General features: G+C 30.8%; 2 protein-coding genes and 2 long non-coding RNA genes across 5 annotated transcripts; 2 read left to right on the top strand and 2 right to left on the bottom strand.

Moving 5' to 3' along the window:
* Positions 1–52,152: 52,152 nt before the first annotated feature.
* Positions 52,153–78,663, bottom strand: LOC143051837 (uncharacterized). Of its 2 annotated transcripts, none has more exons than XR_012970918.1 (6): positions 78,497–78,663; positions 74,422–74,542; positions 70,116–70,159; positions 62,528–62,664; positions 53,978–54,107; positions 52,153–52,803 (listed from the first exon to the last, which is right to left on the bottom strand). It is a non-coding gene; the product is annotated as an uncharacterized LOC143051837 (long non-coding RNA). The 2 variants fall into 2 exon arrangements; XR_012970921.1 differs by having other exon boundaries at positions 62,528–62,661.
* A 956-nt stretch (positions 78,664–79,619) lies between these two features.
* LOC143051912 (CYFIP-related Rac1 interactor B-like) lies at positions 79,620–107,745 on the bottom strand. The gene is made up of 10 exons (XM_076224906.1): positions 107,598–107,745; positions 102,780–102,880; positions 101,488–101,609; positions 96,332–96,437; positions 95,006–95,142; positions 92,490–92,564; positions 90,281–90,480; positions 87,131–87,257; positions 86,431–86,501; positions 79,620–85,313 (listed from the first exon to the last, which is right to left on the bottom strand). Exons 2-10 carry the CDS (start codon positions 102,853–102,855, stop codon positions 85,244–85,246), a joined length of 984 nt encoding a protein of 327 aa, XP_076081021.1. The 5' UTR covers positions 102,856–102,880; positions 107,598–107,745; the 3' UTR covers positions 79,620–85,243.
* LOC143051925 (uncharacterized) lies at positions 105,841–106,837 on the top strand. Its single transcript, XR_012970954.1, has 2 exons — positions 105,841–106,040; positions 106,394–106,837. It is a non-coding gene; the product is annotated as an uncharacterized LOC143051925 (long non-coding RNA).
* Positions 107,746–107,945: 200 nt separating the features above from the next.
* LOC143051830 (uncharacterized) lies at positions 107,946–123,563 on the top strand. Its single transcript, XM_076224808.1, has 5 exons — positions 107,946–108,024; positions 115,984–119,224; positions 120,020–120,124; positions 121,127–121,219; positions 122,135–123,563. The coding sequence occupies exons 2-5, from the start codon at positions 116,005–116,007 to the stop codon at positions 122,242–122,244; spliced, it is 3,528 nt and encodes a 1,175-aa protein (XP_076080923.1). The 5' UTR covers positions 107,946–108,024; positions 115,984–116,004; the 3' UTR covers positions 122,245–123,563.
* The last annotated feature ends 1,338 nt before the right edge of the window (positions 123,564–124,901 follow it).

The following is a 124,901-nucleotide window of genomic DNA, read 5'->3' as shown; positions in this document are numbered from 1 at the left end:
TACGATATAGTATACCCTTGTGTTATTACTGTGAACGGGAGCATAGTAAGATAATAGTTACTATCGGACATTGTAACAAAAGGTATACATGGGTGTTTATGGTCACTTGGTTTACAAAATAGTATACAGACTAATTAATGTTTTGAAGATTGAAAATTAAACAATTTGATAAAAGCAAGGTCAATGGACGGAAAAATTTAATAAGTCTTTACGAACTAAACAATGTTAAGACATTCAATGGACAGGAAAAATGCAGTGAATTGTAAAGAAGAATCAGGCATCTTCATCTGGAAGAAAATTAAATCATATAATAGAGGATGCTTACATACACACAATTAGATTGTAATAAGATACACCCGAACACAATCAGTGATGTAAAGTTTGAAAGATATACAAAGTATCATTAGGTGCATAAGTATAAACATTACACTGTAAGTTGTAAGCTATAGTAGTCATCACGTTTTTTTTGCACTTCCACAAATTGTTAATACAATGTACTACAGACTTACTCATTGACCCTTACATCATATATTGGAACATAGTATCTTTTCTATCTATTTCTGTAACACTTTCATAGTACAGCTCTTAACATATGATGTAATTTGAAAACCAATCTTTCTTTTCCATTGATCAGTACTTAGTACCTGTTAGTACCATGCTTAAGAACTGTAATTTGAAAACCAATCTTCTTTTCCGTTGGTCAGTACTTAGTACCATGCTTTCACCTTCAACAGAAATATTTGCAATTAAAACAAATACCCATAAAAAATTATGAACATTTAATGTTATCTAGTCAACAAAATTTCAAAGGCAACAGTAGTATACCGCTGTTTAATGCCATATGAACAATAACAATTTTTCAATCAAACATTAAATTTAATGAAAATAATTAATACCATTCTGCTGAAGTCTTGTTTCTTTTAAAGTTCCAAGTGTTGCTACTCTTGCACTTTATTATATATTTGTATTATGAATTATTAATTGCTTTGACATTAAGAAAATCAATTTTGGTTAATAAAATTATCCTTCTGGCTAAGGTGACCCTGACTAAATATCCTTGTCCTCTTAAATTCAATTACACCATTTTTCTGCAATCCAAATGCCTGATGATAGTGATTGTCTGAATTATTGAGTCATCTGATTACTGTACTTGAGGAAGTAGTTTATTAAAGTTTTGGATCTGATTCATTTTGTCCTTACAAACTGTGCATATTTCTTAGTTTAGTAAATAAATTAAAGACCTTGCAAAAATTTACAATGCATAGTGTATCAATATCCTCTATTTTTCTAAGACTAATTTTTTATGCGGTCCTCTTGTGACCTGTAGATGTAGATTTACTGTTGATAATAATTCTAGTTTTCCTTAAATATGTTGCATGATAAGAACATATACATATTTTTTTTAGCTGAGAGGATGGCAGGCTTTCTAGTGTACTGAATAATGTCATACATCGACAAAGACAGAAACAAAAGACAACCAAAGGGCTTGGAGTTGGATAGTTACAAAAACGGTGCAAGTACTCATTATGATTGCTATCTAAACACTTGAAAGTGGCATTTGTATTGACTTTGACAGAAGTAAATATTTCATGTTTGTTGAATACATCTAAGACTAAAGAATGAGAATAGCGTTGTGATTGTATCAACTGTTTGATACAGTAAAACGCTACTGTTGTATCTGACTAAATATGGATGTTACGCCATGATAAGTCACAATTACATTGACGGGGAAAGGTTGTAAGGGACGACCTCTCATCAGATCATCCTTAAAACCTACCACAGAATACTACAATAAACATGATCGATGAACACTGATAGGAAAGAACAATTTTCCAGACACAAAATCTGTCTAACAACCTGTTTTAAGTTAAGATCATCTTGTCGATAAGATTTAAATACCTTGTTTGAGTTCATACATAGATATTATTGCATGTCAACAACAATTTTAAGGATCTCCACATTGTTATAGCCCATTAAATGTTTAGGGTCACAAGAACAATCATTACTGTTATGATTGCAGATTGTTTAAAGTTTAAATGCTTATCTACACAGGGGCAATCACTCTTGAGAAATACTATCTCATATTAGTCTAAACTGGAATAGTAACTTTTAAGTAGTTGTGTCCTTTATCTAGTGGGAGTAATCACTCTTAAGAAATACTGTTTCCGTTATCTAAGATGGGGTATTACCCTAATACAGGATTATGATACAAGAGCAGGGGGAGGTAATGGCATTACCTTAATAAGGGATTATGATACAGAAGCAGGAGAGGTAATAAGTTTACCTTAATAAGGGATTATGATACAGAAGCAAGGCAATGGCATTACCTGGAGTAGTGAATTATGACATTGTCACAATGCTAAAGGAAATCAATGGTCATTCTTTTGTATTAGTTGTATACAGAAAGTTGTCAAAATCCTGAAGAGCATAAATAATTAGATAGCTTGGAATAGTTTAAATAAACTGTTATCACAGAGATATGTCTGGCCTTTTTGTAATTTTCATAATGCAAATGTTGAAATCAAAATAGCAATACTTTAAAACATCTTACACAAGTTATGCAAATATTCTCCAAGTCAATGAAACATGACTGAGTTACATGGCTAAACAATCTCCAATCAACATTGGCCTACCACTAATGGTTCCCCTTGAAATGACCTAATCACAAACTAAAACTAATACAAAGAAAAATTATCAAAGTCAATAGACCATGACTAAGGGGGCAGAGCCAAATTATCTCCATGGAAATGAGATGTGCCAATGCTTATACAACTGCATACCAAATATCATTGACCTACCAGAGTACCACTTGTGGTTTCCCATTAACTGACCTAAACTAATACATGTATTAAAAATAAGAAAAATTTTCAAAGTCAATAGAACATGACTATAAAGGAGGCGGAACCAAATCATCTCCATGAAAATAAGATATGCCAATGCTTATACAACTGCATACCAAATATCATTGACCTACCACTTGTGGTTCCCCATAAACTGACCTAATCACAAACTAATACATGTAAAATAAGCAAAAGTTTTAAAGTCAATAGACCATGACTAAGGGGGCGGAGACAAATTATCTCAATGGAAATGAGACATGCCAATGCTTATACAACTGCATAACAAATATCATTGACCTACCACTTGTGGTTCCCCATAAACTGACCTAATCACAAACTAATACATATAGAATAATCAAAAGTTTCTAATTCAATAGACCATTACTGAGGGGGGGGGGGGCAGGGCCAAATAATCTCCATGGAAATGAGATGTGCCAATACTTATGCAACTGCATACCAAATATGATTGACCTACCACTTGTGGTTCACCATAAACTAGACCTTATCACAAACTAATACATTGTTGACGCCGTCACCGCCGCCAACACCAGAAACAGCATACCTATGTCTTGTTTTTTGACTCTGTCAAGGCGAGACAAAAGTTAATAACCTAAATGCCTACAAAGTAAGAAGCATTTGGTAGAAAAGAAGATGAAATTACATAGATACATCATTGCAAATTTAAAAGGTACATACTAAACTTTACTGGGTCAATATTTCAGGAAGTGGATCTTAACTGTATTTCCTTAAGAAAAACTGTCCATATAACCTTAGTTACATAATATCACTCCTGAGAGATACATTATCTCTTATCTTATACTTATTAAAACAGATGTCTTAGCTAGATAATCATTGTTAAATATTGTTTGTAATCTCTGCTTGAATATTTACCCTAAAGAAATAATAACTGTTTAATAGATCTCTTGGAAATACTGTCCATTAACTCTGGGAAATACTGTCATACTCTCAACTTGGGTAATCAGGCTTGGGAAATACTATCAATTTTCTCTAAGGTAAAAATTCTTGAGATATACAATATATTCTCTCACATTAGGAAATTACTCTTGAGAAATACACAATACAGTCTGGAGTCTAGGTGATTTAGAGCCTGACATATGGTTTGGGTGACTTCTATTTTTTTTTTTATATTGTTGAGTTGCTGTCTCAATTATGTTTACTCAATGATCCTCTTTTAATCATAAGAAAAGTAAATGCAATGTTTGTTCTTTTTATTTCAAGTGGTTAAGAAATGAACAACACAGTCAACAGAAAATGATAAATCTGTGTCACTATGCCACGTTTATTTATTCACAGTAATCTAAGCTAGGGTAACCTACCCTTAAGAAATGCTGTTTCACCGATATCTTGAATGGGCCGATTAGAACTGTTAATGTTTGTAACAAAAGAAAATGACATAATAACTAGGAAAAGAATGTATTACGATGCTGCAATAATGAATATAGATTTATCTATTTTTACATTACCTATTTACAGTTTATTAACCTTGCTGACAAAACAGTATTAAGACATTTGTTGATTACTATTAAAATTTGTTTTTATACAATAAATATGTTACAAAACCTAACCAGTGTTTCTCTTTGATTTCTACTGTTAGAATTAAGGTAAAAATGATGTCTATCAGCATGAAGAGTGCTCTGATGTAAGCTAATTACCAGAAAAAAGTCTGTTTCCAACCTTTTTTTAACAGGTTAATTACAAGATATTAAATAAGAATTCAATGAAGCTCAATAGTTCAAATGAAAAATAATGGTCTTTCATGCTATAATTTCAAGGTAAAGTGTACAAGCACTCAAAAAAAATGTCAAGGCCTTTGCTTGAAAATGTGTGTACATGTACTGGTATGTTCTTAAAGCTATATGACAATAAACAAGTCTTCACCAGTTGTTAACCAGTCAATTTCTTTGAAATCTCCTTTCACTCAGATTGTGACTACACGTTTTGCCTTTAAATCAAATAAGGGAGACTATTCTTCTAATGATGTTTAGGGATATGATGACAGGAACATTCTGTATAAAATATCAAAAAACATAAAATTATATATTTACTGCCTCCTGATTTTATTCTTTTCCACTTCTTTAAAGAAAAACATGTCATATTAGAGTTTTGTTTAATGAAATAAAAGATAGTCAGCTGTTTAAGATATGTTTCTGATTTCTTTTGCTTTGTGCAGCTATTTAGGTAAATATACCATGTAATACATCTTCGCTGGCCAAGAGAAGATCCAAATGATCCAGAGGGGAGGAGATCGTAACCCTTGGCTAGCAAAGATGCATGAAATATTTTCCCAACTAGAAACAGTCTTTTAAAAGATTAAAAAATTTCTCTTGCATTACTTTTTGTGCACAATTTGAAGCAAATATACCATATATGAAGTTTCTAGAATTAAATCATGTTTTATTAATATGTCAGTACGTAGTACAAGCTGTCCTCTACCATACCTTACATCATTTCTGATGTACAGGTAATTTACCTCATAATCAGACTAAGTACGCCTGTACAGATGTTAATATGCTTTTAAACATATTCTTACTTTTTAATCGAACAGAAAACATAAATGTTTAACATTTATTCCTTTTCCTTTTCTGTTTATCTGACTATAACAAGTCAAAAGTTGACAATTTTACTAAAAAAATCCTTATCAAATATTTATTACCTTAGAATTACAACTATATCAGTCTTTGATCAAACTACGTCTTCAATTAACCTAACCTGCAAAGAAAATGGTTACTTCTGTAAAGGCATATGTAATTACATATTTCAAGGAAGTGAACTTTAAACAAGAGTTCATACGCTGAATTGTTTCTCCTGCTTTACAGATCATGATTAGAAATTGTATGTTGAAAATATTTAAAATACAGGTTCTACTACAGGTATCACAAATACTTAGCATTGATCAATGAACAAGTCTTCCATAACAAAAAAGGTCAAGGTATTAGATAAATATGTGTTTTTAAAATCAAAAGGGAATTATTGACTAAGGATTGAAAACGGGATAAGACACAAAATGTCCGGCTGTTCAAATTTTTATTGGAAGCCCTGGATTTAAGTAAATCTGCCAGACTGTAATCCTTTTTTGCTTCTAAATTTTAAGCTTAGAATAAACCGTACCAAGCCAAGGCTTAGTGACTTATAACACGACAGTTCTCAAGGTTATGAACCTCTGTCATGAATAGTGATGAAATCTGAGATCCATCTCAAAACAGATATCATTTTCTGTCCATTTGAGTTTAACTGGGCAGTAAAATTATATAATAACACTATCTGTCCATCTGTAATAAGGATCTAATCATCATTCTTTGTATTGTATAGCTATTAAAGTTAAACAATCATTGTAATGTAGGGACCTGGGTGTTGAAATATAAAACTGAGATCAAGATGAATATATAATCCATTTAAATGATGCAGTATCAAGTGTACTTATCACATTATTTAAATTCATTGTTTAAGGCTTTAAATATTTATCATTAATTGTTAAGACTTTTAACAGTTTATCATTAAAACAAACAAATAGTAAACTGATATACTTAATACAAGTTTAAACAACTTTTAGATGTGAGATTATGCAAAATGGCAATGTTTTAACCAATAGTATCAACAATTATTAGTCATAAATTTATTTATAAATCTGATTTTCTATTGTAAATAAACGATAACACCCGACATAATGGAATACATCAAAAAACATGGTGAGAAAATAAAAACTGATAGAAATGAGGTATTTTGCTCATGGGTAAAATATTTGTTTTTTTTTCTATTTATAAAAATTGGTGTAATTTTACCAAATTTAGAAATGCTTTTGACATTTTCCTGATAAAACATCTTTGAACTTTTATAAATCACAATTTGCTAGAAGCACCCATGTATGTATGAAGGTAGGAGTTATCTTCATTAGCAGCATATAAACAAAAATAAATTATTGTCATTTGTCACATCATATGTTTTAGCTACTGTTAGCATCAAAATGAGAATATGATTATTATTATTCTAACAAAAAAATTATCTTAAATCTTCATGTGGAACCCATTCACACCCTATAACTTATCAATACCAACCCTGAACAAGGTCCATTTGATTTGCTGTGGAAAACCCCATACCAGCAACCACAACCAGAACTACAGGGGTGAGACACAGCATTTAAGTAATAGAGATTCTGGGAATGTTTAACTAAAATATACCATTTAAGGCTTTAGAGTTGTGAATACACGTAAAATACAAATAAGACTGAAAAACACCATAATAACCAATATAACCTACCCCTACCACTAAATAGAAATCACACACCCTAGTTAATGTGGGTATGTCTGATTGATAAATTTTAAGTATATGACTGAAATTAACCTGTGCCTATTTTAAATATCCCTACTAATTTGAGTCTTTGAATTGAATATATATCAAAGAAATAAAAACGAAATTACAGGAGACCATCACTAAAAATTTCCTTTTGATCAACAACATACATGTATAAAATTGACCACTGAAGTGATATCAATTTAATAGTTAATAACTATATTCCATGTAGTATTCTTAATGCTGAAATTGAAGACAACTGCTTAAAATTTATTTCAAATTATGGCTATATCATATCACATAAATCAATTTCAAATTGGTGGTTGATTTCACTGTCATGTCGTTAAGTAGTGGCATCAGCTAATAAAGCAGCCAATAAAGCTGTCATCTTCCTTATTAATTGTTCTATAAACTATTTAACATAAAACTAATAGTTCTATCAACTAGTTAACATAAAACTAATAGTTCTAATTACAGTACAGACAGGAAAGAGATTATAGGCTATATTTTCCTGATCTTTATACTGGTATAATTTTACAATTATTGGTATTTATACACATTCAAGGATTATAAAATTACTAAGCAGACTTTTAACAAATTACAATCTTTGATTTATCAAGTTTTGATTCTCGTCAGTATAAACATTTCAGGTTTAACTGATACCTCTATATTTTGTCACTATTTCTCTTTTTTCTTTATTACATTACAGTTTTTCTTTCTATATATTTTGTCACTATTTCTTTTTTTTCTTTATTACAGTTTTTCTTTGTTTAAGTTATTAGTCACCAGACCTATAAGACGAGAGATCAAAGAATGATAATCCTATGGTATTTAAAATTGTTTTCTTTAGTAACAGTAATTTACAAAGTTTAAACATTTCAAATGAGTTCTTAAATATTAATTTTATATACTTTCTATAAAAGAAAAGAGTGTGAAATATGTTATATACTATACTATTGATAACAAAGACGTGGACAAAAGGTTAGAATGTCCAGTCACCCAGACCTAGGACAAACAAAGACATATAGGTAAAACTTGTGGTTACACTACAAATATTTACATCTGTATGCAAATATAAAAATGTTTCTTTGTCCCTCTACATGGGGATTGACTAGTTATATCAATTTGTTACATTTCCATAAAATTTAACTGTATTTCATTACAGGTGATATTCTGAGTGACTCTTATGGCTGAAATAACAGTCTTCTTACACTAGTTAAAATTGATAAAGCACACTTACTATACGTCTTACTATAAATTAAAGTAAGATTAAAATATTTCACTAGGTTCTACGTTTATCTAAAGACAATCTATAGATTTAAAGTTGAAATGGAGACAGGAAACAACATTTACAATATAACAGTACTATAAGGCGAAACAAAGAAATGAGAAAAATATAAATAAGAGAAAAGCAGCATAATAAAACCAAAAATAGATTTAGACAACAGCTATCCAACAAATGACAAGTGTTGAATTTAAATGATGTACAAAAAAGATCAAATTATACAGAAAGACCCTGACTGACAATGTTAGAAGCCTTTTTTCATTTTTTTTTTATCAAAAATCATTCTTAAAATATTCGTAACAGACCAGGTTAACAAGAAATGGTCCATGGGAAGGGACAATATTTTAGGTTCAAATCTGATTCAAATATATATGTCAGTCGTAAACAATTTGTCAGGATGAAACAAAATTCCTTGAATAAAAAATGAATTTTTAATTAAAAGAAAAACCTATCATTAAACTTGCAAGTAGGTCAAAAGCAAACAACCTCTAGACGTTTCGAAGGTTTTACATATTTTATTTCATTCATATGTACCAATATGTCACACGATACAAAGTAACATCACAGATAAGATATGTAAAACAAATATAAGTAAAATCATTTTACAAACTTCTATCTATAAAGGAGTAAATCAAGACAATCAATTGGAGCAATAACCGATATGTTGCACTGACCAAGTGACACAGTAAAACAAGGTTGGAAATTGGAAACTTAGAGCACAGGCACTTGTCTCCGAATTTATTTTCTCAATATACCTTAATATAAAACAAGTGTTATATTAAGGTATATAGGACTTTTTTTCTGTGCCTATGATTTAAAGACAGAAATTACAAAAGCAGTAAAAAACAATCTTTGAAGGACTTACTTCCCAATTTGTGAAATAAAAAAAAATGTCTTTTATTTATTTTATACCTCTTTATATGTACGAGTGGAACGAGAAAGATAAATAATGGGCGATGTCCCAGGACGTAACATCATGTACAATCAAGATCAAATAGTAACACTAACCTACATAAAAATAAAAAGTAAAACGTGACATTAAAAGGTTTAAATATAGACAAATAAATTAGAAGAAGATTAGTTCAAAATTTAGAATTCTTGAAATGTACCATTTATACATGTAAGGCACTCTTTGATAGAACTTTCTTATACACTTAGAGTCACTATTATGACTATGTCATCTTGCTAAGGTGGCCATATGAGCAAATCAAGAGTTCTCACTACTGTATCACTATGATCAATACAGGGTGATCCTATCTAGGTGGAAGTAATAAGATAGTTTAGTTGTACTGATAACCTAGATTGAGTCTTGTGAATGTCATCAGTATTGTCAGGTATTGACTGTTAATTGCATACTTAATCAATACTTTTAGCAAGGGAATGCAGATTTTTAATCAAGTGTTTGATAATGTAGGTATTTCATTAATTGGGTATGACAGTAATAGGTGCTTTTAGTACTTTGATATAGTGGGTTGATAAGTCAATACTATACAGTACCGGGGAAGCTTTTAGTTTTTATGAAAATCACAAATTATTTTGTATATACCACTTTTCCATATATATGAGACACACTAAAAAAATTATAAAATATCAAAAAGATATTAATTTCAAAAACCTGAAATTTATGTTATTTATGCATAATTATGTAACTGAAAAAAAAAACGGTCACAAATAATACTTTCTTTAGCACTATTTCTAACACTCTAAACAGGAACCAGCTTAAGGTTGCAGATCAAGATGGCTTTGAAGCTCTGAAGGTTAACCACTACAAAGTAGCTGTACCATGAAGTAACTACCTTTATATTGATATGTGACTGTGGAAAAGGGACATATTGCTATACATATCTCAAGTATCAATATTAAATCAGAGAAATATATTTTTAAATTGCATTCAGTGCCTCTGAAATTTTCCCTAATTTTAGGTAGCTGACACACTCTGAAAATTTACCTGATCTTAGGTAACTGAGATGCTCTGAAAGTTTACTTAATCTTAGGTAGCTGAGACACTCTGAAAGTTTTAATAATCTTAAGTAGCTGCTGAGACACTCTGAAAGTTTACCTAATTTGAGGTAGCTAAAGCACTTTGAAAGTTAAACTTATCTGATAATTTACCTGATCTTAGGTAGCTGAGACACTATGAAAGTTTACCTGATCTGAGGTAGCTGGGACACTCTAAAAGTTTTCATAATCTGAGGTAGCTGAGATACTATGAAAGTTTACTTAATCTTAGGTAGCTGAGACACTCTGAAAGTTTACCTAATCTTAGGTAGCTGAGAGACTCTAAATGTTTACCTAATCTTATATAGCTTAGACACTCTAAAAGTTTACCTAATCTTAGGTAGCTGAGAGACTCTAAATGCTTACCTAATCTTAGGTAGCTGGGACACTCTGAAAGTTTTAATAATCTTAAGTAGCTATGACACTCTGAAAGTTTACCTAATCTTAGGTAGCTGAGACACTCTGAAAGTTAACCTTATTCTAAGTAGCTGAGACACTCTGAAAGTTTACATAATCTTGACATCAGAGTTGTGAAACCAATTTAAGATTGCTTTGACACTCTGGAAGTAGTGGGTTATCCTCATCTCTGATTTAATCGTAATTATTCAAATCTTATTTCAAATACCCACGAAACTTGAATAGAAATATACACATCCATGATTTTGTGTCATGGTAAAGATATGTAAAGATAGCAAATATAACAATAAGTGTGACAAAGTAAAACATAGAACCACAATATATGACCTTGCAAAATATGGTACTGCTTATAAATTCAGCCAATTTGGTCTAGAATTTGTTCCATTAAACTTCAAATCTAAGATCAGCTAGAAATCAGCCCTTCAGAAAAACATCTTTGAGCAAAGTGAGTAAATGTAAAATTAATGAAAATTCAAGAGATATTTGATCACAAATGACTTTAACACCCACTATACAGAATTAAATTGGTATGCAAAAAAAAACCAAACACATTCTTAATTATAAAGTAAAAATCATTGACAGTAACTTAAACAGCAATGTCTATTCAATGTAAATGTATCTTAAATACAGCTTCTTTTAATACCAACTTATATAGTCCTTATTTTGTTGTATATAGTATGTCCTGACATTTAATGATTTTTCTTATTTACTGCAATGAAACAGCTTCTTAGATTGAAAATAAATCATGAAAGCATTGAATGTTTTGAACTTAAAAAAAAAACCAAGACAGATGCCGTTCTAAAACAACGCTTATTTAAAAAACTTTGTAATTGAGTTAAATAAAGAAATAACCAGTCTTATTACTTCTTTTCTTTAAATTAACAAAAAACTAGTTTAACATGTAAGCTGAAAAGGACATAATGTTTGGAAACATGTACATGTATTGGTTTCCTCAGACACGATATAGATCCCGCCAAATATGACCTTATAGTATAAAGTAAAGTATGTTTTCTTTGTTAAACATCTAAGAACTATAATTAGTTTTTTACCAGGAAAGGAGAGTTTACATGGAACTAGAAGTACTTTTGGGTACTTGATATAAGGAAAACCATTGTTAAGATAGCGGTTATATTTTACTATCTGTGGTGGCCAGATTGAAGTATGGGTGTCAAGTATGACGTACAATCTTGTAATGTTTTCATATGCTACTTGTAAAACGGAAAACATTTGTAAGAGAAAATATCACAAATTCAATGTTCTTTATTTCATTTGATCTCAATAGTTTTAATGGAGTTAACTTTCAATGCTTAAGATTCAATTTGTACAATTTACATTTTTGTAAAACATAGTTTTTTTGAGATTCCTGAAATTGTAATAATGAATTGGTAGCTGAATTCTACTTTAAATTTAAGATCAATACATTTAATGGAATCAGTTGTTTATTTCAAGCAATCAAGGACACTGTATAATGGAGAAACCTGTTGCAACAGCATCTATTTACAAGGGTTTCTAAACTGGAATTATAGATTGATGAAAGATCCTCAATATTAAATTACCAAATGAAAACAAAACACCAAATCTACTTTCAAAAGACAGATTCTAAGGCAAAGAATCTTGAAAAGCTCAAAACAGAATGAAGATTCATAACACAAAAAGAAAATGCCTATAAAACAGAATAGTTCATAACAACCAACCAAATCATGACAGCATCTATAAAACTTATGAAAATATGCCTATAACATGTTTATGATCATTGGTTCTGAAGCTAATCCCTGTAAGCAGCAACCCTCTAGCATAGTTATCCAGATAGGAAACACAATCTGTGTAATATTATCTCAACAGGGAGATATCTATTTTATTTTTGCTAGAATGTTGCTGCAAACTAGAAATGTAAGTGAACTCACTTACAATACATCTTCATTGTAATACCATAACTATTAAATAAAGACAATAATTTTATTATCTCCCCTCTTAACATGTAGGACCAAGATTATATTTCTTTCTGTACATCCTCAGTTAAAGTTCTACACCTATGTAAAGTTTCATCAATATTCATCCAGTTCTGATAAAAAGGTGCATGTAAAGACAGACCAGTGATTACTAAATACCCCTACAATGTTTTTGTGGGAGTAAAATGGAAAGTTCACAATGAGAAAAACTTGTTTTAAAGTCATTTTTCTAGTGACGCTCACTGTCATTTTTAAGGTGTAAGTTAAGGTAAAGAATCAGACCTTACTCTTTCTGTAATTTACAATTATACAGATTTGAAATTTCAGTCTAAAAAGGCTATAATAATAATAATGACTGAGTCTATAAATAGGGGGACATATATCTTACCAAAAAGACTTATCTTAAGGTAGCACAATACAAAGATTTTGTCACTCCCAATCAGACACTTTAAACTGATGTAATTCATTTCATCCTTCTTTATATTTTATAAATGAGGTACCAAAAATAAGAAGAAAGATTAATCTTTCAAATTGTGATAATTTTCGGCGTTTTACGTTTCCGCAAATTGGCATTACTTTTCCGGAAAAAAAAAATGACGTTTCTGGAAAAAAAAGTTTAAGTTTCTGCAAATAAATATCTTACTTTTCCGGAAAAAAAAGTAACTATTCCGGAAAAAATAAATTATTGCTTTTCCGCAAATAATTGAGGAATACCTGTTGATCGAAAGCAAAGCCATAATATAAAATAAATATTAAGTAAGTCAAAGGTCATCATAACATGCAAGTAAACTTCATCATTTAAATCTATGAAAACGTATGTTCAAAAGTCAGCACTAATCAGAAATATCTTGATATGAGTTCATAAGTCAGTTCTGGCAGAATATTTGTAGCCAACACGCCGCACAAAGTCCACAGTAGTACATTCACCGTTTACAAGTTTTGTATTTTGTTCAAGAACTTAAGGAAGTCCATCTTCTCCTTTTCACATTTCCAAACAGGTGCTTTTACAGTTAGAGTTCTCATCTTTATGTAAGATGTTGTTTGCAGTTTCAATAACACATCAATAAAAACAAACAAAAAATGTTAGGATGACTAGCGTAAAACTGCTCGTTCAAGTGGGCATGAAAAGACTCGGCACTATTCGTGTTTTCGTAACAGCAGTATGCATTACACATGCAAAGTCATTATGAACTACCTTCGGAAGTTACTCTTCGGGTAGTGCACACATCAATAAGCCGATCCAACAGTTTCGTGTAACATTCCTCGGATTTAAGTGGAAGTAACGCAAATACAAGATGAATGTAGTTACCATTTTTACATCCATGTATCGAATAAACTGAGTTGGTAGAAGAATTTCGGACAGGATTTAAATGTGCCATCTATGAAAATATCAGTCATTTCATTACATAGACATACCAAGTTGGTGAGACATGAAAGTATAACGATTCCCGAATCAAAATCATTGACTAATTAAAAGTTAAAATAAGTTTCAATTTTGTTAGTGTTCAAATCTATTTGTCTTAATGTCTCGTGAATTTCTAATCTACATTTAGGTAATTTTGGAAACTGCTTTCGCCTGTCTCTGTATAAGGACATAGCAACATTTTTCAAGTCAATATATATTCAATTATTTACAATTTACCAGGTAAATTTCCGGAAAAGTAATAAATACAAATTGCGGAAACGTATACTTTAAATTTGCAGAAACGTAGCATTGGGACTTTGAAAAATTAGCGGAAATGCAATACGCCCACAATTTTATTATGACATAATATTACATAATTAATTATTATGTAATTACTTGCTATATTGTGATGTCCACACTTGAATGAATTAAGCTTCTTTGTTCTTCATAGCATCCCAAAATATTTTATATATTCTTGTACAACACAGCTTGACCTCCAAAACTGTGTCTCAGATTTTCAAAAACATCAATAGAACAAATTTTATTCCCAATTGAATTTAGTGGTGTCTTATGAATTTATGTTGCAAACTTCATTGAAGATTTATGAGAGAATGAAATACAATAGGAAAAATCTGAGACACAGTTTTGGAGGTCAAACTGTGTTGTGCAAGAATCTATAAAACATTTTTGGATGCTATGAATAACAAAGGAGCTAAATTCATTCAAGTATAGACATCACAATATGGCAACTAATTACATAACAATTAATGATGTAATAATTATGTCATAATGAAATTATCACAATTTGAAAGATTAATCCTTCTTCTTTCTTTTGGTACCTCATTTATAAAATTTAAAGAAAGATGAGTGGAATTACATCAGTTTAAAGATATCTGATTGGGGATGAAAAATCTTTGTATTGTGCTACCTTAAATCAAGTTTCCTAGTCTTCCTTTAAAATGACAGTTGGTTTCGCTGAGGTACAAATGTAGTATTTCCAAAAATAATAATCAATAAAACAATATTAATTGAGTACATTAAAAAGTTATAATGTGTTTTTAACAAGATGAAATGACAATATATAACAACCATAAGCTTTCATTTAAGCATCTACAGTAGATCTCTAAAAGGAAAGTATCAAATGTAACAATATCAATTAAACATATCATATCAATAATACTTCTTATTAATTGAATCCGACTCTTTGATTCAGTAACACTTTATATAGGTCAAGTTTGGTCTTTATCCACTTAAATTCAAGTCAAGTGTTGTAAATAGGAAAGAGGAAAGATTTTATCTGGAGTGTTTCCTTCTTTTCAGAGAAGAACAGGGTCTACATGTGCCCTGAAGAAATGAAGCTATCCCAAAGAAATCATATCTTTGTGTGTAAATATTTAAAGTCTTGTTCAATAGAACTGACCACAGACTTTAACAAAAGCACAGTTTAAGTCCAGTAAATGAGAATCTATCAAATTAGGTTTCCACTGTGACAAAAATTGTATCTAAACATACTGTTACTATTATCTCGGTGGTATTATAATTAGAAGTAAGGACTCAACACAAATAGCTCCTTACTCCCACCAGTTACAAATTAAAAACTATCAGTATGAGTTTGTACTTAAAATAGTATGACTCCCACTGGTCAGAAATCTAAAACTATCAGTCTAAATTAGTACTTATAAAAATATTCTTTTTGCCATGGTTCAGAAATTAAAAACTATCAGTTTAAACAAATGTTAAATAAGTTATTACATTATTCTTTCTGCTATGGTTCAGAGACTAAAATCTAATGATAGGAATGCAATATTGAAACAGGTACTGTACTGAAACTAGAGGCTCTTAAGAGCCTGTATCACTCATGTGATTCTACTGGGTTTTTGAAATCATATAAAAAGATAAAATTTGGCTACAAAGTAACAACACTTGGCCAGCACCTCATTAAGAAAGAAACATTTATGCTATGTTTGCTTTCATTCATTTCAGTGGTTCTCTAAAAGAACCCACATTTGTATGTATTTCCCATAGGGTCCTATGTTAAACCAAGTCCCCTGCTGGAAGCCACATTGGATGATGGATTGGCTAAAAAGTAACAACACTTGGTCAATATGTCATAAGGAACATTCATGCTATGTTTGACTTCATTTCATTCAGTGGTTCTCTTAAAGAAGACATTTGTATGTATTTCCCATTGGGTCCTATGTTAAACTAAGTCCCCCGCTGGCGGCCATCTTGGATGATGGATCGGCTACAAAGTAACAACACTTGGTCAGCACCTCATAAGTAACATTCATGCAATATTTGTTTTTTTTCCCATTCAATGGTTCTCTAGAAGAAGTTCAGAATGTAAAAAGTTAACGATGACGACGCCGGACGATGCCAGATGCCAAATGATGAGAAAAGCTCACTTGGCCCTTTGGGCCAGTTGAGCTAAAAAGGTAATAGAAAATACATATTGGTTTATTTTTTTTATCATTACACATCGAATATATTAATGTCCCTCTCCTTTTAAAACTTATCAATTATATTTGTAATTGTCAATATAATTTAGATTATTAATCAAATTTTATAAATTTTATGACAGAGCCACCATCCATCCCTCTTATATGACCCCTTTACAAAAAGCCTCCCCATCTTCGAGGACACAGAAACATTGCACAGCTCCATTAATCAGGATCTAACATCCATTCCTCTTATATAACCTCTTAACAAAAAGCTTCCCCTTCTTAAAGGACCGAGAAACATGGCAAATCTCCATTTAATCAGGCACTGAACCTGCTTCTGTATCATTTCATATCTATCTATGTTACCTGTAACATGCTTGAGATTATAGATAATATATCACTATAATCTATTAAGAGAAAATAACATTTTATATGTACTATTTTGGGGTAAGAGAAGACAGTATTTCATAATAGTCAAGATTTTTAGGTGACACTTTCCCTAGTTATCAAGCAACACATAAACTATAAAAAAACCATACATAATTGCTAAAGAAATTACTGTACAGAATGGTTATTTTTACAGTTCTAAAATGAAGATCAGCAATAGTAAGATTCCTTGGTGTTATACTTCCAGTACTATGGATTCATTATTACTTGTTTGGTACCAGTTTTTGTTGGTTTCGTGGGCAAAGGTGAATCACGAATGTAAATGTTCAATGAATTACAAATTTTCTATAGGCTTTGTATGAAGAGATCGGCAAAAACCATGAAATCCAAAATCCACGAAAATGCAAGTTTTCCTTAATCCACAAAAATTGATAAACAAGAAAATAAATGAATCCACAGAATTTAATTGTATACTTGGTTTACTAGTAGCTGAATTACTTAGATAATTTTTGTTTCTGTAACAAGTGACAGGTCTTTGTGTATTCAGATTACCACCCAAACAAAAGACATCAACAGATTGTTATAAAGAAATCTTGATGTGTCATATTTATAAACTGACACAGTCTTTTCTTTGTTAAATGTAACCTTGTTTTTATGTAATCATAACTATTGTCATTGGGGAATAATAAAACTTGTGAAAAACAATTCTGAATCAAGGCTGAAACTACCATTAAATTTATTAGAGCTGTGGGTGTAAATCTCTTGTATGATATCATGTGTTAATTTAGGGCAGTAATAGTACCACAATTAAAATAAAATAAAAAAAATTAGGAAGGGAACATTTTTTATTATCTTTTATGTTTTGTTATAGTTTCATTGGATAAAAGTTAAGTACCTTTGTCATTGAAGGTATTGAGGTCATATCTTTGAAAGTCTTTGTTTAACTTATTCACTGCTTTTCTATATTCAGAGTTATCTAGAGTTTGACATACTATACCTTAGAGATTGTTTTGTTTTGTTTGGGTTGTTGGGTTAATGTCTTATTAAAAAATAATATATGGTATGATTGCCATTGAGACAACTCTCCATAAGAGACAGAATGACAAAGAAATCACCAACTATAGGTTACCGTAGGGCCTTCAACAAAGAGCAAAGCCCATACTGCATAGTCAGCAATAAAAGGCCTGGAAATGAAAATGTAAAACAATTTAATTGAGAAAACTAAGGCCAATTAAAATTAATTGCTAGATTTTCATCCCCGCCCGCCCCTCTGAAATCGTCCCGCCCCGATTTTTTTTATTTAACAAAAATACGATTTCCGGATTTTGTTCATGTCCATTACCGGGAACCATCGATAATTTCGTTTCATTCAAAACTTCATGTTTCATATTTCGTTTTTGTATTTCTTCGAGTAATCTAACGAAAATGATTAAGTCGACATATTCTGCTGCTCTATAATGACAACATCATCTACCGAGAATAGAGATTGATAACGAGAAGGGCGTGAAATATTCGAGTTACGAGTAAAACGCATTGTCCTTGAATGCAAATTGCAGTATAGTGTCACAAGTGAATCGAAACCGTGTTTTTTCTTTATTTATACAACGACTTTGTGTCAGGAAATTTGGACTGTGAATGATATCCAAAGCGCAAGAATCGTAGAACAAATTGGTACAAAAAACATGACTGGATTAAAGGAATTGGTACAAGCACGAACTTGTTTGATTTATGACCGTATATTGAGAAAAAAAAATTAATTATAATAAGCCCTTATATTTACCCATGGCTGTTGTTTTTGTTGACAAACAGCAAACACCCTTTGTAACTGTCCCAATACCCTCAATTTAGTCATTAAACTACTTTTCGGTTAAGTTCATGTTTTACATCATAATTACTTTCAATACTGAGTTTACATTTTATTCTGTACTCATAATACTTGTGTTGCATACAATTGTACCAATACATTTTATTGATTTTATGGGGACTAAAAATCATTGCTTAGAAAGCAAAATAAATTTGGTGTAGGTATAGTCCAACTGAAGGGGGCATTTTTCTTCTTTTTGATGTATACTATAAATAGGTTTCTAAAGCGGCAATTACATGTATAACAGTGGTTGCCAATCAGGGATTTTTATTTAAGAGTTTAAAAAATAGTGTAGGATTCCTTTTACGGCATGTATATACATTATACAAGCTTGTTTTCCAATAGCATATACCTCGCGGTATGAAGAACTCGTGACGAGGGTTTCATATGAAATAAAATTTAAAAAATAAAATCCTTCCACCCGCCCCATTTTTTTCAAAAATTTGGATGAAAATCTACTAATTAATTTTAGTTGGCCTAACGGCCCAATTTATCAACAAAATTTAAGAAAAACAAATATGTATCACATAAACAAAAGACAACCACTGAATTAAAGTTGCCTGACTTGGGACAGACACATACATACAGAAAGTGGCAGGGTTAAACATTTTACCTGACTTGGGACAGACACATACATACAGAAGGTGGCAGGGTTAAACATTTTACCTGACTTGGGACAGACACATACATACAGAAAGTGGCAGGGTTAAACATTTTACCTGACTTGGGACAGACACATACATAAAGAAGGTGGCACGGTTAAACATTTTACCTGACTTGGGACAGACACATACATACAGAAGGTGGCAGGGTTAAACATTTTACCGGACTTGGGACAGACACATACATACAGAAAGTGGCAGGGTTAAACATTTTACCTGACTTGGGACTGACACATACATACAGAAGGTGGCACGGTTAAACATTTTACCTGACCTTGGACAGACACATACATACAGAAGGTGGCAGGGTTAAACATTTTACCTGACTTGGGACAGACACATACATACAGAAAGTGGCAGGGTTAAACATTTTACCTGACTTGGGACAGACACATACATACAGAAGGTGGCAGGGTTAAACATTTTACCTGACTTGGGACAGACACATACATACAGAAGGTGGCAGGGTTAAACTTTTACCTGACTTGGGACAGACATATACATACAGAAGGTGGCACGGTTAAACATTTTACCTGACTTGGGACAGACACATACATACAGAGGGTGGCAGGGTTAAACATTTTACCTGACTTGGGACAGACATATACATACAGAAGGTGGCACGGTTAAACATTTTACCTGACTTGGGACAGACACATACATACAGAAGGTGACAGGGTTAAACATTTTAGCAGTATTCTTGTTGACAGATACCCTTAATCTCCATGTATTTATAGTTGAAACATGGAGGAAGTCAATGAAATTCTATTACTGTAAAAGGTAGATGCTGATAAATATTTCAAGCTTTAGTTGAACCTGTCCTCTCCTAGCTATACTTGATTGTTCTAAGACATTGTTATGCCTATTATGGTTAAATTTCTAAGCATACCACTATATAGGCACTGTGACTTAGGATTTCAGTTATCTTTAAAAGAGAGTTTTATTATCCTGTTCACTTATAGCAAGGGAGTTTATAGGACAACAGCAAAATAGGATAAACGATTGTTACAGTCCAGTAATCAGTTTCACAAAAAAATGAAAAAACTAAAGTTGAGTGTAAGTCATGAACAATTCAGTATACTTAATATCAAATTTAGTTCCACATTTTTTTGTGAAACTTACAAATTCAGATACTGGTATACCAATAATTGAGTCCATCTGGGAGATCGACCCTCCCATTCAAGTGGTTAATGTAGCCACCCTAGAGAAGTGGAATATAACCTATGACTATGGAAGTCAGAGTGTCATGACTTTAAATAACCCCCACAGGGACATATTGGCAACAGACATGCAGTCTGTTTCATGAGACTGATGCATGACATAAATACAGCTGATGAGACAAGAAAACAAGGGATGAACATGTAGATCTACTAGTAAATATTATGACTTTTTAAAATAACTTAATGGGCATTCATGAATGAAGATAGTAAAAATGAAAGGGATACCTTGAGAAAAGTGTAAATATCTCAATGACTCAATCAAAGAGTGAAAGTGGTGAATGATATGGATGCATCAACAAATCTAGATAAAGTAACATCTCTACCCACATAGCCCTACTAAAACATAGTGAGAAAGGTTGCTGGTAATAAAAACTAACTTCTGGTTATGATTATAACCAGTGACCCATTTAAGTATGTACAACTGCACCTATTGTGTTATTTGGTGCAGTCAATTACCTATGGATGAGATCAATTGTTCAAATATTAGGCACTACAGTAGTAGATTTTGATCCAATAGTGAGTCTTAAACAATTTTTCAAATCAATTTTATTTTTAACAACCAATCGTCCTTGATCTGTACTGATATAGTTTGTAATCTCAAAATTTAAAATTCTTTTTATCATTCAAACTTTAAGCATTTCAATAAAAGAATCAGTAATCAAAATCAACCGAAGATTCAGTCCATAGCACCATTGTCCAAAAGTCTAAAAACATCCAAACGTAAAATAAATTATAAAAATTACACTAAATGTGCTTTTGTTGATTGCTGTTTCGGTAACTTATATCCCTATTTATTTATTTTTTTATCATTGCTGTTAAAATAAAATACATGATGAAGATCAATTTATATTTAAATGTACAAAAAATGAAAACTTGAGAATTTATAAAATATTAAAATACCTATTTAAATACAGATGAAATGGATAACTAAGATAAATTGGTTTTATGTCTTTATTGTCCAGCAGTTATGCAGTATGGTGTTCTATTTATTAAAAAAAGTCCTGGTGTAACTGAGGAGAATGGACTCACCAACTTGTATGATAGGTACATATATCTATTATATCGGGTACCTTTATCATTTGTGTGATGAATTATGTCCTATATCATTAGGTCTTTCCACTTTTCTGTGGAAAGACCTATTGTTTTTCTTCTGATTATTTTTTTTTTTTCTTCCGCCAAATTTTGTTCTTGCGATAAACATTTGTTTCTCAATATGTCGCTTAGATATTTGGTATATGATATCGAACAGTTTATGCGCTTTTGAAATTTACCCTGCGTAACCGAATACTTTTCTTTGTAGGTGTTATCTCCCCAAACACTGATATCCTTGTGTCCAGACTCCTTCACAACCGTAAAAGATTATGACAAATTTATTTTACAAAATTGCTCGTTATATCCTTCTCATGACTTGTCCTATTTTGACCGAAGCGATATGAACGCTCCATATGAGAGTTATTTCCCCTTATGCATTTGATATAAGTGATATGAATTTCTATCTTGTAAACCATAAGTGATAGAGACCTAGGATCTTTTGATTTGAGGTCCTTGGTCCAAAAGAATGAAAATTAGGTCAAGGTCAAAGGTCAAGGTCATATTCTAATTTTTGAATTTGGCTTATTTTCACTCATTTTCATTAACCTTATAAGATATCGACAAATTATTTTGACTAAATTGTTAGTTGCGACATGTCGTAACTTAATAATTTTAGTTGAAAGGGTGCGTAGACAATGAATGGGAGTTTTCGCCCATATCATATCTAAAATTATATGTAAAGCGATATAACTTACTAACCATACATATTAGAGACCTAGGGTCTTTTGACTTGAGATCCTCAGTTTGTGACCTTGAAAATTGAGGTCAAGGTCATAGGTTAATTTGACGTTCTAGATTTTGACCTTTGCTTTAAATTCATATCTATATATGAACTGACATTTTGGACTGATTTTTAATAATTTAATATCTAAATAGATATTAACTGGTGGAAAGACCTTCAATTGTTCTCTGAATTTTGTTAATTTCATGTATACAATCAACCCCATTTGGGTATAACTGTGCATTAATTCAAATAAATAATATTCTTATAGTAAGAAAAATAGAGTACAATACTTTCTCACTTCTTGTGACATGTATGAAAGAGGACAATAAATATTTATTGAAGTTAAGGTCAGGAATAACATAATCAATAGAAAGCTAGTTATAGAAGTACTTTCACTGTCTTTGATTGAAGTGTTATCCTGGGACACATTACTTTATAGAGATATCAATGTATGGAAGATGCTGGTCTTCTGAACCCTGATATGAGTATTATTGTCTTGGGATTAATTAAGATTTCTTCTTCAAACAAACTTTCTTAATTGGCTTATGTTGTATTTCAAAGTATGAGGTACATATCTATTAAACTTTCAATTTATAGAATATTATAGGAATTAATGTACTAGTTTTAGGACAATTATGTTCTTGTACACTTACACTTAAAATATGCTTAGAGTGACCAGGACTGAGGTCACTTGTTAATCTGACATGTCAGTAAAATAGTTAGCTATAAAGAGTGGGAGTGTCCCATCTTTAGAAGTACACCCCTAAAGAAAGTAGTTCCTACTATAATTGATCTAGATATAGGACAAATATCACCTGACCTTATTACTATAGTGGTTCTAGTATTGGTTACTCAACAAACTAACTTAAAATAGATTATCATAATTTCACTATTATTTAATTTTATTCAAATATTTTTATTGATATTTGACTCTTAGTTAAGTTATCACAGGTAAAAAAATTATAATATTTTAGTATTTGTATTACTATTTGCAAAGAGGTTAAGATGTACTAAACTTCAATACCAGTACATGAAAAATAATGTGGGTCAAACTTTAATGAGACAGTAACCTAACAATATAATAACAAAAAGACACATCTTGAGGTTAACATACACATACAGCATATAAGATAAGAATTTTATTAATCTAATCAAGAACCCATAAAGGGCATCATTTTACAACACAATATGATTGGAAAAAGCAAAACAGAGAACTAATACATACTTTAACGTTATGAACAGGATCAGAGCCTAACACAACATGTGTTTTATATAACTATCATATTAAATCTTATAACAATAAAATACTAAATTACTTCATATATTTTGTTTACATCTGGATCTTATTTCTAACCCTTTAATAATGTAATTTCCTAGGCACATGAGAGTTGGTAAATGCTCATTTGTGAACAGCCAGAAATATTTCTTATCATTAGGTAGTTCTTTAAAATTAGTACAAAAAGTTGTAGCTTTATCATATAATAATTTCCTCTGTTCATCATATAATGGACAATTTACTGTAAAATGGGTCTCATCTTCAATAGAATTTGATCCATGTGATAAGCAATGATGACATAGACGTTGAGTTCTCTCTATGTATTTTTTATTATATCTATCTTTCTCAATTTTAAGATCATGAGCACTTATTCTCATTTTACATATAGCTCTTCTTATACTAAAATCTTTAATTGATAAATAGGCCTCCTTTACAAAGTCAGTCTTGAGGTTGAAATAATTCTCTAATTTGCTATTACCTTGTGATAAGGTTTCAGATCTTCATATATATTATCATGGTAATAAGTTGCAAAAATGATCTTATATGTGGGTCATCAGCACTGTGTTATAGGGTATTGCTTAAAATTAAAAAAAATTAATAAAAATTTACTCTTAAAAGAGCACTGTTTTCAATCTAAATTTAAAGGATTCCTCATGTCTAACATATAATATTTTACATAATTTCTTCCTATCTAATATTGATAGGTAATCCATTTTTTTTCAGTTTTTCTAGGGTACAGAAACTCCCACCATACCTTGTTCCATTATATAATCATGACATCTTAAAGAAGAATTCAGACTATCAAATGTAAGATAAAGGAAAACCATACTTCATTAAGAAGGACCCTTAATCTCCTTTTGTAGATAAATGACCGTGACAAAGGATTAAAATTAAATACTAAAGGTCTACATAATTCACAATCTACTCCAACTGACCAGCTATTAACCAAACTGACCATTGGATTACATTGTACTTTTATAAATAGAAACTGATACCATTTGACAAACAAACAATCACAGATCAAATATTGATACCAGATAAATAAAGAATTAATTCAATTTTGACCTGGATTATGATATAATAGAGACTGATCATCTGTTAACTATCAATTATCATAGGTGTAAAACTTCTCACTGAGAAGAAGGGATCTACCACTATAAAGTGGTCAACTTGTTATGTAAACTTATCTTTTCTGTCAAATAGCCTTAAGTATGATCATGGAAGTAATATCAAATATAATACATGTACTTCCATGGTATAATTATAAATAGGATGGTATAGTGTTACCATCTTCAAATAAGTTTAACCACCTACAATCTGTACTAAGAATGCTAGGATAATTGGATAAATGAAATGCATATTAAGATGATAAATCTCTGAGAAAACTAACCTTTCAAGTGGACATACGTTTTTATTTATAAAGATAATGCATGAAATTTGACATATTTACTTGCAGATCCACAGGCATTTATGCAGTTTCCAGCAAAAGTAAACATGAGATTTGACAAATATATTTCATTCAAAATGAGACCCATATGTATATGCAATTTTTCTGCAAAGAAAACATATAAAAGGTGATAAATTTTAAGAAGAAGTAATTGGATAGACTTGTTGCTGACAGTTTTTATGGTTTATTGGAAATTTTAGACATTTATAAAAATGACCACTGGCATTGGTAATCATGCTGGTAATTTGAAGATTGTGAGAAAGCATGTTTGTGAGTAATTTGACTTTGGTCAATGTGTGAATCTAAGCCACCTGCATACCACAACTTCTAATCTTTTCAAACTATTAGAATTTAGATTAATTATGAACTTTGCATACAAATTTGAAAAAAAACTTAACACATACATATGATTTTGTTGTAAGGATTGTATATTTAGGCAACATTAGGAGAAACAAATGACAAATAAACATAGTTGTTATAAGGAAAAATTGAAAATTTATACAGATAATGGAACAACCAAAAAAATAAAGTAATTTTTAAACTACTGTTGCCCTACAGAAATGACAATTGTAGTCACCTAAAACTGTTAAAACATCATAATCAAATTAATCTTTAAACAGGTGATATGGTCATTTTCATTTAATGACCATTTGCTATGACTAAAAATTAAAGTCATCATCAGAAGACCAACAGTAGCCATTAATATAAAAGCCCAGGAGTTGACCACTGTATACCCTCGAATGTTACAGCTCAATTCAATAAGATAGCCCTCCCTTATGAACACCTATCTATTTCATGTTGATTTCTCCATGTAAAGACTTTTATTACATTCCCATTTTCTATAGTCATCAAAGTAGTCAACTGAATCATTCCTTTGCATAAACAGGGTAATTTCATTTGAATTTTATTTATTGAATTTAAATTAATGTTGTGACGCTCTGATTTAATACAAAATGACAAATAAATGACGCTACATATTTGAAGCAAAAAGGAGAAGATTAAATGCATCAAATTTCAAAGTCTTATTGTTCAAACGCCACAGGATGTCCGCTTAACTTTTTAAAATCAACACTAAATAACAATTGAGGTTAAAGCTTTACGATTCCATAAAGCATATAAGACTTACTATCAATTCTTACATAAGGGACATAGAGATTATACTGGGTTCTTATGAACTTCTGACCTAAATTTTGGAGGTGTGTTCGGTTGTGGAGATTGAAGATTTATTTTTTTGAGGAAGATAAACTATTATGTCAGCACTTTGATTAGACCTTATTTTCAAAGAATCATAACCATGCCTTATGCTTTAAACACTAACTGGCCTTATAATGAAGAAGAGAAGGATAAGGAGATTACAACAGTACTTGATGATCCAAACCCTAATTAGTATGGAGTGATGGACTAAGCTGAGGGGGCTGTAACCATTATTCATGATTTACACATGGACAGTTCACAAAGACAAGATGGGCTGAGCTGAGGGGGTTCTAACTATTATTCACGTTTTACGCACAGATGGTCCACAAAGACAAGTAGGACTACTAGAGCTGACTCCCACTGACTTGGCCTATCTTATAACACTGTAACTATACTTTAAAGTTTCATAATAAAAAAGAGCTATATAGTGCTTAGCGAAATGAAGATCAGAAACCCTGTAACTGCCTTGAAAGGGGCCTTTTGAAGCCCAAATATTAATTTTTAAATAATTTGACCGATTCCAACCATACAGACAGTAACCTTTCGCTGCATTTTTTTCCTGTGCATTCTTTGTGAAATATTTGGTAAATTCTTGCTGTCATATATCAGCAACTAAATTTTGAATATATTTGTGTGGGTTTTTTTCCAGACCAAAATTAACTATACTGTAACTAAAAGGCAATACTTTAAGTCATTTAAAACTTGATGGTTTTAATGTTATTTCATTTAGACTTGATGATTATAATGGTCTTATTCTAATCTATAATTATGTAACTTTATATCATAATATCATATGATGTAATAGGCTTTATCCTATTTAAGTCAAATATTTGACTACAATTGATATGACAGGTCAGCAATATTTTCAAGATAATTGATTGTAAGACAAATGTATATATTTGGTGTATATATTTTTATATTTCTCAGGATATCTAAATAAGATTTTAATGAAAACAATAATAAAAACAAAGTTCTAAATGAATTAAATCAAAAAGAATTTGGAAACATTAATTATCAGGTAAAACAAACACCTGTATATCTATGCAGATACAACTTTGATGTACCTTTGTACCAGAGAATCAAGTTTAGTTCAACAAATGTCATTACAAATTCATACAAATAGCCACTGACAAGCTTGCCACTGATAAACTAAAAGTGGGGTAAAAAAAGATAAAGAAGAAACTTCAAGAAGCTTGTACTGCTCACCTAGTTTATGTAATATGACCTAATGTGTACTATAAACAAACATCCAATATTCATACTAGATTTTGAGTACAAGTAAAAAATAAATTGGGTTTAATAGGGACCCCTGTGGCAGTGTGGCACCACAGTTGCAAATTATGGTATTTGATCAGTAGTATTCTTTTTGTTTTATGGAATTTGTTTATTTTTGAGAAAAAAGATATGTGTGAAATTAAAAATCTTAATATTATTTGACTTTGTTGCTTCAGTAAGCACAAGGACGTATAACTAACTACGTCCTTGGTAAGCATTACACAATATTGACCAGTCAAAATCAAAAGTAGTCTGTAATTTTGTCTTATTGGAACGAAATGAAAGAATATACATGTACTAGTATGTAAGGACAAATGCAGAGTATATATATCTTAACCTGATTCCTATCAAGTATTCATCTGACCCAATTATTTCACAGTAGATATAAATAGGAAAAGTAAATACTAACTGATTGCACCTATAGTGTAGCCAACTGATTTATGTATGGTCACTGACACACTATAAGGGAAATAACTCTCACTGCTTATTTAATATGATACTTTTGGCTGCTGTGGAAATTAATTTAAAACCCAATAACACAAATATAAATATTGAAAAATGTACAGGTATATTAATGTAAAAAGTTTTTTTTTAAAGAACAAAAAGCTAAAATGTCTATTAAATATGTGGACTGTCTTGTTTGGAAAAGAATGGCATTAACTTGTCTCTCATAGATAAGCTCTTGTTTTTTCCTCTACTTTTTATATCATACCATATTTTACCTTGACTTGACATCCATCAATAAGTAACTTAGCTTAAAGAAAAAATATTTCATTGGAACTGACCTTATGGACAGATTTAATATTGTTAAAAAAAAAATATTTTTGCTAGGGTTTCTTTTTACTGGAATCTAGTTGTAACAGCTGGAACCATCTGCCCAAACAATACTTTTTGACCATATCTTTTTTTTTTCATAAACCATATTAACCTGAATGCTTCTGTGACATAAATTGTCAAGATGTGACCATAGAAGATATTTGTGTACAGGTAAATGTCAATCATAGAAAGCAAGAGTCATCACTATACCATACTAAAAAGGTAATTAATAAAGGTAGTTTATTGCAAATTTTGTTCTGCACACTTCAACCTGACAGGTTACTCACAAAAGCATCAACAACCCACAAGCAAGGATATTTTCATCAAGTCAAAAATAAATGTTATCTTAATAAAAATATGTATCTAAATTTACAATACACAAAAAAACTCAGTCCTTTTTTATTGTTTTTTTTAGAAATATTCAATAAAAAAATGTTCATTCAATTTCATTTCAAGATGCATAAGGTATTCTATGCTTAATTCTCAGAAGAAAAAAATGTCAATCCAGATACAAAGCAGCAAACAAATTTTTTCGTTCCCATTAATGTCCAGGACTTTGACATCTACTTTTGACCCTCCAATGACCGGATGATAATATCTTAATTATGATCTTTCGAATCATTTTCAAGGAAACTAAATAAAGCAGAAAAAATAACCTCAAAAATATTATTAAACAGAGATTGAAGTCTGACAAATAACAATGGATCAGCAAGTTTCATATTTATGAATGTGGTAGATAAATGGGCTTGACCAGACTGTACAAAATGGTTGTATTGTATCCTGAAGCGAATGTACCGATTAGCCACTAGAATGACATTCTATCTCACACCTCGTCCAGACTGTCTTAAAAGTCAATGTGTTAATGTTTTGCATGAATTGCTTTCATTTTTTACAAGGTCATTTATATATTAAAACTTGATTACTTGGAATAAATGCATTTAATTTTGATCTTATTCCTTTTTAAACACTCAAATAAACCTCTTCATTTCTGTTGGCTTATTTTAGAATGATGTCAAATTTGCATTAAAACCACTTTCTTTTAATAGTACCAAGTGAAAAAACTTTTTCCTGGCTGCAATGGAAGAAATTGAACAAACACTTACAGTAAATTCAGAAATTGCGACTTTAATTTTTGCAATATTGAGTAGAATTCTGTTTTATTCATATATAAAATTTCAAAATGCGAATTTAAATTATTGCGCTTATGACCCTGTTGAATTTTCCCCAATAATTTCTGAATTTACAGTAATTAAAGTAGGTCCTATTGGAAATCCTAATTATGTGATTTAATAGATGGTTGTAATATTATACCTTTTACCTATTGTAGGTTACCTGTTGTATGATATCTATCATTATTTGTCATTGATGGTTTTAAATAATACATTAAGTGACAATTATTGACTATTAAAAGCAATTTTAAAGACATATTAAAGAGGTGATTTTCTATGATGATGATGGGCTTAGTAAGAATATAAGTCAGTACTGATAAAAATATTATGATCATAGTTAGTACCTCTCAATATTCATGAGCAGATGGATTTTTTTTGTTTTGTTTTTTATATTACCAGACAGACATTATGTACAGGTTTATTGATGAAAACAATAGAACATTTCTAGGATCTAGAAAAGGAAAAAAAGGGAGGAGTCCTAAATCTTTAAAAAAAAAAACACTGTCAGAAAGAAGAAAAGATCTACCCAAGGAAGTGATGCTCTTCCTCTAGATAGAAAGAAGTTATGTGAATGCGGCAGATGGGGAGGAGCCATTTCACAATCATTCCAGGCAGTGGAAATAGTTTTTATATCCTAGAAATTCAAGACAATCTTAGAAGAATCAAAGGATTTCTTCATCCTCTAAACATCTTGATCTTGAGAAAGAGAGGCAAAAGATATCAAAGGGACAGTCAAACTCATAAGTGGAAATAATAAACTGACAACACCATGGCTAAAAAGTAAAAAAAAAAAAAAAACAACAGACAAACAACAGTATACAAACCACAACGCAGAAAAAACTAAATACTGAGCCTCACAAACCCCATCAAAATTTCATCATTTAAAGTTTCTGACCTTTTTTTCTGTTATCCTCGTTAGTATTTCAATGTTTAAAATATACTTTAGGCAATATAAACATATCCAAAATCTATAAGGGATTTATTTCTAATAAAAATTCAAACACATCAGTATTAAATTATATTTAAACCAATAAAAAAATTTAACCCAAAAAATGAATAAAAACATCTTCATTCAGATATTCTGCAAGCTTTGACATTTTTGTACATATTTGTACATATCCTTCAAGAAAAATATATTTAGCAACTTTCATACTAACTAACATTAGTTGATATTGGCTTAAAATATTGTGTCCGCTTAATTAACCATAAAAATTCCATAAACCTCTCTTAAAATTGTAAAAAGCTATTAGTACAAAAATATAAGTTGTCAATTGAAAGAGTACCTGACAAATTTTGATACATTCAACTGAAATAGCTTACGGACATTTTCTAACGTTTTTATTAAATGGATTGTCTCATTAACAATCATGATGATCAGAGAACCGGAAAAAGAGTTCTATGAGATAGTCATATCTACATATTAGGACTATAATTTACCTTGTCTTTTCTGTAACAGTCTGGGTGGCTTTATTGGACATACAAAGTAGAGCAGGTGCTTGTCTGAAAATTGAAATAAGCAGTTCTATAATAATTTAAATAAAAAGATAAATACTCTTTATAATCATGCCACTTTCAATGATATGGAAATCCTCAAATTATATGCCAAAACACCAACTTGGTTTGTTGGATGTTGTTGGGTTGATGTTATTTGAATGAATATATTTTCAATGCTGCAATTCCTTACCCTAACCAGTACATCCTAACAAAATTACACATCTAATTGGGTTTTTATAGGAGTTATTTAAAATTGTTATTTGATGTTATTAAAGAGATAATTTCCATTCAGTTAGAAATATTTAAACCATGCAATACTTCAGAAGACAACAGTTTATCAACACTACAGTGAGAACTGACCACTTGACCATCATGTTAGAGGTCAAACTTACAATTAAGTGCAGATTGAAAGATTAAAGTGAAAAGGTTAATTGTGCAAATGTTGCTAATTGTGCTCATCCTTTATAATTTTCAGATGTGATGGTCAAGTGGTCAAAGTGAGTAATTTACAATGAAATAAACACACCTCTCAGTGGTAGATAAAAGAAAAGTAATTAATTTAATATTAAAGCTTTTGACAAGAATCTGTTTTGCCATCTTAACATCAATAAAATAAGATAGTGTGAAGAAACAATTGGTATTGCATTACTTATCATAATTATAACATAAAATGGCCAGAGTCTGGCCCTAAATAAATACCCTTATCTTTATGTTTTGGTTAATCTTTTCTTAGCATAGTTGGTGGTATTTCAGGCTACAGCTTAAAGGTCAACTTTTGTGATTATGAAAAATATGAAAGAACTTTAATAATAAGACATTTTTGTTAATTTTGTTGTTCTCTAGTAAGACACAAAATTTACAACCCAAGGTAAAACAAATTTCCTTTTCTTTGTTGACTTGTTTGATGTGTCCTAAACCACATATTTAAGAACATGTAAGTTAATCCGCTCATCTCAATCCTAACAAATTGCCATAAACTATTAGAGTATTTTTTACATTAATCTTTAGATAAATTTAATCTGAAATTCTGTGGTCAGACAAAAACTGTCTTGGACAAGGTAACATATTTAAAAAAATTTGATTCCAGAAAAATCCCACTCCTTTCCTTTAAAAGAAAGCTGAAAGCAATATGTAAGACAAAGAATCTGTATTGTTAACTGACCATTATGCAGACACTTGTACAGATTATTATGTGGTCAGATTAAAATTTAAACAAATGGCCAAAACCATATTGAACTTTTGACTTACAGTAATAAATATAGTGATTAATAACTTGTAAGAAGATTAGTCTGCTGACAACAGCTTACTTTTGTGTGGTTTACAATGTAACTTTAACATGCTTACAACATGTGGAACAGAACAACAGAACAGACACGTTTAGAGGCTATGTTGGAAATCAGATTAAAATATGCAACAGAAGTCAATACGTCAAAATCAAGCATAAAATTGTCCACTTCCTTCTGTAATAAATGGGAAATTGGACAGAATTGAACAAAACAACAGAACAGACACCTTTAGAGGCTATTCTTGAAATAAGATCAAAATATGCAACTGAAGTCAATACGTCAAATTCAACAATAATAACATTGTCCAATTCCTTCTGTGATAAATGGGAAATTCATGCTGCCTGCTAATGAATTTATACGCCACAAAATTTATCCAGTTTAAAACAACACTTATATGATTTGGGAAATAAGGATTTTTAACAGCACAAGATATCTGAAAAATTCAAAGTACCTTTATACAGATTTTTACAAGCATTTTAAAACACAAGACTTGAATTTCTTGCTCAGTAGCAAACTACTTCTATATCCTTAAATTTTGTATTCTTTTCCCCATTTTTTTTTTTATTAATAAAACATAATATGTTTATTACAAATGAGGTTCCTTGTGATAATAGACAATGCATGACAAGGATAATGCTTAGTAATACCAGAGTGCTAATTGCACAACTTAATGGTGGGTAATTGATTTTTTTCTTCACAAAAAATATATATTTAATGATCAGAATATTAATAATTAATAACTGTTACCAGAATGAATTTCCTGATTCTCACATTACTGTATTTAACATGACTGTTCTGTTGAATCACAACAATTAACCATAGCACATTAAACACAGTGATCAATACACATAAAAATATATAAGTGTCAACTAGTCAACAATATAAATGGTGACGGATGCTTGTTTAAAGTCCAGCGGCAAATTAAATTCCTATTAAGTATGAGAACATAGTGTTGGAATATGAAGCCTGCCTTGTACTAGACCAACACGCTGAGAGTCATTTTTAATATGCCAGTTTTCAAGGTAACAGTCCCCCTCTTAGGACACATTATTCTGACCCAGACCCAACCGTCTATGCTTTTACTGCTTTATGCCAAGTTCTTGGCAGAGAAGTAGCAAATATAAATTTTTAAGTCTTTGGTTTAACATAACCAGGTATCTAACCAACAACCTTCAACACATGAGGCAGGCACACTACCACAGTAGACACATTCTAATGAACAAGAGGTGTTCTTTTTTTTATATTTTCCTTCCATCTTTTAATCAAGCTAGTAATTATGAGTTAACTCGATCCAGAAAAATCTTGCTGACCATGATTAAAAGGGGAGGTTTTAGATCTGAAACTAGAGGCTCCAAGGAACTTATTGGATGGTAACTGAGCACTTAACCTTTACTTAACCTGGGACAGTGATGTAACATTGATGAATAGATGGAAGCAAGTTGCGTAATACTTAGACCTTTAATTTTTCACCTTCAACCTTTTGTAATGATTTTTAACATCACTTTTTCTCATTGTTCAACATAATCTTATATCCACACATTGCACATACCTGCAGTTTCTCTGGAATAATACTGGAATGATGAGTTTTAATACATTTATGTTGTGTAACAAGTATGGAGCACTGAGACAGTTTATGAACTGTTTGATCGATGATGACATCGAAAGTCTAACAGGTACTTCTTAATTAACAGAGCAATCACCTTATGAACGACCTCCACCTTTTTCCTTGACATTCCATCTTTTCATGTCTGTAAAAGAAAAAAAGACATGTAAATCTTTTCCACAATATGTTTATTTCTTACTGAGAAAGGAATGTTTTAATATATTCACTTTTTGAAGTATTGATAATAAAGTACTGCATAAATTACTTAACAAGAAAACACCCTGAGAAACAATTGGTTGGAAAAGAATTTTGACCATTTTTTTTTTCATTTTTTTCTCATGAAAATGTGATTCATTTTTGGAGCCCTTTATAGCTTGCTGTTTGGTGTAAGTCAAGGCTCTGTGTTGAAGGCTGTACCTCGACCTACAATAGTTAACTCTTACAAATTGTAACTTTTGATTGAGAGTTGTCCCATTGGCACTCATACCACATATTCTAATATCTAATTAATATGATAATAAATGTATCAAAAAATCAATCTTTGTAAACCTATGAGCCTGATTATTCTCCTTGCAAAATATGAAATGGTGACAGCCATTCCTGCACTAAAAAAGATTGTGACAAAAATTATTTAAGACAATTTGGTCATGTCATTTAACCCATTTCATTCTTGTATATCTTGTCTTGCTGATTATTTTTGTTGTTCACAATTTCTCTCTATCATATGTTGTTTTCAAGATAATTGCAACAAAAAATATGCATGAAGTGGTTAATAATTTTGATTGAGGGGCAGTAACTACTTTTTGGAGGAGATCCACAGTCAGTTGTGGTTAAATTTCTGTAGACCTTATATTATTGACTACTGTTTATACAGTTTCGCTTTACCAAATTCAAAAGTAAATATCAAAATTAAAAAAAATGATCAAAAATGTCATTTAAAGGCAACTCTTTCAAGGAGTTGAGAATTTCGTGCATGCTAACTTATTTGTAAATCTTGGTTTTTGTCATTACTTTTTCTATTTAGAATCCTCTCTGTCTATAACAAATGTTAAATGGCAGAGAAATAGAGCAAAAAATTGGCTGAGCTTTTTCATACTCTGTTGTTTACCAATAAATGTAAAACAAAAACATGTCTTTGGTATAATTGAATTGGATAAAAACATTGAGAAGGAACCAATCATATAATATATTTATGACATAACCAAAACAAGATTATAAACAATAACCTGAGGTATGTAATGTGTATTGAGTGGACAGGTGATTGATATATGAGGTTAAAAGAAAGTCTGTGAAGTCAGCCAGGGCACATGAACCAAAACAATACTGAGATATCTACTTGTCAACACATAAATATGTAACTTTATTCTCTATGTGCCTGTCCAAAGTCAGGAGACTGTAACTCAGTGGTTGTTGTTTGTTGCTGTATATCATTTCCTTGGGTACATAAATCAGTCTGTTGGTTTGCTTATTTGAATTTTCACATTTTATTTTTATATGTGGGGCTATTATAGTCTGCTATGCAATATGGGTTTTGTCCATTTTTGAAGGCTATTTGGTGACCTCGGGGGTCATTTCATCGATGACGATGACGGATAGTTGTCTCATTGGAAATCATATCATATCTCCTTATTTTATATCAATCTGTATGATTGGTACTTTAGTGTCTTTGGTGTTTTTTCAAGCTGTTCCTTGATCTGATAAATTGATCCTGTTTAACTGATTTTTATAGCTTTTCTTATGATGTGGTATCACACCACTATCTTAGCTTTGGGCAGGGTTAGGTCCTTACAAACACCTACTTGTCCAAAGTCAGGTGTCTGAGTATTGGTTGTTGGTTGCTGAATGCCATATTTGTTTTCCTTTCATTGTTTTCAATGATTAGGATGTTGGTTTATTTCTAAATTGTTTCTTTTTTTGTTATTTCATGCCTTTTATAGCTTACAATATTGTATGGGTTTTTCTGATTATTGAAGGTGACCTATAGCTGCTAACATCCACACTATTTTTCTCTGATTAAAGGTTGTCTCATTGGCAATCATCCTACATCTCCTTATTTTTATATGAAACCTGATCAAATGTTACTGTTTCTCATATATTTGTGCATTCAATAAAAATAAGATACATTGATTTAATAACTTTCTAAAGAAAATATCATACTGCGCAATAAATCTTCTAGTATCCTTGAAAATCTGTAGTATCACAAAAAATATGTTGCAATAGTATTATGTGCATTATTATTATGTGCACAATTAACTGCATGTATCTGCACCTTTGCATTGTCCATCCTACCCTCAAGCTGTTGCACAAGACCTTGTGGTTTCATTCATCTTCAGGTGTTACTCTATAATGAAAGTATGATCAGTTTTTACCTGAATAACACAGACCCAGACAACTTAATCTCCTATCAAAGCCAGGTAATTCTTTATATACTATACATCTCATTAACCAATATCATAGTATCAACCTAGATCATTTGCTGCAGCTGTCAACATCACAAGATACAATGTAAATAGTCCATAACCTGAAAAGACACCAGTACTTGAATTACAGAAAGGCTGCAGCAAATACCTTATTACCATTTGACCCAAAAATCTAGGAAATTTAAACATAATTTTGATCAGTGCTTTTGCATTGTATAATAATATAGTAATCTTCATTAATTAGACAAAGGTTATTTTCCAGATGTCTGTAGGACCAAGGGTATATAACCTTTTCATCATTGAATAGGTTAAGTAATTAACTTTTAATTTGTATTATTATACTGCACTTATAACTTTATGCAGGTACAAATATTGGGACAATGTTAAAAAACAAATATTCTTAATTAAAACTGCGACAAAATCTTGTGATTGTCACCATTTATACCAGATGACAATTAATAAAGCTTTTTCTTTGAAATTAAAAAGTGCTTTAATTTGATAAGGTTAATTTTTACTATATAAATGCAATTGCCAAACAGTCATTTAGTCAAAACATTGTTTGCCATGGGGACAAAGTCTTATTTTTAGTTGATTAAAAGACAAACATGCTTTCATATCTTTTTAATCTTATAAGTTTTTTTTATCTTAAATTAATGAAAAGCATTTTTTCCATCTCAGCATGTATACATTTTTTTGCCAAATTACCACTTTTTGGTACTAGTGTCTAGTAAAGCAAATGCTTTCATTAATATTGTGGATGTGTCATTACTTCCATACCACATATAAGAAAATGTATGCAATTTCTTTTATTAGTGGTTGACCCGACATAAAGATTCAATTTTATATCTTGCAGATTAATTGATTGTTGGTTGCTTAATGTCCAGTTGCAAATATTTCATGCAGGTTCAGAAAGAAAATCTTTCAGATTGGCTCAAATTGTTCAAACAGTAAAACCTGTATACAATTCTCTTTGGTACAAGTGAAAACTGAATTGATAAGAGAGTACAACTTTAACTTAAGGTTCTTAATTCAATTCAAAGATATTACTACAGGGGGACAAACAGAGTGTAAACTGAAAGGAAAATTGTGTTAAGTATAGAGGTGACCTTTATAGCAGGTTTGACTGTAGTGTTACTTCAAACATTTTATTAGTAGACAAAAAGAAGACAATAATTGATTGCAATACAGTGTATTAAGTAAATTTCATATTCCAACTTTTTCAGCTGAAGTTGACCTTGAAATATTTCATGACCTTCATAATTTCACTTTTAAGATACATCATGTCATGACCTCTATTAGTAAAAACCCAGGTCAAATTTGCTTTATTCATTTGGTCCTAAAATATTTCAGGAAATATAATCTATGGAGTTCCATACTAATATATTTCAGAACCTCCAAAATTCAATTGTAAGATAACCATAGATATTTATTGAGGTCTACAATCATTTCAGGACATCCACAATTTCAATTTCAGGATCTCTATTCTGTATACTTTGAGCAAGTTATCATGTAAACAGTTGAAAGTTTATAAGAGCTGCTTTTTGCCAGAGGAAATAAATATCATGTTTCTTGGATGGATGACATCAGGACTAAAAATAGAGTCAAAAGCTTCCTGTAATACAAAAGACCTCTGTAATTGTATAAATAAACAGTATTTGCTATCAAAAAGAGATATCTTCTAAAGATAAGACTTACTCAAAAGTAATGACAAGCTGAAGGCAATAAATAACTTTCTTGAAAAACTTATAGACCACATTTAACAATATGAAATGTTTAACAATAGTTGAATTTGATGGGATGCTAATATATTTTCCTCTTCAAAGTATTCCATCTTAATGTGACAGGATGTTAGCCGCCCTTTATCTTACTGACTTGTAGACCAGAAAAATAGCCATTTTCCAGTCTGCTTCAGAGATTGTATATGCTATAATCTGAAAAAGGGTATTATTTGGGTCAGTAAATCATCTGTAAAAAGATAAGCCCTTTTCCGAATAATAGCTGAAATTTTCTACTTGAATATTCACATAGTCTAATCTACACTTGTTTTACTTCTTAGGAAGTTAGGGTTTACAAGCAATTACTATTATACATGTAATACTATTAGCAATTTTTTTTTTAAAGGTTACATTTGAAAGCTGAGATTAGTGTAAGATATAATAGATATTTTTTTTGTACTTGTTTTGACACCAAATAAAAAAATCTTATATTTCAACTTCAAGATACTTTTTTCTTTTTTGACTGCCTTTGGACACCTTTTCAAGATGCAGCATACATTTTTTATCATTCAAACTGACTGCCACTGATGAAACTTATCGGACCACAGATGAATTATCACGTTGTGATTGGTTAAATGCCGTGATGTGGTGACCCCCTATGAGACCGTATGGGGTTAGTAAGTTTCATATGGGGTTCATGACGCGTTAATGGCGACATCATCTATTAATGTTGTTGTGTTTCATTGTTTATTTTTCAACAAAACGCCGCAGAAAAAGTCCAGCGTCCGATAAATTCGTTATACGGTTAACTACTGACCCCCTACAGATCCATAGAGGGTGAATAAAATTCATAGGGGACTCGGCCTCCAGCCTCACCCCCTATGGATTTTATTAACCCTCTATGGATCCGTATGGGGTCAGTAGCGAACCATATAACTTATAATGTCAGTTCATTTAAAATCATAGGTTGTGGTTAGTATACAACACAAGCCAAAACAATTTAAAACTCCAAGACTCAATAATGAATATAATATCAACAGGTCTTGAAAAATCATAGGAATATAGATATTTTTTTCATTTTTTTTTTTTATGATATGACAGCATTACTTAGACATAGAAAATCTGATTTTTTATTCATCATCATCATTATGATAAAATATGCATATTTCTATACAAACACAGATATACCAAGTGATATTTGAAGACTTAACAAACTTTTAGTTTATCTAACAACAAAGATGTGTAAGTCTGATCATACCTGGTCACGTAGTTGTTCACCGGAAATAATTTGATATTGTATTCTAATGGGTACGTAAACATATCAAAAATGTTTTTGATGGTAATGTATATTGTATTTAAAACTATTGCAAATACAATAAAGAACTGTATCAAGTTTAGTTGTTTCATTTCTGATAGTTTGTTATAACTTAAAAAAATATACGACCAAAAAACAACCACTAAACAACTACTGAATTTATTATTGTGAACCTGATATTGTCACATTTTTTGCATTTGTTTATAGATTAACATTGCAAAAAGTTATGAATTAAAAGATATTTGTATATTGTTTTACAATTTTTTGCATGTTTTTGGAACATTTGACTTATTTGAACTCTGTAATTTACAGTCTGATCATTCCATAATGTACTTGTCCAAAGTCAGGAGCCTGCAGTTCTGAGGTTCATGTCATCTTTTTGTAAATTATTTGTTATACATTAGGCTGATGTTTTCTCAATTGAATTGTTTTACATATTTCAAGTAGGGACATTATATAGAAGACTTTATGGGTTTTCTCATTGTAGAAGGCCATATGGTTGCCTATAATTGCTTACAACCACTTCATTTGAAATTTGTTAATCATGTAGTCATGTTGATAAGCCAGGTCAACTGTTATATAGGCTGTTTGTTGACAGATCTTTTTTTTTTTTCGCTTAACTTGTTTTTTTCTGGTTAACTATCACATTTTAAAATGCTTAGCCCAAATCTTCGTTAGTTACATCTTAGATCAATACATGTATCTGTGGTAACAGTAAAATTCGGTTAATGTATTTTGTGAATGAAAATTGAAATTTGCACTACTAAAGTCACCTGAGCCGATCCTACTATGTGTTTTACCTGGAACAGATAACAGAATTTAACCACTTCCTTTATAATAAAGACACAAAATGATTTTGTAATAGGTTGGATTTAAGGACAACAGTTTCCATGCTGTAACTTTTTAAATCCGACATCAAATATAACAGCTTGTACTAAAATATGCATATATAAACCAGGATTTGAATATCAATAAACTGAAGTATATTGACTTGGAGATGTTGCACTTCTATTTTTACTTTTTCTTTATAAAAAAGCTCAAAAAGTTTCCTATTTAAATCATAACTGCAGGTTTATCGAAAAGATGGAAGATCTGTTATCAGTACACTAGGTATATTGATAAACTCATATTTTCATCTTGAACCATATGAAAACAAAAACTTAAAAGAATATCAGTTTAACCTAGAAAAAATATATTTGCAGAATTCATGTGACGTGATGCTACCTTTTTATCTAAATTGAAATTTCTGCCACATTAACTCCAACATATCTGAGAAATTGTATTAGAATAAGTCATAGTCAGGACCATGTTGTTCAGTGGTTGTTGTTAGTTGGTGTGGTTCATAAGTGTTTCACGTTTTTTGTTTTTACAGTTTGTTTTACTGGTCCTTTATAGCTTGCTATTTTGTGGGAGCCAAGGCTCAGTGTTGAAGTCCATACTTTGACCGATAATGGTTTACTTATTATACATTGTGACTTGGATGGATAGTTGTCTCAATGGCTCTGATACCACGTCATCTTATTTATATATATTTTACTGTTACAACAATTAATACTTATAACTGTTTCAACTTTTTGAGCGTACTGAGGAAAAATTGTAAGGAACTTTATATCTTCATAGAAAGACCTTGAATCATATAATAGTGCAAACATATAGCAAATTTAGAGTTCAAAAAGAGCACAAGATTTAACATTTACTTAAACTAAACTGACTTTTTCAAAAGTATATATTATCTTATACAGATAATTCCCTTATAATCATATTATAATAAGCTCAAATATATCAATGCATTTAAAGAACATTTTAATGAATAAAAAATGTCATACTAATATTGGTTTCTGATCAAAATAAAAATTGTCTTGAAACTAGTTCATGTCACAGATGTCAAAGAATATTAAATGGCATTTTATTTATTCCATATATTATAAACATTGTACTTTGAAGTTCACCTGAACTAGAAAGTAAGAATTGAGAATTGTAAATATCAAGAACATTTTATACTATTATGGAAATGATGTAGTGGATACTTTTATAATTTAATCCATCCAGATATTTTTACATTTATAATTACATTTGTAAGCTCTAGCTGGGTATATTTTATTTCCACTTCTTATTTAGAGCTGTGCATGGGATAATTTATAACAAGCATTTATCAAGTGGATTTATGAATAAATCCACTAGCACTATTGACCTAAAGCAAATGAAGTTCAAAGGCTGCATAAATTTGTAGTAAATATTAAAAGTTAGATATCATTTTCATTGTAAAATGTTCCAACTTTATTCAAATTTTATTTCGCTACAATCCTGTAATTTAATTGTTTAAGTGGACATTGAATATATTGCTTGGAAAAATGCTATTTTCATTACGAAAAATGAAATTAAAAAACAATACAAAGGATGAAGTGAGTTGTTATAAATGTAGCATGTTGCTTTCATTCTTCCTGAAAGGAAATATACCTGATTACACCTGCTTATATACCTTCATATCATATTTTATGAAACAGAAGACTCATAAGTTGAAGGCTATTACAGAGACCTAAAATTGCTTATTTTTATGTCTGTGGTGGAGATGTCTAATTGGCAATCAAACCACATATTCTTATTTTTATATAGGTAATTAACCTGCATTCATAAAGTAATTAAAAACAAATTATACATTATATTTTATGATTTTATATTATCAACTTGCATAAAGAAATTTCTATGTTACATGCTAATGCTGTATGTTAGGCTAGCATTTAAGATCCTTAATAGTAAGGTGTTCTAAGATGCCAAAAAAATTGCTTCTAATAGGAAACTAACTTCAAAACTCCCTCTGAACACTACTTTTAAGGATAGGTAAGGAGACCTGATACTGAAGGAGGAAAAAAGGAAAAAGAAAAGCAACCTGTGGACTGAAAGCAAGGGGAAAGACAAACAAGAACCTGACATGAAGTATAATTCTATGCTTTATATAAATCTGCACTAATCCAGTCAAAATAAACCAGTATAGTATTTCACTTGTTTACAAACAAAAAATTAAAATAAAACTTCTTTGTTATATAAGAACAATTAGAGCTTTTACTGAAACCTGTCAAGATCACATTTCGTTATATATACGTGTTAGCATGATTGAATTTCAAATTGAATTGTTTCAATTTAATGATTTGAAAGTTACTGACAAAGTAAAAAGGGTACATTTTTATTTTAATGTCTCGTTTCAATAGAAGAATAATAAGAAGACGATGTTTATTTCCATTTTAAAAATGGGCTCACAATGTGCATAGACCAGAAGTCCAATAGATGTACCAATGATCCTGTATTGTTCCCCTTATATATATCTTATTTTGGCCCAGTAGCATAATGCCATCTACATAAATCTTTAATTCTGCATTGACATTAATATCATAAATGTTTGAAAAAGTACCAAAACAGTCGTGGGATATAGGTCAATGATACTTAAATATAAAACAAACAAACAAGAAAAGCAGAAAACAAACAATACAGCAGAAAGAAAATTAAGTGATCTTGTAAGCTTAATATCCAGTCGATCAATAAATCTGAGACATGATTCAAATGTATTTACTTCCATATACAAGCAGTAGCTGACCAAAATAGTAAAGGCAATTAAACATGTATTTGCCTCTGAAATTTTGAATGCATTTGTAAACCATTGATGATAATGAAAAATGAAGAAACATGTATTCATGGCATCAAAGTTCAAAACTATATTGAAAAATTAATTTTGTACAGATTGATATCGTTTGTATGTGTAAACAGAACTGGAATTCCAAATTTACTTTACAGGGTCATTATAAATGATTGTGAACCTATTGCTTTACTTTGGCTGCACCAGTTTGTTTCCTGCAATGTTTATAACTTGCTGTATGAAATCTACTCTGAAATATAGCAGCTGATTTCAAAATAAATAGTTTAAATAAAAAGCTTGTTTTAACATAGCTGTGAGCATTCTTTGATATATTATGTTGTATTGTTTTATGACGTTATCTGTGCAGTGTTTGCCATCTGTAATAAAAAATTGTAGAAAATATTTCTTTTCCTACACTTTTTTTATAACCCTTTCTAGCAATAATTTTCTGTATAAACAATATGAAATGTTGTAATCCACTAAAATTTGTTTCAGGTTTATAGTTCCGGTGTAGCCATTCTATTTTAATCATATCACATTGCTAAAAGAAATATTGAGAAGATTCTGTTTCTAACTTCGATTTCGATTATGACTTAACTTCTTACAAATATAACCCTTTATAACAATATTTTTTTAATCATTATTTTATGTTTCTGAATATCATTTTAATATTTACTTTTAAGTATAAAAAAAGAACAGGGTTAATGATAAAAACCACTACAGTACTTTAATCTTGTCCCATCTTTAATTTTCACTTCCCCTCTGAAACAAATTATATTTTTTGTCAATAAACAATTTAACATAGAAATAAACAATCTATTTTTCTTTTAAACTCATGCCCTATACAATAAATGAATAGTTGGTGCCTTATCTAGTATAGCAGTGTTTAAAAGTTTAAATAATTTACAGTAATCTAGCTGTACTTTAAAACATTTATCTTAGATATAGTAAGGGTGTCATATTCAGCTTGTTGTCTTTCTACTACTGAGATAGATTTCTACAAACTGATCAATACTGGGAAACCCCAAGATTTTCTGAAAATTAATAAAATTTCACAAAACAGTAATGAGCTAAAATGAATCATAATGGGTTCAAAGGTCATTACTTTAGGCAAAATCAATTACCTCTAAATATGTTTGCTTACAGTAAAGCTTATATTTACTAACTTGTTGAAGGACCATAAATCTAACTGCTGTATAATAATGTTTCTAGCCAACCACTAAATACCTTAAGAAGCATTCAAAGGTGTACTAAAACAACTTGGGGATAGAAAAGATCAGAAATAAATCCCAGATAAGGTGATTTTATGGGAAAGTAAATCTTAAAAATAAAGATAAAATTCAAATAACTTGTGTAAGAATTTTACTATCTTTGATTATTTATCAAATTCTGCATTAAAGTGAACATTTTTTTACTTTTGTGCACTAGTCAGGAGGAGGTTAAGACGGTATCTAAAATTCCACTTACTAACATGTCCAAGTGCATTTGCCCTTGGTGTCTTTTCCATTTTAGTGACTTGTATTATTTATTCCTTCAACTTATTTTTATGGATAAGAGACGAGGTGGAACTCTGTTAGCAAACTATTTCCATTCTCTATTTAATATGGTGAATTAATAAATTATTAAACTATTTTTGCTGGCACTCTGGCATGGCAGAAAAAAAATCAAAAATTTGAAATTTTGAGAGAACTAAAATAACTTATAAATAATAACAATAGCAATTGTTTTATGATGTGTCATTTTATATGATATATATATTCTATGATATTATATTCTCTTCATGTGAATTGAAATTGAAATTTATCTTCATCTTATGTTTATGTGTTAAGAATCAGAATGTATTGTGTATTGTTGTCATTATGTTCCGTCAGGGGCCCTTAATTGGAAAATAAAGAATTTTGAACTTTGAACTTATCATAAAGATCTTTGTATTATAAATATGTATTGTGAACGTGGGAAACGGGCATTCAACTTGTGACACTGCATAAAAGGGAGAAAATGTCTTTTGGTTACTCTTACTGTTGGGTTGTTGCATCATTGACATAAACCATGCATGCAAACTCCTTTCATTCATATATATTTGAGGCTGCCAATTAAAGGAGATACATTTTACATATCATAAAATGTGATGAATTTTTGGTATTTTTGTCATTGGATTGCTGTTTTATTATCAGAGATACCAGTGTACCCCACATTTTCTTTTATCAATATGATATGATTCCCATTGCATGCATCATTTCAACATAAAGATCAAAAGAAAAAAATATTAAACAATGGTAAACACAGAAAAATTGCTATTTCAAAGAGATTTCAGTTTTATAGCTGTGTAACAATGTAACAAAATGTAAAGAGGGAAAGAAAGACATCCAATCTCTAAAAAGGAGTTTCTCTATCTAATAATACATCTAACTGGTTACATTTATCTAATCATTTGACAAGGTATTTGTCATAATCTTACTGATTTACCTTTAATCTCCATTTGTTTATTTTTCTCATTAGGAAATAGCAAACAATTGAGGCGATTTGACTGGACAATGATATGACATACTTGAGAATGATGTGTGAACTTTTCTTTTGTCCAAAACTTAAGGATAAAGTGACTCACACATGCAGATAGAGTTCTCCTATTCAAACTTAAAAATCAAAAATGTATATACTTAAAAGGCATTTTTAATCTTGCTTATCTTAGGAAGATAAGTTATCATTTAGGTTTTAAAATGAAAGAAGTTAGAATATTTCATTTTGAAAGATACAAATTTGGCGGGTCTTCATTCATCAGCTAAATAATCATGACAACTGTTGAAACAAAATTTTGTGTTTTGGGCAATACCTGATCACTATGTCAATACAGACAAGTTATGAACAAAATGCTCTTTCCTTTCAAATTTTTTTAACTAAAGGTAGCATGAAAAAATTATATTATTGTAAAATACAATATGATTATAAATAATTGGGAACCACATTTATCTTGAAATAAACCTGAAATATGCATGGCATTCAAACTTAATATAGAAAATATAAGCATGCTTTTTTAAAATTCTATTAAAATTTCAGAGCTAAATACTAATATTATTGGTTAAATTACAAATTCAAAAAGCTATTGTGATATTTTGAAAGTTTTAAATTTTTGGCAAAAGTAAGTCTCCGTTGAGAAAAAAAAGACAGTCTGTACCAGCAATCAACATTTTGACCTGGACTACGCTTAAGATAACTGTGAAACTGACAATGAAGATGTCCTATTTCACAAAGTTTTTAAGCAGGATGTTTACTCTATATCACAGATTTTATACAAATATTAGCTTAATTATAGCAAATATTGATACACGAATTTGTGCAATCATGTTTAAATTTATCAAGAGAGAAAATAAAATGGTGTGACCATAGATATATTAAAACATTCAAAATGGACAGCAATAAACCACTTAAGCACAAACAAGTTTTTCCTCCAAAAAATACATAAATATCACTTAACTTAAAATAGTTTGGTTGCAAGGAAAAAATAGTTTGGTTGCAAGGAAAGTACTTTTATCTCTGATACTGGGAACTTAAATTATAAGACCGGAAAAGATAATGATTCTGAAGCTTCAAATTACGTCATGTAGCGATCCACTACTTGTACTAAGTACTGTTTGTCACGATTTCCTGGAAATCTTAGATGAAAGAAGACTTCTTCAGTGTTTTAACAAAATTACAATAGAGGCAAATAATAAAAAATACATAAAAATAAGTAAATCTGAGATGTACTTGGGTTATAGAAATTATATTATGTAATTACAAATGCACTAAGAAAAAAGACAAAAACACTTTGTTGAGGTGATGTCTCAATAGCCAGACACCCCACAACTTCTTTCAGTCATATTTGAACTAAACATTATTAAATATTTTCTTTTGGTAGAAAACTTATCATTGCCAATAAAAATGAACTTAAATATCATGATATAAAAAGATAATTATCTTGAAGCATGAAAATTATGTAACTTGACATGTTCTAAGCTATTACCTGCTTTTATCATTTCTAAAATCATTTCATTATTGTATGGGGACGTCCTTCACTTATCATTGATAGAATAGGTTATACAAATACACAAGCACTATAAATGTACCATATAGTTTTTAATAGATTCATGTCTTTTATAAAGATATAATTATGTTTGCCAAATAATATTTATAGGTTGAGTAACTGAGATATTTATATAAGATAGGAAAGCGATTACAATAAGACAATGGAAAAGCATTATTTTTACACAACAATTAGGGTTACCTTTTCTGAATTAGCTTGATACCATGCTTTACAAAAAGGACTCAATGCTTAAAGGAAAAGAAGGAATTAATATTAGAATTCTTTATAAAGTTGCTGATACATAACAAAACTCTCCGATATTTCATAATATATCTAGTAGACATAATGCAATTTTTTTAAAGAAAGAGGATTAAAACTGGTTTCAAAACATAAGTCATAATCATATGATTTTACATGTATGAAAATGTAGAAAAGAACTGAAGTGGTGATACATGATTTTAATCTTACTAACAATTCTTGTTTCTAAATAATGATGCTGGATTGTTGTCAAAATAATTCCATCCTACAAAGAAAAATCAAACCTTGAAAATTCTTGAAATAAAAATTGTGAAAATAAGAATTTTAAACAAAAAGACATTGACCAAAGTAAATTCAACAACTATCTGACAATATGATACCTTGCCATAATAATCGATATATAGTAGCTCTTGAGTGTCTTACTAAATAGAGTTATGTGCAATCCAGTAAAGGGCATACAGTCTGAACATATGTTACAAAAAAAGGACCAAGTTAAAGTTTCACAGAAAGATATACAGCATGTATCTGTACAATATAAAGAGGTTGAAAAGCTAAATGAAAAGTTCAGCTGAACAGCTCAATATCTGTACACAAAGAAGCTTGAAAACTTAAGAACATTCAACACAACCAGTTCAATATCTGTACACATAAGATGTTGAAAACTCTATACAAAAGGATGTTAAAAAGCTATATAAAACTTCAGTCAAATGGTCCCATACCTGTACACACAAATATATGTATTGGTAATAAGAAACCTCTAGGTTTTATCAAAACTCAATGTATATCTGTTTTAAAATTAACCATCCCTATTTTCATATTTCCATGGTAATGTTTCTCAAGATTTTTGTGGAAAGTATGTCCTTAACTTAATGGATCAAATGTACTTCTTCAACTTATAATTTAAAGATTTAAATAAAATAAAAATTACCATGATATTTAAAAGATGAATTAAATACTGTGTTATATTATCGAACCCATGTAAATATGATTCAACAAATCTATTCACTTTACAATGATACAAAAAAAATGTCATCAATATTCAAATTTTATAGTCTTGCACACTTATTTATTAACCACAAACCATAGGTGTTTAAACTTTGTCTAGGTCATATTCAGATTTTTCGATGCACCTCAAAGGTCAAGTTAAAGAATTTTGTCAAAATTTAACTGTTAAGCATCGATAAATCACTGTTAAGATCAACGCTATCAAATTTCTTGTATAGGTAGCTGATACCCGTTATACAAACCCTACCCCTTCAATTTGATTGGCTAACTTAAAAGTAGTCCCTTCAAATTTACATATAAAGTGTTACGGACTAAACAGATGAGTGAACAATCTTATTATGAATGAGAATCAATGTGAGTCCTCCTACGAGACGACAAGTCATAGTAAACATAAATATATTGACATCATTATTTAAATCATGGTTACTGTTTGTCTACTTTGTTCCCTATGGTACCCAGTTCGCTGACAGAAAATGAACAGTATACAAATAGTTTAATAATATATGTGAATAAAAGAAGATGTGGCATATATGTCATTATAGTATATACTACAGATTAAGTCCTTTCAAACTAAACATAGACCAAAAGCAAGCAGTGATTTTTTCATAATCATTTTGACATTTTATTATACTGACAAAATAAGTTTTGTAAAGTGCTTTCAGGATAAAGAATTAAGACCATTAATACCAAGCAACAGTAAAGAAAAAAAACTTTACTGAAATCTTAGAAAACAAAAATAAAACAACACATAAGATTTGCAAATATATTTTAACTATTAAGAGTCCTATAATGGGGACAATACTGAGAATAAAAGATGAATGTCAAGACTGCTCTGACAGCACATGACTGAAACCTCCAAAATAAGAAGATGTGGTATGAGACAACTATCCACCACAGATCAAATAATGTATTAGTTAACAACTATATGTTAATGTATGGCCTTCAGCAATGAGCAATGAGTTTTCCCGTCTTTCTTTAAACATAGGTATAAGGTTCATATCTAAGAAAAATATAGAGAATACATATTCACAAATAAATATTATAAAGTAAGAGGTACAAACTCACTGAAGTTGTTCAGCAAGTAGTAGATGTTTTTTTTTTGTTGTTGTTTTTTTATTTGGTAAACTTGTATTGTATGATAACAGTTTCATTGAAGTCTTAATCTACTTTCATTCAATAAGCATGACTGATATAAAAAGATTTGTACATTAACCTGATTCATTATGTTTATCTCAACAAGATTCAAAATTACATATTCTCATCACACAGAAACTTTTTTATAAACTCCGACTCTTACTGTGCAACCCACTGTATTGACTTTTTACATTTAAAAGTTAACCATTAAATAGAGTGAAATTTTTGTTGAAGTTTCTTGATTTTTCCAAAATTGGGTGTTTACCTGATATAATATAATGTAAAGCGCCTGGTCATTAGATAATATTTAATGTACAATTTAAAAATTTATTCTAACAATCTCCACATGACTATTAAGTTTTGTAAAAATATGAAAAAGAAAAATATAAGTCAGATAAAAAATAAAATTCTGACCTAAATAAACACTATAGAAATATATGACTTTACATTCTTTCTGAGTATCAAAAATCCTAAAATGTGAAGAAAGGTAAGGCCCTTATCTTCCTTCAAAGTATCAAAACTTTCATCATCTGAAAGAAGGAGAGGCAATGATGCTCGTTCAAAGAATTAATTTTTTTACAGCATATAGGCTTCCATTTTTCTGAGTGTTAAAATTTCTGCAAGTGCAGGTATGGCAGGCCCTGAGCATCTTCAAGTATCAATGGAAGGTGGACCATTACCCTCTACTAGAGATCAAGTTTAAGTTAATTACTACATTATGATATGATAAATTAGCAAGGGGAAACAAATATTTTTGGTCAAACTCTTTAATAATGAAACTAAATGAATGAATTTATTCATGCAGACTAATTAGCATATTATATTTTCCTCCTTACTGCTTTTTACCAAACCCTCTTAAAATGCACTTACTGTGCTTATTTCTTAAAGCTTCTATACTTGACAATGTTAACTAAAGAGTATAACAAATTCATTTCTAGTTGATTAACCCTTTTCTTTGATATTTTGCACCTATTCTATGTGAAGACAATTCATTGACCATTAAAGTAGAATAATATTTGACATTTGCAATCTATCATATACTTAAAACATCAAACGCTGTTAAAATCTATTCAATTGGTGTATTTGACTCAAGTTTAATGATATTTACTAGTTCAATCTAAATTAACCATAAATATGACATTTGTAATACATCATCAAATATGAGCATAAAATCATTTCATGATGTATTTTTGGGGATTTTTATGTTTCAACTATGAACCAGTAATGTCCATTTAAGAAAACATTTCTGCTTAAGGTCAAGTATCATACACAATGCAGCTTTAGCAGATGGATAGAAATACTGAACAGTTTTGACAGTTTTAGATGCACATAGTAACCAAAATATATTATATATTCTATATTAAAGCAATAATAAACAAAAAAGTAAAGTAAAAGAAATAGAAAAGTCTGTATTGGTAAATTTTATAATCTTTTAAAACTGGTTTTCAATTTTACTGCAAGCATTTTTTTGGGGGTTGTCAAAACAGTGTAGAGAATCTTGCTGCATAAAGAATACCTATCCTTCAATTATATATCATTCAAGTGCATTATGCAGAAGTAAATGCATTGTTTGGAATTATTAAAATGAAAAGAATTTTATTTAAACATACTGAGTGACACAGTGACCTGAAGGATGAACTACTCTTAGAATCAGATGAATGTCGATATCCATCTGATCTGGTCTGATAGTCAAAGTCAATGAAGACCGCTATCGCCCTATATCATCAACATCTACCTCGTCCATTCAGACTAACGGTAGCGTGATATACAATTCATTCAGCCTTATGATCTGGGGAAAAAAACCGAAACCATGAATGACAAAATTTAGTCAAAACCAACTATTTTTCAATTCAGTGAAGATTCATTGAATTATCTTACATCTGAATCAACTTTCTTTTTAAAATTTTTGAGCGATTATTTTGTATGAAGACTTAGAAAATGATAGAGGAGGATACTATACTTAACCTATATATTCATATCAATGTAAAGAAAAAGGGCTGACCGTTTACCTTCAACTGCAAGATGATGATAAAAAAAAAATTCAAAGTCCACTTCAAAAACTATAAAAGAAGTTAGTTGCTGCTGTAAATAGGTTTTAAAGAATCCCTTTAACGATTTTGAAAATTTATGTTATTCACTTGTTTAATACAATACTATATATTCATCATGTAATTGTATATTTTTTCTCCATCAAATTCGTGATATAAGTATTCAAACTACCAGATGAGATAGTCCATTGTATATGCAAGAGATAATGTAAAGTAGATAAAAACAGTTACAAATTTTTGTTTGTGTTTCAAGGTTTTAATTGCTTTTGCCTTTTTAAGTTAATTAGACCAAAATTCATTAACACCTGAATTTTATCCTCAAAAAAGGTTATTTTTTTATATAGAAACAATAGATTTACAAAAGATCTTCCGTTTAATTACCTTTCATTTGATGCATGTAACTTCAAACATTTAATGGACTATATCAACGTCAAGAACCTTAAAATTGTTGTTGACATGCAACAATATCTATGTATGAACACAAACAAATTGTTTTCTTATAGCATCTACTCCATTGTTACCAAATTATATGTTTAAAAAAAGATTATAATCATAAGCATCTAAAATAACATGCATAGGATATGATCTATTGTTAGGATAATTATTGAAAACGTTTCTAGAAGTATTCGTGGTAGGTTATAAGGATGATCTGTTGAGGGGTCATCCTTTGCAACCTTCCCCGTCAACAGTATTGTGACTTATCATGGCGTAACATCGGTATTTTGTCTGATATAACAGTAGCGTTTTACTGTATCAAATGATTGATACAATCACAATACTGACTCAATCCCAAATCTTTGTTGTATTCACCACACATGAAACTTTACCTTCTGTCAAAGTCAACATAACTGCCACTTTCAGTTCTTAGCTTTGTCTGACAGAATAACATATTGCGATGGACTTGATGTGAACTTTGTTGTATGTTATAGCTAGTTACTTGCTTTTTACGTTCTATAAGCCATGCTTTCTGGCATCTCTCTGCATTTCCTGCATACAAATGCAACAGTCATAAGTTACTCAAGGAAATCTGGTACTGTTGTACTAGCATCTTAGAACATTCACCTATTCCTTGTTTTGATAAAAGAAAATAATTCACTTACAATATATCAAATTTTATGGCCAATTTTATAGCACAAACAAAATGCATATTCAAATATTATAAAGTGGTAATGTTTAAAATTTTCAACGAAAAAAAAATGATTCAAACCAAATTCAATTGAATATTTAGTTCTTTGAATGTTTATAATTATCATGGAAATATTTTAGTAAAACAATATGATTATAAGTCTTGTTTGAATCAGTTTCTTCTCCTAGTCATATGGGTTTGATATAAAATGAGATTGTCGATATAAAATGAGATTGTCGATATAAAATGAGATTGTCGATATAAAATGAGATTGTCGATATAAAACTTTAAAACACCAAAAGGATGAAGATATAATAAAAGGACAACATATTCATAAGAAAATATGTCTACTGTATTGACAATTTAATTAGATATCTTTGTCACAGAAGCAATGGCAATAACAGATCATACCTAAAATGTTTAACTTCACTATGACATAACTGATGCATATGTTCACAGTATGACACAATAACTAGCAATCAACTTACAGAAGTAATCTGCAATTTATCATTGTGCATATCTTTACTGTTTTTTCCTTGTCTATTTACAGATGGGTATTGGTTAAAAATAATAGTGTAAGATGTACTGTAAGCTTTTAGGCTTTTGTTCACACTTTTTTCCACTACTCAGTGTTTTTGCCTGAGGTTTTTGCAAACTGGACTGTTTTATAAGTCATTTTTTTCTCAATTGTAATTCCAACGCCCTGTTTAGCTTATACAAGAGTACAGGTTTTGCTCATTGAAGATAAATTTACAAAAAATAAAAAATAAACATGTGAAATATATTTTATCTTGAGGTAAGAACTCTTGTATCAGGAGTCAGGACATACAAAAATACATTTCGATCAATTCAATCAAGCACTGGTCTCCTTCTATTAATGGAGCTCTATTGTATTCAGTTTGTGTCCCAAAATGGGATAAATTCAGATCGGTTTCACTGTCTCTGGGATAAAAAGTCTTGTGGTGACAAAATGGTTAAAAACCAATTTATAATTATCAAAATGTATCATAAAAATTCATTGACTACTGTCATGATCTAAAATCTTAAATGCTTCCTACTTAAGATTTCTGCCAAGTTGAGCATAAAGTAGTAAAAACATTATAATATAAAACTTACTCAATTTGTGATCATTTGTTAAGTCTATAAAACAGTCATTTATATGTTGATATTTGTCAATAACCGCCAAATCTCTGTTATATGTGACTTGTTCATTGGAAAGTAAACCACACTTTTGACTTCCTGACATCTATAATTATAAAATAATTTAACATCAAACAAAAATATTCACAAAAACATCATAAGAAATTTCTTTTTTAAAAACATAAACATCAATTTTATTATAGGTAAGTGTTATAAAGACAGATGTCATATACCATTTAAGATTTATAAATAAATATTAAAAGCATATTTAAGAACATTTTAAGTAAGGAAGAAATTTTATGCTCTCAATACGGTATTCAGTGAATTGAAATCTGTCAATAATGGTATTACGTTTCAAATTTATTGCATTGATAGACAAGGATATTGACCTTACAGGCAGTATATTAAGATTTTCAGCTATGTGAAGTAGTCTGTCAAATCATTACAGGAATATTTTATGGCAAGGATAGATCTAGGATAATAAAAAAGGGATTTGAGAGGGATGAAGAGGTGCATACTGCAGCCAAGTCCTTCCACTTCAGTAGTAAGATCCAATATCATCATAATTTGTGGCTGTCTGATGGCTTCCTTCAAGGTGAAGCTATGACATAAATTAAAGAGATGTGGTATTATTGCCAATGAGACAATAATTCAAATGACATAGACACTATGTGGCCATTTACTGTTTTTTCTTTATTTTTAACTATTTTTCAATTTGTATTTCAAATATCTATTGGTAACATATGTACTTATAAAGTGGTTAAAACGTGAAAAAGACAATTAAATAAACAATATTGTCAATAACATTCTGACAGGAAACATCGGTGGTCAGCTATAAGTGCTTTATCTGTTACGTTGTCAAGATTTGTGACGTAAAAGCAAGTACAAATCGGAAGAACATAATATATGGTTAAACAACTCAATTGTTAATTTCCTTGTAATGAAGGATAAATTGCGAACCTTTTATTTTATACAACATAATTAATATCAATAAAAGGAGGTATGGATTATGAGATGGGATAGCAACCCAATGGCTAAAATAACCAAAAGACGTCAAATTATGTAATAACATCTAATTAAATCTATCATTCTTACATTGTATCAACAAAATATCGGCTAATTAATCAGGAGTTGTCATGCTATTATAAAAAATATAACTTATCAATCAAAGACCAACTCCTTCCTACAAGTATAATCTTTAACATCAGGACAATCATTAAAATTGTAAAAGTAAGAAAATAGGACTAAAATGAAGGTCATAATGATAATGCATTAGATGTTTTACTTTTTTGTTGGGTTGCTATCTTTTTGACCTATAATCTATTTCTCAATTTATTCATATTAAATAAATTTTTCAAAGATGTAATTATTAGTGGAAAAAGGGCAGCATTTCTTTTTGCAACATTATAAATTCAGTCATAAATCTAATACTACATGTACATATAGCAATTTATCAAATCTCAGTAGTTCACCTGTACCTAAAACAAATACCACAGTATAGAAGGTAATATTATTTTGCTACATCTAACTTATATTCAGAGAAAATGAATCATATTTCTGAGGTACTCAAACATTTCTAGATGCAAAATAACAATATAAAAAAAAATTTGGAAATTATTCCTTAAAGGAGCCTTATTAATAAATTACGCAACAAATAACAAGTGGTCAATTATTTGCTACTGGTCACTTACTACAAGTGTCCACATAAAGTGTCTCAAGTCCTCTGATTACGGTAATTGTTGTTTGTTTGATGAGATTAACTTTCTATACAAGGACAAGCATTGAGTAAGTGAAGAGAATTTGAAGAGAGTTAATAGATTGATTGATGGTTGGTGTTTAACACCACTAAATAGATTGATTGATGGTTGGTGTTTAACACCACTAAATAGATTGATTGATGGTTGGTGTTTAATACCACTAAATAGATTGATTGATGGTTGGTGTTTAATACCACTAAATAGATTGATTGATGGTTGGTGTTTAACACCACTAAATAGATTGATTGATGGTTGGTGTTTAACACCACTAAATAGATTGACTGCTGGTTGGTGTTTAACACCACTAAATAGATTGATTGCTGGTTGGTGTTTAATACCACTAAATAGATTGATTGATGGTTGGTGTTTAATACCACTAAATAGATTGATTGATGGTTGGTGTTTAACACCACTAAATAGATTGATTGCTGGTTGGTGTTTAACACCACTAAATAGATTGATTGATGGTTGGTGTTTAACACCACTAAATAGATTGATTGCTGGTTGGTGTTTAACACCACTTTCAACACTCTTGGCTTTATTATTACAGCCAGTGTTGATTGAAGGGAGGAAACCAGAGTTCTCAGAGAGAACCACTGACAGTCTCAATCTTATGAGATTATAATAATCAGTAAGAATGAAGATTTATCAAATTTACAGAATGTTAAAATCAGGAAATGCCATAGTATTGTCATCTACGTGTTTCTAAAATTTGTAATATCACAGTTCACATGAATTTTATAAATCTAGACAAGTGTTTTTATAAATCTCAGTCAACAATAACTTGATCAAACACTTTCTTACTTGGTTTCCTTAAAGACTTGATGATTCAGCAGTTTTATAATTCAACAAAATTGTAAAATAAGTTTGTTTATTCTTGAAAATTTCAAATTTTTTTCAGTTGTAAAAATTATTATGAATATCAAATTTATTCAAAGCGGGCTTCAAGTAAGCCACTTTTCAGACTGCTATAACTGAATTAAGTAACAAATGACTTTGGAAAGAACAATTAAGACATCTGACAGATTCAAATTCAAGTATGTGGGTAAATATAATAAGTATTGTGATGTTGGCCATTAAAATTGGCTGGATATGTTTCTGTCGGTTCATAACTAGGCTTATTATTTTGGAATGACACTCAGATTTACTAAGAATCTATTAGGACAACGCTGATTTTGTCCTATAGACCATCCCATTGAGTAGTTAAATTAATTTTCATTCAAACTTTCTCAATAGCCAAATTTGTAAAGGGTGTTGTATTCCCACTCAAAACATCAGTCAAGTGTAGTCATTGTGAAACAAGTCTTAAGTATTTCCTTCTTTTTACTGCCGGACGATTGTTTCCAGTGGCCCAGAGGGTAGGATCAACTGGATGAACATTGCTCTTTGTGTATAAATATTTACGTGACAATTCCAAAGAAATGACCAATGATTGTCCCAAAGATCCAATAACAGTTTATGCAAATTTTTTTCTAAAATGAAAATTACAGCTGTGAAATAAATTATATGATTTTTGTCCATCCATACATTATCTCTGTGGTCTAGACCTTAATAGCAGAGTTCCATTGATAGCGGTTCGACCACAGTGTGAGAATTTTCAGATTCTTTTTTTGAATTTATACAGTTATTTCAGTTGATCAAACTAGAACTTATACATGTTTTAACAAAAGCATTCGATGATATTCATCTTTTCAACATGTTATCTTTATCCACATATTTGCATATTTTTACATATCATTTTGCATGTTCATGTTACAAGAGAAGCCAACTTAGTGTTGCTTTAAATAATAAGAAGAAATTAAAGTAATGCAAGTCTTGTTGTTTCAAGCAGGTTCTTGTTATAAATGTTATCTTATGGAACATTCTGCTGTAACTAATGGACAAAACAATAAAGTTCTTAATAGACTTGTTAATTTTTGTCAAAACTCATTCCAAGTATAAAGTGTCTTGTCATTGTAAGCAGCAGTTTATATGATGAGTTTATTTGTATATTGTAAACAAAGCCTTATATTCATTTTTTCTCATACTGTATTTAATTATGTCACAAAAACTGTTGTAATATGAATAACTGAATTGAATTGAATTATTAATATTGATGTGACTGGCAGTCTGACCACAAAAACATAACCTAATAGACACTCTCAATATGTCCACCTATAAGAAATTGATAGTACTTTGTGAAAACATAGATGAATTCATTTTCTATCTTTTTTTAACATACTTTTTATTTTTTATCTGGAATTCCCATTGATAAAACCTTATTAAGGAAAACAAAGAAATTTTTAAAACATTAATTTTAATATTAAAAAGGAAAAGGTATTATCAACATCCTCTGGATATTATATACAAAAGTTTTATTTATGGACTTATTTCAATTATTTATAAGTTTCATATTTCCTTAGCTTTATACCTGTATAAATTATTAACTGTTTTGTTATATGAGCTGAAGCAAAGAAACATCAAAACTGTACTTTGATTCTAAAATTATCCAGTAAATGATCTTCAGAATCAAGGTCATGTATGAACATTTGTCATTCTTAAGGAAAGGTTAAACACATTAAATTTCTGAAAGTTAGATTTGATCTTTAAAAAAATATCATTGTCAAAAGTCTGTTTTATTTATGGACTTATGGAACAGTCCACAGTTTATTGTGTTTCTTGCGATTTCTTTTGCTGAAAGAGTATTAAAGCCTTAATATTATAATATTATACAAACAAATATGACCAACAAAACTGACCAATAGTATATTGAAGATAAATAAATGCATAAGAGGTATTAAATGAATGATAGCCCATATACTAAAATAATACTATAAATGACATTTTTATAGTAGGTTAGGTCAACCAAACAGTGACCGAGGAATAAACACCTACATGTACTATAACTATTCATAGATGGAATTTTTATAATAGCTTTATTCAATATATGGTACAAAACAACATAGATCAATGGGACAGCTAAATAAAGAATTTCTAAATGCTTTTTTTTATTCATATATTTAAACATAAGAAAAGAAAAAAATCTTCATCAATTTTTTGTTTATTATCTTCAGTACCTTTTTACTGACAGACCCTTTAATAAGTTTAATATTGCAACAGTTAGATTTTTTGATATGTATAGTAAAAGCAAAAAAAGTGAATTTAATTAAGGTTAAAGTAATACAAAAATTATTTATAAAAAAAAAATGACATGAGCTATGCTTCATTGATGTTACATCTATTACAATAAGTACACCAACCAGCAATGGTTTACAGTGCTCTTTATTTTAAGAACACTGAAATCAATCAAAGATCAATAATAAAACAGCACAAACCATAAAAAATCTTACAATCAAATACTCATATAAGTATAACTTAAACTTCAATTTCAGTTGTAACTTGAAGACTACGTTATATGTGAAAAGAGACCTCACATTTTCATTGATTTGCATTCCTACTATAACATAATATTTATTTTCTAAATGAAAACACCATGAAATAGTAGAAGACCACATTCGGGACTAGTCAGTCTATGTCAAGCTGTCCAATTCATTTTAACCAAATGGTATAATCTCTGATGAGGAAATGCCCTCTCAGCTAACACACCTATCAATTTCATGATGATTTCACGGTGTTAAGAGTTTCATTACAAACACATTCTCCGATTAAACCGTAAATGAATTATATCTCCATATTAAATGGTCATCTTTATTTGAAATTCCATTATTGAATTCTTAATGAAAAGGTGATGCTTTGATGACAAACAAATGCGTTTTAATGTTTTAAATCTGAATGGTAGCAAGAAAATTGAAAGGATTAAATTTCAACATTGTTAATGTATTACTCGATGGGGTACTTGCTAAAGATTTTGACACCATTCTGTAATAACAGCCTAATCTAGTAGATACCTGTGAACATGCTTAATATCTGACACTATTATTCTATATGTTAACCTAATAACCAAGAATTTACAGTTAATTATTGAGTAATAGTATATGGTAATCCCATTGAAGTATCCTATTTACTTAGGGTTAAGATTTATTCAGTAATCAAAGATTTCAAAACATCAACTAATAAAAATTAGGTGATGAGGTATGATTACCATTAGACAACTTTCCACCAAAGTTAAAAAAGCTACCTAGCAATTGTCCTCAACTCCCCCTTTTTCCTACCCCTTTCTAAAGAAATGGCTTATTGAGTTAAGAAATCAAACCAACATCAACTTTTATAAATACAAATGTACCAATAACATTAAAAATGTCAAACACTTTTGCATAGGTACTATTTCTGTACCAACAAGAATGTGTCCCAAGTACACGGATGCCCCACTCGTACTATCATTTTCTATGTTCAGTGGACCGTAAAATTGGGGTAAAAACTATAATTTGGCATTAAAATTAGAAAGATCATATAATAGGGATCATGTGTACTAAGTTTCAAGTTGATTGGACTTCAACTTCATCAAAAACTACCTTGACCAAAAACTTTAACCTGAAGCGGGACGAACAGACGGACGAACGAACGAACAAACAGACCCACAAACCAGAAAACATAATGCCCCTCTACTATCGTAGGTGGGGCATAAAAATATGTAGTACTGGAAATCTACTTTTAATATTCAGTACTATGGTGTTATCTTAAAATTATTGTAATATTTAGGTACCTGTATTTTACAGTACTTGATTTGTACTTGAAATCTAAGTACTACATGTTTTTGGTTACACCGTTACATTTTAGATGCATTTTACAAGTTTGTCTATTTCAAATCTCTTAAAGTTCTAATTTCAAAACGAATGTTGTTGGTATTATTTCTGTACAAAAACATTAAAAGTAAATTTCCAGTACTACACATTTTAAGTACAGAAATAGTACCTATGCAAAAGTAGCTGTGTAGTGCTCAAATCACATGAGAAAATTGGAAAAGAATTTTTAGGTAGTGTTCATGAGAATAGAAAATACTTATATAGCAGTACTCATGAGAAAACTGGAAAAATTTATGTCAGGACATGGTTGAAAACGACATTATGGCAGTAGTTATGAGTAGGCCTCATCAATAAAGTTTTGGCTCATTTTACACATGTTCTTGTGAGAACTCATCTCATTCATGATGACTTCCAAATTGTATGATTTGCTTTCTTGTGTTTTTAACTTTATTTAAAAGTTACTGTAAAATATGAGCAACAAAAGCTAAACCTTAGACCTTAGACTAAAACAGTCCATCTCTTTTTACTGAAAGGGATCAATGGTTCATTCCAAAATCAAAATGCAAAATATGCATTACCAGAGTGATGAAAATGTTATTTCTACAATGTTTTCCAGTTGACATTTTCCAGGGTATAATTATTAGGGTAAAGTGAAAAGTTTGTTTAATCAGCAAAGATTGTGAGACAGTGACACTGAATACAAACAGACCAATTATCATACTATACATGTCTATTTCTAAACTTTTGTCATGTCTTTACAGATAAACAAACAATAAGAATGAAACATCTTGATGAGAAAATCTGCAGTTTAAATGCCTTGACATGCCTATTTTACATGTCTTCTTTATGTAGCTTTGCTGCTTTCTTTGCTGTATGACACTTCACATTAAATAAACAATACCTTGTCATTCGAAACTGAATAAACACAAATATTTTTTTTTTTAATTTTCAAATAGGTGACATTATTTTAACTCAAGTTATCTGCATAATAGTGTTACATTGAAAAAATAATATATCATTTCAATGTATTTTTTTTTTTGTGTACTGCGTTTTGCGTGAATAAATGTCATGCTGCTCATCAAGTGCCCTTAATTGGAACAATAAAATGTTCTTATTCTAACTCCTAAATTGTGCTGCCCATCAAGTGTCCTTAATTGGAACAATAAAAAAATCTTATTCTTACTCCTAAATTGTGCTGTAGATAATATTTGTAATGGTTGTTATGAAGGAGAAGAAAATTATATGAATATGAAGTGGTAATCCAACAAGACAGTAAAATAATATTCCTAGATAAACACCATGTGAGTACCTTTGATTTACTTACATGCAGACAAAAGTTGTAATCCTTATACAATTTATAATTATTCACATAATATATCATAAACAACATGTTCAATCTTAGATCTTTTTTTGCTGTGCAAATAAACTATCTAAAAAAAATTGGACATATAGGGTTGAGACATGTATGCATAAGTTAAGTCTTTTTTTAGTACATTAAATTGTCTAATTATGCAAGCCATTTAGTACATGGAATTGACTAATAATGTTAGACTTTTAGCACATTAAATTGTTTAATTATGCAGGTATAAGTTACTTAGTAGGTCACATACATAGTAATTGTGATGCATCTATGTATTTATATCTAACCGAACCAGTAAGTTCCTTGCCATCTTGCATGCTAACAAGACCAATCCTTTATATTTCTTTTGAAGTATTATAGTCAAATATTTTCAAATATATCCGGAGGCCTTATATCTTTTTGCAATATTATATCACCTGTGAATCTGAAGGACAGGGGTTATCAAAATACTTAACACCAGTAAAATGTATCTACACAAATATTTCTGTCTTTGTTTCAACAGGTAAAGCAGACTTCTGTAATCTGCAACCTTTGTACTGGCTAATTATCAGGAACAAAGCTCTCTAGACACTTATGGCTGAAGATGTGAAACAACAGATGACAAATTCATAATCTGTCTAAGTTTATGAAGAGATATCAATGAACGAGGCTAAAGTTCATTATAATGTGATATTCTGCCTATAATGTGAATGCTAAGAGATTCAAACGTTTGATCAGACTATTGTACCTGATTGAGCTGTAATCTTGATACTTTTCAGTGCCAATCAATGGTTTTGTTACATCCTAACATTGTGTCCCAGTTATGTGTCCAAGGTTTACGTCCCAGTTCCTTTACTTCTCAATCAACCAGCAGCGAAAAGTCTACTAAAAGAAAATACTCAATAAATTGATGTGCAAACAAATAATTCTTTTTATACAGCAGCATCTTATAAAAAGACATGTAACTTATAAATACAAATACAGTTAAACCTGTAAATAAAAGTCACTAACAAGATGAGAGAAACTAACTTTATAGGAGAGGTAACCTTTGAAATGAGGTTAAAAATGAATAGGCGTTACATCGGTGGGACAAGAAGAGGTTGACCTGCCATCACCAGTTTTCTCTGAGTAGTAGTCATCTTTATAGTGTCACTGTAAAAGGAGATTTGGTATGACTGCCGATCAGAAATAAGTTTAAAAAAGACACATTGCCAAAGATGTGAAAAATTACAGATTGCTGTAGAGCCTTCAACAATGCACAAGACCCATACTACATTGTTAGCTTTAAGAATCATGTGTATGAATAAAATTTGAAAAAATTGAAACAAGGAAACCAAAGGCCTGTTTATAATACAACAATTAACAAAATACAAATATGTTCCAAAGCAATCATGACAACCTCTAAATTACAGGCTCCTGGCTTTGGACATGTACATTAAGAATATGACCAGGTTAAATATATTTGTGAGTGCTCAAAACCTTCAAACCCTAAGACATAGGTGTATCAAACAGCACAATGCACGAACTAACTGTAATTAAAGAAGAGAGTTTCAATATCCCACACATTGCACATATTTTATCTGTCCAAGGGAAATAACTTTAAAAAAAACTTCCTTTTTTTCCTTCTTTAAAACTTTTTTTTAATATCTCAGATAAATAATAGCTTGAGAGCAAATGCAGTGCAATTTCCAATATAATTGATATTTCCAGATATAACTCTTGTAAAAATATTTGATCAGCACTGATTTTTGAAATTTTCTGATACAATTAATACTTCCAAGGGAAATAAGTTTTAACAATAGTACATTGACACTGATTTTCAAAATTGTCTGAGACATTGCTGATATAAACCTCTGATATAAGTTTTATAAAAATCATGTAAGAATTGTACAGGTGAGAGAGCTAACAAAACATGACAGACAGATGTCCCCTGCAACAGTATGCACGATCATAAGTGTCAATAAACTGTATATGATCAGTTATATATTAAATAATAATAAACAAGAATGTGTCCATAGTACACGAATGCCCCACTCGGCACTATCATTTTCTATGTTCAGTGGACCATGAAATTGGGGTCAAAACTTTAATTTGGAATTAAAATTAGAAAGATCATATCATAGGGAACATGTGTACTAAGTTTCAAGTTGATGTAACTTTAACTTCATCAAAAACTACCTTGACCAAAAACTTTAACCTGAACTTCGCACTATCATTTTCTATGTTCAGTGGACCATGAAATTTGGGTCAAAACTATAATTTGGCATTAAAATTAGAAAGATCATATCATGGGGAACAAGTGTACTAAGTTTCAAGTTGATTGGACTTCAACTTCTTCAAAAACTACCTTGACCAAAAACTTTAACCTGAAGCGGACGGACGAACAGAGGCAAAGACGGACGGACGGACAGTACGACGAACGGAGGCACAGACCAGAAAACATAATGCCCCTCTACTATCGTAGGTGGGGCATAAAATTAACAGGTTCATCCGTGTTTTTAGGTATCTTTCTATGTTTGTGAAATATTGGAGCATAACAAATAGTTTTATTACAAGTTGAATTATATATACTAGATCAGCATAGAATTTTTAAAACTTTTATGAATTTCTAACACCTTTCTAACTTTTGCTTCTGATTCCTTATCAGTATGAGAGAAATAGAGTAAAACTTTATAAATCTGAACAATTACTTATACACCAATATTAAAATTGGTGATAACAACTTGAGAATGTGGGAAAAGTTTTTACAAAAAAAGTGTATTCATTTGCATTTAATATACATCATAAAATTTATACACGTCCTACTACATTTTTTTTTCCTTTGGTCGTCTGTCAAATTTTTACTTTAAAAATAATATATAACTACTTTTTAAGACAATAGCAGTAAAATGAGATAAATTTATGTTGACAAGTTTGTCTCTCCTGTGACCCCAAGAACTAATGTTTTAATCAATTACCTTTTATAGATCAAAGACGCGGGAACATGTTGCACTTAGTTACATAAGGACAATGAACTATAATGCTATTTAAAGTAGATCCATTGAAAATGGAGTAAAGACACTATGGTATTCTGCATGTTAATATTGTTATCTAATAAAGATTTTGATTGACACAGATCATGGAAATATACAATGGATAACATGACCATATGTTGACAATTATTAGTGTTTGTTATTCATTTTAGTATGAATGAGGCAACAATATAGCAACACACACCCACATTCCCCAACCCATCCATCCAAACCCACACCAGTTAATCTGCTCTTGCATAATTTCAGCTACGTGTTATATAATTTATTGCACTGACTGTTTTGTTATCATTGTTAAATGAATGGTAATGTTTTGTTTTGCTACTTTTTATTTGTTTATGCAAGTGGGTAAAACAAATGTTAACAGTTGAGCCATAATGCTAGATTCCAAAGTTACCCTGTACCCCAAATATAGATGACCTAATGTTGACCTAATTATGAAATCTTAATATTTGATCACTGAACCGTTGAAATGAGGTCAGGGTCAGGTTGTAATGATTACATTTACCAACAAATTTAGTCCTATATTGCCTAATAATACCATTACTCTATTAATTGAGAAAAATAATGTGATATTAACTAAATTCAACTAGAACTAACCATAGTCACAAATTTATCATTTAACTTAGCAAAAGTTTCAAAGTCTATAGAATAAAGAATGGAAACAGGAAATATGTCAGAAGACAAAGATCAGAGACCAAAAAAGCAGATAGAGTAGGGTGCTCATTTTCGCCATATCTTTCTATGTTTTCTACAGTTGATGTTCAGGTCTATATGTTTATGAAGTATACTGATATTTCTCCATGAAGATAACTTCAAATGCAAAATATTCTGAAGCTTGAAAACGTGTTTGTTTGAAAATAATGATCTGAAAAGTTAGATTGAAGGGTGTGTGAAATTTCCTAATGTTTGGTCAATGGGGGACACATCTTCACCGCTTTTTAACATCTATTTTAAACCAAACAACTGCAGCTTTAACCAGTATTTATCAAATCAATTGCATTATAGATGAATAGCAGACATTTCAAAGATGTAAAGGACTGAAATTAAGGGCAATCAGTCAAAGAATTACTAAGAAATATTTCTTTGAAATCCTGTTTTTCATTCAGGAAATTGGCCGTAAATCGTTGTCCATTTTTTTATCCTTTGCGGTAAGTGCCTCATTTTTGTCTAAGTGTAAACATAATCATATTTGTTATAAAATACAATTAACTGCATATTTCTCCCATTTCAGCCATCTTTTGAAGTTTTTACACCTCAAAATCATAAAACGGCGAAATTGTGTCTCCGTGGAATATGTGCACCCCACTCTAACAGCCAAAGGCCATCAATGAGTTTTCAATCCAGTGAGAAAATCCAGCACCCTTAGGCAGGCTTAAGCTGGCCCCTAAATAATAATGTATTATAGTTAACAAAAAAGCTGCCAACTTAACTCCAAAACATACAAAGGAATTGAAATAAAAAGGTTCTTGTCTTGGGACAGGAGAGAATAAGGCCAGGTTAAACATGTTTTGTGAGATCTCAGCTCTTCCCCTATATCTCTAGCCAATGTGGGATAAACAAACACACACCAAGTTTTCAAGGAGTGTTACTAATAAAGCATTCCATAGGTTATATTTTTTCAGACAAGTATGAACGAGTGGTCGACCTAATGATCTCCATAGAAATGAGAATGGCCTATCCTTCTTTGACTGCATTCCAAATATTGTTGCCTGCCCTTTAGAAGGAGCCCCTAATCTGACTAATCAGTCTGTTTTAACTAATTGTTGATGCTGCAGCCTGTACTGTCCCCAACTGTATACCTACATTTGTAAGCCTTGCCTCCACGACTCTGTCGAGGTGAGACAAATCTGTGATTTTAACATGAATTACATGTATAATGTATTTAAAATGAGAGGCATGTTCCAAGCTTCCAGTTCACAATTGTTCAAATTGTATAGAGTATTATATAAATGAATGATAATTTTTTGTACATATTTCAAGAAATGTAACCTTTTAAATCGTTCCATGAAGTATATAAATCATCCTGTCAAAACAAGACATATCATCTTCATTAATAATATTATATGCATCAAAGTGACAAACATCCGCATAATCATTAGCATAATCAGATTTTTGTGGTTCACGTCTGAGGTTTCGTTTGCGTAGCGATGCCTTCCAGGTAACTATGGTTTACCGTCACATGGAATGTTAACTTAAACTACTGCCATGTACTATCTTATTCGGTTTCTGCCTTAAGGGAAGGATCTTATACCAAGAGGAATTTCAAGAAAAACAAAATTTTAAAATGTTTTTTCAGGTACAGTTTCAATAACTGCTTGAACTGTGATATTGAATAGTATGTATAAGCCTCATGAAAAAATTTAAGGGTAAAATATATACTATAATCATGGAAGTCCATGCTATACTACTGAATCATGCACATCATTCCCATATATTTCTATTTTTACCCAAACTGTATCCTTAGTTACAAGCTTTTTATAGATAAGCAGTAGTCTCAATACTAATTTCCAAAATTTTTTCTTCAATTTTTACTATTTTTGAAACAGTTTAGATTTATTAAATTTGATTTGTAGCATAAATAAGACAACAAAATGAATACACAAATCTCAACCAAACTTAAATTGATTGACCATAGGTCAAATTTTTAAGTGGTATAAATTGAGCTAATTAGGTTTATCTTAAGTGAAAGTTATAATACCACACTGTGAAGATAGCAGAAAAGTGACACACTTGTAACTTTAATCTTGATGAAGGATAATTAAAGTTCTGTCATTCGTTTATCAAACATCTGTTTATCAAACATCATTTACAGGCCAATACACTATGCCTGCTAGGGGACAAAAGGTAAACAAAAACATAACACAAACATAAAATAAAATAATTTCAGCTTGCATAACTACAGAATCTAGTCCTCAAACCATACCAAATGTGAAAGAAGAAGAGGCTAGCAAAGTAAGACTTCTTTAGCTTAGAACAATCATTTAATCAATCCCTTGAATAATTGGACAACCTTCCACCAAAGAAAAGATGATGTTAAAGTAAGCAACTACATATAACTGTACAGCCTTCAACAATAAGCAAAACCCAAATCACATAACAATCTATAATCAGCTGATAACAGGCCCTGTCATGATAAAAGTAATAAATTTCTCAATGTCTGGTTAGAATAGGGATGTTACAACTTATAATCTATGTTATAAGAAGACAACACTCTAGGCATATTAAAAAAAACCTATATACAAAGAAGGATATTATAGATGGCCTGCTGCAAGATAAATGGAAAAGGATTTTAATAAGTTCAACTTACAAATCAATGATGGCTTCAAAATTTCATCTGATAGTTATGATACTCTTTTTGTCATAAATAAATGATTAAGTCATTCAGTAGTTAATTACAGCTTTTAGTCTGCTAGAATTGTTTAATTGTAGCATGTGTGTATGCTCAATATCATTCCAGACTAAAACTACTTGAAAAACCTCAAAGTACAGCATCATCTGCTCTTAAGCAATGTTTAGTTTAATCTATGGTAAACAGAGAGTAAATCATCTTAAATATCAATTGTGAAGAAATTTAGACTTATTGATTTTCTTTAGATACAATTGTCCTTGAAGCATCTTATAAATCCTATTTTTCTAGACTTAAAAAATCCTTATACATCTATATATATCTAGACATCATACAAAGAAAGTCATAATTTTTATATGCCAAAATAGTAGCAGACTAAGACATGGTCAGACAATCTTTCTAATGGACAAAGGGAGACAACCTAGAGAAAACAAATCATTTATTGATAAATATTTATAGGATGAAATGTTGCATACTGCTTTCAGTATTGGATACTGCTTTAGATATTGGAATGCAGAAACATCATTACAACTTAGACAATCTGCATCAGGAAATCAATAGCAGCCTAATACACTGCAGAGTTTTTATTGATCCGTGTCCTGGAATGAGATCTGGGATAAAAGGTCAATCTCCTACAATGTACCATGTTTTAAGTGCTTGTCCTGGTTCAAATGTTCAAATCAAAGTGTTTTTCAGTTTATACATCTTTATGCTTTTCCAAAATACTTTCAACAAAACAGTTTTGTGCAAACAGTGGTATGGAGGTCATGGTCTTGAGAGATATTTTTTCCTAGGTTTATAACATCAATAAAAATAATCAAAACAGTAATCAACCTCTAGATATCAGCGTCTCAATTTGGTCTGCATTAAAACTCATAAAATATCTTGTAAGAATATGCATATACACTCTTACAAATTTTATTTGGCATTTAGTGGAACTAAATTTGTCTGACTAATCTTACTAATTAAGAATTCAATAAATGATAATAAGTCTTTATTGCAAACCAATTTTGGTCATAGCAATACAGACACAGAACAAAAGTATGAAAAACTCTTATAATAAAATACATGTTAAAACCAGTTATTGGTTTCCTTTTTTCAGTTAAGTGACTCTTAAATTAAAGAAACAATTACTTTTATATCATATATGTTTCATGAGAATTCCATTACAAGTAAAATGCAACCTTTTATATAGTGGTGTAGGAGATCAAATATATCAATACATGTACTTCAAAAAGCTAAAGCTTCTAAAATCCAATCTGTGAAAATTTAATGATGCATCCTTATAAGAAGAAATAAATGACATATATCTGATTAATGTGGTTTGATTGCTGCCTTATTGACACATTAATATACTTCTCATTGCCTTTTATTCAAATATATGTTTGGATTAATAGGTTAAAACATATAGAGTTCTGTTTCCTGACCCTCAAATTCTCTTAATTGTCTATCATATTTCATGGCCATTTTTAGTTAAGCAATGTTACACTTTACGACATTTCCTAATATAGCCTACATAAAATATATTTTTACAAATGAAATAATTTCACCTCCCAATGTTGTTTTCACTGAGGCAGGAAACAAGCATATATATATTTTGAGACCATATAAAGAAATGTTTCTCTAAGGCTTTTGAATTTCTAAACATGCTATAAAAAGACTTAATTCATGTTTTAAAAAAAACTACAAACATTCACATTAAAAATAATTCACAACGGAAATCAGGATCAATATATGGTACTTTTAGTACATTCAATGCAGTCATGGCACAGTTTGTCTTTAAGTTCAATAAAATTGATATTTGACTTTGGGTCTGACACTATAAAAATAAAAAAAGATAAATAACTGATGTTTCCAGATAAAGAATATCAAATTACTAAACCTGGACAGGTTAATCACCCAATCAGAGATCACCCCTCTGTCGAGGCCAAGAAAGGACAATGTTCTCTAGATCTTACCTTGACATCTGATGTTTACATTCTTCAATGCCTTCTCTGTGTGTCTGTCAATTATAAACATAAACAGTTTGTAGGAAAGTAGGGAGAGTGAAAGGATGTTGTTCTATAAGAGGTGGTAAATTACCTCATAAAATATAAAGGGCAATTAACTCTGCTAAAGATAATTATAAATCATGTACATACTGTAACAAATAGATAATCTGAACATCATACAAGTATAACTGTATAAGGTCCTTTCAGCGATGTGTTATTAAAAGTCTCTCTCTTTATACAAGTTATAAATCGCATTAGTGAATAAATTCCCCAATAGGGCATAATAAAAGGATGCAAACATTTGATACACTTTTGGTTAATTTAACAAGTGATATAAAATAATACCAGTATAAATCCATGTTTCTGAACCCTGTTATGTTATTGTTTACTTTGTACCTCTAATGTTATCATAGGGAGTCCGGTGGTAAGTTTGGTCTGTTTTACTGGTTTTTTTTTATAATTACTGTCAGTCCTTTTATGTATTATATATTTTTTTAATTGGCCTATGTAGCTAAACATCTATTGATGTCGATAAAAAAAATCTGAGTTCCAGATGTTTATCTTAATAAACATCAAATATACATTCTTGACAAAATTTCACATAAATGGGATGCTCAGATGCTGAGACGTAAATCATATGGAAACAGATAGTGCTTCATGTCCAGTGGCAAATATTTCATGCATATCAGGACAAGAACATGTTAACGTGATATGAATAAACTCAATCATAGACTTAAAGGCTAAAAATGTTTAAATTGAGAATGGAAATGGGGAATGTATGCAATAAGCACTTTTCCTCTATAAAAGACTTGTCTGTGAATCTCAAATGAAAAAGGTTTCAAAGCATATAAAGTATGAGGTTGAAGAGCATTGACCAAACTCTGACTGGTACTGTCCTTTGTACTTGACTGACAATCTGTGCCATCATTTAAGGTGCTAAGATAACAGTCTGCTGGAAGACATGTCACTGTAGCTGTAAACATCATTTGAATTTCAAGTCATTTAGTCTTAGCTCTAACTCATTAATGACAGTGCTAAGGAGCATCAAACACCAAGTTTCAAGACAATGAATAGATCAAGCCAGGGCCTTTACTTCTCACACTGGTGACTGCAAAACAACAGAGGAGGTTCAGTGATTGATTGGTGTTTACTTTATGTCCAGTGGCAAATATTTCAAATATGTTCAGGATGAAAACAAATAAATATTGTTTAAAAAGTTAGGTCCTGCAATAGTGTTTCAACCAGAATAAAGGGTGTAAAGTTTAGAATACCATTGGTAAATGAGGGTATGTATTTGATAGAAACAGAAGTTAAGTCTTGAAGCAAGCCACCTATGAGGCTTGTATAGGGTATATTGGGATACGGGATATTTGCCATTTTAATTTTAGGGATACAGGATATTTGTCCTAAAAGTAAATGGGATATGGGATATTGATGCATTTATAAGGATATTGAATTTTTAACATGAAAACAAAATAAGTGGAATTTAAAAGTTAAGTACAGAAATATTTACATCTCATTTGATAAAATTGCCCCAAAAAGTTTAATATTAAAGGTCATGTTAGTGCTTTGTTGATTTTAATTGAGTTAATGGTCGTTTTATTTAAAAGTCATCCAAACCCAAGCGAAAAGTATTGATCTATTTTCGATATTTATATGCTCATATGTACTGATAATTTTAAAAGTATTTGTTTTGCTTTCCATACTTCGTTCCTTATTGTTAATTTTCCTTTTTTGGATGGTGATGTTTCTTTGGCACTATCTTACAGTGTTTGTATATCACAACACTTCCTCTATGTCCGTGTCTGTTGTAACGATTTGGATTTTAATGAACGAAATCTATGTATTACTGGTAAATAATATTAAGTCAGGAATTTAGTTACCACAAATCACTTAAAATCTTTACTAAATTCTAGATTTGGTTTTGAAGTTTGGTTCTACCTGTAAAAAAATCATTTCAAACGGGATAGCACATCCTCATTTTTACGGAGATGTTGTTTACCGTGCCTTTGGATGTTGGATGTGTAATGATTGATAATTTAGTCTCAGATGCATTACTTTTTATTAGTTGTAATTGGCTTTGAACTAGCTGTCAGTAACTGCAAGTACTCTCAGATCTGTACTTAGTGTCTTTTTGTTGATGGGATGTACAAGTACTCGGTCACGTCCACTCTCTGTTTTTGTTAGATGTATTTCTATTTGTATCAATCTGATGAGTTAAGCCTTTTTCAACTGATTTGTATAGTTCGTTCTTATGTTGTACTGTTACACCACTGTCCCAGGTTAAGGGGAGGGTTGGGATCCCGCTAACATGTTTAGCCTCGCCACATTCTGTATGTATGTGCCTGTCCAAAGTCAGGAGTCTTTAATTCAGTGGTTGTCGTTTGTTGCTGTGTTACATATTTGTTTTTGTTCATTTTTTTTATACATAAATTAGGCCGTTAGTTTTCTCGTTTGAATTGTTCTACATTTGTCATTTCAGGTCTTTTTATAGCTAACTATGAGGTATGAGCTTTGTTCATTGTTGAAGGTCGTACGGTGACCTATAGTTGTTAATTTCTGCTCACGTGGTCTCTTGTGAAGAGCTGTCTCATTGGCAATCATACCACATCTTTTTTTATGTTATATGCTCATATGCATTGACAATTTTCTTGAAATAATCATAGATTTTTGTTAGATGTATCCATCTGATGAGTTAAGCCTTATTGTTGTCAATGTTGTCATTTGTTTTGATGCTTTATATGATTACAGGATATTCTATACCTCTTATTTTTTACGTGGCGTGGCGAGGATCTTCAGAGGTCTCCACGTTTCACAGATTGTTCTGATGTGCAACGGCTGTTTTGCCAGACAAGCTGGGGCCGAGGGACGTCAGAGCACGTCCCATATCAAAAAGTATATATTTCGCTGTATAAACTATGTTAATAACGAATAATTACTAAATAATCAATGTAAATAAATACATTTTCTTTCTATTACTGGTGTTGTGAGGAAGGAAATTAAAAAAAAGTAACAAACATATTGGGATCTATGTAATTCATAAAGGTCAAGATCACAGAGTCAAATGTTGTCTTATTTCTTTGCAAAACAAGGGCTGTGCAAATTTTGCCTGCTGTAAAAATATTGCAATGTTCAGTTAAGTGTAATGTAGGTACATTAGCAGAAAGCTTTCTTGTGTTAAATTTTGAGTTATTGAACTTGCATGCTACATTTAAATATCCACTTTTTGATATGGACGTGATCTGACGTCCTACATTCCAGCTTGTCTGGCAAAACAGCCGTTGGATGTCAGAGCAATCTTGGACAAGAGACAGGGTTGAGTCCTTCTGTTCTTTCCAACATAGGTTAACGTGTAGGATGAAGTTTCTTATCAATGAAAGAAGAATGCTATCAAAATTATATTTTACAGTCATATGCATCACGGTTTGACCAATTAAATAAAAGTCTGAAATTAGACCCCTTACACTAAATTTATCGTTTAACATCACATAAAAGAGATTGTTATACAAGGCTCTAAGATGGAACACTTCTTCTTTTGGACACATACATTGTATATTCTTACTAGAAGTATGCACTAAATTTCCTTTAACACAGTTTGTTTTCCCAGAGTCAAAATTGTTGACGTTGTGATGATGAGGAAAAAAATGGGCTTGGGAATGAATTTATAATGATTTTTTGGGATATTTCAAAATAGTTTTAGGGATATGGGATATTTGTAAAAAATATTTATTGGGATATTAGGGGTAAACATTAAAGGGATACGGGATATTGGGATAAAAACTTAATGGGATATGGGATATTGATACCCCCCCTAAACAAGCCTCACCTATAGACCCCTCAAGGAGTTGTTGAAATTGTTCTTATCATGCACTTTCTCTACATGAGCATAGGACTTAACATCAAGTTTCTGTCCTGACATGGCAGAGAATTTATACATCTTGCACAGCCAAATGCACTCCCAACTTTTGCAAGGGTTTTATTGCAAACCAGAAAAAGACTATATTTTCATAACCAAGTCACCCTTTTCTTTGGTAAAGTGGGAACCCTGTCTTTGATAGTGGGAGAAGAGTAGATATATAGTATAACAGAATTTTTTTTAACTGAATTTCACCAAACAATTTTCTTATACAATGCTGAGTGCCAACCAATTGAGCAAAGTCTAAATATGGGTATATCTGGTGCACTTGAACCAAAGAATTAAAACATCTCAATATTTCTAAGAAAAACAAATAAACTTGATAAGGAAATAATATTTAAAATGAACTTTACTTACTTTGAGTGGTTATAGATATTAAGTTCAGTGGCTCTAGATAAAGTTGTTGTTTGCCTTCTATCGTGAAGTCCTACAGTTCACTGAACTAGAATTGTCACCAATAGAACCATTTATCAAGTGGCTGAAAAGTTAAAAATAGGAATGATTTTGTAACAAATTTGTATTGTTTGTTTTAGGGTTCATTCACAAACATATTTTATTTACATATTTATTTCTATGTATCAATCTTAGGACATGCAAATATTGCTATCTAACAGAGACAGTAGAAAATTATTAGTAAATTTGGGTTGTGTGGTCACTTCTCCTTTTTTTTTTTCAACAAACATTAAATAGATATAAGAAGATGTGGTATGAGTGCCAACATGACAACTCTCCATCCAAGTTAAAATTTGTAAAAGTAAACCATTAAAGGTCAAGGTACTGTCTTCAACACGGTGCCTTGGTTCACTGAATAGCAAGTTATGAAGGGCCCCAAAAATTACTGGGCGCAGGACATTTTAGCGAAAAATTTTGAACTACTATGGGACATTTGAACGCCAACATTAGAGCCCATTTTAGCGCCGAATTAATCCATTCACCTGTATTTTCAATAGCCCATTTTAGCGAAAACTGACCTGGTTGAATAATACTCACTAAGCTTCTGGCAGAAGTTCAGTGTAATTGAAAGCGAAAAAATAATGAAACAGAGTATTTCCATGCCATTAAAATGACCAATTTAGTTGTCACCCAGCTATTTGCGTTTTTTTTTTTAATTCAAAATGCAAACAAAAACATACTAGTATATAAAAATCCGAAGTATAGACGAATGTGCACCAAAATCTAGATAAGATAAAGAGAAAGAAAAGTTTCTAATGCAATTCAACAGTATTGTACAGGGGTAGTCTTATAATAATATAAGACTTTGGAGTTTCATTTCAGTTACATTCAAGGTTTTTTATCGTATATTTTTTTTTTTACTATCAGTGTTGGGACATTTCAACATTGATAGTAAAAAAAAATATCTGATAAAAAAACGTAAAATGTAAATGATATGAAACTCCAAAGTCTTATAGTATATGACTATGGACAGGGGGTATATCCAGAGCCTATTAGGTACGTTCTCTTGGGTATACATTCCAGGCCAGAATAAACTTTGAACATTTGATTAAATCTTGTATATTGTGCTGTCTTGAGTCTCTCAATTTTTTGTTATTCCTTATTATAATGGGTTAAAAATATTTCGCTAAAATGGGCATTGACAATTTTTTTTTTTCTAAAATGGGTTAACAATCAGGCCCTTAAATGGGTTCTACTTTAGCGATTTTTTTTCGCTCAAATGTCCTATCAATGCACTAAAATGTCCTCTGCCAAAATTACTAGTGTAAAACCAATCAAAAGGGAAAAGTTAAAGTTCATTTGATACAATGCTGCTGTGCAAATAAAAAAACAGCTCTAACTCAATTAGTTTGGGAAGTTGGGAAATCTTGGATATGTAAGATTTTAATACAATTTTAATGGCATACCTATGCCTTAGCTTGATATATACTCATCAGATTGCTTGGCAATTACCCTTCAAGAGCTTATTTGTTCCTGTTAAGACATGTATATCCAAAGGCTTTAAAAATTAACAAATGTCAAATAAGTTCATCAATTAACATTTACTTCAAACATAAAATTACTGTAAGAAAAATGAAATTAATAAAATATTCATTTAAGAAAATAAAACAATAGTTATTATGTTTTTGTTCCATGTGAATCCTCAGTAATGATTATTAATGGTCTATGTAATCCAATAAAGCCATTGTTGAAAGGATACTCTAATGTGTGATTACAATCTATTTACTAAAGAATTCTCGGTTTAAAAGTTCAAGTACAATAACCATGACCTCAAACAATAATAAAACTAATTATTTTATACACCAACAAATGTAAACATATCAAATAGACATAATTATCAACAATGAATAATTGTATTGGATGACAATCATTTTCATTTTTCATATAATTTTTTAAATATTTGAAAAGGGTGACGAACCTGTTGAACAAATATTTTCATGATAGGAGTCAATAACATAAGAACACTTAACGAAGCAGCAGCATGGTATTTGGCATTTCCATTCAGCATATTGGTTCTTTGTAAAAGAAGGTCCAAGAGTTGAAAAAATAATATGGATAATAAATTGGTGAATCACTTGTTTCTCAATTTATTATCGACTAGTAGTAGTAACTGCACAAAAATATATGATTTTGGTTCGATTAAAAATTAATTTGTTTTCTATTTCTATTGCTATCAATAGGAAGAAATTATTTTTTTTTTACAGTAAGAAAAAAACCTAAGGTCTTACAGTAGACAAAGGAATGCATTTGATAGTGGTAGTGGGAGAATTGGGGTTGCTTTAAAAAATAAAATAATTTGTAGGGGTTCTGCAGAATCCAGTGTCTCGTCTACTTTTGCTGCTGTCAATGTTTTCAATGGGATAACATTTGGTTGATTGACAATGACGACAGAATGTAGGATTGTTATGTCTCGCTTTTGCAACAAAAGTTGCAGGCTCAACAAAAATAGGGAAAAAAATATTAAAAATTTTCCTCTTGATACATGTACTATCTTTTGATTGAAAAAAACTTCTGCCTAAGTTTGGTAAAAATTCAGGATGGTTTATGAAAAAATTTAACTGCAGACTGTATGTAAACTGGAAGAAAACTAAGTCCATTTATATAAGTAATATACAGAAAAACAGGAAATAAATTTTTACAAAAGTTCCTTCTAGATACTAGCTTTTGATCATAAACAAGCTTCTGGCCAAGCTTGGTACATATCCAGGATAGTTGAAGAAATTCATTAATTTTTTTCAAACTTTAACCACAGAGGGAATATAATGTTATTTGGTAAAAAGTCCATTCAAAAGTAAAAAATTCGGATAAACGGGACTTTTTTTTACAAAGTTTACATATGGATACTATCTTATGACCATACACATGCTTCTGTCCTGGTACGTAGAAATCCAGGATAGTTTAAAAAAGTTATTAAAATTTCAAAAACTTTAACCACAGAGTAAATATTTGTGACCACGGCCCCAACCCCAACCGAATGTAGAATCCCTATGCCTTGCTTTTGCGACTGAAGTCGCAGGCTGAACAAGAACAAATAAATGAGAATCGTTTTAAATTCAAACTTTACAGTCTGAGTAACACAAATATGGTCAACAATTACAACAAATGGTTCTTTATAGCAAATTACAAAAATATAAATCTTTTCTTCATTACGGACACTCACATTTTTAGTGAACCAAAATTATGTCAAAATCATCTATGTACACCATTACAAAGCCATTGAAGCATGAAGAGTGGGTTAAACTGATCTAGGTTTGCCTAAATTCTGACATTTAACCTTTGATAAGTGTTCATTTTTTCAGAGCTCATTCATCATACATTATAAGTATTTGAAAGCAGGTGATCTGACAGATTTTAAAAGTAACCAAATGTTGCAAGGCATCTCTTTCAAGCTGTTGACTAAATGTTAAATCATTCTTTTCATTAGTAGCTGAGATACATGTAACTTCATTTGACATACTGAAAAATTCAAAGTATCAGCAAACAGGAAGAGATTGTCTCACTGATCCCAAAAAGGGCTATAGGTAACAACTCATCATTGTCAAGATAATGACAGAAACATTTGTTGGATGAACAAACGAAAGATCAGACATGACAAATACTGTAAAGCCCTGATCCTAGTGTATTTATACATCCTGCACAACCAAAATGACAGACCTCTTTAGCATGGGTTTCACTACTGAACTAAGTCTGAGAGATCATATATTTATGCATGTGAAATTTAAAAATTAGTGAAATAACTAAATATATGGCAAAGAAAAGCAATGGGTTCCTGTATTTTTGGAACTGGAATATGTCAACACAGTATCAATAAAAAAAATCCATGTAAACTAATTTTGTATTTCTGGGAATTTTGTTGTCACTACAAAACAGACACTTATGTTTGGCACCCTTAACAAATATTTCCTAGTATGAAATACCACCACTCAATCAATAAGAAAACTGAAGCTTCCAATCAAAATATAAATGTAACAACACTAACCTTGTATAAATCTCTGTTTCCTTTGTCTCTGTAGCAGAACTTGACCATTGCAGTTTCTCTGATGACCCATATTCTGTAATTTGTTGTCAACATTCTATTGACAATCTATTTCCCCAAAGCCTTACTTCAGTATAGCCCAATAATGTAAGCATATGAAATAGGCACTGGGTTTGTTTATATTGAAGAAAACAATTCAAAAGTTCCTATAGTTGTTTACATCCTAGTTTTGTTTTGTTTCTGGTGAATAGAATTCTCATTGACTATCATACAACATCTATTTATTGTTATTTTTATGTAAATTTGAGCAACACAAACATGATTCCTATTGAGGAGCGCTAACATATGATTCCTATTGAGGAGCACTATTTTTTCTTAAATATCAACCTGCATCAGGTAAACTAGATAATTCAAGTTGTGAAAGAGCACCTAAGGGACGACATCAAAAGATCGATGTAGGATAAAAAACTTAAGTCAAATAGTTTGGGGGTGGGGGTCAACATTGCTGCAAGTTTTGTTAATCCAAATTGATTTTACCTATATCCATATAGGTAAATAAATTTTTCCCAAATTAAGTTAAGAGGGGGGGTGGGGGGATAAGTGAAAAAACTATGTGAATTAAGTTTTTTATCCTACATTGAACTTGATGTTGTCCCTAACCCAAAACAGGCTTCAACAAAATAGACAAAATTGCCTGAGGTTAATTTTGCAGGAGTTAGTTACAACCTTTGTTATAGAATAGTTAAGGTAAATATTTTTTTAATGCAGACCAAGTGATAGAAAAAAAGTATGGTGCAGATATCATTCCAGGTATACAATTGTCAAGGAATCTAATGCTAATTTGGAAAGAAATCAAGATTTCAGTAGGAATGGAAGTAGTGGACCCTGTTTGACATAAAGTGTAGCCCATGCAATGATTCTATATACCAAATATAGGTGTATTATTACTCATTAATGAAAAAAAAATCCTGCAAAACAACTGCTGTTTTTGAAAGCACTCACTGAACCATAAAGATGAAGTCAAGGACAACCAACCCACAAACAGTCACACTCAGAGATCATAAATATGAATGCAATCAAAACAGAATGTTCATCTAGTTAAAAAATAAAAATAGAACACATAAAGTACAGTCCAATGGCTTTAATGTCATAATTTACAGAAGATGAAAAGCCAGCTACACATTATATTTGTAACACAACAAAAATTCATCAGATGTAGATCAAACAGTAAATCAATTCTTCTTTTTGCATCCAACTTTTGTAAAAATTGGTAAAAATATAGACAAACAAAGCAGTAATCTGTTCTATCAAACATACAGGAGAGATAGTGTTGTCATTTTCAGTTAAAATTAATGTACTTTTATTAGATCAGAGATACATTTTGTAGGAGGATATTTCAAAAATTAGTTTGAACTTGATAAATATCATTTTGTAATTTCTGCTATGGTTCAATCCATTGTATAGCCTATTATTACTAAGTATATTTTTTTTTATACTTTCTGTTGTGGTCCCATCTTATATATGGTCTATTATTAATATTAATAAAAATTATTTTTGTAAGTTCTATTTGGCCCCATGAGTTGTATAATCTATAACTGAACCCTAAAATTTCAACAACTGTTGTATCAGTTATACAGATAATCTCTTGGAAAATATCTTCATTCTTCTATGCTGATCAATTTCAAATCATAAACTAAAACTAGCAAAATGGATTTGTGTTATTTGAAAACTTGCACAGCTTGAACAAGTTCTACTGCACTTAAAAAAATAAATGTAAGTTACATTTTACATTTTATTAAATGGACATTGATCAAAGCTACAGTTAGATTTAAGGGTCAAAGGGACATAACAAGTTTTCATATTGTAATAATTATGCAATGATTTTAAATCAAGAGATTCATAATGAAGATTTAGCCATGGAGTTTTTAAATTTAATATAAAGTTGTTGCATAGAAAGACGAGAACTGATTTACTTGAGTGTTCAATACTGACATATTTTTTTTTCATAACAGAAAAACAACACATTTAATGATATATTAATGATATAATTGCTATGTTAAAATTATTTTCCTAACTATATACCATTCAAACACTGTATTTGTATCTAAAACATATGTGTTTTTACATTTTAAATATTAATTTTGAAATATTTTTACATTTTAAATATCAATTTTGAAATATTTGAAATACATGTATTAGTATACTGTGCTAAAAAATATTTTTCAACAACTACATACCATTTGAACACTATCTGTATTTAAAAATCTGTTTTTACATTTTTTAATATTACTTTTGAAATATTAGTACATATAGGATCTACACCCAGCAGCGAACAAATACTTAAATTTAACAACTGCAAATGTAAGAGTTGCTCTCTTGCAAATTTGTCCTATAAATGTAATAGAAAAACTAGTAGTGTCTTTTCAATAAAAATGCCCTTGCATGTAACATGACAAGGCTGTATATTTTTTCAAAAGAGAACACATGATTGATCTATAACTCAACAATATTTTCAGAGCAATATCTACATGATCGTCATCCCATAAAAAAAGTAGGCCATTCAAAATCAAAAACCATTATGCATTTATAAACCAAAAATCGAGTCAATATATAAAGACAAAACAAAATAATTATGACAACTGTTGGATTTTTGAAAATTTGAAATATGAACATCACTACTCTATTAAGTTTCATTTTACAAGAAAATTGGGATTACTATCATCCCAATAAAGAGTTATAACATTTATCCACATTAACAAATCATGTATCTGCTACATTTAAGAATTTACCAATAAAACTCTTGTCATTATTCCGGTCAGTAAAATTTGACACATAATAATATCATATTAAAACATATGTTCTTTGATAACAGATGGCTTGGTTTGGTAATGTCAAATATTTCCTTCTACAGAATACACTGACCGGGCATCAGATTGTAAACAAATGAATCACTCCATGTCTTATGCTTATGTCTACAAAGCTCACTTCTATGATGTATCTTGTAGCATACAAAATGACTGCCAGCAAAAAATAATTTCAGGCCGTTCGGCATTATCAAAAGTAATACTCCTCTCGAACAGCAAAACTTCTCTTTAAGTTTTCAACTCTAAGAAAAGCAATAGAACTATACCCTGAGGTTGATAGTGTTTTTAAAGAAATTTCAAAGTAGGAATATGATACATGTTTGTTCTTACATAAAGTAATAAATAAAAAGGTAATGTTACAAATGGATTTTTATTACAAAATATATTAAATTTGATTGGAATGGTTTAAATATGTTTTTGGATATTGGAATGTCAATAATGTATGTACACATATGGTTATACTGGTTATATTTTACACTGATTTATAAAATTATATTACCATCTCTTACATTCTTAGAAGACATCAATACTGGTTAAAACAATGTGTGGCATTAAAATAACATATTACTGAAATTGATTATACGAAACTTGCATTGTTGTACAATTGTATATGTTCCCTTTCCTTTAACATGTTATGACCAAATTCTAAAAGGGATTTTATAGGTGTCTTGTCATAAGGTATACAATTTATAAAATCAATTAAATTCATTGTGAAGGTTCAGTTGACCACCAAAATATTTTTTTCCATTCATCAATGGATACAAAGAGTAATTTATATTTCATGTGTACAGATTTAATTGACTAAAACAGTAATTTGAAAAAAAAAAAACAAAATGTTATAACATGCTTATACACTCACAGATGAAAAAGAAAACTAAGTCTTTGTTAGGGAAAATACTTGAGTCAAAAAGATTGTTTAAAACCCCAAAATTTGTCAGATAAATATGGTATTAAAAGTTTAAGGAGCAAAATATCAGACAAGTTTACAAGATGACCTTATTGGAAACCCTTGTAATATCATTAAATTTGTAGATATGCCCTTAAGTTGAATATCATCATAATACACTTTAATATGATGTGACTGTGTGTTTGTTTACTATATTATTCCATATACAAAATATAAAATGTTTAAAAGACTAAAATAAAATTATACAGAAAGTAGTGAAAAAAATGTGTGTGGCACTGATGTCCCTACCCTATCACACTGTATGTATGTTTACTCTGATAAAGAATGTTTCTGATTACGATCCATCAGAAATATGAACACAGTTATACATTTTTCTTTCAATAAAAATAACAAATTTATCGAAATTATACATTAGGCAGTGTAGAATGGCATTAACCTGCTTATTTTATACAGAATTCTGTTTGTTAAAAGGATATGTTCTACCACTGTAAACCAAAGCTAAATGCATATTGACTTTAGAGCATATTGTTTCAAATGTTTTATTTGGAAGATAGTTTTCCGAATGCTAGCAAAGGTTTGGGCATGCAACATCGCATTAAAATTGCAGATGGAAGACCTGTTCATTTTTGTTTATTATGCAATATTTTTGTTTTCATTTTCCTTTTCCGAAATATATCCTTGCAGTAAATTTCAGTGCTCTCCAAAAATATTCATGATAACACTATGATCAAATAGTATCTTAACATAAATGGTCCTCAATTATTTCAAAGCTCAACTCTACTATTAAACTTAAAGGTTATAAATGCAGCTTTTGATATAATATACATTGTACATAACATTTCAATGTCTTTTTAATGTTTTTATGAAAATTGCAAAGCACACACTAAACCCCAAGATATTTCTAAATCAGTTGCTGATATTTAAGAAAATAAATCAACATAGTCAACAATCTATCACTGTGATACCAACAGAGCTTTAAGACAACAAATAAAAAGTTCATTTTAAGTCAGAAACATATAAAATTAGATTTCATAACAACAATCAAATTCAAAAGTTGTTTCATTTACAAAAAAAAAAATATCTTATAACTTAGTTAGTTTGAAGAGTGTTAAGAAATTAAAGAACTTTAATCATATATACTGTATCCCTTTATAAACATTAAATTGGTCCAAAAGAAAAACATCACTAAAGGTAAGTAAAAATGTCTACAAAAGTCAGATTTAAAAAAAAATCATTTCAGGTATACAAAAATGTAAACAAAGCCAAATGAAGTACAGTTCCACACATTCAAACGATGAATTTTCAGCGCAATAACAACATATATTATATGAAGCAGCAGATTCACACACAAAGTCAAACAGATCTCTCATAGCATGAGCAACTATTAGTTAAACCCTGATTAATTAAGTGCATCTAATATGTTTTATACTAAATCAAATAGGTTATATTCACAAGTGTACTGAAGTTATCCTAAATATAATCTTGGTATAATGAAAGTATTTTTGTTTGTTTTAAACCAATCTTTTAAAATAAGCTTATATTTTTATTTTTTTATCTTTTCTTTTGCCATTGTTTGACTGTATTGATGTGTTATTTGACTAACTATCTAAAATATTCCAGTCTATAAATAAATATTTCCATATTCTACCTCTAGACACAAAAACAGATGAGTTTACAACATCTATGGCACAAATAATTGCAGTTATCTGGTTGGTTAAGAAATAAGTGGTCCTTGAGCAAAACAAAATCCACAACATATATTCCAGTGATTGTTATAAGCTGTCTGCTCTGTCCAGATTTTACCATACCATTTCAATCAGGTTTATTTCTCAGAATGTTTTGAGAGTGAAATATTATTAAGATTCGTGTCTAGTACCTAAGATTACTAAAGCAAATTATAAGTCAGTCATTCTAAGAAATTAATAAAATGAGATCTAGGTATGCCAATGAGACAGCAACCCATCGACACACAACATAGTCATCTGGCCATTTAAATTAGATTTATCATTTTAGTTTTATTGTATCATCAGTGTCTGTCCTAAAAATCATACAATTCACCAATTACTGTCAAAAGATTTTAATCTGTCTCTGGTAAAAGAACCTCAGATAAATCATAAAAATTAGTGTATTTTCAATAACCTGTACCTTTGCATAAATATGAAAAACATATCAAATTGTAATTTTTTTCTGTAGAAAATCTTCTGCAAATATTTGGTATTAAAACTAATTATATATAGAGTTACTGTGTAGACAGAGATCATCCACAACGGCTATGCAAAACTGCTTTTAAAATAAAACCGCAGCTTTTTTCCATACTATTTATTGCATGATTTAATATGTATTTTATGTTTCTCTGTACTTATATTTTATTGTTATTTTTTTAAAATAAACAATTTATCTATCACTTATACAAAATTGGAAAAACTTATTGCAGAATAATTCAAAACTTTAAAAATCAGTAAGATCATTAGGTAAAATAACGGCATATTCATCAAAGAGGTTTTACATTATGTAAACACCCCTTGATATGCTTTAATTTTATTAATATTATTGAGAGAAACTCTTTTATAAAAACTGGTCGTAGAAAATGAAAAAAAGGCAGGAAAAAATTCTGAAGTATGATTATTCTCAAATCAGTGTTATAAATTCTTATGCAACACCGGTTTAACAGTTTAAAGAACAAACTTAACATACATTGCTACTAACAGTTATTTTTTTTCATCGCCCATGAGCAAAACAGCTTTAAACATAAACAATTCATAATAATAAAAATTTCTACTGTGAAATATTACAGAAAAAGATAAAGCATTTGAAAATAAGTTTACAAAATAGCTCATACAAAATATGAAAATCTTAACAAATATGCATATAATTTCTATAAAAAGGTATAACAAACAACAAAACATTACATCACATCACATTGTTTTTCTATCGTTGTAAATCACATGACAATCACATGACATATAGCACTATAAAATATTAATTGGTGGCTAACATGGACTTGATTGTTTTTGGTGTAGATTCATCATTTAAATGTAAAGTTGTATACCTGAAAAAGACAAATAAAATCATTTTAAAAGTTATATCTCTTCCTTTGCTAGTTTTGAAATACTTCATAAATACTGAGATTCTTGTTTCATTCTATTTTGCAAGACAGCATGTGATAAAAGTCATAAAAATTCGACAAATTTAAGCATTTTTCATTTACATTGTTAAACAACATTAACTTAACTGCTTGATGTGAACAGAAAGAATTGACTTTACATACATTGATGAAGATAAAATAACATCTATGAGCAATCAGAAAAGTTTGTGATCATCATTTCAACTCTGAGGTAGTTAATGCAGCTTGTTGCTATATGTAAGCAATGGCTGCCATCTTATATCTTATGTACCGACAAGTCAGTAATTACCATGGTCTAAACCAATTCAGAATCACACAGCCTTCTTGTTAACTCACAACTTTGTGAGGTAAATGGTAGATATGAACTAAAAAGTAAATTAGAGCGTGGAAACTACAAATTTGCCAATATTTCCATTTTGTAAAGGGACATAACTCTTGAACACTTGATCTGTGGTTAGTGGTTATAAGCATTTTGTATAACTTTCATATCATTCAGTAGAAGGAAACTTAAGTTATAAATTAATTTTGGACTAAGGATATAGGAACTTACATACAAACGGACAAGGGTAAAACTTAATGCCCCCTCTGCTACGTTTGGGGAATTATAAATTATAAGCAACTTTTTTTTAATTATATATGAATAAATTTTACTGTGTAAAAAAGGTATTTTTCCAAATCATTTTTTTTTTAAATGTAATGAAAAAAATTGGTGAACAGTTCTATATTTTGAAATTGAGCATTCATTCAGTTTGACATATCTTATAAGAATAGATATAAATTCAAGTACATGTATATAAGGATTGTGAAAATAATGAAAATCTTCTACACGTGAAGGCTTACATAGCCTGAGATTCTGGCTCAATCATTGCAAGGCAACCATAGGACCAGGCATGGTAATATACTGTGGCCACCTTTCAATGCTAATATGTGTGCATAATATGTTACAGTAAAAATGTCAATATAGTCATAAACGAGGGAGGTGCACAGATTGTGAATTCGAAAATATATTTTAACTAACATTTATATAATAAATGTACTATACCTTAAAGCATTTAATAAACCTTCCACTCGTCTTTGTTCTTGTTCCTTCAGAACTTTTATAGAACCTTTTATCTATTAAAAATACAATTCATAATGAGTTAAAAAATTTAAGATATCTGATCATTGCTCATAGGACACTGAATACATTAATCATCAATTCATCAACAAATCTTGATCTTTCTTTTTTCCTTGACAATTTTACATTCCAAAGCTGCTAAGACAGAAATATATTAACCCTTTATGCCGACACATCTAATGATTTGCAACAGCTGACAATTAGTCCCTGTTTACTGGTGATCTCATAACTCTTTTATATGTTCTGCTGAAAAACATAGCAAACATGAGTTATCTTTCTTTGTGTATTGCCTGGATGAAAGTGTAAACAGGATCCTTTCATATATTGAAAACCATGTCAATCAACTGAAATTTATGGATAGTTCTGGAATTTGAAATAAGGAAAACAAAATTTTCGAAAGAATTTGGAAGAGTTGAAGCCAGACTAGTATATGACATAAAATCCCATTTCATGTACAGAAACACCATTCAATGTAAGAAATTGTACGTACATTTAGATTAAAATATTTTGATATTGGGTCAAACAAATGATTAAACATCAACAAATTCAAGAGAAGTTAAATGGTCAGCATAATGTATTCAACTTTATGTTTTTTTATGTGCACTGTTTAGTAGATTTAACTTACATCTATTGATGAACCTTTAGCAAAAGCACCAACAGGATGAACATAGTCATAAAGTATGATCACTCCAACCATTACACGTAAACAGAACAATTTGGTCTCTACACTTTGGAAGCGAGATGTAAATTCCCTGTAAAAATAAGCAGTAGGTATTATTGTTTATTACAATTTGGACAAAAGACTTTGTAAAAAAGCATAAAATTTAACATAAATGTATTTCAATTTTGCATTCAAATAGCTTTAATAAACTGTGAGTACTCTTGGATCCATACTCTTGAGTCTTTTGATTTTTTGTTTATAGTTGGGTTATTTTTGTGCTTTGTGCCAAATTGATAATTTAACCTATTTCAAACTGATTTTTACAGTTAGTTCTTATACTTGACTGTTACACCACTGACCCAGGTTAAGGGAGGGTTGAGCATTTATAGAAAATGTTTAACCCTGCCACATTCTTATTGTGCCTGATGTAAGTTTAGAGACTATGAATTCAGTGCTTTGTAATTGCTCGCTGCTGTTTTTGTTTTCAGTCATTGTTTCAGCATAGAACCATTGTTTTTGTTGTTACACAAATGTTCATGCCAATGCCTTTAATAGCTTACTTTACAGAAGATTTTTTATCATTATTGAAGAGTGTGGTTATCTTAAGTTGCTTGCATAAACACATCATTTTGTCTTTGGTGGATAGTTGTCTCATGGTTGGAAATAATAACACTTCTCCTTGTATGACATATATCTGCTTTGGTACTTATGAAGGTTCAATCATAACTTAAAATAATATATCTGTCATTGCACTTACTGAGATTCAATCATGACTTTATATATATAATAGAACACACCTGTGATATCGCCGGTCCATGACTGAATAAAAGTATATGACTATGCGTAAGCCTTATTATAGTATTGGTATTGTCATCTGATAAAATCATGCGGATTATAAGATGCACAGATTTCTCTGCTTTCAAAATCTTTGTTTGAACCCGTCCATCTGGAACTTATCAATTTTTGGTAATATTATTTTTTTTGGGAAAACAAAAGGGCCTGGATTGGAGTTTTTTTTTAATCAACAGCATTGTCCAATATTAGTTATAAATACAGTTGAATTCTTTGATTCACTATTTTATGTCATGCAGGCTAACAAATTGAAAACTGTACCCATACGCCCAGGGTTTAAGCTAGGATTTTGAGGGCTTTAGTCACTTTTGCGCGTTATTAAAATCAACCTTATTTTGTGTATAAGCAATACATGTAGAACAATGATGTATAGTACTAGCTTCATCTTTTGACTTAGTCAGATTTTAAGGGATTGAGGCACCAGCATGATTGGCAGTTATTGTATGATTTGACTGTATTGGCTATTATTATGAAAGATTCTGACATGGAATCACAATTTCTCTTCAGTTTATTCCAGGGGTCATTCCTGAACAACAAAAGTTGGATTCTATTTTTTTAAACAAGGATTAATCACAGCAGAAATCAATTTGCAATGATTACTTTCGGTTTTAAAATGAAACGAAAACGGGAAGTGACACGTGGATAATAAATTCAAAACGAGTCCGGATTCATCAGGAAATTATTATTTTTCGATTTAAATTCCTTTAGTAAGAGATATATATTTGTCTCTCTCGTTTAATTGATTCTAAATGATTTCGTATTTTACGTTTTTAATGTCTATAAATAGTCAAAGGGATACTTTCACGCATGCGTAGAACACAATACAGGAAGCACCTGTTTAAAACATTTCTCGTGAACTTTTTGAATAAACTTTATTTTAAGGCAGCAACCATTTGATTTTCTGGGGGGGGGGGGCTATGGTTTTTTTTGGAAAAAAAAGTTTGTTTCCAGTTTTTGGAGAAAAAAATAATTTGTTTTTGACCCTGAGAAAAAAAAAATTGTTTCACCCTTAGCTGCCACTATATGTAATGCTAAAATTGAAAGAAAAAAATTGTTTTCATCTTGTCGCCAAAAAAATAGATTGTTTTTCGCCGAAGGCGAAAAAAAAAGTTTGCGTAGAAAAAAAAACCATAGCCCCCCCCAGAAAATCAAATGGTTGCTGCCTAAATGGAAATTGTTGAAAGTTTTTGATGAAAATTTAAATCAAATATGACGAAAATGCCTTCGAATGACGAATCTACGACAAACTAACTTCAGATTGTGATCGTTTGGGAAATATTGAAATTCAAATGCGAACTGTCCGGGTTGTTACATTTTTGATTAAATGACGAAATTATACTCCTGGTTGTTGAAATGCCGACTGACTGATTTTCCTGGGGAAATAATTATGATGGTCATTCAATTATGGGGTTAATTAACAAATTACGAATAAGTGACCCATCTGATGGCGATAAGCGGATTAGTTGTAATCACAACTTGTAACACCTGTTGAAAATGTTAATTACCTGGAGGTCATAAACTTGTCAAAAACATGAAGACAGGTAGATTTATAGTTTTTATTGCGAATTTTTTTTTACACTTTCAAAATTAAAGTGACGAAATTGATTTGAAATACTTTCGTCAATGAGAAAACCCTTTCGTAAAATACGAAAGTGACGAGCGCTAGCAAAATCACTGCATACGCCTTAACTTAAGTCCAGATTTTTAGTATTTGTATTTTGTCATCTTAGAAAGTCAACCCTGTGGTTATGACCCGTGTATATAGCAAAATCCTAAATACACTGTATGGTAATGCGCCCCTCAAATGCAGAACGTACAGACAAGGTAATAGGTAACAGGTGAATATACTATTGGTATCGGATATAAAGTTGAATTCTTTGATTTGTCATTTTTACCCCATGACGGCTGACAAATTGGACCTCCTTATTTTAGTATTATAGATATATAGAATAAACCTTTCCCCTGACGACGTTGCCAGCAACCACATCCTATAAGAAATGTATAAACAGTGAAACCGGTAGGATACCATGAAGGATATTATAAAGAACATTGTGAACATTTTGATATAGTAATAGACAAAATGTAAATATTCATATTGAATATAAATATTTGGTGCATTTTCAGCTTTATTTTTTTCTTATATATATAAATATCTGTGATGGTACTTAGGGAAATTCAATTATTACTTTACATATATCTGCTATTGTACATACAGATATTTAATCCTCATTTACATATATGTATATCTATCATTGTACTTACGGAGATTCAATCATTACTTTACATATATCTGCCATTGTACTCAAACAATCTGTTGTATTTTCTACTGGTAAGTCTTTATGTGTTGATACAAATTTTGTTGTAGCTTCACTTAAAACTTTTAACATAGGTGTAGAATTAGCATAAAACAAAGCTATTCTATTTGCCATTTCGTTAGACACTATATTTTCAACTATATGCTCCTGAAAGACATAAAGTACAGCTCTAATATACATGTATATAATTAATTAATATTCATAATTTGGAGGTGAAGCTCAACTTTTTTATCAAGTTAGTTTAGCAAAAACTTTGTAACAGTTTTGTAAAATTTTGGAACACAAAAAGAACAGATACACAGAGTAGTAAATTAGATACTTATTTCAAACTTAAAACTTGTTTTTCGAAAGAAATGTATCTATCTTTAAACAATTTTCAATTGAGAAGTGCCATATGTAAAATTAGAATCAGTGCACATGATCTCAAAATAGAAAGAGACAGGTATAAAACATTATATATAGAAAGAGACCAAAGGCTTTGTAAGAAATGTACTCTAAATCTGGTTGAAGATGAACAACATTTTATAACTAGTTGTCCAGCATACAAATATGATAGGGAGATATTTTTCAAGGAGATAAACTGTATTTGTCCTAATTTTATACAACTTTCTAATGAGGCAAAATTTGTTTGGTTATTCACTAATGAAAATTTGTCTGTACTTAAATATTTAGGGAGCTACATTATTACATGTCTAGATGTTAGATGAAATATTAATTAATGTATGTAATAACAATGATAATTGTAATGGTTTTATGGTTTTGATCCTGCCTGGAATTAAATGTACATGATTTTATAGAATGAAGATAATAACATCTGACTGAACTTTTTTTTTTAATGTTTCATTTTAGTTTATAACAATGTTTTTCTGTTACAAATCATGATGTATTGTGTTATGTGTACATGTTATGCTGCCCATCTAGGGCCCTTGATTGGAATAATAAAATATTCTTATTCTTATGTATACACAAAAACATTAATAAATACTTGATAATCATGCATATCATTTGTTCATTGCCATTTGATTTTGAATTGTTGTCTAATTCATGTTCCCCTTTATTTTTAAATCTACATTGCAACAATTTGGATAATGAGAGCCTTATGCAAAGCAAGTCTTTATTATTGTCTCTTCTTATTTTGATATTAAAACCTGATTTATGAAATTCCCAAACGAGAGTTGTGATTATGAATTTTCAAAAAGGACTGCTCAGTGGTAACCCTCACAAATTGGTTATTTTAAAAGTCATTGTTATATTCTTTACAATGCACAAAAATGTCGGCAATCACCACAAAAGCTTACCAAACCTTTAAACAGACTTATTAGGAAAGGATATAGTAAGGATACTGTTGTCAAGTCATTCAGGATAGCATATTTTGGTATTAATATTAATTCACTTATAGTGTCTTTGCATAGGAAATAAACACATGTATTCTCAAACTAGTTCATGGCATGATACGGGTTATATTCTTCTCATATGATGGAATGATACTAACAGGAGGGATTGTGCTTGATTATCAAATGAAAAAGACTTTCAATCAGTTTGAGGTCTGGAGCTGGCATGTCAGTAACTGCTAGTAGTTCTCTGTTCATTTATGTATCATTGTCATTTTGTTTAGTTTCTTTTGTTACCTATTCTGACATCAAACTCAGACTTCTTTTAAAATGAGTTTTACTGTGCGTATTGCTATGAGTTTTTTTATTCTACCTTGGCTAGATGTATAGGGGAGGGTTCAGATCTCACAAAAAATATGTTAACATTAATCCAGGTTTATTTTTTAGCCTTTCCGAAGCCAGGAGCCTCTGGCCTTTGTAAGTTTTGTGTGTTTTTTAATTTTAGTTCATATATATGTTTTGTAGTTTAGTGTGACGTCCATTTTCACTAAACTAGTACTTAGTTTTATAAAGGGGCCACATGAGGACCGTCTCCTGGTGCAGGGTTTTTCTCGCTGCATTGAAGACTTATTGGTGGCCTTCGCCTGTTGTCTGCTCTTTGGTCAGGTTGTTGTCTCTTTGACCTATTCCCCGTTTCCATTCTCAATTTTACCAATACCTTATATAATATAAGATACTGATTTCAGCGCATATTTCATTCGTTTTTGAAATAATTTTGATCAGGTTAAAAGCATTTGAGTTCATATTATGGAAATACATACATACCTCATTTGCCAATTTCATTCTACTTAAAGTTCTTCTGTAATAACTAAAATCATTCTGTATGGAGGGGTTTGTCATCTAAAAAAGATGAATTTCATGTACTTCATGTATATTTGAATGTCTGACTACAGTTGATATTCATTGAATTTAACCAAATTATTATTTTTGCTTTAAACATTTGATGACAGGAATTACTTTTGTAGCTAGTTTTGATATCAGCATGAGATATTGTATTTGGAAATTGAGTTGTGCAAAGTATTTTCTTTACATAAATTTAATAATTTCATTTGAAATCAACTATTTTACTTAAGGTGGTACCTAACACTACAGGGAGATAACTCTGTAAAGTCAGCTAAATGTTTTAATTACATTGTGTTGTTAAGGGAATATTAAGCTTCTTAATGATCAAAATAAGTGTTTGTCAAACTGCTATATAACCAGTGTAATTTTTCTGATAAAACGGTTGGTTCAAATTTTTTGAAATTTTTATATTTTTGTACAAGGGTCAAAGTAAATACTTTGTCAAAATTTTAAGAAAATGAAACGAGCCAAATTAATTTTAGTGAAAGTGTTGGGTACCACCTTAAAACAGATTTTGATGTGAAAAGGTGTAATATTTTGTTGAAAGAGAAAAATACATTCAACACTCCAAGAAATATTTTTTCATGTCAAAGTTTTAAACCTACACATGTACAATTCCATAAATTATCACTTCAACTTTTGAGAAGAAAATTAAAAAATAATGATTATCTCTGTTAAATTCTTAAATTTTTGGTTTGCTGTCAATGATATTGTTTGCCTCAAATTACATCCGAAATTCAGGTTTTTCCCATAGAGAAAATTTCAATTACTAACAAAAGTAGCGAGAAGTTCCTCCCAATAAGTTTTACATTTTCCAAATCAGTGATGGCATTGGAAGTAAATTATGTAAATTTTGTATTCATGTTAATATATTGATATTATGAAAGCGCTTTTGAGATCCATGTTTCTGATTAGAATAAACACGGTGTTTGTGACCAAGGATCCGGAAATTTTTTCACCTAATTTCGGTCCTTTTTCAAACAAAGATTGTGTGTATGCTCATACAGTCATACTCGTAGCATCAACGAACTTGTTTAACTGTTGCATCGCATTTACTGCAGAAATTTCCCTATCATTTTCCTTAAAATCAATCTGAGCAATAAAAGGAAGGCAACAGTTTAAAAATGAAATGATTTTAATGACTCAAAACGTTAAATTTCTCAAACTTCGCTTACGTTTCTTTCCACTTTGAAGACAAACTTATAACCGGATGTTTTACGACAATAGTAAAACGACCAATTCCGGACTCATTTCCGGGATTAGTTTTGTTTATCAAATTCACAGGAAATCGTCGGCTTTTTAACTGTTTTACCTTTAATAGTGTTTGAATAATAATTATAATAGTTGGACTTGTTTAATTTTGCATAAAATCATTTTGAATTTACGATTTAGTGTCTAATTTTCGGAAGACCATTTCAAGCTTGCGTATTAGTAAACAAAGCACATGTGTTTATAGTGAAACAATATTTTGTTCTACGTAAATGAATTTAATTTTAAATCAGAATTGACAATTGTCTAAGGTGAGAAAATTAATTAAATAATGCAGACAGATGTTATGAACTTTTAATTCTTTAAAATATTAGTTCTGAGCTTGTGATCAATAGAAAATTTAATTACAAACACAGGTAAAGAGATTAGCGATCATTAGCCAATATTTCACCGAGGCAAATTTACTATAGTTATAAGGATGGCCCTCAGGATTATAACACTTTACTGGAGTGGCAGTTTTATAACAGGAAAAGGATAACAAACAAAAAATAAGTTCAAAATGGCGATTTAGACAATGTTAGAAACTCGATCTCAACGAAATGACATTAAATGACCGAAATTGTTTCTGTAAAAAAATAAAATTTGTCCTAAATCCCAATTACTCATTTAGGACAAAATACTTTCAGTTTAGGTCAAGACTGCCATATATGACCGTTTCCGGAACCCTTGCTTGTGACACATGTGATTTTCAATGCATCAAGTACCATCATTGTTTCTGTTCTTTTTCCCTCCCGAAAAATTAATTTTTAATAGGTTGAAAATGTCTGACAATCAAAATATATGTGTAAAGGTCAGCAGAAAAATGTGCTAAAAAAAATGAATAAACTTCCAAATTTCAATAAAAATCAAGCATTTTCCCCCCAAAAAAATGGTAGAGGTAGTTTTGAAAAATGACAACAATATAACTTGCTGGTACAAAACGCAAGAAAATTGATATACCACAAATAAAAATGAATCCAGAGTAATATATAATTTCTTATCAGAATTCTGTAGAGAATTTTCATTAATTTGTGATTTAACCATATTTTGAAGTTTATGGTATTAATAGTTGACTTGGCTGATGTTTCATTCACTTATACTTAAGATCCTCTTTTATTCTTGTATCCTTATGACTTTCTTCTAACTATAGGGATTTCATAATGGTTTTGTCAATACTATGTGAAGTTTACCTTCAGGTCATCAAAACGAAGTACAAAATCTAAAATATCTGCAAACTGTCTAAACAAAGCCTGCTGCTGCTCTAAATGTTCTCTAGGGGATAAATCATTGGAACACAACACTTGAAGTAATTCTTGTACAATTCCATCTGAAATGAAATTCAGCATTATTATCTTCTTTTCTTTTCCTCTTATTGTCACAATGTTATTACATAACAAAAAGAAACTCATTCTAAAAAACATGATATTTTACTCTTTTGGTTGAATTCATATTTGTTCAATCTTAAGTTGTTTTGTATAATTTTTGTAGACTATTGTTGATCTGTTCATTTTTGGCACTTGTGTTTGTCTTTTTTGACAACTTATGATTTTTGGTTGCCCCTTGTTATTCTCCCCTGTTTTACTGTATGCTTGATAATCATGATAATCATGAAATCATTAAGTAACATTAAGTTGTATAGCAGTTGGACATTTCCCTGTGCAATTAAATAAATAGTGTCAATTTAATTGTATTTCATATGCAATTATAATGAATTTCCAGTTCCAAAAAATCTTTCCTGGTATTATTTCCTGTTAGCCATTCAGGGTGTAGTGATCCTGTAATTTTTTCATAAATTTGATATACCGGTAATCCTATCATTTCTCATAATAAGTTTCACACATCATTTAACTACTGTTAATAGGACTGTCAATGACAGCATAATGTTTAAAAAAAACCATCTTTTATACATCTCCAAAATAAAAAAAAATGACCCCTTAGATAATCAAATACCTCCTTTTTCCAGTTTGAGAATTTAGTCTTTTAATCATAATTCTCTATACAAAATTTCATTGCATGATGTCTTTTAGTTAAATAGATTTCATGTTATGTATCTTTTCATACTTTATATAGAACATTAGTTTGACTTTTCCCTGTACAATTGAAACAATATACAATCAAAAATACATATGATAATTCGTATGATGGCCTTTGCAAAAGACACAATAAATTTTGCTTGGTTTATTCACACACAGCTAAGATGTATGAACTGTTATATATAAATGTTTATGTATTTCAAATATCAAGGTTCATTATAAATGCATGCAACGTAAAAATCAACTACAATTCACATGAATACTGAAATCAAGGTGTTTTGAGTATAAAAATGTTGGTAACACAACGTGTGTGTTTTTCTTCAAAACATTGGTTGCAAACAATACAAGAGGGGAATTGGGATACATTTAAAACCAAGGAATTCCACAGAACTTTGATGTAGATTAGCCTTTCATTAATCATACCATAATTTTATAACTTTCCAACCATTTGACATGTTGGACTTGCAAATACAAACTACTTACCTACTTCATTGGAAAATTCATAATAATTTTTCAATTTTCCAACTAGTGGACATACTGATTGCCAAGCCTTGTCTTGTAAATCATCTGATTTTGGATTAGATATAGCCTACAAGTAAATGAATTCTCAGTACTTTCGAATTTTTTTATAAATGAATATATCCTTATCTGGTTAATAATGCACTGTGACATCACAATTCCCTTGAAAAAGCATGCACATTACAAATAAATATGACGTACGAAAACATATGATCTGACCATACATGTATGTGTTAAATTATGTATGCAATCTAAATGTATCACAATGCATGAAGGTATGAGCCAATAACATAGTCTTTTAAAAGTAGACCAGGTGCTCCGCAGGGCGCAGCTTTATACGACTGCAGAGGTCGAACCCTGAACAGTTGGGGCAAGTATGGACAAAACATTCAAGCGTGATACAGCTCTGAATTTGGATTGTGATCAAATTTTTGACATTACATGGTTTTTTTTTACACAAAACAAATTAAAGATATCTTCTTCAAACTTTTTAAATCTAAAATTAAATAGTTGACACAGCATAGGTTTCTGACACAGAATGAATGTGGTCTAATGAACTTAAGTTTTTTTTTGCCTTTGAGCAATTCACTATGCTGTTGAATATTAATCCTCTCAAAAAAATGTTTGAAGAAATTTTCTTTTTATTTATGAAATCTGAAATGAGAAAAATTTAACCCCCCCCCCCCTCTTTTTTCACATCCCCATTTCCCTTTTCCAAAACTGATATCAATTCAAATTTCTAATGGAGTTTGCAACAATAAATACTCTTTTAAATACATCATAAAATATTAAAATGTAAAATAAAGTGCTTGTTATCACTGAATGGTAAAGATTGGTTGGTAGTAAAAGTGAATATACATTGTTTATTGTATAAAACAATAAAAATCAAAGCGCTGTAAGCGCTGAAGGCAGTTAACCAAAAACCAAGGCAACCGTAATTATGAAAACTGTGACAATGTTGCCTCAACATTAAACATTCATATATATTATTCATTCATGTTTATCTAATGATTTATTTATTAAGGCAAATAATTTATAAGTTATCCAGTCCCACCCTTTTTGGGAAAAAAATTGGTTGCTTATATAGGGAATCACTGAAGCGTGACTGGAGCGGGCCCCCTCTTAGGTCAGTCAGCGGCCCCCACTTATGAAAAATTCTGGATCCGCCACTGGGGGTAGGGTGACCCTAGGGACTTCCCCTATATTTCATTTTATTTGTTATATTGTCCCAAACATGAATATATATGGTTTAGGGGTGGGGATCTCATTGGTTTCCAAGTTCTCAAACAGGAGGGGTAGGGTGACCCCAGGGACTCCACATATATTTCATTTAATTAGTTATAATTTGCCTCATACATGAATATATATTGTTTTGGAGTGGGGATCTCAACCATTTCCAAGTTCTCAAACAGGAGGGTTGGGGTGACCACAGGGACTTCCCCTTTATTTGATTTGATTTGTTATATTGTCACATACATGAGTATATATGGTTTAGGGGTAAGGATCTTGACCATTTCCAAGTTCTCAAAAAGGAGGGTGTACAGTGACCTCAGGGACTCTTCCTATCTTTCATTTGAATTGTTATATTGTCCCGTACATGAATATATGGTTAAGGGGTGGCGATCTCAACGGGTTTCAAATTCTCAAACAGGAGGGGGTGGGGTGACCCAAGGGACTCCCCTATATTTCATCTGATTTGTTATATTGTCCCATACATGAATATATATGGTTTAGGGGTGGGGATCTGGACCATTTTTAAATTCTAAAACAGGAAGGCTGGGGTGACCTCCAGCGACTCTTCCTATATTTCATTTGATTTTTCATATTGTCACAAATATGAATATATATGGTTGCACCCCCCTTAAATTTGCAAAGCATGGGTTGTTCTCAGCTTAATAAAGAATATTCCGATAATTTTACCTCAAATTTTTTTAGTCTCGCTCTGCTGGGCGAAAATTTATGTTTGCGCCCCTCCTGACCTAAAATCCTGGATCTACCCCTCGTATGGTTTAGGGGGGGGAGCTCGACCGTTTCCAAGTTATCAAACAGGAGGGGTAGAGTGACCCAAAGAATGCCACCTATATATCATATGATTTACTTACAATTAGGTATATATAATATAGTGCATTATTTGTGAAAATAAAGAAACTTTTAGCTACTTTAATTGACCCTTCAAAATTGAGAAAAACAAATAACCCTTCGAAATTGCAGTAATATGTTTACACTTTAAAAGCATCTTACATGCATTATCATCATTTATCACTGATAAAGAAAATTTAGACTGTGACCATGAACATGTATATTGTTAGATATACTGTTCCCTGCTGTCACTTTGTATTGGATTTTTAAATTAAAATTTGTCAAAAAGTAATTTTGAGTTTCTGTATAAAATATTTTTCTGCTTTTTCTTTCTTTTACATATATCTTTTGGTTTACAATTCTAGTGTTTATATTTATTTACCATGCATAGATTTATTTTTTCACCTGCTTTTATTTATTTAGTAATTGATCGCCAAACCCGGAATTATACTTATCCGTCTCCGGAATCGGATCCGATATTGTAAAATTTTGTCTTCACGGCCGCCATTGACGATGTTGTTTTTGTCAATCAGATACGATTTTACTCGAATTACACAATATTTGTCGGCGATTTTCTGTATAAAGCTAGCGGTTGAACAAAATGAACATCGCTGTCATAAATAATAATGATAAAAATAAGTTTTTAGCTCGTTTAATTGGAGACTTTGGTGAACATGGTGAAAAGGTTTGCAAAATAATTTCTTATTTTCTTTCTAAGTGGAAGGTGACTACGTCGGGCGTAGCTAGAAACCAACTATCCTAGTCGAAATTCCGCTTGCAAAAGTGCAAGGTCGCGGACCTTGGACCACCGATAATTTGCACACCGGCCTCCAAATTGAAAAGCTACGAAAATTTCTTTTTCTAATTTGAAATTGCCGCCAACAGCATGAACAGTTGAACTTATTATATAATAGACTACTGACGTAGTTGTACTACATATTGATGACAAACAATATCCCTACGACTTTTGCCATTTGGGAAATCTAAACTACTTGTCTTAAGAGATTTTCGGCGATTAAATATTTCATACAATTGTTCTTTGACATCTTAGCTAAAAGCACAAGTCATAATGAACTACACAAGGATTCTTAATAAGCACTACTTCCTATGTGTAACTTCAAAACTTTTGGATAAATCGACGATCATTTAAGGTTTTTCTGGTAATTTTTTTTGTAATCCAGAATAAAAAGTATAAAAAAAATGTTCAATTAGTTATATATAACATAGTAGCGAGCTAGATAGTAACAATGGCAAGTATTTCAGCATTTAATGGGTAGAACACAAATCTAGGGTGCTCGCATAATGCAGCTTAACTGCATAAAAACTTCATCAGCAACATTTTATATTGGCAAATTTGCAATGAAGTTATTTACATGAAGTTATTGCCAAATAAAAATAGAAAATGACATCATAGTCATGTCTGGCAAATTTCCAACATATATTATCAACTACTATTCTATACAAAGAAAGATAACTCCAATTGAAAATTAATTGCTATTGCACAATATTGTGCAATTAGATATTTCTTGCTATTGTGCAATACTGTGCAATTGAAAATTTCTTGCTATTGCACAATACTTGATATGGAATCCTGATTTGGACCAACTTGAAAACTGGGCCCATAATCAAAAATCAAAGTACATATTTAGATAAAGCATATCAAATAAGCCCAAGAATTTAATTTTTGTTAAAATCAAACTTAGTTTAATTTTGGACCCTTTGGACCTTAATGTAGACCAATTTGAAAACTGGACCAAAAATTAAGAATCTACATACACAGTTAGATTTGGCATATCAAAGAACCCATTTATTCAATTTTTGATGAAATCAAACAAAATTTAATTTTGGACCCCCATTTGGACCAACTTGAAAACTAGGCCAATAATTAAAAATCTAAGTACATTTTTAAATTCAGCATATCAAGGAACCCCAAGGATTCAATTTTTGTTAAAATCAAACTAAGTTTAATTTTTGACCCTTTGGACCTTAATGTAGACCAATTTGAAAACAGGACCAAAAATTAAGAATCTACATACATAGTTAGATTCGGCATATCAAAGAACCCCAATTATTCAATTTTTGATGAAATCACACAAAGTTCAATTTTGGACCCTTTGGGCCCCTTATTCCTAAACTGTTAGGACCAAAACTCCCAAAATCAAACCCAACCTTCCTTTTATGGTCATAAACCTTGTGTTTAAATTTCATAGATTTCTATTTACTTATACTAAAGTTATTGTGCGAAAACCAAAAATAATGCTTATTTGGGCCCCTTTTTGGCCCCTAATTCATAAACTGTTGTGACCTCAACTCCAAAAATCAATCCCAACCTTCCTTTTGTGGTCATAAACCTTGTGTTAAAATTTCATTGATTTCTATTTACTTATACTAAAGTTATTGTGCGAAAACCAAGAATAATGCTTATTTGGGCCCTTTTTTGGCCCTTAATTCCTAAACTGTTGGAACCAAAACTCCCAAAATCAATCCCAACCTTCCTTTTGTGGTCATAAACCTTGTGTCAAAATTTCATAGATTTCTATTCACTTAAACTAAAGTTATAGTGCGAAAACCAAGAAAATGCTTATTTGGGCCCTTTTTGGCCCCTAATTCCTAAAATGTTGGGACCAAAACTCCCAAAATCAATCCCAACCTTCCTTTTGTGGTCATAAACCTTGTGTTAAAATTTCATTGATTTCTATTCACTTTTACTAAAGTTAGAGTGCGAAAACTAAAAGTATTCGGACGACGACGACGACGACGCCGTGATAGCAATATACGACCAAAAAATTAAAATTTTTGCGGTCGTATAAAAAGTAAATTCACAAATTAACTAACAGAAAGAATTTTTGTTTATTTGTACTACAATGTACTAGTATATCTTACACATTCTCTTGATCACAAAATAAAAGTCTGCATCAAAACATAGTACCCTAACAAGTCACATCCAAGCCAACCAGTTTTAATCAAAAGGATATGATACATCTATTTTCCACAAGGAGAAAATCTTGCAATATTTGTTCAACATAAATCTAATTTCTAACCTGTCTAATTGCTTCTGTTGCTCCTGTATATTGTTGTATATCTTTAAGAATAGTCTGACTTTTTTCAAGAACAATCTTTACTTTATCATAAACTGTTCGTTCAGCCTCTGTCGGTTGTGCATCTAAAAAATAAGATTAAGGAAAACCATTTCATTAAATCTGTTACGTCACATTGAGGAAAATTTCAGGGTAGCAAGATATAAGAAGATGTGGTATGAGTGCCAATGCAGTTTTTTTTTAAATATGGCTGTCTTGATTTAAAGTGAACTCAAGTAAGACACTGGGTTAGAGACTGTCTTAGACATACTTTTGACTATGGAGGATGTATAAATGTAGAGATGTCATCAGCCACTAATGAAAAATAACTAAAAAGTAATAAAACTGTTCATATTGCATGTGTGTTACATCACAATTTCAATTGCAATATCAGTTGTATTTTGAACATTTGAATTTCAAAGATCTATCTGGACATTTTTGTGTGGTTGGTGTTGCTTGCTAGGAAATTGACTAAAATCTATCTTGGAGTATGTTTTATTTTATCTGTTCAGTTTTAAATTGTGAAACTTAATACTTTATCCACCTAAGTATTAAGACCTACAATGTAAACGTGACAGCCAGTATTAAACTTCCTGTTGTTTATATATATGCAATACACTTAGACTGCATTATTGTCCACAAGAAAATGATGTATGTACATCTTGTAATAGACAACTTTGGAGTTCGATGCATTTCCGTCAAAAACTTTGGTTTTATTGAACGTCATTCATCCATTTTATTTAGGGGCATCGTCACTTCCGTTCCAATGTTGAGCGAGAGGTTGGAAAACTATAACGCAACATTGCACAAATTTTTCGGCAAATTGAGTTCTCATAATTGAAAATCAGCACTGCTTTCATTGGGGAATTGTGATTAAGTACATACAGAACAACCATTATTTCTAGTTTATCCTGCACAATGACGATCACTAAGACGCTTGATGAACGTTAATAGTGCAGGGATACAGGTGATCCCCTCTATCTGGTAAATGATATCATAAAGGCGCGCATAATTGAAGAGTTTTTTCCGGGGATGGACTAACTCGAAACTGGTCTATTGTATGTATTAAAAGAATTGTCACAGAAATTTAAGATATCATGCAAAATAACTATTGCTACATTGTATTTATATCATTTGTAGTTAATCTAATTCAAGCATGCATACAGCATACAATTATCTATATTTACTTAAATGTTGTTCAGACCCTGTTATAAAGATATTAAACTTAAAGCCAATACCTAAAAGCCAATACTTACTTTCAAAATCAACAAATACGTCTTTTGCGTCTTTTGAAGCTTCATCTTTCATAAGAATCTTCAGGAGATTCCCCATTCCAAAAAATATCTGATCCTCAAATCTTAAAAACAAATACAATAACAATGATTATTAATCTATTTTTATGAATCTATTCTTAAAGTCACAGTTTCATATTAAAAAATGAAAGGCAAGTAAAACAATAATACCGTTTTTCTGAATGCTGGTGTACTCTTTAAGAAGATATCTTGCATGCTTTAATATACATGTTTCACCAATTTATTGTACTATAAAGTATAAACGCAATATTCTTTTTAAATTGTATGTAAAAATATGTTAGGTTTTTTTTTCTTTGTTTTCCATTAAAGGGACAATAGCTATCAAATTCATGTTCACCCATTTGACTCAAGTTCACAAAAATATGGATTCAATGAGGTCCAATTATTTACTTGCAAGTGAATAATTCATCATCAATGTTTCTAAGCTTAATTTGACAAAATTGCACCATACTGGCTGCTAAAAGCAAATTCTTATTTCGCAATCATTAATAATTGAAAAAAAAAAATCATATCATTAGACAGCTATCCAATTATCTATTTTATTGCTCACTAGCTCTCATATTTGAAAAATCCACAGAGGCCAAAATGCGAAACAACACAACTATCTGTGGAGTGCTACCTTAGGTCTTATCAGTATCAGTAAGTGAAGTCACTTTTTTGGGTTTTCCCTATGGCACTGAAGGAGTGTGTGCCCTGAGCAATGCAAATGATACCAAAGAGATATTCAACCTCAAAAGTTGAAAAACAAACTGACAATGTCATAGCAATAAAAAGAAAAAGAAAAAAAAAGACATACACCAGTATACAAAACACAACATAGAAAACTAAAGACTGAGCAACAAGAACCCCACCAAAACCCAGGGGTGATCTCAGGTGCTCTGGAAGGGTAAGCATATCCTGCTCCTCATGTGACATCAATCTTGATGTTCATGATGATGCACGACTATTTCAAATATAATTGTATGCACCAATTTCAAGTTCCTTTTCATAAATTAGATACTCTGATTAAACTAAGGTAAATCAGGATCCACAACTTGTCATTGCACAAGGTCATGTTTTTCTCTGACTGTTTATATGACGTCTTTACACTAAATCCATTAGATGTTGGATGTGTACGGATTGATAGTTTAGTCTTAGATGCATGATTTTTTTTTATTAGTTGTTAATGGCTTTGAACTAGCTGTCAGATAACTGTGAGTACTCTCAGATCTGTTCCTAGTGTCTTTTTGTTGTCGAGATGTACAAGTACCCTGCCACGTCCACTTGTATTTTTGTCCATCTGATGAGTTTAGCCTTTTTCAAATGATTTTTATAATTCGTTCTTATGTTGTACTGTTATACAACTGTCCCAGGTTAGGGGGAGGGTTGGGATCCGCTAACATGTTTAACCCCGCCACATTATTTATGTATGTGCCTGTCCCAAGTCAGGAGCCTGTAATTCAGTGGTTGTCGTTTGTTTATGTGTTACATATTTGTTTTTCGTTCATTTTTTATATAAATTAGGCCGTTAGTTTTCTTGTTTGAATTGATTTACATTGTCATATCGGGGCCTTTTATAGCTGACTATGCCGTATGGGCTTTGCTCATTGTTGAAGGCTGTACCGTGACCTATAAATGTTAATGTCTGTGTCATTTTGGTCTCTTGTGGACAGTTGTCTCATTGGCAATCATACCACATCTCCTTTTTTATATTAATAGCAATAGACATATTATTTGACATAATAACATACATATTAAGCATTGTGATGTTGGATATGTATGGAAAAATTCGTAAGGGTTCCGCGGAACCCAGTGTCTCGCCTACTTTTGCTGTTAATCGCAGACTCAACAAAAATGAGGAAAAACATCAATAAAAATTTCCCTCTCGATACTGTCTTTTGATTGAAAGAAGCTTCGCAGTTTGGTAAAAATCCAGGATAGTTTATGAATCTAATAAATGTTTTATAAACTTTAACTGCAGACTGTATGTAATGTTAACTGGAAGAAAAACTAAGTCCATTTATAAGTAAAATACAGAAAAGTGGAATTTTTTTTACAAAATTTACTTCTGAATAATATCTTATGATCAGAAACTTTTGTCCAAGTTTGGTAGAAATCCAGGATAGTTTAAGAACATTATAAAAATTTAAAAAACTTAAACCACAGAGTGAATGTTTTGTTTCTGGCAAAAAAACTAAGTCCATTTATAAGTAAAATACGGAAAAGTAGAAATTTATTTTTACAAAATTTTCTTCTTGATACTATCTTATGATCATAAACAAGCTTCTGTCCAAGTTTGGTACAAATCATGGATAGTTTATGAAAGTTATTAAAATTTTAAAAACTTTAACCACAGAGTGAATGTAATGTTTCCTCGCAGAAAAACTAAGTCCATTTATAAGTAAAATACGGAAAAAATGGAATTTTATTTTTTCAAAATTTACTTCTGGATACTTTCTTATGATCATAAACAAGCTTCTGTCAAAGTTTGGTAGAAATCCAGTATAGTTTAAGAAAGTAATTAAAATTTCAAAAACTTTAACCACAGAGTGAATTTTTGTGGACGCCGCCGACGACGACGGAATGTAGGATCGCTTAGTCTTGCTTTTTCGACTAAAGTCGAAGGCTCGACAAAAATGAAAGAATGTAAAAATCATATACAGTAACAAAATATAAACACCAATCTCAAGTCCATTTTTATGAATGTCGTCGATTTACACTGGTAGACCCAGGGTCAATATGTGTAGATGATGACATCAAACAATCATTTCTTACGGTGATGTAATAATATAAGCATTGTGAGTGACACATGAAATTTATAGGAAAGTGCATTAATTTGAAAGTCGTCTATGAACACAAAGATCAGTATAAAATTTAACATACATTTGTACATTGAACTAGTGAAAATGGTCAAGTTTTCATACAATCATTGCTGTTGTGTATAGACGTAATAACACTTGTATGCAAATTTTCTTTGTCCGCCATTACATAAAATCACACAGGTTCCCGTAAATTTTTACACGCGAGGATTTTGTCACATGGCGTGTACACGCTTTTCACCACTTTACACGCAATTACACGCTTTTTCGTTCTTTTCATTTTTTGGTTGTTAGTGATATCGCTATTCTCGGGTTTTTTCCTTATTCGGCGATAAATACCGAAAAATTCGAAGTAATTGTTTGGCTGCCACATTGTTTGTTTTTCTATATGGACAAACAGTAAAAGGTAAGTAGTTTGTGATTAGTTTTAACAATTTTGTGACTTTCTTTCAAATTCACTTTATAGGGGACATGTGCACAGAAATAGGTCACTTTCAGGGCCTGTACCGTCGTCTAAAGTGCCGATCGTTAAGCCAAAACGATGTGTACGGCAAGATTCAAGATTTATAAATTATATTTTAGAGTTCGAGTTTAAATGATCGAGTGACAAATAACGCATATTTTGTGCATTCTATGTTGCAATGATAAAAAAACAATACATGTGAGAGGAGAAATACAATGTAGCTATTTGAATAAGCATTTAACATGTTTATCTAATGGAAATCAAATTTATAAAACATTTTTCTTTTTCAATTTCAGTTTCAAATCTAGCCAACACGGCAACAGATTTCTACAGGCCATGGGAATAAAAATATCACAGAACTGTTGGATCAGCTCTCATAGTACCAGCTTTCTTCTGATGAACTACCCAGTTTTAACCAGGCAATAGCAATGGGAGCAATGGAAGAAATAATAGATGACATTTTACATTGCTAAAAAAACATGACATTCTTTCAAATCTTGATGAAGCTAATTCAGTCAAATATCAATTCCTACTGTGGGAGAGCCTTTTCAATTATAAAGAAATTGACACTGAATTCGGATGAGAACTTGACTATGTTACATTTGTATTGTGTGCTGTTATCAAATAAATGTAACTACACTTGAAACTGGCAGTTGTTTTGAATATGTGCCTAGTGGTGGTGCTTTAAAAGCAACATTTATACAGACCACTGTTTAATAAAATAAAAGTTCACAGTAGAATATATATATTGTTTTTTTATATTCACAACTTTGTATGAAATTATGAACATTACCACATTCATATTAACAAGTCCGCATCTACGTCACGCGTTTTCACACGCTTTTTGACATATCATGTCATGTCATGACATGATTTCCCATTGTGAGAGGTTGACATGTATGGGTAATATAAGGTCATTTGGAGGCACGATACAGCTAAATACCAAAAGTGTAAATACATTTATTCACGCTGTTGATAGAGGCTTCCATACTGTTAAACATGTGATATGCATATATTATATAGGATTAGCAAAAAGTTCCATGAAAATAATAACTGAACATTGTCATTATCCTCTTTCACGTGTCATTGAATTGATGCTAAAGCTACGCACTTGACAAGTTAAAAAACATGCAACATGAACTTGTTACAAAACCAGCAATGTTTCATTTTTCATTAAAAAAAAACAGCTACATAGTAAAATTAGTAAAAGAAAACATTGTTAAATCATAAATGCCAAATATGGAAACTTATAGTAAGCAGTAACTTGCCTGTATTGGATCACAGTTTGTGTCAGTATAAACTGAATTCTAACTTATGCATTGTTTGTTGTGTCTTGTGACTCGGTTTTTCTTAAGGACATAAAGGAAGAAATTTGAAGAAATTATGAAGTGAAAGCAAAAATTCAAGATTTGGTGTTGAAATGACAATTCGATCAAAAAAAGTAATGAGCATAAAATTAATGTGTCAGTGAAATCTTTTGCTGCAAGCATATACTTTTACCTTTCGTAACATCTAATATATTGAGAATAACGGTTTATCGATGTGCATTAATAAATTTGTGGTATCCAGTTCCTGGTTCTTCCGCGTTTTGCTTTATTTCCGGGTCAGCCAAGGCCGCTCCAAATATGGACATTGAGTTAAAATAGTTGGTTATTTCCCTTTTACTACTCAATTCATTTGTTGTTTATTTCAAGTTTTCATTTATCTTGTTTTAATTCAGACAAGTTTATGTCTTTTTCGAGACATTATGACCATTTCATTTAATTTTTCACGATCAAATATCATATAATTAAGAAGAATTAAAAAAAGATTTTTTACGACATCTATATCGTAAACATTCCCACGTGCGTCTGCTGAATTTGTTAGCAGACGAAACTTGAGAAACTGGAACGGAGAGCTTCAACCATAAAAGACAATATTTATTGGCGTAATATTCTATACAAAAACTAACTACATGTTCCCTTAATTGTTACACAATCTGTTAACCTCTGTTTTTAACACTGATATATCTTTCAAAGTTTTCAGTCTTTTAAAAGCAAAGTCAAAGGGACCCATGACCATGTTTTATTTCTTACAGCATTAGGAATTACTTTTACTTTCAAATTTGCAAGAGTGTCACCTCTTCCAACACATCTAAATACTTAGAGAATCTAAATGTTGCTTAAATTTGGATATTGTATGTTTAAAATATTGACTTTATTGTCTTTATATAGTCAATGTCATGTTTGTCTTGGTAATAATCCAATATTTGGATTTTACACCATTGCCATTAAAATGATTTGATTTGATTTGTATGAATAATGACTTTGGATGAACGCAGTCATTCTATTGTAATTTTGGGAAAGGCAGTGACATACTAGTCCAAATAATAGCCTTGCCAGACGTCATAATTATTTGGACTAGTGACATACATGTCAGACATACCTTTTTTCCTGCATCTTTCATATAAAAAAACATTTTTGTTTATAAGTTTATTCTATTATTTAAGATTTTATTTTTGATAAAATGTACAGAAGTTGGAACTTTGAACTTTCATATTCATTTTCATGTATTTCCCGAACAAAATTCTGAATTTACAATGTATATGTTATTACATTTAATACAGTGAGCAAGAGAGTAAAAGTTGATTCCTTAATGACTTCATTTATAGTGGGTGATTCAGCGTAACTCATTTTAATCTCTTTTAGGATTTTGTGACCAAAGCAAATTTCTCATTTGGGTGCATGCCCTCTGACTTTTTTTGCGACCAAATCAGAAAATCATTCCAGACTCCGTTTTTCCATTAGGGATTTAACTCTTTCATTAAAAAAGAACTTGAAATTGAGTAGCTACACATGTAGAAGAAATTTATAGTCTCCTGGTATCATAATCAAGCACAGTCTTCACGCTGAACTGCTAAATCTACAGGCCCGCAGCTCAATTTTTGAAAATTTTTAGTTAGATTCTGTTGGCCTGTAGGTCTAATTTTAACAGGCCCGAGAGCAATTTTACCAGCCTGGGCTGCCTGGGCTGCCACTCGGCGTGAAGACTGCAAGCATCTGTTGTGAGTGAACAGTTATTCTCAAATCAATGTTTACATCACAATTCAATCATTGCGATCCATATTTATTAAAAAATTTGTAAGGGTTCCGCAGAACCCAGTGTGGCGCCTACTTTTGCTGTTAATCACAGGCTGAACAAAAATGAGGAAAAAAATAATAATCATATTCCTCTTGATACTATATATCTTTTGATTGAAAGAAGCTTCTGTCCAAGTTTGGTAAAAATCTAGGATAGTTTATGAATCTTTTAAATGTTTTAAAAACTTTAACTGCAGACTGTATATAATGTTACGTGGAAGTAAAACGGTCAATTTATAAGTTAAATACGGAAAAAATGATTTTATTTTTTTTTAATTTATTTCTGGATACTATCTAATGAAACACTCATAAACAACCTTCTGTCCAAGTTTAGTAGAAATCCAGGATAGTTTAAGAAAGTAATTAAAAATTTTAAAACTTTAACCATAGAGTGAATGTAATGTTTCCTGCAGAAAAACTAAGTCCATTTATAAGTAAAATACGGAAAAAGTGGATTTTTTTTTACAAAATTTACTTCTGGATACTATCTAATGATCATAAACAAGCTTCTGTCCAAGTTTCGTAGAATTCCAGGGTAGTTTAAAAAGTTATTGATATTTCAAAAAATTTAACCACAGAGTGAATACTTGTGGACGCCGACGGAATGTAGGATCACTATGTGTCGCTTTTTCAACAAAAGTCAAAGGCTCAACAAAAATCGGTTCATCTGTTTGGCAAAAAAAAAAACTTACTTAAAAAAGTAATACTTTTCATTTCGGCCTTGTTTTATAGCTCAGTCGGTGTGAAATGGGATTTGCTCATTGTTTTAAATGGTCTTATGGTAACCTTTAGCTGTTGAGCTTTCTGTCGTTTGTTTTGTCTCAAAGGCAATCATACCACATCTTCTTATATAATTTAGATATTTTAAGCGTAAATGTTAAATTGTAGGATAAAAACAATATTCTTACATTGTAGGTAAATATAAAATTTGTTGATCAACTTTATAGGTAATTGAAGGCTGAATATTTTGTCTTTCCACTGCCTTAAAAAAATGAAAAATCCCCCTATATTAAAACCGTCAGAACATGATTGAAGCATTGATATTCTAATTTTTTCAAATTTGTGTTTACTCGACCAGTCCTTTATACTTCACCAATTTTAAGCTTTGGGGTTAAGTACCTGTAACTGCTATTCTCATCTTTTTCTTCCAAAAAACGTAGGTGGGCGGGAATTTGCCCCAAAGTTGGTCCTCATGTGCAAAAAGCGTCAATTTTGATGTTTTTCTGTTCTTTTTCTCGACCTGAAAATCACAGAGATGTTAATAGATGCATCCAACTTTAGTTTACATGTAGAGAAGACCCCAGTGAACATGTTTATCACAACAGTTGTTAGGCCGGAGTGAAACTGATCTGGGTTCATCAGTCTAAAGAAGGTCATTTGCACCAAAAATGAAAAAAAATCTGATTTTGAACTTAACTGGACTTGCAACCGGAAGTAGTCGTTTCCTTGGCGTATTCTTATAATAAACACAGTCAGTCGTTATATGCCTTTGTGTTAACAGTATTTGTCAAGGTTTCAGTCCTCATAACTCTGTGTTTCAGACCTCGAAGGTCCTAAAAACCCAATTTTGTCCGATTTCAATTTTTGAAGTACGTATTTGAGCTCAAAATGAATATTTAAAGTGAGAAACATGACAATCAATAGTGTCAGATTGAGGAAACATGCAGACACTACGAATTAAATGGCATTACGATGACCTCCAAATGTATGGAGCGCCATGGATGCCAAATAACGGTGGTCTGGGTACGACCGTAATATTACGGCCCCGGCACGACAAGGGTTAATAACTCTTACAAAAGCTTGTTCTTCTGTATCTACTAGGTCAATTTGAACTAAACTCGGCCACAATCAACATTGTTTTAACTAGTTAAACAAGAATTTTGAGTTTCTGATAATCCAGTCGACCTAACTAAATGACCGAAACTCAAGTTTAGTCTATTATTTTGCATACATGTCAACCTCTGACAATGGGAAATCATGTCATGACATGACATGACATGTCAAAAAGCGTGTAAAAACGCGTGACGTAGATGCGGACTTTTTAATATGAATGTGGTAATGTTCATAATTTCACATAAAAATTTGTTTATATACAAAAAACAATATATATTCTACTTTGAACTTTTATTGTATTAAACAGTGGTCTGTTATGTTGTTTTTAAGGCACCACAACTAGGCACATATTCAAAACAACTGCCAGTTTAAGTTGAGTTACATTTATTTGATAACAGCATACAACAATGTACAATATAAATCTAACATAGTCAAGTTCTGATCAGAATTCAGTGTCAATATTTCTTTATAATTGAAAAAGCTCTCCCACAGTAGGAATTGATATTTGAAAGAATGTCATTATGTTGTTTTTTGGCAATGTAAAATGTCATCTATTATCTCTGCCATTGCTCCCATTGCCTGGTGAAAACTGGGTAGTTCATCAGAAGATAACTGGTACTATGAGAGCTGATCCAACAGTTCTGTGATATTTTCATCCCCATGGCCTGTAGTGAGTGTATAATCTGTTGGCTATATTTGAAACTGAAATTAAAAGAGAAAAATGTTTTATAAATTTGATTTCCATTAAATAAACATGTTAAATGGTTATTCAACTAGCTACATTGTATTTCTTCTCTCACATGTATTGTTTTTGATCATTGCAATAAAGAATGCACAATACGTTACTTGTCACTCGATCAATAAAACTCGAACTCCAAAATATAATTTATAAACATTGAATCTTTGTACGTACACATCGTTTTGAATTAACAATCGGCGGTTTAGACGACGGTACAGGCCTGGAAGCAACCTCTTTCTGTGCACATTTCCCCTATAAAGTGAATTTGAAAGAAAGTAACAAAATCGTTAAAACTAATCACAAACTACTTACCTTTTACTGTTATGTCTATACAGAAAAATAAACAATAACAATATGGCAGACAAACTTCGAATTTTTCGGTGTTTATTGCCGAATAAGGAAAAAAAACGAGAATAGCGATATCACTAACGACCACAAAGTGAAAAGAACGAAAATGCGTGTAATTGCGTGTAAAGTGTTGAAAAGCGTGTACACGCCATGTGACAAAATCCTCGCGTGTAAACCGTTGAAAAAGCGTGTATTACACGCGAATATCATGTCACTTGACATGTATGTTATTTTGAAAACACCTACAGTCAGACAAATTAAAAAAATATGTGTGTCTCCTACCTACCCTTTATTTTAAGCTTTATAGAAATAACCTACCTTAAAGTTTTTTTGGTCATTTTTCAATAAGCACTGTTAAAGTCAGAATTTTTCTCCCATAGAATCGATGTATAAAAAAAAAATGTAAAATAAAAAATCCAGAGCTACCTACCCAAATTATAAGTTGACATGTTAAAGGAGCAGTTGGCTTTAGATGTCAGATAATTTTAACCCTTTTTACATGTTGGGCAAATACTACAAAATAAAGATAAATTGTAAACAACAAAAGTGATCAGTTAGATAAACTTTACAAATAGGTCAACAAAAGCTGAAACTGAAAATCCACTCCTTATAGCCTTTAAATGACTATTTTTACATATTTTTTTTTCTTTGGGGGGGGGGGACTATAGTTACTGTAGGTAGACAGAAAAGGAAAAGAGAAAGGGATCATCAAAACAAGATCAACATAAAAGATATCTTAAATATGAATCAATTTGGAGATCAGTGAATATTGAAAACTAGAGTGATGATCTAGCCTGCCAAATGACATTGTCATTAAGTCTTAACATAGAACATAATGAAAAATTAAGTATTGTAGTATTGTAACACATTGTGAAAATAATATGAATAGAGTAATAGTATAAAGAGAAATACTCCCAATTGCAGGATTTTGTTTATTTTGACCAAAATTATCATGATTTCTAAAGTTAACAGGCTTATTTTCTGCAAATGTTGGATTCTTATCATTAGCAACTTTGTAAAAACAATGGGTTTCATTTATGAATAATTATATGCCCCTGCAGCTGTATTTTGTATGCCAAAGCAATTTGTGAGGAATTAGTGGCACTAGAACATATCAGTTTTTTGGGCCAAGGGAAGGTTTGTAAGTATGTAAAATTAGCTCCATCTGTAACCATCACATATAATACCTGGTAAATGATTCGGTCCTTTTATATACAATCAATTGATGTATCATCAATTATCCTAAAAAAAAGGAATAGATATGAAAATACTAAAAAAGACTCGAGGATATACAGCTGAAATAAAAGTCTACACTTATCTAAGTTTGGCAATGCATTTTTTTTGGTTTAGATTTCCAATTGCTCTATGTTAATTCATCTGTCAGATGTTATTGTAAAATTATAAATGATTTTCGAACTTTTCTTCATGTATATTAATTAAGATAAAATGACCAGTAAATTATAGGTGTTTTTTTAACACGAAATTTTACAACTCAAAATGCTGAAAATCATTTTTCCCTACCATAATTTGTGCCTACAGCTTATTTAATACCTAGCTCTGACCCGGATTAAAAAAAAAAAGGAGTGATCTCCCCTTAAGGTAAAATTTATATCATATTTCAATTAACAAAATAATCATAATAATAAAAAGATGGAACTGAAAAATACTAGAGCTTTTTTCCAAGCAAGCTGAAGCCTAACTGTGGAACCGTAACTTTATGGTCCTTTTTATATTTTTTAGCTCACCGGGGCCCAAAAAGGGCCCCATGTGAGCTTATGCCATCACTTGGTGTCAGCCGTCGTCGTAAACTATTTCAAAAATCTTATCCTCTGAAACTACTAGGCCAAATACCTTCAAACTTAAGGAAATGTTCCTTAGGGTATCTAGTTCATAAATTGTATCCGAAGTATTGATCCATTGACAAACATGGCTGCCATGGCTAAAAATAGAACATAGGGGTCAAATGCAGTTTTTGGCTTATATCTCAAAAACTAAAGCTATTATAGCAAATCTGACATGGGGTAAAATTGGTCAATTGGTCAAGATCCATCAGCCCTGAGATTCCAGACGATTCGAACAACCTATTGTTGGGTTGCTGCCACTAAATTGGTAGTTTTAAGGAAATTTTGCATAAACTATTTAAAAAATCTTCTCCTCTGAAACTACTGGGCCAAATACCTTCAAACTTTAAATCAATGTTCCTTAGGGTATCTAGCTTATAAATTGTATTCAAAGTTTTGATCCATTGACAAACATGGCTGCCATGGCTAAAAATAAAACATAGGGGTCAAATGCAGTTTTTGGCTTATATCTCAAAAACTAAAGCAAATCTGACTTGGGGTAAAAAAAAATTCAATTGGTGAAGATTTATCAGCCCTGAAATTTTCAAATGAATCGAACAACCTATTGTTGGGTTGCTGCAACTAAATTGGTAGTTTTAAGGAAATTTTGAAGTTTTATGTTATTATCTTGAATATTATTATAGATAGATATAAACTGTAAACAGCAATTATGTTCATCAAAGTAAGATCTACAAAAAAGTTACAGTCATAATAAACGAGTGACCGGTGAAAAATAATGTTCTTCCAATTCTTGAACCAATGTATACAGACATCATAAACTTAGTCTTCTGTGCAAGATTTTATCATTTTTTTGGCATAAATTTCATATAATCGTCAACTTTTTTTTTCAAATGGTCAGTGTTATTGTGAAAATATGGAAGGTAATTAAATTCATGTTTTGAAGCCGAAGGTTTAACGAATGTCAACTGTTTGCCAACAATCAACAAAAAGCATGGATATTGAGCACGTGTTTAACATGTACAATCAGATAATAGTTTATTTTAAGGACATCCATGTGTATTGCGATCACCGGATTTTTACGAGATGGGTCACACTGAGGTCACTTTGCATATGGAAAATATGTCGGGGAATTGCATTGCTTCCTAAAGGAAGCAATGAAAATTAAGTAAACTTCTTCTAAATATGAACAAATAAAAGAATTTTCTTCAGAAAAAAGTATATGTACATAAGTTTTATAATGAAAACTATCCATTGAGTTATAAAAAAACATATGCATTCTTTTTTTTTTTATTTGAGGTTTCTTATGACTTTAATATGACCAAAATTATCAATTGACCCCTAAGGGAGTTATTGACCTTTAAAGACAATTTTACACAATTTGTTCATCAAGTTTGCTAACATTTAAAAATCTTCTCCTCTGAAACTATTGTGCCTAATACTTCTCAACTTTAAAAGAATGTTCCTTTTGTAGTTTATGAATTGTATCTGAATTTTTGATTTATCGACAAACATGGCTGCCATGGCTAAAAATAGAACATAGGGGTCAAATGCAGTTTTTGGCTTATATCTCTGAAACTAAAGCATTAAGAGCAAATCTGTCATGGGGTTAAAATGTTCAAAAGATCAACATCTATTATTTCAGTAATTGCCACTAAATTGGTTATTTTAAGGAAATTTGCAGTTTTTGGTAATTATCTTGAATATAATGGAAGATAAAGATAAACTGTAAACAGCAAAAATGTTCAGCAAAGTAAGATTTACAAAAAAGTTTTTAATGACCAAAATTGTCAATTGACCAAGGAGTTATTGCCCTTTAAAGAAATTTTACACAAAATTTGCGGTCCGCAAAAAGTAAAAAATAACATAAGGACCTAAGAGCTATATGGTTCCGCAGCTAGCTGAAGCCCTGCCTATCAATTGATTACATATGTCAATCTAATTACAATGCTTGATCAATCATTTATACAAAAATCATTCAAGCAAGCCAACCAATCCTCTAAACTGCAAACATTAGGAAAATAACTCTAAATCTTTTTATTCTTCAGATAACAAGACATTCTTAAGCTATGATGTTTAGCTCCGAATCTGAACTAGATGCTTTGAACAAGTCAGATGATATAACCTTGTATCATGACAATTTTACTGCAGAAAAAACTTCACAAAACAATGGAACTCAAGATTCAATAAAGATTGAAAATAATTCAGGCATGTCTTCACAACAAAGTTCAGATTTGCAATGTCAGACACTAGATAAGGAAAACGCAAAACAAGTTAAGGAACAGTTATTCAAATTAATGGCATCAGGAGAAATAAGTGACAAGTTCAATGGAAATCAATTTGAGAAAGCAACAGAAAAAACCGAGTTCTTTCCAAATGAAATATCAAAAGAATCAAAACCTCCAGTAATTTTATTTACAGAAACACAGGAAAAGAAAAAAGATAATTCCTTTGGTAAATCCATCACTGAACCAAGAAAAGATTTAACTGAACATGATTATTCAATACACACAACAAAAAATAATGATGAATTAATAAAACAAGTAGAGTCATTACATAAAACATTATTATTACCAAATTTAGATGAAGAGCAGATTAAACCAGAAAGGAGTCAAATTGTTGATGGTTTACAAGTGCATTTTGCCTCTCCATTATTTGTCTATCATGAATACAGCATAAGTGAATGTTCCAGTAGAACTGAGACCATGGATTCTGATAGTAGTATGGAGATCCTTGAATCAGAAATTAGATCAGATGAATCATATGTAGAAAACAAGACAAGGGGCATAAGTAAGGGTCCACTAGAAATAATAGAAGAATCTATGGAAAGTAAGGGTCCTCTAGAAGTATTAGAAGAATCTATGGAAAATAAGGGTCCTCTAGAAGAATCTATAGAAAGTTACGGTCCTCTAGAAGTATTAGAAGATTCTATGGAAATGAATTGTCCTTTAGAAGTATTAGATGAATCTATGGAAAGAAAGGGTCCTTTAGAAGTATTAGAAAAATCTATGGAAAGTGAAGGCCCTCTAGAAGTATTAGAAGAATCTATAGAAAGTGAAGGCCCTCTAGAAGTATTAGAAGAATCTATAGAAAGTGAAGGTCGGCTAGAAGTATTAGAAGAATCTATGGAAAGTAAAGGTCCTCTAGAAGTATTAGAAAAATCAATGGAAAGTAAAGGTCCTCTAGAAGTAATAGAAGAATCTATGGAAAGTAAAGGTCCTCTAGAAGTTTTAGAAGAATCTATGGAAAGTAAAGGTCCTCTAGAAGTAATAGAAAAATCTATAGAAAGAAAGGGTCCTCTAGAAGTAATAGGTAAATCTATGGAACTAAGTACAAATAAATTTGAGAAAATAAGTGACACTTCTTCTAAAGTTTCTGAAGATGATTTAGATCCTGTTATGCGTGACTCATCTATATCAATATCTACACATACTGTAGTACCTTCAATATATAACAATAAATTGTCAGAAGAAAGTGTACAAGTTGTTCCATCATCTTCATTTGAAAACAAGATGGTAAATGACTCAGAATGCCCCATTCCCTCTGATGATTCTTCCCAGGAAGACAAGATTATTTCAGAAGTAAGAAATACTTTAGAAAATTTAATTGTTCAGTGCTGTGACATATTTAATGATGAATGTTTAAAAAATGATTTTGATGTCAAATGTACATCTGAACCAGACTGTGGCCTTGATTTGCTCAAAGTATCATTTGAAGAAAAGGGGATTTCACAATTTTCACCAAACAAGAAAGAGTTAGAGACATTTTCTGACTTAAATGGACAAGAGGTTAGACAAGTAATCACTAAAGATTTTACAAAGTTTGATATTGGTGAGTTAGATGAAACCATACTTTTAAATTTCAACCAACAGCAATCATCAAATAATACAAATTTTGAAAACTCTGTATCAGAAGGACTATCATTTACTGAAAGCAGTAAGTTAGTGATGATAGAAACTGAAAACACCATGTCTCAAATGGGGGATTTGCCAAACATTTCAGACACACCAAACTACAGTGATAAAGCCAAGATACTGAAGGAAGAAAATGAAGAAAAAGTTAATCAGATTTTGTCTCCAAAATGTCTTGAATCAAAAGATGAAACTGAAGAATCAGAAATTGAAATGAGTTCTTGTGAAAATCAGATTCAAGATACATCCATAAGTTCTCATTCACAGCAATCTGTTGAGGAGCAATCTTATTCACAACTTCAAATATTTGATAGTGAAAATGAAAGTACTGAATCAGAAACAGAAATGAAAGAATCTTGCATTCAAGTGGAAAAGATAAAACCATTAAATGGATTAAATGACAAGACCAACGGCAATGAAAATGATGAGATCTCAGAAAGTGAAGCAAGTGTGGAACAGTGCATTAACAATAAGAGTGATGAGCAAGATCTGTGTACAGAAGTGCAAAAAGAGGATAGCAATTCTACCATAGAAGTAGGGCCAAGTAAAAATGTTGCAATGGTATTTTCTGATGCAAGTGAAAGTTTGAAAATAGATCATGAACACACATTTAAAGGCAATGATGAACATTTCAATGAAAAACAAAATATCCCTGAAGAATCTCCAGCTTATCTTACAGACAGTAAACCAAAATCAGATTTAATTATTGATGACAGAGATGATGACACAACAAGTATTCGGGTTTCTATAAATGTTTCGAAAAATTATAACTTGGATAAAGACCAAGAAAGTAATGTACCTATTACAGAAAGTAATATTGACTTCAATGATTTATCTAATTCTAAGAACCAACAGCAGGAACTTAATCCATGTTATGAAAGCTCTGAATCCATAGTAATTAACAAACAATTAGATCTGCACTTAAATGTAGCCAGGGAGGATGCCAAATTGCAAGTGCAAAAAAGCACTAGTATCAATCAGAATGACGAGGAGAGGCTTATTAAAGTAAATGAAAATCATTTATCTTCAAATTATCTTCAAACTAACCAGACTAAAGGAAGATTAGACAGAAAGAGATCTGTAAACAAGACAGACATTGAAGATGGAGAACCATCAGCAAAAGTGTCTACATATCATTCCATATCTAAAGGGCTTGATCAGTATAAATATACTGATGTTGGATTAGTGTACAAAGAGGGAATACAGCATGGGGACAGTAAGGTATCTGAACCTGTTGATATCAAAATGACTGAGGAATTACATTACAATGATAAACAAAAGGACTATTGTGCTAAAGAACAAATGGATCAAACAGTGCCTTATGAAATTGACTGTGGTGTAAAGCTGGCAACAGAAACACTTTATTCTCAACAGATGGGTAAGATTAATCTTATCTTTATAATATTTTACTTCGTAGAAAATTTATAATGCTGCACCAGCTTGATTTTTTTAAGTTTCTTCTTCATAAGACTTATTGCTAGGTTTTGTGCATGTTTACAGCCGATTCCATTGAGTGTGTAGACAAAGGAAATATCTGGTTAGCTTGCTTGCTAGCTGAACTGTGAAGTCATTATTAGGTAAGGTCTACTACCTTCTTAAGAGGTAGCCTGGTCGTACAGACAGATATATTGGTTATCTGTCAGACTAGTCTGCTCTTAAAAGAGGGCAGTTTACCTAACCTAATAATAACTTCGCAGGGGTTTCATTATCTTTCATGTTGACTGGTACTTTTCACGTTTCTAGGTGGTACTTTTCAATATATTCCATGAATATCTTATATAAAAATTCCTACATTTAGGCGGTACTTGTCAATAGCATAGGAGGGTAAAAGTACCGGGTACTGCCTCCTAATGAATAGCCTGACTTCGCGGTTCAGCTAACAAGCAAGCCAACCAAAGATACTACCTTGTCTACACACTCAATGGATTCGGCTGTATAACAAATTCAGCCTTCACATAAATCATTAAGCACAAGCCAGGAATGTAATTATGTTTTTTTGTGTCAGTGAAATCTTAACGGTTTTAAAGAATTGCATCATTGTTAAGAATTTAATGTACTTTGAGAAACGAAAATTATTTCACGAAAGAGTTTTCTGTTGGTTAAGTAAAATAGCTATGATTATTATATGTATTAGTATACTCCGGCTCCTGATAATTAAAATGTTTAATTTTAGATAAAAAGGAAGACTATGATATGTGTCCACTGGACATAAAAGGAGATGGCAAACATATTTTACCAGAGGAGATGTCAGAGGATTACATTTGCAGAGAAAAAAATGGTAAGATTAAGCTGTAAAAGTTTTCTGAACAATTGGTCTCTTGTCTTGCATGTTTGTTACAGTCTTGCCTGACAAATTTTTTCCGTTGGTGATTTCAGCATAAATAATAGTAGTTAGATTTTTAATATGTAGCTTGAAAATTAAAAGTTTTTACTGATGATAAAATGGATTTAGGATATTGACAATATTTCCCTTCTGCCCTGTAGAAGGGTCCTTAATTGATTAGGAAATGGATTTTTCTGTTCATTCCTTGAGAACCATTGCTCCAATCAAATTTTCAAACATTATTTGCCAATGAAACAACTCTTCACAAGAGCCTAAAGGGCAAAGAAATTAACAACTATAGGTCACCATACTACCTTCAATAATGAGCAAAGCCCATTACTCAAGCTATAAAAGACCCCCAAGTGACAATTTCAAACAATTCAAACAAAAAAAATAACAACCTAATGTATGTAAAAAAAAAACACAAAAAAAAAAACAAATATGTAACTTAGCGATTGTCTGTCAGTAAGGGTTCGCCTTACCTTTACCTCATTTAATGAATCAGTGATAAAGTTAGATGATTATTTGTTTCTCGGATACTATAATATTTAGTGTATGATATGATTGTAAGTTTTCATGTCAGTCTGGCAGGTTTTATCTGACCATAACCTCATTCTTATGCTTCATAGATCAATGTTAAATTTTCATGGTTTGGTCTCTTTCTTGGATACTATACATGCTATAAGCAATGGTTGACTTAAAGTTGGTGTACTGAATAATTATACAGTGCATATGTCTTTCTGGCATGACTTATTTAACTGATTTCATTGTTGTGGAGCATTGATAATGTTGAGGAAAATAAAGAATTCTGAATTTGAATTTTTTTTTTTTTTTTTTTAAGTTTTTGTGATACTTGTAAAAAACCTTTATCCTTTAGACTTTCAAAATAAAATTAATCATAGTTAGTGAAGCAGACCAGATATTTCAGTATGCTGACAAATGTACTACTTTTTTCAGACTTGGTTGGCAACTCAATGGCTTTTAAATGGAAGTATGTACCTTCTATAGATCTAGACTCAGTTGTACCTAATTGTGAAGAAGAAAAAGGAGGTATGTGAATATTTCATTCAGGGTTACCATATTTTTTTAAATGTTTTTTTTTTCAATTTCTATGCAGATAACAATGCTGCTGTAGGACCAATCTGTATAAGACTGAATCATAAGTCTGGTTTAAGACACATAGAACTATAAATTCTCAATCATTTATCAGTACATATTAGTTTGAACTTTGTGCCAGTCTGCACAGAAAACTAATTTCATCTACTAGTCCGGAAACTAAATATCAAAATTTGTCCCTATATGACTATATAAAATTTTGAAAGTTTTCACCAGTCCAAATCAATATTTGCTAGTCTAGGGCATCGGACTAGTGGCTAACCGTGCAGACTTCATGGCCTTTCAATTGGAAAGCAAATTTCAATGTTAACTTTTTTTTCTGCGTAATTTGGTTTGATAAGAACTACTTGCAATATTTCAGTGATATTTTCCATTATTCTAATATTTACTATCAATAGATTGTACCCCCAAGAAAACATAGTCAACTGTGGCGAAGACAAGGTTGACAATGCCTTTTCGAGTGGTAACAATCAGCTCTACAACCCTCTCAGCTATGTATTATTTACTTTATTTTACTGAATGTTCTGTAATTATAATTACTTATAAAACCTACAACTTCTTGTACAAAACAACCACCCAATAATTTGAATAAAGCGCACAATTGATCAAGCGTCTTCATGAAGAGTGATAGAATTTGCCATGATATAGAGGAAATTGTCTCCCTCATATTAACCAATCAGAATCCAGCATTTTCACATGTAGTATGGTAATGACAAATAGATACTTGTTATATGCAGGCCAATCAGGCTCCTGGATTTGACATTTGTATTATTGAAATATTTACATTTTACAGCTTCTTCAATGTTAATATTCAATTGTATATGAATGATATTTCATTTTCTCTTTTAGCTAACCCATTATTGCCAGCACCTATGAAGACATGTAAAAAGCCATACAGACTGGGCTTATCAAAACGACAGAAACTTAGCAGTTTACATCCTAAACTCAAAAGAGTCTGAAAAATGTTCCTTAGAGTTAAAATTTATATCACGATTTAATCTTTTTATACTTAATTTAACTATACTGTGGCTATAGGTTAGTCATTTGTTTGTTTTTTACTTTATTAGTTATTTCGAAAGATAAAAACACTTTTGTATTATAATGTACAAGATAAATTAGCAAATTTTGTATTCAATATTTACCTTTATTATTATTTTAAATAGATTTAACGTTTTTGATTAATTTATAATCATTTTCTTGGATATCATATATGCTTTTAAAATGTTCCGAACTCCCCCCTCTTTTGAACTTTTTCTATTGAAAGCAATCTATTGACTTTTATTTGATCCTTTAAAAACACTGTTAATTAAATTTTATGCCAAAGTAACCTGTGATCTATGACTGTGATATAGTTGATTTCAGTTGTTGAATTATAAATGATAGTTAAATTTAATGTTTTAAGTTTATTCATGACAATATTGTTTCTTTTGTAACCTGCCATTTTCCATATCTAAGACAGCTCATTCAATGTTGTTTGAACTTAAGTGTCGTTACAGATTCTAAATTTAAACAATAAGCAAAACTTTGCTTCTGATAAGCATTTTTTAAATATTTTTCACAGGAGTTATCTTCACAATACATCAGTTGAAATGGCAGGACAGGAGCATATTGCTCATCTAGGCATAACTGTGATATTGTAATATAGAGAATTAATGTTCAAGTTTTTTCCTTCTTTTTGTTAATAATTCAGTGTTTGTTGGTATTTAATGTATTATTTACATGTTGTTACTAGTTATATGTCAGAAATATTCAGATTGTAAGCCTTTTTAACAATAAGATTTGCATTATTGTAAGACCTATGCTTTTGTCTGTGTATGTAGAAATGAAAAACATGGGAGATAACTCTATCAACTTTTTTGGGGGGATACTTATGTTTTTTAATTCTGTGTGATACAATCAAATTGTACAAATGTTCATCTTGGAAACCTGCAGGGACCCATTTTGGATGTCAGATTAGAATGGTGCAGATAACATTTGTGTAATAGAAAATTATAGGACTGTAACAAGTTGCTTTGAAACCTTCTGTCCTTCTTTAAAATAGCTTTTGGTGATTGCTGAATGAGAAATACAGGCTTATTAAGAGCCTATATTATAAACATTTTGAGTTTGATTACAGAGAAAAAAATATGAAGAAAGCAAATTACAGTGTTGCACCAAGATTTTTTTTATATATATAAATAACAAGACTTTCAAAGCATTTATAATTATAAAATTGGTGCTCGATGTTGTCATTTGTTTTGTTGTTTGAAGAGACTTAAATTAGATCTGTATGTAAGAATCCTTTGTAGTTGTCTCAATTTCTTATGCCTTTCATTTCCATAAAACATTATCAAAAACTCTTTACTTTTTAGCTGAGCTGACTCAAAAGACAAATATGGGTTGTACTTACAAAATAATTCCTGCCTCTACCCAGAATACCCTTTTTTAAGGGGGGGATATTGCTCTCACTAGACTAAATGAGACTGCCACCCAAAAACACTTGAAATTTCTTAAAGAACCTTGAAAATGAGTTAAAGGCTAGATGCCCCTGTCTGACAATGTTCTACAGATGGACATGAACGTCTTCCAAATGTTCTATAAACATAATTTAGTAAATGTGTTACTCCTTAAACAATAAAATATTATCGACTGAAATTAACCATGTGTCAAAGAGACAACAACCCAACCCAAATGCAGAAAATAGTCCAAGAAAACCCATGGGTCTTCAGCACAGCAAGACAATCCTGAACCTGAATGTAGACTTCAGCTGGCCCCTTGACAAAAATGTGTACTAATTCAGTAAAAATAGACATCATACTTAACTTCAACACACTAGTAAATGAACTAAAATTTTAATACAGTATAAAAGACTAACAAAGGCCAGAGGCTCCTGACTTGGGACAGACACAACATTGCAGCGAGGGTTAAACCAGTTTTGTGACCTCTTGACTCTTCCCCCTATACCTCTAGCCAATGTAGAATAAACAATCACACAGCAATGCTACTAAAGACCTGGGCAGGTCTAGCCATTTTTAAAACTGGGGGAAGGGGGGCATTTCCAACTATATGTCCCCATTCAAATGCATTGATTGTCCAAAAAAGGGGGTTCCAACTCTGGATCTGCCAATGAGAGAAAGTTGAGTTAATGTTATGGTGACTTGGGGAAACAAAAATGCACACTTGACAGTAAGTCTATAACCATGTGTAGTGTTTCTACAACTAAAGTTAAATAAAAAGGAGGTATGATTGCCAATGAGACAACTATCCGACAGAGTTAAAATGAAATGTAGAAAGCAATTATAGGCTCAGTACTGAATATATTATTAAATAATCACATATTTTCAAGAGAGAATGTTTTCCAAATGCTTAAATATTCATCCTGGAAGCAGAGATGTCAAATGGAGGAATATTTAGTGCAGCAATTTTGTCATTACCTCACTGGGGCCTGAAGGGCCATATGTGAGCTTATGCCATCACTTGGCATCGGTTGTCTGTCATCGGAAACTATGTAAAAAAAATCTTCTCTGATACTACTGGGCCAAATTCCTTCAAACTTTAACTACTGTGGATTCATTATCATTTGTTGGATACCAATTTTCGTGGATGCAGTTCAACCACAAATTCAAATGTTCAACGA

The sequence above is a fragment of the Mytilus galloprovincialis genome, chromosome 1 (assembly GCF_965363235.1).
Source record: "Mytilus galloprovincialis chromosome 1, xbMytGall1.hap1.1, whole genome shotgun sequence".
Taxonomy (NCBI): Eukaryota; Metazoa; Mollusca; class Bivalvia; order Mytilida; family Mytilidae; genus Mytilus; species Mytilus galloprovincialis.
Note: the sequence above shows the minus strand (reverse complement) of the source record. Positions and strands in the feature narration are given on the sequence as shown.

Excerpts from the sequence above, each read along its gene's own strand:
- LOC143051912 (XM_076224906.1), bottom strand. The coding sequence starts at position 102,855 with ATGGGGAATCTCCTGAAGATTCTTATGAAAGATGAAGCTTCAAAAGAC. Across the intron at positions 96,438-101,487 it reads CAACAGAAGCAATTAGACAG|GCTATATCTAATCCAAAATC; the intron begins GTTAGAAATTAG and ends ATTTACTTGTAG. Across the intron at positions 87,258-90,280 it reads AAAGTAATGATTGAATCTCC|GGAATTTACATCTCGCTTCC; the intron begins GTAAGTACAATG and ends TTATTTTTACAG.
- LOC143051830 (XM_076224808.1), top strand. The coding sequence starts at position 116,005 with ATGATGTTTAGCTCCGAATCTGAACTAGATGCTTTGAACAAGTCAGAT. Across the intron at positions 119,225-120,019 it reads ACTTTATTCTCAACAGATGG|ATAAAAAGGAAGACTATGAT; the intron begins GTAAGATTAATC and ends GTTTAATTTTAG. Across the intron at positions 120,125-121,126 it reads CATTTGCAGAGAAAAAAATG|ACTTGGTTGGCAACTCAATG; the intron begins GTAAGATTAAGC and ends TACTTTTTTCAG.